General features: G+C 37.9%; 12 protein-coding genes, 1 long non-coding RNA gene, 1 other non-coding gene and 1 pseudogene across 18 annotated transcripts; 6 read left to right on the top strand and 9 right to left on the bottom strand.

Annotated features, from left to right (window-relative positions):
• Positions 1–12,109: 12,109 nt before the first annotated feature.
• On the bottom strand, positions 12,110–14,045 carry LOC103701744 (ethylene-responsive transcription factor RAP2-4-like). Its single transcript, XM_008783905.4, has one exon. The coding sequence runs from the start codon at positions 13,433–13,435 to the stop codon at positions 12,458–12,460; it is 978 nt and encodes a 325-aa protein (XP_008782127.1). The 5' UTR covers positions 13,436–14,045; the 3' UTR covers positions 12,110–12,457.
• Positions 14,046–23,342: 9,297 nt separating this feature from the next.
• Positions 23,343–28,280, top strand: LOC103701743 (lipoyl synthase, mitochondrial). Its single transcript, XM_008783903.4, has 4 exons — positions 23,343–23,890; positions 26,357–26,568; positions 27,167–27,546; positions 27,902–28,280. The coding sequence occupies exons 1-4, from the start codon at positions 23,439–23,441 to the stop codon at positions 28,025–28,027; spliced, it is 1,170 nt and encodes a 389-aa protein (XP_008782125.2). The 5' UTR covers positions 23,343–23,438; the 3' UTR covers positions 28,028–28,280.
• Positions 28,281–30,843: 2,563 nt separating this feature from the next.
• LOC103701742 (pentatricopeptide repeat-containing protein At1g62260, mitochondrial) lies at positions 30,844–34,906 on the top strand. The gene is made up of 2 exons (XM_026802544.2): positions 30,844–31,326; positions 31,932–34,906. Exon 2 carries the CDS (start codon positions 32,188–32,190, stop codon positions 34,237–34,239), a length of 2,052 nt encoding a protein of 683 aa, XP_026658345.2. The 5' UTR covers positions 30,844–31,326; positions 31,932–32,187; the 3' UTR covers positions 34,240–34,906.
• On the top strand, positions 34,618–43,119 carry LOC103699463 (annotated as a pseudogene).
• Positions 43,120–44,081: 962 nt separating this feature from the next.
• On the bottom strand, positions 44,082–49,010 carry LOC113462377. The gene is made up of 2 exons (XR_003384635.2): positions 46,573–49,010; positions 44,082–44,432 (listed from the first exon to the last, which is right to left on the bottom strand). It is a non-coding gene; the product is annotated as an uncharacterized LOC113462377 (long non-coding RNA).
• Positions 49,011–50,055: 1,045 nt separating this feature from the next.
• LOC103701883 (pentatricopeptide repeat-containing protein At1g08070, chloroplastic) lies at positions 50,056–51,906 on the bottom strand. Its single transcript, XM_008784101.2, has one exon. The coding sequence runs from the start codon at positions 51,904–51,906 to the stop codon at positions 50,056–50,058; it is 1,851 nt and encodes a 616-aa protein (XP_008782323.2).
• Positions 51,907–53,144: 1,238 nt separating this feature from the next.
• LOC103701741 (pollen-specific protein C13-like) lies at positions 53,145–54,746 on the bottom strand. The gene is made up of 2 exons (XM_008783901.4): positions 54,377–54,746; positions 53,145–53,709 (listed from the first exon to the last, which is right to left on the bottom strand). Exons 1-2 carry the CDS (start codon positions 54,570–54,572, stop codon positions 53,378–53,380), a joined length of 528 nt encoding a protein of 175 aa, XP_008782123.1. The 5' UTR covers positions 54,573–54,746; the 3' UTR covers positions 53,145–53,377.
• Positions 54,747–59,058: 4,312 nt separating this feature from the next.
• On the top strand, positions 59,059–63,859 carry LOC103701739 (FCS-Like Zinc finger 5-like). Its single transcript, XM_008783900.4, has 2 exons — positions 59,059–59,501; positions 63,468–63,859. Exons 1-2 carry the CDS (start codon positions 59,224–59,226, stop codon positions 63,625–63,627), a joined length of 438 nt encoding a protein of 145 aa, XP_008782122.2. The 5' UTR covers positions 59,059–59,223; the 3' UTR covers positions 63,628–63,859.
• Positions 63,860–67,277: 3,418 nt separating this feature from the next.
• On the top strand, positions 67,278–76,065 carry LOC103701738 (probable protein phosphatase 2C 62). 3 transcript variants are annotated; one of them, XM_008783899.3, is made up of 9 exons: positions 67,500–67,817; positions 67,970–68,934; positions 70,117–70,178; positions 70,474–70,543; positions 73,389–73,476; positions 74,851–75,020; positions 75,223–75,366; positions 75,471–75,599; positions 75,670–76,065. In XM_008783899.3, the coding sequence occupies exons 1-9, from the start codon at positions 67,628–67,630 to the stop codon at positions 75,835–75,837; spliced, it is 1,986 nt and encodes a 661-aa protein (XP_008782121.2). In that variant the 5' UTR covers positions 67,500–67,627; the 3' UTR covers positions 75,838–76,065. The 3 variants fall into 3 exon arrangements, with proteins under 3 accessions (XP_038985951.1, XP_038985952.1, XP_008782121.2); XM_039130023.1 differs by having other exon boundaries at positions 67,278–68,934; XM_039130024.1 differs by lacking the exons at positions 75,223–75,366; positions 75,471–75,599; positions 75,670–76,065 and having other exon boundaries at positions 67,278–68,934; positions 73,399–73,476; positions 74,851–75,014.
• Positions 76,066–76,257: 192 nt separating this feature from the next.
• Positions 76,258–78,814, bottom strand: LOC103701737 (non-specific lipid transfer protein GPI-anchored 11-like). Its single transcript, XM_039130025.1, has 3 exons — positions 77,472–78,814; positions 77,299–77,331; positions 76,258–76,586 (listed from the first exon to the last, which is right to left on the bottom strand). The coding sequence occupies exons 1-3, from the start codon at positions 77,815–77,817 to the stop codon at positions 76,432–76,434; spliced, it is 534 nt and encodes a 177-aa protein (XP_038985953.1). The 5' UTR covers positions 77,818–78,814; the 3' UTR covers positions 76,258–76,431.
• Positions 78,815–80,054: 1,240 nt separating this feature from the next.
• On the bottom strand, positions 80,055–85,063 carry LOC103701736 (inositol-3-phosphate synthase). Its single transcript, XM_008783897.4, has 11 exons — positions 84,876–85,063; positions 84,699–84,767; positions 84,478–84,613; positions 83,198–83,445; positions 82,608–82,834; positions 82,405–82,520; positions 81,855–82,031; positions 81,584–81,772; positions 81,439–81,501; positions 80,483–80,621; positions 80,055–80,339 (listed from the first exon to the last, which is right to left on the bottom strand). Exons 1-10 carry the CDS (start codon positions 85,061–85,063, stop codon positions 80,502–80,504), a joined length of 1,533 nt encoding a protein of 510 aa, XP_008782119.1. The 3' UTR covers positions 80,055–80,339; positions 80,483–80,501.
• A 9,551-nt stretch (positions 85,064–94,614) lies between these two features.
• Positions 94,615–94,705, bottom strand: TRNAY-GUA. Its single transcript is given in 2 exon segments — positions 94,615–94,650; positions 94,669–94,705. It is a non-coding gene; the product is annotated as a tRNA-Tyr (tRNA).
• A 575-nt stretch (positions 94,706–95,280) lies between these two features.
• Positions 95,281–102,627, bottom strand: LOC103700803 (sulfate transporter 1.3-like). 3 transcript variants are annotated; one of them, XM_008782666.3, is made up of 14 exons: positions 102,443–102,627; positions 99,801–100,193; positions 99,670–99,718; positions 99,365–99,572; positions 99,077–99,251; positions 98,914–98,979; positions 98,701–98,814; positions 98,452–98,568; positions 98,242–98,368; positions 97,871–98,157; positions 97,605–97,795; positions 96,068–96,153; positions 95,885–95,961; positions 95,281–95,776 (listed from the first exon to the last, which is right to left on the bottom strand). In XM_008782666.3, exons 2-14 carry the CDS (start codon positions 100,134–100,136, stop codon positions 95,633–95,635), a joined length of 1,977 nt encoding a protein of 658 aa, XP_008780888.2. In that variant the 5' UTR covers positions 100,137–100,193; positions 102,443–102,627; the 3' UTR covers positions 95,281–95,632. The 3 variants fall into 3 exon arrangements, with proteins under 3 accessions (XP_008780888.2, XP_026657903.2, XP_017696787.2); XM_026802102.2 differs by lacking the exon at positions 102,443–102,627 and adding an exon at positions 102,260–102,277; XM_017841298.3 differs by lacking the exon at positions 102,443–102,627 and adding an exon at positions 101,868–102,058.
• Positions 102,628–116,564: 13,937 nt separating this feature from the next.
• Positions 116,565–121,685, top strand: LOC103700801 (low affinity sulfate transporter 3-like). The gene is made up of 12 exons (XM_008782663.4): positions 116,565–117,126; positions 117,216–117,264; positions 117,525–117,732; positions 117,828–118,002; positions 118,613–118,678; positions 118,755–118,985; positions 119,083–119,209; positions 119,861–120,147; positions 120,541–120,734; positions 120,893–120,975; positions 121,059–121,135; positions 121,327–121,685. Exons 1-12 carry the CDS (start codon positions 116,833–116,835, stop codon positions 121,477–121,479), a joined length of 1,944 nt encoding a protein of 647 aa, XP_008780885.1. The 5' UTR covers positions 116,565–116,832; the 3' UTR covers positions 121,480–121,685.
• A 583-nt stretch (positions 121,686–122,268) lies between these two features.
• LOC103700800 (26S proteasome regulatory subunit 7A) lies at positions 122,269–131,737 on the bottom strand. Its single transcript, XM_008782662.4, has 10 exons — positions 131,511–131,737; positions 130,610–130,691; positions 127,672–127,763; positions 127,446–127,523; positions 127,283–127,344; positions 124,622–124,766; positions 124,215–124,433; positions 123,916–124,097; positions 122,893–123,068; positions 122,269–122,698 (listed from the first exon to the last, which is right to left on the bottom strand). Exons 1-10 carry the CDS (start codon positions 131,592–131,594, stop codon positions 122,541–122,543), a joined length of 1,278 nt encoding a protein of 425 aa, XP_008780884.1. The 5' UTR covers positions 131,595–131,737; the 3' UTR covers positions 122,269–122,540.
• Positions 131,738–142,350: the final 10,613 nt, after the last annotated feature.

Genomic DNA, 142,350 nt, shown 5'->3' with positions numbered 1-142,350 from the left:
GTATCACCAACACCATAAAGTTTCATTGATTCATGATGGAGAGAATCTTAAATAAGACATGGGTTAATGAATAAATCACAAAATATAACAGTTCCAATTACTAATTATTAATATCTAGAAAAGTCATTGACCGATGATCAATAATTTGGAAATGTCGCTGAAGTAGTAGGTTGAAGAAAATCAGACAAGCACGCGTTTAAGATTCAAAGTCAACAGACCTTGAACATAAAGCGGCGGTGAAAGCAAAGGGGCTGGTGAGCCTAAACTTTCCTTTTAAATTAATAATTTTTTACAGATTAGTCCCTAGCATGAATTATATTTACATATAACTAATCTGCTGTTTTTGAATATTATAACAACCATTGCATAATATTTTTGCCAACATTACTACATATTCGATGCAATTTACTTTCAAGAACAATATTTTTAATGCAAAAAATATGAAAAAGATATTATCTAGCTGTAATCTCGGTAGTGATAAATTGGAGACTGAACTAATTTTTGTTTTTTTTTCTTTTTTATATAAAGTGGGTGCTCCAAGATGAACCACACCATTGTGCTTTTCAGTCCAAGCCTTTGCCTATAAGCAAAAAGAATATATTTCATGGTCACACGGTCATATTTGCTATGATTGTTGACATACATGCCCAAACTTATTTTTGTAAGCAGTTACGCATGGCATGACATCAAAGCAATTAACTTTGGCTGCCATTCAATTCTAGTAAGAGTATATTCTGCATCCACATTTTCCCCTGTACTATTCTCTCTAGAAGGCAGTCATATGAACAAATTGTTTAACTTAGTCTCTCTAAGGCAGTATAAATTGACTGTTCAAGCGGAAGTAACTTACCACCACCTATCTTAAAAAAAAATATAGGCCCTACTTTACCTTTGAATTTCATTAAAACAAGTCCAAGGTTCTCCATAATGGAATACGTATTCCAATTCATTTTTAGCTACATTTCCCAAATATTTTTCAATATGCATTTGAGTAATATATGTTAAGGCTCCCCAAAATATCACCTAAATTAATCAATGGTAAGATTATGAGAGCATCGGCATAAGCATTCTTCGCCCCTTATTTCAGTATCTCCTAGGTCCAAGAACTGACAAAGCAACGGCCTAGAAAGAGTCATTGGTTCCTTAAGAAAGTGCATTCACATTCCACTCCAACCTTGGCTCATGGAGGATCCTCCACCTCACAACCTTCCTACTTTTGTTTGACAGCATTAATGGAATCACGCAACTAGTGCGAAGTTAGGTTCCCCCAAAAAAAATTTTTCCAACCTTGAATTCAAACGCCACAGGCCACATAAATGCAAGTTCCTCGTTGCCATACTTTGGAAGTCTATTCAAACATCAAATCTGGTTCTATTTCTTTATGCTCTTTGCTTCCTCTACCCTTCTTTTTTATTTGCATCTAAGTTAGGCTCCAGCTGATGATTTGAACACCAAGAACTAACATGGAATCACACGAGGTTTGGCCGTACTTTATTCCTATTCCAAGTTCGAAAGAGAAGCCATCTTTGACGATGGGAAATATCTTTGTGGCGTATGGAACTTAATTTTGAGTTGGAAAAAATATATAAGGTTCGTTTCATATCAAGAACAGCTAAGACATGGAAAGGTTTGAAGGGAGATCCTTGGCATGTGTACCTCGTGTCACAACTAAATTTTGATGTCATGGCACATTGACTTGCAGGGAGATTGGAAAAGGAGGCTAGCCTTTCGGCTGCTTGGTGCTTAAGTTTAGAATCTAGCATGGTGTCCACTGTCGCCGAGCAACTTCCCTAAAAAGTAGGTGTTGTGGTAGCTTGACATCTAGAAAAACTTATATTGACCATTGACTTCCTCTAGGCTTACATCCAGAAAAACTTATATTGACTTCCTCTAGGCTTACTATAGAAAAACTTATATTGACTCTTTAACCGCCTACATTTCAGCCGAGACGTGTGCATGTAACAACCCAGAACCTCACCCAAAATAGCTTGCCGGAAGTTATTATTTGGGTTCCTTGATCCTATATAAGTACCCAAGATCTACCCAGCGAATAACCGATGTGGGACTAAACACACGCCTGCACGGATCCTCACATACTTCCCCCGTTCAAGCCCTGACGTTCTCGTCCGGCTAAGGATTCAAATATAATCATAAACACCACGATTGGCCCGTGGTCAGCCCCAATGGATCCATGTTGCAGTGTTCTCTAGTCCATATAGGTTATGGGCCGAATCCGCTCTGATATCATTAGTAACAACCCAGGACCTCACCCAAAATGACTAGCCGGAAGTTATTGTTTGGGTTCCTTGATCATGTATAAGTACCCAAAATCTACCCAGCGAATAACCGATGTGGGACTAAACACACGCCTGCACGGTTCTCACATGCTCCTCCGGTTCAAGCCCTGACGTCCTCGTCAGGCTAAGGGTTCAAATCCATTCAAATCTAATCACAAGCACCACGATCGGTCCATGGTCAATCCTAGTCCGCATAAGTTATGGGCCAGGTCCGCTCTGATACCATTTGTAACAACCCAGGACCTCACCCAAAATGGCTAGCCAGAAGGTATTATTTGGGTTCTTTGATCCTATATAAGTACCCAAGATCTACCCAGCGAATAACCAATGTGGAACTAAACACACGTCCACACGAGTCCTCACAGTGCATGCATGGAGAATTTATACCCTATACTGTATGCATTATGTGGCCGTGCATGCCACCAATCACAACTACTAGTTTCTGTAATGGTGCACTGTGCTTGATGAATGAGGCTTGGTGGTATGCATGGTCATGTGATGCATGTAGTAAAAGATATAATTTATCTAGCCTAGATTGAATTCCATACTCTTCATTTTGTTTACTTTCTTTTGATATGTCGGACTATATTCATGTTAGAAGTATATGAAATGAAATATCGTTATGATAAAATATATATATATATATAAAATTTATCACATGGGCCACCGCCTTTGCGTCTCCAAAAGTGGTACTTTTCGCATGCCTTAGTGAAGGGCTGCAAAGAGGCAAGTTTGGGCCACCAGTTAAAAACTTAGACCTCCGGGTTGCTCTTCCCGTCTCTCGAAAAGAAATTGAAACCCTTAGGCCTACAGCTGTTTTAATTTTGGACCCAACCACAAAAATTTGAAGTGACAGCACTTGGGCCACGCTTGTTTGGAAAAATACGAGTCATTTCATTTATAGATTGGTCAATATATAAGACTATTCCAAATTTTTAGAATGAACCAAAACTAATACCATATGGTTTTCCTGACCTAGTTCATATTTTTGAAAATTATTGTGATCATGTTTGCTCAGGCAACTATTTATTTGCATTATTAATTGTGACGATACATATGGATCTTAATTTATCTTATGCGGGATGTGTTCTTGATGAAGCCGATGTATTACTAAAATCGTTGCATTTTTTGTATAACATATTGTTGGTACACCTTCCTTATGGTCTATTTCTGCTTTAGTGGCGGCTCCAAAAGCCCAATATAAATATGGAACAGTAGATGGCTTGAGTGGAAGACCAGATGATTGGGTATCAAACAATTCAAATATGGATCGAGCTTGATTGTGCCAGAATTTTTAAATGCAGCCCATCTATAGTCGTCTAGATTTGGTCCAGATCCAAAGAACTTGAGAAACACCTGCCATTAGAGATACGAAAAGGGGCAGACCGAAAGTGATGTCGCTCAAAATGTCGTGCAGGACTGCCCCAATTCCCAAGTACCAAAGTTTTCACTTGGAAGCTCCTCGAGGAGGGAGGTGACCTAGTCTGGCACCTAGCTCACCTTCGCGCATTTGGTTAGCAACTAGAATCGGAATTAGAATAAAAATTGAAATTGTCGTATCCTTTGATATGTTTGGTTCGTGCTCGGAATCGAAAAAAAAAAAAATGAATACTAAGAAAGACTAGAGATTGAGTTTTAGGAGATTGGAGCATTCCTATTCTTCTCTGAAATTAAAATGAAAATGAAACTCCTCCTAACCAAATAGTTAGAATATGAGTTCTCTGTTCTATTGTCCAAGTCCTTTCAACCAAATGTGCCTTGAGATTAGATAGCTTAAAGAGGCTTAAGAGTAGGAGGGATCTCATGTTGCCATCATAATTAGCCCAAACTTTGTTGTCCAAACTCAAACAACAGGGATGTTTCCGCTGCAATTTATAAATGAAGTATTGCTCTCATCAGTTTGGTAGCACTAAAATCAAGTGTTCCACGGAGGACGCAAAAATAGCCCTTGTATCTTTCCATTTTGTTCTTGTCTGAGATCCTCACACAGGCCTTCTATTGACTCTTCTTGATGAAGTGGGTGGAATCAGACACCATTCTTCTCTTGAAAAGAAATAAGTAAAAGATAGGTTAATTTCTTTCCCCTTTTCCTTATACTTACATGTTATTGCAGTAGCCATGGCTGTGTCGAATTGAAATCACCACCTGATGTTGCATGCAGAGCAAGCAATGGAGCCGATAATTTCAAATAAACTCATTTTTAAAACTGCGACCCAACTTAAAAATCAATAATTTCAAATAAACGAGAGACCATGCAAATTGTAAATCCATATCATTAAATATGATTTACACACTATAAAATTGCCTACAAATCATAATTTATCACCTATTTTGGTCGTCCCTAATATATATATATATATCAAGTTGGTACAAAAAAAAAAGAAGATGATATCAATTACACTAGTACAATAAAATATATAATGGAGTATATACATTAAAAATGTATTTTATAAATCTTGATCTACATAACATTTAAATTTACTAGTTTTGATTATTAATTCATATCAAAATATCATTTATGTCACTAAAACTATCTATTTGGACATCTACTCGATAATTAGGTTAGAAATTATTAAAACATATAAATTTTGGTTGGCAACTATTTTTTTATTGTGTATCATATATTCAATGGTTTAGATTTTGAATTTGGATAACTTATTATTGACTTGGATTGTTAAAAAGGACTTAATATAAAATATGTAGTCCGATTCATATCTATAATTTGTATTTTAAAATTTAGAAATTATAATAGATCTTCAATATAAGTGAAGCTTTAAAAGTCGGAAAAAGTCCATAACCTGATAATAATAAAATCAATTAAAGTTTTAGCAAAATCGCCAAATTTGAGAGTTAGGAACGACCGCGGATAAAGGAAATCGAACCTGAGGAACATCGAGGAAGACAAGGAGGAAGGAGGGCGAAGGCCGCCAAGGATCATTCAGACACCATAAACGCAAAGCTCTGATCTGTTCTTCTATCAGCGATCCAATATTATCCCCATATGTCCTCTACCTCTCTCCTCCTCCTCTTTCCTTCTGAAGAAAAACGAGGATTTCTTCGTCCAGATGCTATCTTGACCGCTACATTACCAGCTTTTCCTCCATCGTAGCGTCCTTTCCCTTCATCTCTGAACCCAGCAAGTCACGCTTCATCCCCTTGCATGGTTTCCTCCATATATATGTATCTTGGAGTCTTCATTTTGCTTTTGTTCTTTTGATTGTTTCAGTGTGTGCTTCACAGTTGACAACGTATTCTTCCTGGCAATGACTGAATAAAAAATGAGAGTTGGAGGAGAAGGAATCCTGGCCTACTTTGTTTTAATCAAATCAGCACGCTGATTAAATAATCACACGGATTTCTGGCATGCAAAGGATACTCATGCTTTGTAGGCAAAATAAACACAATGGATATTAGGTATCATGATTTCACCTGGATGGCCAGAGTTTGCTCTCGACGTAGTTATTGTCATTCGATCGAGTTGGCTTCCATTACATTGATAGAACTACTGGTTTCTGCGCAAATGCCCCCCAGTTCTGTGACACATATATGGTGGTCAGTGAACCAAGGCTTTGCATCTGTAGTTGAATGTTAGTTGACGAGGATCAAAGATTCATCCATCTTGCCCTGTTCTTGCCAATGGCAGCTTTAGTACTTACATTATAATGTCTCATGTGGACGCTTGGTGGGGTTAACATTAGAAGAACACTGCAATACCCCGGCGAAAGTGATTTCTTAGCATCCGGACTACTATGATTGGATTATTGTTTTGTCATATAGAAGCTATAAATTCTCGAATAGGAACTTTAGTCTCATCGTCTATGTAGGATTTTTAAGTCAAAAGCGGAAAAAAAAAAATGCCGTCGCATGCTGTTTCGAAAAAAATATAATCAACAAAATGACACAAAATTAGCATCAGCAGACCCTGAGTACACATCCAGAAACAATATAGATTCCTTTGCATTGTTAGTTCATAGAAGGCTCTCATATTTAAAAGTTTTTTGGAACACTGAAGGCATGTGCACAGGATGATATTGATTCGAGCACATTAATTTTTCTGTTGTTAAAATATTTACAGAAGAAGAAAAAAACAAGAGAAAAAGAGAAAGAGAAAAGTGATTTTATCTTTTATTTCATCACATTCAGTACATCTCATGGTTTATATATATATTCATATACACTCCATACAAGAAAAATAATATAGGCCAATATAGGATCATACTAATAAAGAAAAATATTATTCGTTGATATAAGTTATGCGATTTCTAAAATCATCCTAACAAGATAATGCTAACAAAAAAAATAATATTGATCGATACAGAATCACGCTAACAAAAAAAATATTATGGACTGATACAATTTGTTATATGATCTCTAAAATTGTGCTAACACTGCAAATCTATATTTGTATTGCTTCAAGAAATGTGGTGATGGGTGAAAACTTTTAAAAGTTCTCTAGCTGAATTCTTTGGCAGAGAGTCAAAGAGAAATTGGATATCTGGTAATTCTTTTTGATGGAAAGGCTTACACTAATCAATTCATTCGAGGAGGAATTGGAGAATGCATTATCGGAAGCTGAAGAACTGCATCTAGTACATTCAGCGATGAATGACTAATACAGGGAATTTGGATTTCTGATATTAAGGGCAGTCTACAATTTAATGGTAATATGTACCATGCGAAGAGAATTGGTGCATTCCTGTAATTGATTGCTACATGTTAAAAGAAATAGGAAAAAATAAAGAGAGTTCTGATTGAAGTGTAAGATGCAGGACATTTATTAAATGAAAAAAAACATTAAGAGTTCAGGCATACTTCATCGGACTGGAAAGGGAATAAAAAAAGAGACATTTCTTGGGCATAAACTCTTTATCATGTAACAAGAATCTTTGCTGATTCCAAGAGGTTAAGCTTATCAACCGGCTAACTGCTTTGGAAATATACTAACTGGAGTTCATGAGAAAGACCACTAATAACTATGCATAGATCAATGGAAGTCCTGTCAACAGTTTGAGATTATCCTTTCTACGTATTGACTGCTGTAAACTTCAATATATTCAGCATGTCATAACTAAACTTGATCAAGACCTTTGACAACACATCAAGAAGTCTGTAGTGCCGCAGTATTGATGTGGTCGAGGATAGATGGTTGGCCGGATTATCGCTATCCAGATGGCCCACTATGTTCGATCCGGGAGCTATAGCCGGGAGCAGAGTGAGCGATCTTCTAGTGTCCGGGGAGCCCAAATGGGATGTTGATCGGATCCATCTCCTCTTCGGAGACGACCTAGTCGAGAGGGTACTGGCCACACCTATACCCCTTGAGGGGATGACAGATAGGAGGGTATGGAGCTCGACTGGGAGGGCGAGAGCTACAGTTAGTGATCTCCAGGCGACAGTGGACATAGGTTCTGTACGCCGGCTGGAGGGTCGCTGGATTTGGCGATTACGTGTGCACCCACGGGTTGCCCTATTTCTGTGGAGGGTGGCATGGGGCATTCTACCTACCCGAGGGACCTTGGCGGGGAGGGGGGTGCCGATACCAGCTGATTGTGAGGGATGCCCGGGGAAGGAGGAGACCATCGGTCATGTTCTGTTTACATGCCCGCAGGCGCGTCAGGTGTGGGGCCTCGTAGCGACTCGTCGCCAGTCCTTCATCTCTACTGAGGCCTTTTTGAGTCAGGTGAGGGACTCAGCTCGGAGAGTCGGCATGGCAGACAGGGGAGTAGTATGGGCTCATGTGGCATATCACATCTGGCTGGATAGGAATGCGAGGATATTTGAGGGTAGAGGTTTCTATCCGCGATCGGTGGTTACTAGAGCTTTCGCACATGCAGCTGAGTTGGTGAGCGCTGCAGCTGACTCTTCATCTGGAGAGGATAGGGATACCTGGGGCGCCTTTTCTTCCCCGCATAGATATGCGATGATACCACTGGTATCCTGGGCGCCCCCACCCCCTGGTTCTCTCAAGGTAAATTTCGATGGCAGCGTAGCGGAGGGCGGGAGCAGATGTGGAGTGGGCTTTGTTATCAGAGACCATGACTCCAGACTGATTGTGGCCGGAGGCCGGCGCACTTTTGAGGGATCCGTCCATGTGACGGAGTTGCACGCGGCATGGGAGGGTCTTGTATATGCTAGAGTACACCTGGGTGCCCGACGGATTCTTCTAGAGGGTGACTCGACCACAGTAGTGGACTGGATTCGCTGCCGACATGCCAGGTCCGACTTGCACCCATTACTCCGGGACATCCGGAGCATGGGGGAGGAGCTAGACTTACTCCGGATTTCACATGTGTTTTGGAAGGCGAACAGGGCTGCGGACTGGGTCGCCTCCTATGCAGCCCACCATTCTGGTTTGTTTTTTGGGGTTCCTCCGACCATGTGCCGCAGGCATTTGATCGTGTTTTGCTTTGTGACAGTTCTGGGCTCTCTCATCGTCGTATGTAGTGAAAAGCCGGTTTACCAAAAAAAAAAACTTCTCCTATGCATTTAACTAAGCATTCTCAAGTCTAAAATTGCTTATTTACTTGGACAAAATTTATTTCGTAATTCTTGTTATTTTACTGGTCACTAACAATCCAGAAGTAAATCTAAATTCTACACTAATGAAAGGGGAAGGAATGACCCAACTAAGGTTGCAAACATCAATGACAAGACAAAGCGTCCCAAGATTTACCCCAGAAGCAACTGTATTCCAAATCAGAAAGCATACATAGCCTTCAAAATAACCTACTCCTTATGCTGACCTTTAATTCCACAAAAGCTCCTCCCTGCCGCATCAGAGTTCATTTCTGATTCTTCCTTTCCTCCAGATACACGCACATATTATACATACATATGCATGCACGTAATAGCAAAATAGCAAGATAATCATACTTCCAGGATTCATTGTTGATAGGAACATAACGAGCAAGGATAGCATTTATGTTTTAGTAACCGTATGTAGAGGCATCCTCTTTTAGTTACTTTACGATTCCAAATTAGCGATCAAGGGCTAATTTTGGCTCATCAAATTTCTGATGCATGTCCTACACATGCATATTATGCATATATACATACATATATTTTGTATGTCCTACTTCTATGACTTTATTGTTGATCGGAGCTAGGGGTGGCAATTTATGATCCATCCGCCAACTTGACTCAAAGCTGACCCTGTTTAAGTGGGTTTGGGTTTGCTATAAATGGGCTTGGGCCGTATATAGGTTGACTTGAACTAACCTATTTATTGAAATGGTAGAGTCCAGGTTTAGAATCCTTACCTATTTAACCTATTTTAACCTATTTAATAGTTAGGTTGATTCATGACAGAACCCATTTAAGACCTTTTTAACTCATTTATGGCACATTTAAAACCTATTTAACATGTTTAACTTGATTCAACCTATTAATGAATAGGTTATAAAATAGGTTGGGTTACCTGTTCATAAAAAAGCCAAGTTTGGATTGGAATTTTTGAGTGCTTTAATAGATAAATTAGGTTCGCGTTGATAGACATTTGACCCAATCTTTGTCTGGCCTGACCCAACCCGATTGACATCCCCAGTTGGAACATAACTAGCAAAGATAATATCTATGTTCTAGTATCCACCTCTATTAGTTAATCTGTCTATAATGATCTCTTTGTGCCTTTGACTCTTTCTTTCTCACTGCCAATGAATTTACTTCCTATGGTTCTCTACAGTATTTTCTTTAAGTCGATAACAAGTGTGTGAAGATATTTTTATTTCCCACATTCTTTTCATTAGCTGCCAAGTCAAAAAAACAGCCTCTATGATTGGTGCTCCAAAAAAGAAACAATTTATCCATGTATATTCAAAGGACTATATAAGCCACAAATTAGGTGATGCAAATTTTTCTAAAGTTGACTTGTTCTTGTAAATCATTATCAGAGTGCTCCTCCAATCAATTGGCCTCTCATATTTTACATTGTATTGGCCTCCTTTCACTTGCACATACTTGGCATTGTTAGTCTCTGTGCCCTAAATAATAATTTTGCAATCTTAATGCTCTTTCTTATCCAAGCACTATCATTTAAGCAGAAAGTCAACCCTTATCGAAGATTAGATTATGACTATTTTCCAGGCACTATCATCTAAACAGAAGGTCAACCCTTATCGTAGATTAGATTATGTCTGCTTTAACATATATCCATGTGGCACCATAATGGGCATCCTGTGCATTGCATTCAAGGGCCCTTGCACTGAGTTTGACTTGGCAGAGTATTGGCTAATAGGCCTTAATTTAGAGGAGTCCCTTGCCCTGTGTGCATGCACTGAGTCTCATGAAAGGTCAGGTCATTCAAAGCCCACTTCATGTAAGAAATGAATATATTCTGCTGACTTATTTTCCCACCATTTACCTTTGAGCTTGTCAAGGAAGCATACCACTAATTTCCTATGGGATTATGATTGGATGATTTCAGAAAACACTGGTGATGAGATTTTTTTTTATCCCCTTCTTGTAATTCCTCATGGCCCAGGCAACTCATTAAGCAATAAGGATTCTAAAGAAGTTTTTGAGGAAGACTAAGAACAAAGAGATGGAATGGGGTTGGCTGGTTGGTAGTTTTGGATTGGGCTCCAAACCATAGTTCCCTAAGCTTTGGTGACTGGAATAAAAATAAAACCACTGCAAAGTGGGATAACATGAGGTCCAGCTTGTTCCACATGACAATGAGATCCTTTTCCTGGCATAAGAAAAGAGGGATCCAGATGCTTGCTTCCCTCAGTATCAAAAGTATATGCCGAATGTAGCATTGACGTATAGTGTTGAAGAGTACCACATAAAGCTCATACTCCACCTCGCCATTTCGGTACTGGATCCCATCCCAGTACCACGCTAGCACAGTATTGGTATGGTACGGTATGGATTTTCTCTGGCATACTGAGTGTCGGTATGCCTTCATACTGGATACTGATACCAAACTAATACGGTATGGTATATTTTATATCGTCCGATTCGAACTAGTACAGTATCCTATGCCACCTATGGTTATTATAGATTACCTCCACTGGTTGGTCAGCTTCTGCCCACCAACAAACACAGCCATCAGATACTGATAAGTTTACCCTGACAGACTTGAGAAGTCTGTTCAAAGTACTTTGTTTCAGGTAGGCATCGCATGGAGGTTTTGAGACCTTGCTAATGTTCGCTGGCGACCTACATGGAGATCAAGACAGCAAGAGAGAGACCTAGAGGAGAACTGTTTCATACTTCTCCTTTCTGATTCTTTCTCTGCCATTTACCTAAGCCTCCCCCTCTTAACATTAGCAGCCAAGGCATGCAGTTTTTCTACTCTCTTCATATAAATATAGGTTTTGACACCTTTGAAGTTCGTTTATCTGAAAGAGAACATTGTGAACCCATGTCAAATTACTTCTCATACATGCAACTCTAAATAGCACGATTAATGCTATACCTACAGGCCATGTGATGGACTATGATACTATTTTGGAAGCAAGAGATGATTTTGTTATTGCGATAAGTTTAAATTTCTGTTTAGGCTTCTCTAACAGAAGTTATGTAACTCAAAATTTTTTGAGGAACCATGAAACTTTAGCTTAATCCCCGCTATATTGCTAATCCTTGTTTTCACATATTAGACCTCGGAATCCTTATGGCTATGATTTAAGATGAGTTCAGATGATGACCAGAATAATATGCGCATGCCCCCCAAGGATCTTAATGGCTACGATTTTCCATCATAATTTGTCACAAGATACTGATTTGATAGTTTCTCCCATCGAGATAAATCATTAGATCACACACCAAAAAAATGAAAAAAAAGGATAAATCATTAGAACTACTGAAGCTTTTCAGAAATTCTTGACCTTGATAATTCATCACCACATCTGAAAATGTACACCAAAATACCAAGATATATTAATAATTACAAAGCTAACAAAACATTCAGAAGTAGATTCACAACATCAACATCGTCCCTGCCTCCCTGGTAATGGCTAGAAGAAAAAAAAACCCAGCAAACCAGGAATACTGGACCAAGCAAATACACATCCACTGACTTCCCTACCAACCAACCCAATAATAATCCCCAACCAAAAAACCAGAAGCCTCAACAGGAGAAGTGCAAATGTCTAAAATCTCACTTGCGACAGCCCCTGGAGCCACCAATCACCAAACCAGAAACTAAGGATTACAGACTATTGACCCGAGGAGAGAATCGAGTCCCAATCGATCTCCCAAGAAGGATACTTGCGCAGCATAAAGCTCTCCGATTCATCCCATGGCGCCTCCGTGAAGTCCAAGGACTGCATCTCGGAGACCGCCGACGAGGATTCGTCCCCTTCCACAGATGAAGAGCTCTCCGACTTGTTGTCCTCCGAGCCTGAGCAACCCAATTCACCCTTTGTGCCAGCCCCCTCCGGGATCACCGAATCGGGTGAGTCACTCCCCTGTCTCTTTGAAGTGACCAAGCTCGGGCTGATGGCTTGGAGCTTGGCATCAATGGAGGAGTCGAGGGAAAGACTCGAATGAGCCCCGCTGTGCCGGAGTTGAGGGAAATTGAGCTTGGCTGCATCGCCCCGGAGCTTGTAGGCGGCGCGGTCGTAGGCCAGCGCGGCCTCCTCCGCGGTGTCGAAGGTCCCAAGCCAGAGGCGGCTCCGGTTCCTGGGTAGCCGGATCTCGGCGACCCACTTCCCCCAGTGGCGCTGCCGAACCCCGCGGTAGAGCTTGCTGGGCTTCGGCGGAGGGCGCGGCGAGCCGCTGCGCTTCATCAGCTGGGGCCTCATGCCAAGGAGGCTGCTTTGCTGCTGCGTCGACGCTGCCGTGGCCTGCTGCTGCTGCTGCTGGAGCAGCAGTTTGGCTTGGATCTGCTGGATTTGGGCAGGGCTGAGGTGGCTCAGCCGGATGAAGTTCTGGGAATAGCCTTGGGGGATCATGTCGGAGCTCAATGTCGAGGTCCAAGAAGAGGATGAGAACAGGGGCGAGTAGGACCAAGGCAAAGGAGGAGGGGAAGGGAAAGAAGAGGGCGAAAGGGGCTCCGGGGTGGTGGTATTTGAGGAGGCAATATAAGAAGAGAAGGGAACGGAAGCACCTCTAATAAAAGGCTCAAGTGCCTGCAAGAGCTCCTCCCTTAGAGGGTCCGATGAACTATTAAATATATCTATAGCTGTAGCCATGCCTTGCCTTCGAAGCAAAACCAGAGCTTTAACTAAAGTAGAACAAGGAGAGGAGGGGAAAACCCTTCTGGTTCTCCAACAAAACCAAAGAACAGGCAAGAGGGTCTTCAGAGAAGGACCTAAAGAAGGAGCTTGTGCTGAAAAGATGGCCTCTTTGAATCAAACATACTGAGATCAAAAAGAAAAAGAAAAAGAGAACAGAAAACCAATCTGAGGGTATAGAAAAACAAACCCTCCTGGTCTAGGCAAATCTAAGAAGAGAAAAGCCAAAGAATTAAAAAAAAAAATGAGATCATAAGCCCAGGCGTAAAAGAGGGGGTCTGGATCTCTGTTCTGAAACCTCTGCTTCTCTAGACAAAAAGCAGAACACCTTTTCTGGGCCTCAGAAATCAAAGAAAAGGCTCAAAAAGCAGTCTTTTTTCTGTTTTTTTTTCCTTCCAAAGAAGGCAGAAGATCACAGAAAGGGATCCTGAGAAAGATTTTACAAAGAAGAAGAAAAGGAAGAAAAAGAAACTGGATCAAAATTCTCTCCTTTTAAGCCCTGAAGGGGGTCTCTCGGCCTCACCAAAAGGGTGGGTTTTTGCTTCAACGTGGAGGTAAGAAGCTTTTCTATCCAACAAGAAAGAATGGGGAGGGATTATATAAGCCCGAACCCATCCCAAGTCCATCAATTGCGGCCTGCCACGTACCCTGCCTGCCCGCGGCCACCTGTCCAGATCATTACCGGCGGGTGTCGGTTAGGACACGTGTCCCGTGCTGGTTGGTTCTTTGTTCTTTTGGGAATTACTGCCTTGGATTTCAACGAGCTTTTCGCTGCTTCGGCTCCGGAACCAGGAGTCGTGCGGCTCTCTCTCTCTCTCTCTCTCTCTGAGCACCGGACAAGCTAAGAAGGTGAAGCTACGTGGCAGGTTTTGGTTGGAAGTCACATTTAATGAGTTTTTTTTTTTTTTGGGTTTTGGGGAGGAGGATTCTCGTGCCATGGCTAATAGATTGGGATGATGGGATAGTGATGTGCGTGGATGGTCGATATTAGGTATGCAAAGGTCATGGATATAGCTCTAGAAACTTGGATGACGGAGAAAACTAGATTAATAAGCAGAAAACAAGAATGGAAGAACCAAACATTATCTCCTCCTTGGCCTGTTTTGAATGGTGCGTTGCAGCCACCTAAGAACAAAAGGATGTATATGAGTGAATGTGGTCACATTGTATTATGAATTAGATTGATAAAGGAGGAGAGATTAAGACTAAGAAGGGCTCCATGCGGTAATATGATGTACAATTTCATTGTTTGATTTACACTTCACCACTTTTGAAGCGATATCTTCTTTTTATCCACAACCTCTAACTCTTTAGACTGCAATCACTTTTTCGAAAACAAGTTGCTTGTAATTAAATCCAGTCATTATCCATTTCTTCAAACTCTCTTTGACTCTTTACCATTGAAATCATAAAACTCATGTTTAACAAGTCTTTTTTTCTTTTTAAATTTAATACTGGATACTATGTTTCAAAAAATAATAATTCACACTTTGCTGAGAAAGTCACCCATTCTGTACTCCATCCACTAATTACATAGGAAATGGTAGGTCAAAAAAACAGGATACAAACTAAATTAAGGTATCTTTATCCTAAAATAAACTTTTTATTAATATGTAACTACTAATCTCACATGCCAGCATGCTATTATGAGACTGTTTCTAATATTTTTAAAAAATATTGAATTTTTTAAATACATATGAGATATTGAGATAAACATCCAAATTGCAACAGTGTAAGGTACAGGCGTTCGAACAAAGGATATTTATTGAATTTATAGAATCACTTTGTGGTGTTTTCATTTTTTGTGGTAATTATGTTGTGTAGCGTTTTAATCTCGCAAATCAGTTCTCTTCTTTTATGCTCAGAGCTTAAGTATGTCCTGTAGAAACCAATACGATACAGAGACTTGCATGTTAAAATTTTGTACACCAGTACATAGCAACAATTTTTTTTAAGCTATTATTTTCAGTATGTGCTATTAGTATTGTATTGTTGCAATAGAAAAATGTTACGTAATTCAATAATAGTATTTAAATCTTGATAAAATCTAACCTTGATTTACCTAATTAACCGTTACATTTGTATAGAACATAATGTGACTTGATTAATAGTTATATAAGGAATGAATTGTATCAAATGAGTGGTGGAGAATGAAATGATATGAATGATACAGCTAGTCTATTTTTCAACATCTACTTAGTCTGGTTAGATTTTGATCATTCTGCTTTAATATTAAAGAGGCTAAGATTGTTCGAAACAATTATGACAATTAATCTAAATAATTTTAGTACGTGCGCTCCAAAAGAGACACCTAAGCAATACGAATTTGGCAACCTAGCAAAACCACGAAAGTAATTATACTTTACATTTCATTTGTTTGAGTTGAAAAATTCTTAAATTGAGGGAGTATAAGCGAATTACTCTTCTATTATTTAAAAAGAAAGGAAGAAAGAAACAGGAGCATAAGTAACGATGAGGTCCACTTTCTGGGGCACGGCTCGTCACAAGTTGGTGCTTGAAGCAACTCTTAGATTTCTTTTTAGCCACCAAAACAGAAAAGCAAACAGTGCAGCAGACTGAGTTGCTTGCTATGCGGCTCACCATTCTGAAGGATTTATATGGATGACTCGTGACATGATGCCGACTTTGTTATCTGGTATTTTATTTTCTGATTTTATTAGCTGCATCTCCACGCGTAGATTGTGAGCCACCGTTGTATCAAAAAAAAAAATGTTTTGTTTTTCTGAGTCCTATCATATGGATAACCCTGCACGTGCCTGATATGTTGAAACTTGCACTTAAATTTAGCAAGCCAAGAAGACAGGGCTCAAGCTAGCAGCTAGCTGCATGGTAAATGATAACACTAAACCACTATTCTAAAGATCACTTCTCTTCAATTATAATATTGTGTCGCAAATAATGTATGTATATTATAAAAAAATCTTGATACAAACATAATATTCTATCTTATAAACACCAAAAAGATTAAATAGTTCCTGCTGATTTTGCTACAGAATAATGATTGATGAATAATTATTATATAAATATTTTTCTAGATACATTAGCAAGCAAACAATTTTTGTATTGCCGAATCTGAGATTTCGATCATTTGGGCGATGGTCCATGGTGGAATGCCCTTGTAGGTAAAGCATTTATATAGAAAGGCCAATAGGATAGCGAATTGGGTGGTCTCATATGTAGCCAACCACTTCGGAGATACTTTTTAGATGGAGAAGAGAGAGCTATCTGGTGCACTTTGGAACTTGTTATCTTTTGACCTATAATGTATGATATATCTATTTAGCAAAAAAAAAATTCTGATATTTTGATGTAGGAAGTCTCCCGCGAGAAATCTAAATTTTGAAATTAAAAAAGAACTTATTTCCTAGTTGGCTCGTCCCATCAAGCTAAAAATATTTATCAAGATTCTTTTGCATGTGTTATTGCCGTTGTTTTAGTTCTTCTAACCAGAGTTTAATTAACTTAACCATCGATGATGGTTTTGATTTGGTCAAGCGAGGTCACGGGCGAGGGCAAAACTCTCGTACATCCACTGCGGTCCGAGGAAGCTTCCGACGTGACGAAACCTTTCTGAACTTCAACTTTCCTGTGGATGTGACAACATTCTTTCTCCTCTCCGTCTCTCTCTCTCTTTTTATTTTTACGTGTTTTCTTTGATCATCACCCATCAGCATTATGGCAACGGCTCTTTAAATTACAACGGCTAAAACGCTCAGGTCAGTGAAGCCTACGTTTACAATGCCATAAGATTTTAGAATGCTAGAGCCACCGAGTCTCAGGTTGGATGACAACCATGTAACCTCTCGCAAAACCATGGCCTTTGCCTCATGACCAGGCTAGCCTGCATCACTGTAAAATTACCCCCATTATGCGCCTTAGGTGATTAGCATCCTCCTGTAATCTTTGTTGCTCCTTTCTTTTTTGTTTCCATTTTTTTTCTAACTAGAATCGTTCGTCAATTTAGGATGCAAGTGGATTTGGATGGATATGGATAATTTATATTGAACATTCAAAAATATAGATATGGGATGGATCCTAAAGTTAGGTCACTCCATAACGAACTAGTATCATGACATGTTAAAACTTTTCATGACTTGCATGAACTGTCGTTGTAGAGCTAAGAAAATGAGTGTGTAGAGTACCAACCAATTTAGCTGGTAAAGTTGTTGGCCTATAGTATTCAATGATCTGGATTCGAGCTCCATCTACATCAAGGTGGCTAACTGGAGGACAACACTCCCTTTTCTCAAAAAAAAAAAAGAAGAAGAAGAAGAGAAGCGGTGAGTAGTGTACAAATGGAGGCTAGTGAGAGAAAGAGACATTATCATAAAAAAGTCCGTCCAATTGCCAACTATATACCATGTTTGCAATAAGATGGGTCTAAATTGTTTTCATTTATTGAATTCAAGTGCAACTCAAAATCGTACCTTTGATCAAATTTAGGTTATAGGAGAATCGGAGATCTAAGTCTAGCTAGACTAGACTTGATCCCAAATCAAATACTTTTATATAGTACTGAAAATAGCATGAACATAAATCAGATATTAATACATCCACATTTTATATTTGATTTATTTGATAAATTTAGATATAGATTCTAATTTTACTAGGATGCCCTAATGTCAATCTTTTTTTTCAAAATGAATCCAGATATTAATTGTATATGAGTAATATAATTCCACCTCATATTTTTTAAGTCAGAAAAAAAAACCCTAAGCTCTCGAAATTTCTTCGATTTATCTAACAAATAAATAATTATAAAAAATAGCAAAAATACAATCACACCCGCAATCATTTTAGTAGAACAGGATAGATATTCTAAGATACAAATTGTTGGTTTTAAAACTTATAAATAAAATCTATTAAATTCGAGATGTCACTTCCTGAAGGGCAAATAATGGAAGATATTTTGGCACTAGTCATTAAACAAATCCCACAGCATGACCGAAAGTAAATTAAAATACAAAGCAAATATTTGTACTTCGAGTATTACAGAGCCAGATGCTACGTTTGTATTTGTTTGGACATGAGTGGCGTTTAATCAAATCAGAGAGAAAAAGAGCATACTATCACCACGTTAAATCAAAAGAGGGAGAGCATCGGAAAATGGGAGACGGTAGCCCATGGCTGCCTGCCACGTGGGTGCACTGAATGGGAGCGGGCGAGGAATCTGAGATACGCGCTTTAGAATTGGGACCGAACTCTCGCGAAAAGCACAAAACGCGTGAAGCAAAGAACAGCAGCACGTGCTGCTACATGCTGTCCCCGTCCACTTTAGCCCACAGTTTTCTTTTTTTTTATTTGGGTGAAAGCTTCCCTTCAGGCTCTGAGCTTGTGAGCTTGTGGTTTTCGAGTCCGGTGGAGTTGATACCTAAATTATATTTATTTTTAAATAAATTTTATATTATTATTTTTTAAATTGATATTTTTTTATCTAAATTTGATCTATGATGAGCCCTAGGGCTGAGCTTATTTGCGAGATGATGCCCTGCCCTGTGTAAATTTGATGTAGGGCGACATGGGGCTCATGGTGTTGGCCTTTTGATTTTTTTGGTATTAAATATTTTTATAAGCAAGAAAGTTACTCTTTAGTAATGGTCCAGCATATAGCAGCAATTAGCATGTGAATAGTAAACTGAGCACATTTTGTAAAATTGTTCAATCTCCAATTAATACATAGATTTTCAAAACTTAGTTGAGGATGAAGCACCCCAAGAGAAGAACGGTACCTCATTGGAGGGTGGGATAGAGGTTTTCCCCTATCTTAGAAGAGACCCTATGGCAGCTCCCTCCTATAATTATGATTAATTTCATACTCTTATATTACTTAATTAAGGTACTGGAATAAAAATTATCCATGGTGCATATGAACTGCACTTATTTTATTAGACTAGGGACGAAAATGAGCAGAGCAGCTTACGAGCTATTCGTGTTTGACTTGACTCGACTCAACTATTATCGAACTCGAATAGCTTGAACTCGAGCAGTAAAATATTTGGTTTGAAGGTTTGTGGGCCTAGTTGTATATATATATATATATATAAAAAATAAAATTATATTTTATTAGATATATTTTGTTTCAATTATATTTTTTTAATAATGATCCAGTTCGAATTTGAGCTCGAACTCGAGCTTGAGTATAGCTCGGTTGACATTCGAGTCGAGAAGAGTCAACCTTGATATTGCTTTTTAATTCTGTAATCGAGTCGAGTTTGAGCTTAGGTATTAAGTTTTGATCGATCTCGAATCGAATTTCGAATTCGAGTATTTTTTAATCAAATTGAACTCAAGCATTTAGCTACTTGACTTGGCTCGGCTCAATTGCATCCCGACATTAGCGCCTAATTCAATGGCATCCACACCCACGTCTCATGTTTTTCCCAATGAGGGTGGAACGGGGCACTCACTCCTTTGTTTCTTTATTATACCATATGATGGAAAAAGGATACTTGTTGATAAAGCTTGACATATATGGCTTACTTGCGAAGTAACCATGCATGCTTGAAAATGAAATGAGTGTGGCTGGAAACGGATCCCTTCTTGATGGGCATTGGTAACGCAAACATCGAAGAGTTACAAGGAAAAGTATGCGTTTCTTCACGGTACAAGCCTTTTGAGTCGAAGCTGCCAAAGAAAGGTGACGAAACAGAGAGGAACGTGGTTCCGCTTTCTTGAAAGATTTCTTGGAGTTTTCCTTTCATTTGAGCTAGGCAGAAATTCTTGCCTTCTTTTCACCACTTTGATCTTATTCTTCTACTAATTGCTGCCCGAGCCCTTTTAACAGTGCCTTTCTGACTATCGAAAGAATTTTCTTTTGGAAGCTAGTTTTTCTCAGCATTGCTGATTCTAATTTTTGAGTTTTATTAGAGCTCAAGCAACACCACTGAGTTTCCTTTAGCGTGAAGGGCTTGGAACTTGTGAATACACCCCTATGGACTCCTTTCAATCATCGAAGCACTAATAAAATTTTCTCTTAAGATTCTTCATGAATTTTTAAGCAGTGAGAAGTTGCTTAGGACCATGGTTCGAAGCTATGGTTAGGAAGAAAGCCTTCCTATTAGTGTTAGCTTATATTTAAGCCCTTTGCTGATCAGTTCCCAGGTTTTTGCTTATTTGTTTCTAATTCATGCTTTCTATTGTGTTACTTTGATCTCTTATGGGATAAATAATTCTACAGGGTTCCTTTCATGCAGCATAGTCACCCATAACCTAAATCCATAGCAAATTCAATGTTATAGTATTTGGGTTGAGTTGATCTAGGTTTAATCCAATATAGAAAAAAAAGGATAAATTATTTTTTATACTTCTACAAGAAAATAATAACATAAAAATAGATAAGTTCAGCTCAAGAGGGCCGCTCGTCAAACCTTTGCGAAATAGAGATTATAAGAAAATATAATTGTTGTTGATGATATCATTTTCAAGGATGTGATTGGACTTTTACTAACCTTAATATTCATGTAACAAATACAAGGTGTAAGTTGAATTGGGTTGGTAAGGAATAGATTTGCTTATTAGGCGAGCTAGATTAGGTTCGGACCGTGTTCAGCCCGAGATATAGTGAAAATTAGTCAGACTCACGTCGGCCGGCCAGGCCTTCGGGCCTGACCCAAGCATAAGCTCAATACTTAATCAGGCTTGGGGCTGGTTCTCGTGCTTAAGGGGAGATAGGGGAGGAGGAGGGGGTGGTGGTAACCTAGCATTTGAGCTAGACCAGGCTCAAGGCCAGACTGATTTAAATCCGAGTTCGACCTAGTTATTAGATGGGCTCATTTTTCAGGCGTGGTCTGGCCTGCCAAGCTTAAAATCCAAGCCTATGCTTTGTTGAAAGCCTTTGGGCTTTAGCAGGCTGGGCGGGCTATCAGGCCCATGAACAGGTCCAGTCAGGAAGATATACGACCTAATTTAAACCTAGTCAGCTGACAGGTTTACAGGACATGTTAGATTGAAAAATATAATCTATACTTGACTTGTCTATATTTATTTCCAGACTCAACCAGTAACATGTTTTAAACTCGGCTAGCGTCAGCACAAGATATGTCATCCTTCTTTTCTCGGACAGGCCGTATTTCCAATCCGAATGATTGTATTAAGTCTAAACAATGAATTTAAACCGGGCCTTGTTGTATTGTGATTGGGTTGAACCATACCATGACCTGAGGTCCAAACCATCTGCAACACTACTCGCCTTGCTTCCTTGCTCTCCTCAATCTCTTGCTATCTATGTTGCTCTTTTTACTTTCTCCATTCCCCTCTGTACCTGTGCAACTATTAGCTTAACAATCAAGTGAGATGTGCATGATGATAAGGGATTTCCCGAAGGAATGTAGAAATGTCATGTTAAAAACATTACACAGTGGATGCACAAGTCTTGATTTCTTAGCTAATTCAAGATTGGATGGGTTGATCCTTCAACCATTCATTCATGATTCATGGATGGAAGATCATCGTGAAAAATATATGTACTAGAATTGTATGAATCATCCGTTTTAGAAAAAAGAAGAAGAAGAAGAGTCGATACCCCTCCACATTCCGCCATCCATTCAATGATCCCGTCCAACTCGTCTTTCATAACTGTTGAGAATTTATACAATACGAAAGGAGTGGGTGATCTTAGGTAGGGCCTGAATGCACCATGGTCGTTTTAATACATCACGATGTATACTAAAGTGGATATTTTTTCAATACAAAAACAATTAGTACTCTTTTTTTTTGGTAAAATAAAAATAGTTAGGATTTATGGCTACCAAATGAGCCATTGCGCATTGGACCAAACCCACTCGCAAATTGCAAATTATTGTGTTAGACCTCTTTACCTCAAAGTCCGATCCTACACTCAAAGGAAGCATTTTTATCTTTTTATGTTGTATGGTTTGAGTGCATTGCACAAACTTTACTCTAATCCATTAGTAGATTTTGCATATTTTTAATTATTACTTTTATATGAAAATTAATTTCTATTACAAAATGATGCTGTGAGCGTATGAGATGGGCAGTAATCTAGACAAATATATATCAGTTATTCAAAATATATGCATCTAAAAATCAGTAAGTATGTAATTATATTTAGACCTAGGATAGGAAAATTCTTGAATACATACTGGTAATAAAAAAGAAATCTTACAAAATCAATAACAAAAAAATATTTTATGCAGAATTTATCCAGCGGTATTACTCAACTTGTTGTAAATACTTAGGATTCATTTAGTTTGCTAGAAAAAATTTTCCTCATTGGAATGTGTTTTCTAGTTATATCATACATAAGAAAATAATTTTTGCATATTTAGTTTATCATTGGAAAGTGGCATAAAAAGCACATTTTCCAAATTGACTTATGTTTGGTTGAATATCTATATTTTCAAAAAAATTTGTATAAAATACCTGTTATGCCCCTAAAATTAGATGCGATATTTTCACTTACAATATTTCAAATACCAAAGTCAGCAATGTCAACAGAGCGAGAATATTGAGACATGAATATTTTTACTGGAGCTTCACCTCTCAACCTTGTTTGCAAACTAGAAATGTTTGAATGAGGAGACTGATCACTCTTTTTTTTCTTTTAGTGAGCCTCTTTTTTTTTTTAACAAATGGCTCCTTAATAGCAGTATGTCATGATAATACAAAAATCAATTAGCGAACGTTGGAGTCGTCCATTATTTGCTACCAACTCCGATCATAGTGGTCGCTTCTTAGTATGCTTATGGCTATGCGAAAGCCATCTTATCCTCATTAATTTAGCTGGTTGTGCCCATGCGGAATTAGTGTGAGTAGCTGATGTAAATAATAATAATAATATTTAAAAGAAAAAACAAAGGAGAAAAAAAAAAAAAACAGCCATCCCACCTACACGCGTTGCAACGCAGAGCCTCTCACATCCCAGAACAGAGGGGAAGATAGAGGAAGAGAAGAGGGCGGAAGAGTCGTCGAAGGGGCGGACATGATGCATCGCCCGCGCGTCTTCCTCTCCATCGCGCGATCCCTCCACTGCCGCCGAGCCCTCTTCTCCACTACTTCCATCCTCCAAACCCTAGATCGGGACCCCTCTGCCCAAACCCTAGGCTCCTCCTCTGCCCCTCCGCCGCCGGCCCGGACCCTCTCTGACCTACGGCGGCGCCTCGCCGCGGACTCCCCCTCCCTCTCGGACTTCGTCTACTCGGTGGAGGTCGGGACGAAGAAGCAGCCGCTCCCGAAGCCGAAATGGATGAAGGAGACGATCCCAGGGGGGGCCAAGTACGCGGCCATCAAGGCGAAGCTGAGGGAGCTCAAGCTCCACACCGTGTGCGAGGAGGCCAGGTGCCCCAATCTCGGGGAGTGCTGGTCCGGTGGGGAGACCGGGACGGCCACCGCCACTATCATGATCCTCGGGGACACCTGTACTCGTGGCTGTAGGTGAGATTTTCTGAAATTCTATCCATATCCTCATTTTTTTCCTTGGGTGTGTGTGTGTTTTTTTTTTGGTTGGATTTGGCTGTTTTTTCACATTATACGAGACCGTAAAACGAATATAAGAAACAGTTTGAGATGAAGAAAAGTAAACTTTTTAATTGATTATAATAATTGTTAAAGGTGTTGAAGAAATTGAGTATAAATCATGATAGTTTTTCTGTTGATTTTGGCATGAATCTTCATCTTAATTTAGTGAATGGCTGAACATTACATGTACAAAACTGGGCCTGTCCGAGGATCAGATTGGGTACATGAGAATCAGTGTTCGGTTAACATTTTAAACATGGTAGAGAAGATTGCAAAGGTAGCATGAGGATCATGGGAAATACAAATGGGGCTACAAAAATATACGATGATATATATTTGTACAAATGTGCGCAATTTTTCTTGATTTAAGGATTAAACTGTGTGTAGTTCTGTCAGCTTTTGGAGGGGTGATGGAGCAAGAATAGGATAATGGATAGCAGCATATTGTAATCAATTTGCTTCTATGTTAACCAGGTCAACCAAAGGTCTATTCCTTGGCCTGGCAACTGATGGAAAAAAGAAACAGAATCTGCCTATGATTCTTGTTAACTTGAAGAAAGTGTAATATATTGCTTTGCAAGGTAATATGCGTGGGGCTCTGTGACTTCTGAAGACACATATGGTGAAGGGATGCATATAGGATGTCTTGTAATTGTCACATACTTTTATCACTTGTGTGTTACTTTCATAAAATTGCTATGAGGTTGGCACTATTGCTTGGTTAGAATGTCAGCCAATTTAGAGGGTCCAGGACATAAGTCTGCTATGCAAAAATGATAGTGCCGAGGTGGGCATTTGGCAGATGACACAATGACATGGTTATGATTGAGCAAGGCAAAGGAATTGCAGGACCTACACCGTTTGAGGATCAGTGTTGGTCAGCTATCTTAAATAATACAATCTTGTATAGATGAGATCTAATATGATCTTGCATAGAAGAGATCTAAGATAAGGAAATGTTCTCGGATCAATCTCGAAGGGATTGCAAAAGAAGAGCAGAAAATCTAAGATAGATTGAATGGAAATTGGAAACATCATGATCATGATCCAAGTGTTTTCTCACCAAATATGGGGTCAGCTATAGAGCTCAACTCTTAATTGGATTGCTAAATGGAATGATTGAGTGGTTTTAGTTGCCGGATGTAAGCCTGACATCAACCTTGTAAGGTTCGTGCCCAAATTTGGACAAAAGAGAGACCTGTCATGAAACCCGTATGGTCGGTGGACAGATAGTAGGTTTTAGAAAGTACTACTGCAACATTTGCTATTGCCTGTAAGGTCTCTTGGCTATGCATTAGGATAATCAAGCTGTAGAATTTGCTACTTGCAATAACCTGCTTTTGAAAACTTATATTATCATTTATAAATCAGAACAATGATTTATGTTCATGTGCAGTGCTCTACTTTTATAAATGATTCGAGCAAAACCTTTTCTTTCAACCATCAACCTTTTAATCTCAGTGCAATTGAATGACAAATAGAAAAATTGCTATAATAAAGGCTAACGACTTATTTTGTGGTGCACATTCAATTCTTAAATATAGGAATTCATAATGGATTGCTTGCCTCTCCAAGGCAACAGGGTAACAGAGAATAGAGTCTGTTTTACATTGAGGATGGAAAACCATCAAGAGCACCTCTAGTAACAGGGAAAAAAATTATAATTATTATTATTATATTTTATTAGGATCAGTTCACTTGCTACACAAAGTGGGATTCCATTTATATATGTGGGGATGATAATAACCAAACAAAAAATTTAGTGGCACATGCTTCATGTTATCTTTTGTGCTGAGGGAGAGCCACTCGAGACTAAAAGCGGATTTTTAGGGAACCTTTTTCCAAAACAGCAATTGTATGCTGGAATTTGGTCTTGTATTTGCTCTAAATGGTTCAGAAGTGTATTATCTCAACTTTAGCTTCGCCTTTAAATCATAAAACTTCCTGGAGCACTATTTTCCATATTTGACAATTGAAAAACCCTGCTACAAGTTTCATCACAAGAAGAGGAGAAACTTATGAGAATTTTTTGAAGGCTATGTTAATTTGATAATAAAATTCAGCTACAATTTTGATGTCCAATGGTTTGTGTGAAGTGGGCATGACTATTACTGCTACTAATCAATTAGTTTTTTAATTTCATGATATCGGATGTCAGATATATATGGTAAAAATTGGCTTTTTCTACATTTGGCCTTTCATATTTGCTCATATTAGAGATAGTATTATATTATCTCCAGCTTTAGACATAATGTTATATGAATTCTGTTACTGATCTGGTTTTGCATGTGTTGCTGGCCTGGAGCTGAAAAATCTGATTTTTTTTTTCATTATTTTTCCAGATATTCTAAATCCCAATGTTTTTGTCTTACACATTTTCAGATTTTGTAATGTAAAGACATCACGCACTCCCCCTCCACCAGATCCAAATGAACCCTCTAATGTTGCTGAAGCAATTGCCTCATGGGGTTTGGATTACGTGGTGATCACTAGCGTCGACCGCGATGACTTGCCTGATCAAGGAAGTGGACATTTTGCTGAAACAGTGCAAAAATTAAAGTATCTGAAACCAAAGATGCTAATAGAAGCACTCGGTATGAATCGTTTATGCTTTATGTAATTTAAAGTATGACCGTTTTAAATAAATTTAAATGGATGCCTACCCATTTAGAAGCCACTAATATCACGAGAATGGATATCTAGATACACAACCACCTTGCAGCTTGGGCGTGAATGTATTACATGACCATATCCATTCTCTAATTCTTCTGATAATACTGAGCAGCATTGCTGAGTCCTCTGACCTCCATAGTTTCATGTCCTTGCAATTATTTTGGTCATCATTAATTAGAGAAGAGGAAGAAAAGAGGGTAGCACTAAATTTTTCTTGTGCATAAAAAATTCTTGCTATGCTGCAATGTACTGGAGAAAAATAGCTTTCTGCTGTTTGATTGCCTCATCTTCTAGAAAATAGCTGAGGACATGCTGTTTTTGTGACTTGTGAAAACCTATTGTTCCTTTACGGTCTTCAAATGCTTGGTGTGTTATCTCATGCATAGTCAAATGATTGTTTTCTGCTCAGCTTCTATATGCAACTTGAAAGCTCCATCATGATCTACTTTTGATTTGGGTTTTTAAATCACTCCTTTGGATTTCTGCATCCTTGATTTGTCTGTATTCATGATTATGCAGTTCCTGATTTTCGAGGAGACCCCAGCTGTGTGGGGACAGTTGCAAAATCTGGGTTAGATGTTTTTGCTCACAACATTGAGACAGTTGAAGAGCTGCAGAGCATGGTGCGAGATCATCGTGCTAATTTCAAGCAATCAATCGACGTCCTTAAAATGGCAAAAGAATATGCTCCTCCTGGCACTCTGACAAAGACTTCAATAATGCTAGGTTGTGGGGAAACACCTGATCAAGTGATTAGTACAATGGAGAAAGTGAGGGCAGCTGGAGTCGATGTCATGACCTTTGGTCAGTACATGAGACCATCAAAGCGGCATATGCAGGTCTCTGAATATGTTACCCCAGAAGCATTTGACAAGTACCGTTCTCTTGGCATGGAAATGGTATTTTCTCTTGGACATACAGTTTGCATGCTTATTGATCAGATAATCACTTTGATGTTGAGTCTGAACAAGATGAATAATTACTTAATGTTAGTCCCACTTGTTTGCGACTACACATTTTTATGAAGACTGAATTAGCGAACTTAAAACTAAATAGCAGAAATTTTTCTTTTTTGCCTTCTTTGTAGGAAATCAATGTTTAACAAATTTAACAATACGGACTAATTTAACTACCTGCAAACACATTTCAGGCTTGATTGCATGCATACTTTCGAACACATTATTAGACTTGTCAGGCATAAAATTAAGGTATATATGCATTTGAAATATGACCTATATGATGCTTCTGTTGCAGGGATTCCGATATGTTGCATCTGGTCCTATGGTCCGGTCCTCGTATAAAGCAGGTGAATTTTATATCAAGTCCATGATTGATGCTGATCGAGCAAAGGCTTCTATGGATCCACATCATGGGTCTTAAGCCTAGAAGTTCTCTACAAGCCACTTTCCATAACCATGTTATTTCATTTGCTTTTTTGATCCATATTGTAGTTTGATTCAGGCAATATTATCATCTTTGTCACTGCATACAATCCTTTATGGATGCAGCTCTTGTGTATGCACATTTATATTATGTAACTTCATTCACTACAATATTCACATACACTTCATTCATTAAAGCTGGAATAATACAGCTAATAATTTCCTGTAATAAAACTATCTTTCAACTCCCATCATTTTTCTCTGCATCTTTCTTCCAGACTTACCCAGTCATAGTTCACTTTGAATAAGTATCAGCTCCTATATGATTTCTTGGTATGCCACATTGAGTCGCCTCTATACCTGTCTCGAAGCATGGGTTTGAAGGTGAGTGTAGTGCCATCTATTAGTGTTAATGGCTTGTTTTTGTGGTTATGTATTTGTCTTGTATCCTTAGTATGAGATTGGCCTATGTGCAACTACCATGCTCAATATGATATATACCTGTAAGGAACATCTATCTGCAACTGAGGTTTACAAGTACTTTCTTTTTCAAGTTTGATCTGGTCTCATGGCGTGACGGAGCTGGTGAACAGCAAAATTGCAGGTTAGTATTATTTCACAAAAGCCTCTGATAAGTAATGGTATTGCATTTTAGTACCTAATTTATTTGGTAGGGAGGTGCTCTTCCCACCAATAGAAGGTTTTGCAACTTCTTGTTTGGCACTTCCAGGTGAGGTTTGTTTGGATGGAAGATGACTGCAATAGTGTTATCAACGAATTGAAGGGCGAGGAGACCTAGGGCAGCCTGTATTATAATGATATTCGGGTTTCCTACTCTCTTAGAGAAAGCAACCAAGTTACTGATTGCCTGCCAAACTTAGCTGCTGACCTAAATGGGCCTGTTAAGTGGTTCTCTGGTTTCCCTCCCATGATTACTTTTGTACAATGTATGCTGCTGGTTGTAGTTTCCTGAGATTGTAGAGAGTTTTTCTCCTTTTCTTCTACCCAGAAAACACCCAAATCTTTTCTGGTCTTGACATGTAATTTGCTTGCTATTTTTATTTTAAAGAAGCCCCCGATAAGTAAGTATTTCATCTTAGCATAATGTGTTTGATGGAAAACTTTCCATGCAACTGAAAGCAAATCCTTCTATATTAAATTTGACCAGACTACCTCAAAATTGCTGGTTGGTATTATTTCATAGAAGCCACCAACAAGTAACTGCATTACAATTTTTTTAGCACCGTAACTTTTGTAGGTTGCACATATATACTTTAGTTAACACTTTAACAATGATTTGCTGATTAAGCATTTACCTGATTTAAGATATTTTTTATAGCCACACCCATGTATCATTTTTTTCCTCTTTTCTCAATACTAGATTTGTAGTATTGCTAAATTTCATTAATCCCAACTATATATACTAAAGGGATAAGCAACTAGCCGTAAGGTCAACGTCAACTCTATTATGATTTTCTCCCTCACAATTTTCAAAGTAATGTTTCATTAGTTATATATCATGAATATATTTTTTTAAAAAATATGGCATAAAAATATTATTCTAGTCTCTGTTTTAGTGGTTCTTATATAAGTTAAACATAACCTTTTTTTTTTTTGGTGCTGCTGCTGCTGCTGCTGCTGCTGCTTTACCTGGCTCTTGTCTAATTCAATTTTCTGACATTTGCTACAAATTAAAATGTAGAATATATATTTTTGTGAGAAATATGGCATGAATATATATATATATATATATATATATATATATATATATATATATATATATATATATATAATTTGTAGAGAAATGATATTTGTTCCATTGCCGAACTTAGATTCTTAAAAGTTCATTCATGTGAAGTTTCGAAGTATCCATGCATAAGTCATAACCACCATCCTATAGAGAAAAAGTCTATGTGTTTTCACGATATTCCATTCTATATTTCTACACATTGCATCACATAATGTTCTGGTGGTTGCTCTTCATCTCCTGCCGTTGTTATTGTTTGTCGAGTTAGAAGCGTTCATCATGTATTTGGCTTATAAAACCCCTCTAAACTACTTCTTACATCTTTTTTCTTTTTTAAAAAAAGTCATGATAATTGATTTCTCGACATTGTTATCCCCATCCATGCTTATCTACACATGCATTTGCACTTGCCAAAGTGCTCATAATGGATTGCACAAATCGAATTTTACTGTACGAGTTTTTGATTTTTAGCAAAACGACGGCAAGTGACCACTTATTTCATTGAAAAAAAAGAGATGTGATAGATGGGTATTCTAATCACCCTTATCGGTGGAATATTAGGGTTCTTCTCTATACTCCTTTTAGTCTTTGCGCATCTTGCTGGAAGGCAAGTAATCAGCTAATTGGTCAGCCAATTTTACTATTTTTTTTGAGCGGGCGGGAGCTCTGATTCACTAATTTCCTTTCATTTATGACCCCCACCCTCGGAGAAAAAAAAGGGATGGCCCATCCGCAATTTCTATGGTCCAAGTTTACAGTTAAATATTATCAAACTACTAATTGGGTAATTCATTTGACACTTCGATATTTAGCAGCCAAAATCAATCAAATTAACTTATATGATGTAGGTTTAGAATCATGTTCTATTCGAAAAGGTCTATAACCTCTGTGCGGGGAACCATTTTGATGAAGAAATAATCATCTAAAAATTTTAAATTATTTAATTTTTTAATTTTTTTTGAACTTTAATGCGGTCCAATTAAATTATCAAATTTTTATATTTATTCAATTTTGATTCTGGCTAGAAATTTTATCTGACTATCATAAACTTTTAGGTCATATGATATCATGTGATAATCTTATTGTGGTGGCTGGATGAAATTTATAGTAATAATCTAAATTGAACGGACTTAAAAGTTGACTGATGTGGTTGTACTAAATTAAAATTTAGGATGAAATTGAAAATTTTGAAGTAGTTCAGAAATTTTTCGCGGGATTATTCGGCGCGGGCCTTGGATCCCTCGGCTTACTGTAAGATGCACGCGATTAGATCGACGGACAAAGCTGAGAACGGGCTCGTCGGACCCGATCTTGATATATATTAAAAAAATTAGGCCGGAGGGCAAATTCCGAGCTCCACAGCCTCCGTCCGTCCGTCTCAAACCAGCTCTCTTCCTCCCTCTTCCTCTCAAGGCCTCAAACGCTAACCTCCGACGAGCCCCATCCCGAGCCCGTCCCAAGCCTTCCAGCCGCCACGGCCCTCGTCAGAGCCCTTCGGCTTTTTCGATAGTTCGCTGTCGCCTCCCGCTCCCACGTCCCGACTCCGACCGGTCTCTCTTTTATCTCACTTTTTAAAAAACTCTGTTTCTCGTGGCATTAGGTTTTTTTTTTTTATTATACTGCATTTGGAATTTTTGATGATGTGGTGGTAATTTGTTTGGGTTTAACTGATTAAAACTTAAAGATCAATGGTTTAAGTGTGGTTGAATCCACTTTCTATGAAGTTGGTGTTTGGAAAAAAAATAAGCATGATTGTTTGCATAGTTTGGTAATGGAACTATGGCAACCCTTTTTGGGTCATTTGAATAAAGCTATCTATGATATGCATCATGAAATTTTTTGAGCAGCAATTTTTTAATTAGAGAAATTAAAGCTGCTGCGAATCAATCATTTAATCTTCCCATAAGTTCAGTAGTCCATGCGTAATGAATTCTTGAAACTTTTCTCTCATATTTCTTTCTTCTTATAATGGGATTCAGTAGTTGTGAGGTATCACCTTTGTTGCCTCGAAAAAATGATTTTTTTTGGATAAATAACTTAGTAAAGATTATGTGAATTAACTAGTTTTTATATAATGCCATTTTCCATATATGCATCTTACGTTATATTGCTTCTTGATTCTCATCAGTGTGATTTTGTATCCCTGCATATGCAGGTTTGGCGACAAACTAAGCCTGCATGTCTAATTTTGTAGATGAAGGTATTTGCAAGGAAGAACTTCGGAAATATGGAACCAGAAATTGACGTGGAAGTTATAGATAGAGGTCTTACCTGTATTGGTTATGTGGTTACTCGGTTCATCCAATATCATCCTTTGCACCATTAGCCATCCAATTCTAAATGATGTAAATGCCTTCTCTTTCTTAAACCTTTCCCAAAATCCAAGGAAAAGTGAATAGAAAGAAAAGAGCATGAGGAGGTGGATGCACTTTGCCACCCACCGTGCTATTGCCACTGCTCGCTCCGGCGACAAACCCAACCTCCTTCGTCGGCAGAACCAGGCCCTCTCCAAGCTCATCCAGAGCGGCCGCCTCCATGAGGCGAGGCGGGTCTTCGATGCCCTCCCCCACCGCAATGTCATCACCTGGAACTCCATGCTTACTGGCTATGTCCGCCACTGCGAGCTTGCTCTTGCCCGGAGGCTCTTCAATGAAATGCCGCAGAGAGATGTCGTATCCTATAACTCCATGCTCTCTGGCTATGCCCTCTCCAGGGATGGTGGGGAGCTCAAGGAGGGACGCCACCTGTTTGATCAGATGCCACTAAAGGATACTGTGTCATGGAACACCATGATCAGTGGGTATGCGAGGAATGGGAGGATGGGCGAGGCGATGCACCTCTTTGATACAATGCCAGAGAAGAATGTCATCTCCTGGAACACCATGATCACTGGCTTTCTTGGAGTTGGTGATGTTAGAAGGGCAACTGAGTTGTTTGAGAGTATGCCAGTTCGGGATGCAGCATCCTTGAATGCTCTAGTATCAGGTCTCATTCGGAATGGCAGACTGGAAATGGCTGAAGAAATTCTCATTCAGAGTGGGACAATTAACAAGATCGAAGGGGCTGTTGATGCTTATAACACTATGATTGCAGGCTATGGCCAAAGAGGAAAGGTTGAGGAAGCTCGAAGACTATTCGATTTGATTCCTTACCAACCTTATCAAGAAAGAAAAGGAGGTGAGGAAATAAAGAAAACACGTCACTGCTTCAAATGTTTCGAGAGGAATGCCGTGTCATGGAATTCTATGATCATGTGTTATGTGAAAGCTGGGGATCTTTGCTCGGCAAGAGCTCTCTTTGATGAGATGCCTGAAAGAGACTTGTTCTCATGGAACACAATGATCACAGGGTACGTGCAAGCACAGGAGATGAATGAGGCACAATCACTCTTCCAAGAATTTCCAGATCCAGATGTTAGGTCATGGAACTTGATGATATGTGGGTTTACTCAGAAAGGTGAGGTGGAACAAGCACGAGAATTTTTCGATAGGATGCCTCAAAAGAGCACCGTCTCTTGGAATACAATGATAGCTGGATATGAGCAAAATGGAGACTATGAAGGAGCCATCGAGTTGTTCTCGAAGATGCAAGTGGTTAGAGAGAAACCGGACCGGCATACCTTGTCTTCGGTGCTTAGTGCTTGTGCTGGGCTTGCCATACTGCATTTAGGAACTCAAATCCACCAGCTTGTTACTAAGACAATAGTAGCAGACATTCCAATAAATAATGCGCTCATTACAATGTATGCACGGTGTGGGAACTTGATGGATGCAATGGCTATTTTTGATGGAAGGGATATGCAGCGAGATGTTGTCTCATGGAATGCAATGATTGGAGGCTATGCAAAGCATGGGTTTGCAAGTGAGGCTCTTGAGCTCTTTGAAGATATGAAGAGGAGGAAGATGAGGCCAACCCACATAACATTTACATCTGTGTTGAATGCTTGTGGCCATGCAGGATTAGTGGATGAGGGAAGGAGGGAATTTGATTCCATGGTTCATGAGTTCAATATTGTGCCAAGAGTCGAACATTATGCTTCACTTGTTGACCTCATTGGCCGACATGGGCAGCTTGAAGATGCAATGGAAGTGATCAATAGCATGACTGTCCCACCAGATAAGGCAGTGTGGGGAGCCTTGCTTGGTGCTTGTAGGGTTCACAATAATGTGGAATTGGCTCGGGTAGCTGCAAAGGCCTTGGTGGAGATTGAACCAGAGAGCTCTGCTCCATATGTACTCCTATACAACATGCATGCAGATGAGGGGAGGTGGGATGATGCTATTAAACTAAGGGAAATGATGGATAAACATAGGGTTTTAAAACAGCCTGGTTATAGTTGGATAGAGATGCATGACAGTGTTCACATGTTTATTTCCGGAGATAGGTCTCATCCTCTTTCAAATCAGATATATTCATTATTAGAGAGTAGCAATAGGGTCATCAGAGACTTGCAGCTTGATTGAGTTGCATAGCAATGTGCCAAGATATAATTATAAATGATTGATTGAGTTTGTAAAAGAATTTGTATCCGTATAGTCTAACCATTTTGATGTTCAATGTTGTCATTGCTATAAAAGCATTTGATGCCATGAATATCAAGGAGTTTCCACAGAAATACTACCCGAAAAGGTGGTGTAAGGATGCTAAATCTAGCACAGGAAGATCCGATCAAGGACCAAGTCTAATAGATCCTAAAGTATGTGTAACAAATTCTTGTTCTTCGGCAATTAGCACATAAGTTACATTCTTACAAGGGCTTCACAAAGTAATAAGGGATATGAATATGCCCAAGAATTAGCAGAAGGTCTCACTGGAGAAGGTGGAGGCATCTGTGCAGAAAGGAGTTGAAGAGGGGTCTTCTGCAAATTCCCTCAATTGAAATTAGTGGAAGTGGGAGCTAATGCAATCTCTCTTTCGATGCCTTCTTGGTGAGGCCTTCTTCCATACATCCATTTCTTTCTTTCAGTCATACTGTTGAGATTCCAAATGTTTTCCTTCTTTTTCTTGTTATATTGGATTGGCGATTCCCTATTTTTTCAAAATTTTTGATTAAAACCTTTATATTTTCTAGGAATATGCATGTAACACGAAGGTTATGACTGAATAGTCAAAATTTCCATGTTTTTCTGATATTGTGGTGAATAATATGATTTTTATTTTATAAAATTTTAACAATGAATCCTAGAAATATGAAGTCTAATGGCTTGATGCTTAAATTTGATTCCTATCCAACATCTGAACTGTTTTAGCCTTTGTTTAATTATTTTCGACCTATGGATTATTACCAAAGGAAAAAGAGAACAGATGTTAGATCTTGCACTTTAAAATTTCCAGCTTGCAGTTGTCGGGTGACTTAAAAGTCTCAGGTTCACAAACTAGGTGTTTTTTGTCAAAGAAAGGGGGTTAAAGTTGAAACAGTGGTTCTGTAAATCATCTTGCTCTATTTATGAGTGGTTCTGAAGCTAAGCATCTTTCCCTCCTTCTGGAGCTTTCAGAACTTCTCTTACTAGTAATCTATCAAAATGTTTCTGTGCTCTGTTTTGGTGGAAAAAGAAGCCTTCAGGTCTCTTTGATGGCAATCTATCACTGTTTCATGCACTTTAGTGCGAAATTATATCTTGTTGGCATGGTTTTACTTCTACCCTTTTGATTTCTATATTGGCTCAGCAGGTGGAATGGTTTTTATTCAGCTTCTGTTTATTATGATGTCCAAGTATTGCATCTCTTTTGTTCTCAGATGTGTTGTCTTACTGCCTTTGTTCTTTTCTTTTCAATACTCTCTCTTCTTGTGAATTCCAACTGTAATTGTTTTATTCATTAGTAAAGGTGGTGGTTATGGGGGCTCTCCTCCTTAACCTCCTTTTCATCAAAAAATAAAAAGTTGAAATAGCAGCAAAACGTGCTAGATAAGATAATGCCATGCTGGCATCTCTAGTAAGACATCAACTTGCAAACTATTTTGTCAGAAACTCAAGCATTGTCAAGCATTGGTGTATGACGTATGTTTAAGATACAAATGTCCGAGGTGCTTAATTCCCTGATGTATAATATGATGATGGTACTTCTAGCTTTTAGTTCTAGAGTGATATTTATAATTGCCATACATTGCTATGCTTCCTTCCCACACACCACATTATTGTATAAGGAAAATATTTGTAAATAAGTTTAAAGGGCTAATTATGTAGGTCAGAAATTAATGGAACACATTGTCATCTATGAGAATAATTGTTGTTGTTTTTAGCTCATTAATTACTGGGAACTAAAAGATACTCATCTACACAATTTTCTGTTTTATTTTGAATGATATAGTGTTTGTTTAGCGGCTTAGTATGCTGTCTTTTGATTAGATTATTATTTCATTACCTCATGCTTAATTATTTTTAAGATGGATGACCTTATTGATCGAATTACAGAGGAAGAGGATGATAGTCTTGATGATTTTGAGTCCGGATCTAGTAAACTATTAGGAAAGGGAAATTCTAAATTATTCTGCAGATCAAGAGCCTTTGACAAGAGTCCTAATGTATACAGAAAAGCATCAGCGGGGAGAGTTTCTGTTTTTCTTCAATCGTAACTAAAGGTCATTCATCAAAGTTAAAATTGATGAATTTAACCCTATGATATATTATCGCAAGTGTCCACTTTCTTAAATACAAATGAATGATTTTTGTATCACAAGACATAGTTCATGTTGTATGATCAGATCTATATTAATTTTCAGATCGGAACTATTGCTGGTTATATGCTAAGTCTATAAATTTACTTGCAGAAAAGTTAAAGCATCGATGAGAAATGGGTGGCATGTGGTACTTTTGGAATGAGATTTGGTCTCTTTTGCCCCAAGTCTAAGAGCTAAATTCCTGGTTATTCGAGGTGGGATAGGCCCAGGATATCATTATGTTCGATAATGACAAATCCTGGTATATTCCTTGCAGTTGAAAATCTCTTGAACTTTTTTTTCCTCATAAATATATGAGTATTTTCACAAGTTTATCTAGCTATCTGTTGGCCAGAAATATGTCAACTCTTTGCACCTGTTACTTGTTGAGCTTTTGTTTTAAATATTCTAGTTCATCAAAGAACCCTCTTCCCTTTTTTGTCAATTCTGTCATTGTAAGTTAGATTTCTGTGAAAACCATTTTCACAGAAGCTTCTCTGAAGAATATACCATCATGGTGGATGAGGAACCAGAGCCCCTTATATATGTGCATGAGACAGTTCTAAAGAAAAGAGAGAACGATGAAGAGTGGGCTGAAGGGATAACTGGAAGCACAAAAAAAAAGAAAGACAAGACAAGAAAAGAAAAGAAGCAAAGAAAACTTGAAAGTAGCCATCCAAAGGCCTGAGGAGTTTGCCAAAGAATGCAATGATAAAGTGATTTTCCTGCTTCAGAGCTATATAGAACATCTGGATCTCCCTATTTAATTTGAATTAAGACTTCAATGCTAAACAAAATTATTTATTTAAGACTCAGTTGACCTTTTAAAATATTATGAGAAAAGTTATACTACTTGCCTTTTTTTGTAATAAATGCATTTTGAATGCATGAGACAAGCAAATGATCTCTTTTTCTTTACTGCTTGCAAAATGTTTCTTATTATTCAAAAAATCTTGCCAATATTACAGACGTTTGACTGCTATTCCTAACTTTTCACATTATTTCTTCTGACATCTTCTTTTGCCTCTCATCAGCATTCCTAATTAGCACTCCTGAAATGGATTCACTGCCATTATAGTGTTTTAAGGTTTGACTCGGTCTGAATCTGAACCTCATCTAATCCTGTATAAAACTGGAGTTTGTGATTAGAAGCATTAAATAATTCTTTCCTTCTCTACTGATGTTTCACTCCACAAATATGATTGCTTTCTTGCGTTTTAATAATAAAACTGTTCATACTATTTGTGATTCCTGTGTTCTAATATTGGAATCAGAAAATAAGGACTAGCCACTTTCCGCTGACTTTTTGCAATTAAAAAAACCTATAGGAGTATAGATTAAAAAATAGTTCAATTGCTGTTGAGAAAATAAAAGATAAAGCTGTTTGGATTGTTAGTGTTAACTTAGGTATATTTTGTGGTATGATTATTCCGCCCCACATACATAAATTGGCATTTTCTTTTCATGATAGGTTTCTAAGTTAGCACATGGCATCTGCTGTTTGTAAAAGTAATTGCATTCTTTACTCAATTTCTGGTAGTTGGACAACGTTCAAATGAAGCAGAGGTTAGAGTTATGGAGATTACCCAGTGACAATTGTAAATCCGAACTGCTATTTTCATATTCATGGGTGAGTTAGGAACTTGTAATCCTCCTTTTTATATTGCATTTTCACTTAACATTATATTTGGTGGGCTTTTCTGCTACTTAATGATTTTTCTCCTCTTCTTTTTATTGTCAGCTCAAAGGATATGCATCCTAGCAGCAGAAAAATTTTAAACCTTTGGAGGTTGAGGCATGTGTTAGGTGGTGTATTTGTGAAGGCCAGGGAAGCAATTTTGAGCATGTTAGAATCAGTGTAGAGCCATTCATCATGTATGCATGGGTTCAACCATATGTTTATTAATCCTTTTACCTTATATTAATTATATCACTCATTCATTTTCTTTTTGGCCCCACTTCCTATGACAGTGCGAGAGAGCTAATTTACAAAAAGGTCAGCAGAAATAGAGACAAGCAGGCAGTTCCTCTCAAAGACAACAATGTTGTTGAACAGATACGATCTTCTATATTATATAATATTATAACTGTTCACCATCAAGTCACTCACTTTTTTTTTTGTTTTGCTTTTCTTTTTAATACATAAAGATACATTTATTATAATCAGTCAATGGAAACAATTGAAAACATGCTGTCCTTTCATATTATTTCATGCTAATTTTGAGTTAATACCATTAAAGTGTCAGGTGTAATGACATTTATGTTTGTAGCTTCATCTCCTTCTTTATATTCTTCTAATTTGAAGAGATAAGTTGAAATAAGGGAATTAGGGACAAAACAACATACTGAAATAATCATGCTTCAACCCAAGAGGAAAATACTAAAACATATACTGTAAAATGAGATTCACATTCAAATGCCACTCAGCCTTGTAAATGCTCAATCGAAAGCTTCATGTGTGAAGATTTCCCAAGTTATAATGCATATCAAAATGGCACGTAACCAGTGTTATCCACAACATGGATAGAAACAAGCTTTGTTGTACCTTGGCTCTTTCTCTCCATGCCTAATTAGTATACCTGGATATTTCTTTTCTACCAGATTTAAGACATTAGTGTGGGAGCAAGAACCATCAACCATCTTCACACACATCATATTTACCTACTTGTAGTTGCATGTGACTGGAGTCACTGTAAAGCTTGCTAGACATCCCACGAGAGCTATGAACATCGATCATGTTGATTTCAACCTGCATGTTGATTAGGGAAACTAATTATTTGTTGTATGCGTTTGAATAAACTTTGATATTTTTTTTATTATGAATAGTAAAATATTCTTATTTTTTTGTTTTTGTTGCATAAAAGCATGCATCTGGAAATTCTGTCATCTCTAAATTGCTTACATATAAAAAAAAATCATCCGATTTGTAAATTCTAGTTGATGCATCAAGTAATAAAAAAAATTATTTAAATTATTTATTTTTTGATCACTCGATTTATAGGTTTAGAGTGTCCAAATTATGTAATTTTTTATATATTAGTAGTTTAAAATGGTAGATTATATGCAACAACTGGGATTATCAATGCCAAAGTCCTGTTATTTGGTTGGTACAGATCTAACTTGAAATTCGGTCAAGTGAATTTTGATCTACCTCTTTTTATATAGGAAAAAAGGGTCCATATGTAATAGAATGGGCTGTTGCTCCCTTCCAAATTTTCCTAATTATCCAAATCCTTGGGAAGCTAGATCGTGAACTCACATCTATTGGTATAAATACCATTGATTTTGCTCCCTAGGGTTTCTCACCTCGAACCCCTACTCTTCGAGAGCTCTCGGTCGTGGAGGCGGCAGCCGATCCGATCCCTTCTTCGATCCCCTAATCGGTGAGATCTTTTTCCTAGATCTGTCACCTTTCTTTCGATCAAATCGCTGGATTCTCTAGAATATGTGCTATTTTTTTCCTGTTAGAGTGCTGTTTAAGTTCCTCCCCTTTTTTTAAGATCCTTTTTCTTTGTTGGTAGAGAGTGTTGTGGTTTGGATCCCAACCCGAGGAATCTGCATGGATCTTTAAGAGTCTAAACGTGCAGACGAATCGTCGCAGATTTGTGAATGTATGGTGGATGTTAAGGTTTTTATTTTGCTAGGTTTGTGAGGGCAGAGATTGCATCTAATATTGATGAATTAATTGTGAAGGAAACAAGGGTACACCCGCTTTGATCTATCTTTTCAAAATCTCCTCTTTTATTTTCTGGTAGCTGTTGTTTTTGGTGGTAAAGAGCGGTTTGTTTTGTTGCTGTCAGCTTCGTTAAGCCTAGAATCCGCATGGGACTAAACCAGTCTCAAGATTGTTGTTTTCTATTCTCTGTGTTTTGTATATTTGTAATAGGCCTGAGCGATCTGGGATCTTATTGTCTAATTTGTCACGCATGTTAGAATATGATATATGAAGTCTTCTTCCTGTCGCTAATTTGTCTTATTAATCGAAATCGCAGGAAAAGAGAAATAACAATATTAATATTTATTCTTATATAAATTCTTTTTCTAGTTGTAACTTACAGTGTTTAAATCCAGTATGCTTCTTATACGTGTGATAAACCCATATCTTGGCCTTTCGTTTCTTTCTTGCTGTTTTTTTGGTGAATAGCAACAAAAAATATTATTCGAAGAAATTTTCAAACAAGGACCAATATGGTCTTTTGCTTATATATTTGATAAACTAATCGAATCTGCTTAAAAACTGTAGATATATTTAACACTTATATTTTTTATTGTTTGATGCATCATGCTCTGTCGTATCCAATGCATGATTCCTTCTTCCAGGTTTCAAATTATTTGTTTGAATACATGGGGATGAATATCTAGGCCTGCTTTATCAAAATTTTGTTACTATAAAAACTTATGTTGGATCTGAAGCTTCTGATGCATCAATTTTTGCTTTGTTCAGTTTGAGATAATCTATTACATTTGTGGAATCTTGATAAAAATTTCATTAGAGAATTAATAAGATTACCACATAAGTGACTAATTGCTGACCTTCATACTTGAATATGTAAAATTTAATTCTTAAAGTCATATTGAGTGTTTCCCGTCCATCATCAAGTTTAATCTCAGATAGTCTGACTTACTTCCATGATCATGCATCTGCCGCTTTGATTTCAACTTGATACTGTGTCACTTGCACCCTTCCTAGTAGGAATAATTGTTTTTTAGTTTTTCCATTTTCTGACCTTTTAATATACATTTGGTTCATTATTTTTCCCCCTGTTAAGTCAAACGGTTGCAATTTTTTCTTAATTTATCTGTTAACCTTGTATTTGACACAATTCAATCCTTTTATGGACTTCACAACCATGTGACATTTTATTGGCATCATACATATAGTTTAGTAATTAGGACCTAATCATTTTGCAGATTGTAGTTCTGGGCGAACTTAACGAAACTTAACGATGGGTAAGGAGAAGGTTCACATTAACATTGTGGTCATTGGCCATGTTGATTCCGGGAAATCCACAACCACCGGACATCTCATCTACAATCTTGGCAGCATTGACAAGCGTGTGATTGAGAGGTTTGAGAAAGAAGCTGCTGAGATGAACAAGAGGTCATTTAAATATGCTTGGGTGCTTGACAAGCTTAAGGCTGAACGCGAGCGTGGTATCACCATTGACATTGCGCTGTGGAAGTTCGAGACCACCAAATACTACTATACGGTTGTTGATGCTCCTGGAGATCGTGACTTCATCAAGAATATGATTACAGGAACCTCTCAGGTTGACTGTGCCGTCCTCATTATTGACTCCACTACTGGTGGTTTTGAAGCTGGAATTTCCAAGGATGGTCAGACTTGTGAGCATGCCCTCTTGCTTTCACCCTTGGAGTTAAACAGATGATCTGTTGCTGCAACAAGGTAAGGATGCGTGTTTAATATTTCTCAAAAGAAGTTTTTACTTCATTTAATGTATTGATAATGAAGTTTATACATCTGTTGACAGATGGATGCAACCACACCGAAATATTCCAAGGCAAGGTATGATGAAATTGTGAAGGTCTCTTCGTACCTCAAGAAAGTTGGGTACAACCCTGAAAAGATCCCCTTTGTCCCATTTTCTGGTTTCAAAGGTGATAATATGATTGAGAGATCCACCAACCTTGACTGGTACAAGGGCCCAACCCTACTTGAGGCACTTGACATGATTCAAGAACCCAAGCGTCCATCAGACAAGCCCCTCCGCCTTCCCCTTTAGGATGTCTACAAAATTGGAGGCATCGGAACTGTTCCTGTGGGGCGTGTTAAGACTGGAATTCTGAAACCTGGAATGGTTGTCACTTTTGGCCCCTCTGGTCTCACAACTGAAGTCAAGTCTGTGGAGATGCACCATGAGGCTCTCCAGGAGGCCCTTCCTGGAGACAATGTTGGCTTTAATGTCAAGAATGTTGCCGTCAAGGATCTGAAGCGAGGGTATGTGGCCTCCAACTCAAAGGACGACCCAGCCAAAGAGGCAGCTAGCTTCACCTCGCAGGTTATTATAATGAACCATCCAGGGCAGATTGGGAATGGTTATGCCCAGTCCTTGACTGCCACACCTCCCACGTCGCCGTCAAGTTCTCTGAGATATTGACCAAAATTGACAGGCAGTCTGGTAAGGAGCTGGAGAAGGAACCAAAGTTCCTGAAAAATGGTGATGCTGGGTTTGTGAAAATGATTCCCACCAAGCCCATGGTTGTGGAGACTTTCTCTGCGTATCTTCTTTTAGGGAGGTTCGCTGTCCGGGACATGAGGCAGACAGTTGCAGTGGGCGTCATCGAGAGCGTGGAGAAGAAGGATCCAACGGGAGCCAAAGTCACCAAATCGGCAGTAAAGAAGAAGTGAACCGAGAAGAGCTCAGCATTGGTGGGGCATGGGGTCGCTAGTAGTCTTAGTGTCATCAGTTATCGTCGTCTTCGTGGATGTGAGTCCAATTCTGTGTCTGGGGTCTGGATGCAAAATTGGGTGCTTGATCGATGGTGGCGTAGGTTGGGGCTTCTCTTTTATTATTACATGATGGTTGCATCGGATAAAACAATTATATGCTTTTCGGTATCTTGCAGTTTTTTTTGTCCTAGGTCATTTTGAGATACATACTACTGATCTTCTTATGAATGGACTTGGAGTATTATCACATGAGAGAGCTTTGGTTTTGATGAATTAAGTGATTCTAATATTATCTTTTACGACATTCTGTTTAGAGTACTCCCAAGTTTTTCTTGGGAGCAATTGATGCGGTTTCTATCCTGTTCTAATAATTTTGTTGTTCGATGCTGTTATGATGATGGCAGCAAGTATCATGCGATGATTGTATGTTGGCATTGTTATGGTGGCTTCTTGTTGCTCGCTGATATCATCGGTTGTGACCAAACAGGCTGTCGTAAGATACCAGTGCTGCTTTTGGTTGTGCTCATATCTCAGATTTGGTTGGAAGTTGGACGAGTCTGCATTTCAGGTTTCACTGGAACTGGTCCGAGGTGAGTTTGATCTTAACCAGAAGTTGGAGTGGGTAGATGATCTAATGTCTTCATAGCATAGAATGGAAAAAAGTTTCAGCCAGAAAAGTTTCAAAGCTGACATGTAATTTTCCAGTTTGCTGAGGTTAACCTACAGCTTGCCTGTGACGCAAGGTGAATGATGCGAATCAGCTACTGGTCTGCATTAGTTGTAACAATTAAAAGGTAGCGCTTGAGATATGCAAGTTGTGTGTGGGGCATGCATTTATGCTAGCACAGAGTGCGCCATCAAATGGCTAACCTTGATCGTTGTCCATATATTTCAAAGATGGATGCATATATACTGTCTCATATGGAAAGCTATATCTTTTGATTGCTTGATTCAGCTGAAAACAATTTTCCAACCATCGATTTAGCATTTATGCATGTACCCTATCTCATTTTGAGTTGTTCTAGTCCTACTAAATTTTCTTCCCTATATCCAGTTGAGCTAATAATACTGGAAGAGAACGAGAGATAGATATTTGGATAATTGATCCTTGTTTGAAATCTGAAAAACCAAACTAATGCTCTGTTTGCAACAAAATATTTGAGTGCACCAACTGGGAATAGTTTTGCATTTTCTTGTGATTAATTCATATTGATTGTTTACGATATCTGTGAAGGTTTTGTTCAGCAACGTAATTCTTTTGCATTTTTTTTTGGCCAGCAATGGTCCTAATTAATCTTAATGAAAAAGAATGTACTCATGTAGGATTACGAGGGTTCTCTGTTATACTGACAATAAGGCTAATTTGTTTTTATGCACTCATGCATTGACAGAACTCATTGCATCCTGACACAAGAGAATGCCTTAAGTGATGGTCCTTCATAGCAGGAATCCTCTATCTCAAGCATTGCACTCCCTTCAGAATCTTCGCAGGCTTTGAACCTGCACCTGCTTTCTAACCACATCCGTACTTCCAGTGTTTTTTTTTTCAAATATCCGCTTCCCGCACTCACACCTGCTCCCCATTCCTGCAACCAAGTGATGGTCTAATGTAAGAAACGAGCCAATCATATGACATCTTGTGGTAAATAATTTTTTATTGCAGCATAACTACAGAGATTTATATCAATCCCTTTCTTTTCTGGTTTCTGCTTGTTGTTAGGGCCCCATTTCCATTCATTGATATATGATCTAATATGCTGATCTAATATGATCTAGTACGCTGAGTCAACCCTTTAGACCACCATCTCATGGCACAGGTTGCTTCTTACTCAAACCTTCCTCCTGCTTCACAATTAAGTATTTCATGTAGATTCAAGGCCTTTCAAATTGAGCCTGCCAATGCTGTAATCTAAAACATATACTTAAATATGCTGAGAGCTTGTAATTATTGATCCTGTAACTGGAGCTCTATTTCGACTTTAACAGCTTAGCAAAAGAAGGAACCTGTTACCTTATACAAGGAGCGAACGGTCAACTCATTTTCTAGGAATGCTTTGTGTGTCTTTAAAACTGTTTTGAGTGCCGAAGATTCCAGAGGAGCCTATGTTGCTCCTCTTCTAACCTCTTCTTCTTTATGATCTTCTTTTCTTTCTCCCTCCCTCTATTTTCTCTCTGATATCTTTCTGTAATAAATGGAGGGAATATCTATACTTCATCTTTCTGCTGCAATTAACTTTTTCTACTGCTCTTTGTTGTGTTTTAGACCAATTTCAGGTCAAAATTTGATCTGAACTAGTTTTATTGGCCTAACATCACAAGTATACATTACCTTATCTGTCGGGATCTTGCATCAAGATACAACCAGATATAAACAATCACCAACTTCTTTCACAGGACTTACAACTACATGTGGCAGGAACATTTGGGCATAGACCTATTTCAATTCATCCAATAAACACATCCCCCATTAAAAGAAGGAAAATGTATTTGCATTTAGGTGACTTTTTTTTTATTGTGCTGGGGGTTGGGGTTGTCCTAAGTTTGCTCTCTAGTGTTTGTAGTTGATAAATCCTATATATTTAGAGATTGGCAGCTAGGCAACCCCAGAATGAGAATACTCTGGGAAGATAAACCATTTGGCAGACTTAAATATTAAGCCTTCCTTCAAAAGCATTTACACGAAAGGATTTAATTGTAAAACAGATTATGTTCCATCTATAATGTCTGTCAAATTGAACTTAGAATCACTGATCAGAAATTTACTATCCTTCAGAATTCATGCATGCAGACAAAACTCAGGTTTGGGTGCCCCATAAAAAGATTCTGTGTTGGCATCGGATCTTCTGTTTATCTTGTCTGTGAAGGAAATTTCTATCTGCCTGTGTATTTCGTCATGTTTCTTCTCACAAATAAAGGTGAATGTTGCATCATGAATAAGCAAACATGATGGTTTCCATGATTGGGTGTTTGCATGAGAATTTCTATCCTAGCCCAAGCTAAGCAATCTAAGTACTACTACTTGCATCTTCATCTCCTTCTATGGCTACTTAACTTGCCCTAGTTCCTTATCCTTCCAAGAACTGAAGGGCTTTGAAAAATCCCTAGATATTAGAGGAAGATTGCCTTGTTTCTAATGGAATTTTATTTTTGTGGTGGTCAATTTTTTGTTAATGTTATCACTATTTGTGGACAATAGCGAGAATACCAAGATATTACAGAAAATAGAGAATTAATTGATTCTTAAATATGTAATATCCATTTTAAAGAATGCAGCAAATAGTTACAAGACTGGATGCTTATAGACACGTGGTATGTAAAAAAAAAGAAGAAAAGAAAAGAGAAGTAATTTAAAGAAAATCCACTTGCTGTACAAATAGCATCTTCTGTAAAGAAAACCTGACTCTGGAAAAAAGGATTTTTTTTTTTTTCAGTTCACTTGCCACTCAGGCTTGGGCTTGAGGCAGAAGATATTCATAATAATTAAGTTGTGCAGGCTGCAGAGACTCTGAATAATTGGCTTTGTTGAAAGTCAAATTTGGGTTCATCAATTAAACCATACAATAATTTGCAGTTTTCTGTGTATCGTGACATTAAGGTATTTTTATGCATATATATAGCATTCCATTTGCTTCATATATTATGACAAGAAGACAACAAATATCTCAACAAAAAAAAAAAATGGGCAGCACAAATTGTTGATAAGTTGCATTCTATCACTCCACTCACCTCAAGAACCTCAATAACGAGCATTATCAAAGACCCAAGGTTGGTCGAGGAAAAGCTCTGCCATTCATCTGCACCATTCCTGCAGCTATATCTTCTGGACGTTTTTGAGCTGCTTCAGCTTTTCTTGCTGATGTTTCAGCATCCTGCATGTTAAGGAACAGCAAGATCTGCTTGAACTACTACAGATAAATATCAACCTACTGATGACTGCAGGGAGAAAGAACATAGTTAAAAGCAGCAGCTATATCATTTGACGCATGTAGATCGCACTGTAGATTACTTGGCAGCCCTTCTAAAATCAAGGAGTAAAGCATTTTTCCCCTCCTAAGTGGTAATCTTATTAGGCTAGAGGAAAGAAAGACAGCATAGGAAGCCCACGTCATTCACCCTCACAGGCCAAATAGATATCATAGTAAATCTAGAGTCCAAAGACATGGACCAATGGTTTCTTTGGCAGGGATTGAAATTCCAAGATAGCTTTAAACATCTGTATGCATAAGAAACCAACTTGCCAAATCCTCAAAGAAGAGAAAGTATAAAGGAAAAGAGTTTTATGCTCATATTTATCCAAAACAATGTCAATAATAAAAAAAAGTACCCAGTCAAATCTATCAATGGAACTGCACTCAAATAGAAATCAAAATGGACCAGGCAAGGGACCACATTTCAGGATGGAGAATTGCAAGGCAAGATCAGCAGTTACAGAAATGATTTACACATTGGTACACTTGTCTTAATCCAAACAGCAGCATCCAAACTCATGCCTGAAGTGAAATTTGCATGCTCAAATGCCACTCAATCTACCCTGCAAATTTATCCCACCAAGTAGCCATAGCTAAACATAATTCGAATCATTGACTTGGCTTGGAATATGTAAATTGATCACTTAATTTCAATGTATTGGAAGAATTAAGTTTAGATACAAATGATGTGCCGTAAGGCTAAAGGATATGGTCAGAGCTGAACTTTTTCCAATGAATAAAAAAATATTGCCCAATATTATAAGATCTGAGTCCTAATGATCTAACTTTTCCATTCTTCAAATAGTTTTGCCTACACTGAAGAACAACCATGTGCACAATTTTTAAGGAATTACATAACAAAGATGGGTGAAAATACAGTTGGTACCACCTTTTTTCTACCATTACAAGGCACACAGGAGACTGACAAGCAATTAGTTTCCAATCTAGTATTCAAAGAGATTTCAAGATGAGTTACCTAGATACTAATGTCCCAGCTCCTAGAATCCTAGTCAATATGTAGCCAAATCAGTTAAAGAGTTAGGCACTTGGATACTTATCTATTTTTTTATAACTGAAGCTTTTAAGAATTGGTATGGACTTGGACTCCAATGAGTTCAACTCACTACAAAAAATCTACAAGCTAGCTTTTGTTCTTTTTAGAGATTCATCAGCAAGATAGGTATTAAAATAACTTCATAGAATGCCACTTCTCTAAAATCTTTCAGCTAAGTAGAAAGTTTGGATGAAAAACATGCACATTGAAAGACCTTTACAAATAGTACCTTTTATTTTTTTCTCATATTGGTATTTCAGCTAATTAGAATAATTTTATATTTAAATATATATTAGTTAAAATTATTCTTTCTTGTCTATACCCGTGTCTCCTTTTCTTCCTTTTGCCAAATCATGCACTTGGACATGTTTCCACGTCCATGCAACACAGCTTTCAAGACAAGTATCCAGTCTTTAATAGGTGGAACCTTTTTACAAGCAGGTGAGGAAGTATTCATATGGCTTATTTTAAAATCTACCTTTTTTAGTTCGTTGAATTGATATATACTCCATGAAATGATATCTGAATTTTGTTTTCCGCAGATCTTACTTAGATACTACAACTAAAAATTTGATGACAATTTCCCATTTTCCATAAACTTTGTTTTCTGAATTTTATTCTTTTAATTTTCTCAAGTGCTCCTCTACAATATAAAGTTATCAACCAACCTTGAGGGTGAACGAAAAATATCATTCCATATTACACTTTATTTTGTTCATAAAGTTTAGCACCATAACAATGCCTCCGCACTGCTAAATGACCACAATGGGATATAAAGAATCAGGAACTACTACTACTACTAAACAAGTATTACCACGAGTCTTGTATATTTAATGCATGAAAACAATTAATTATCATAAGCTACCATCCAGCACAAGCATCACAAAACATCAAAGATCCACCAATTTAAAAATAAAAAAAACTCAGGTCATAAATCATAGGCTTCTCCCAACAAAGAAGAGAAATGACATATCACAAGGCTTCTTTCTCCTAAATTATAACAGAAAACATTACTGAAACCCTAAAAGTCCAAGCTTTCTTCCTGTAGAACTCAAATTAGTCCATACATGAGTTGAATTTTTGCAAAGTTAGAAAGAAATAAAGGAATTCAACAACTGAAACCCTAGAATTGATGATAAGGGTCGGACCTTTTGGCATTTCCATGAGAGACTGAGCTTCAGAGATCGGTTTGGGCCTCTGACCAACCCTGATCTCACCATTCTCTCTCTGCTTCTCCTCTTCCACCCCCATTGTAAATAACAGTACAACTTTGGCTGAAGGCCTCGGAGGAATTCACGCCCTTATCTATATATAGTTCCTATCCTGAGTTCGTAAAACTCAACAGCTTGCATTGACCTTCTCTAAGGTTCACACTTTACAGTTTGGGTTCCGCAGATGAACCCATAGCGTTCACCCATCATCAGCTTTACTTGCAAACAGACATCCTACTGAAAAAACATCATCATGATTAAAACTATACTTTCCAATAAGACTAAATTCTCTTATAATATCTCACACAACAAAAATTTTCTGAACATTCTACTAACCTTTTGCAGCATAGCCAGTCTAAACACTTCCTACAAAGCCTATGGCCATTATTTCCTTGTTAACATCAAACTGGTATCTTTTTACAAAGGATTGTTGAAAAGTGACAGCATCCTGAATTATACCGCGGAAGGTAGATAGATGGAAGTCAAATACAGTAAAAAAATTCACAACGACACATATATGAGACTAATCATTGTAGAGTGCCAAAGATATGGTCTGATGAGCCTATATGTTTAGCTGAACCTATGATTCAGGTCTTCCACTCCCACTTCCAATATGTGTATGTCAGCGAGTAGATAAATATGCTGACAACTAATGCAGACAATTCAGATCATGAATTAGACATATATCTAAGAGTTGCAAGGATGTTTGAGCCTTTTGAGGTATGGAGGCAGCTATAATCAGTTAATCACCGAGCAGCTGACTAACTGCTCCCTTACCAAATAAATATTCTAGAAAGTGCAGGTTTTTCATCAATCCTCAAGTTCTTTGAACTCCTGAGCATGGTAATACAGTTCGTAAGTAGATGTTTTAAGACTGTTGATATTGGTAGCTGAAACCCCATTTCTAGTCCATGACTTCACCTGACCCGCTGAAAATTGAGCTGTTCATTGTTCTAATGGGTATAATCTGTCAAATTTACACTGAATCAAAGCAATAGTGATCAGCTTTGGAAAACAAAGGGCCTCCCTTTGCCAATTGCTCAGTTGATTCAATCAAGCTAAAAGCAGGCTTCTTCTTTATCTGCCCATTCTTCATCTGCTCCCTTACTCTCCTTGCGTCATCCCACCTCCCCTTTGCCGCATATATGTTAGAAAGGAGCACGTAATCCCCACAATGGTCCGATCTTAGCTTCATCAAATTCTTAACTGCAATCTCACCCAATTCAACATCCAATTTCATCCTGCAAGCACTGAGAAGGCTCCTCCAAATGATGGCATTCACATGTATTTCCATTGAGTCTACCAGCTCAAAAGCTTCCCGTAGCCGGCCAGCCCTACCAAAAAGATCAATCATGCATCCGTAGTGCTCAACTCTTGGAGCAATGCCATAGTCTTTCTTCATGGACCTGAAGTAGTGCGAGCCTTCCTCAACCAAACCAGCATGGCTACAAGCACATAGGACGCCCACAAAGGTGACACCATCTGGCTTTAGGCCCGTCCTCAGCATCAACGAAAACAGCTCGAGTGCATCCTCGGCATACCCGTGAACTGCAAGCCCTCTGATCATTGACGTCCATGCCATGGCATCTTTCTTCTCCATCTTACTGAACACTTCTCGCGATCCCTCAATCCACCCACATTTTGAATACATTTCGATCAGAGCTGTTCCTAGTATAGGATCAAAGTGGGGAAATCTTTCTTCCACATATGAATGGATGTTCTTTCCAACATCAAGCGCTCCCAGATGTCCACAAGCACACAATGCACTAACCAACGTCAGCTCATCTGGTCTAAGCCCTGATGCCTGCAGTTCCTCAAAAAATCGCAAAGCTTCAGCAAACCAACCATTGTACACGTAGCCTCCTAAAAGAGCATTCCAAACACCAATATCCCTTCTCTTCATCTCATCAAACACTTGTCCAGCCAACTCCGAACGCCCACTTTTCGCATACATGTCTATAAGAGCAGTGCCCACAATGATCTCCCTTTCAAATTGCATGGTCCTTTTGCCAACATGCCCATGAATCTGCCCCCCCAAACAAAGATCTGTCGTTCGAGCACATGCCGTAAGGGCAGTGATGACAGTCACATCGGTCAGCTCAACTCCCTCAGACCGCATCTGACGCAACAGCTTCAAAGCTTCATCCGGAAGACCATTTTGGACGTAACCTGCAAGCATTGCGTTCCAACCAACGACATCCCAAGAGGGAACCACGTCGAACAATATTCTTGCAGAAGCAACATCGCCGCATGAGGCATAGGCATGCAACGCAGTGTTGGCAACGTAGTTGTTCGATTGGTTTCCGTTCACCACTACGAGGCCATGGATTACTTTGGTTAACCTGCAAGCAAGAGAGCGGGCGCAAGCCTTGAGTGCAGAGGCATAACTAAAGGCGTCGGGCATCACGGAAGGTGACTGGAGCATTAACGCGAATAGGAGGAGGGCATTATGAGGGGCGCGACCGAGTGAGAGGCCTCTGATGAGGGTATTCCAGGTGAAGAGGTTGGGAGGATGGGGGCAGTGGAAGAAGAGGAGCATGGCATGGGGGAGGGCCTCCGAGTGGTGGCGGAGTCGGAGCGCAAGGGTCTCTACTAGCTTGCCGGTGAGGAAAGGGCCGGTGTGGAAGCCTGAAGTGGTGATGGAGGCTTGGATTTGTTTGAGCTGGTGGAAGGCGCTGCATTGGTCGAGGAGAGCAACGAATTGGTTGTGGGATCTGGGGGGTTGTTGGCCCTGGGAATGATGGGATTTTGTGGTGGTGTAAGAGAAGGCCCTGCGTGGTGATTTCCTTAGCCTGGGTAGGATGGTCTTAGTGGGTGCAACGGTCATCACAGCAATGTCTTATTTTTTCGGTTGGTCGATTGCTAGGGTTCTTTGTAGAGCTTTCATTTTATTGGACAGCCTTTCAATTTTGGTGATATTAGTGGAAGCGTGGATGAAGTGATTGTGGAAATGCTTCTCAGGGCCGAGCCTATTGCAGAAGATGGTTTAATGGTTATCCAATCCATCATTAACCAAGATTTTAAGGAACCTTGCCCTTGTTTTTGTCAGTAAGTTTGGTGACCGTTACCTAGATGAATCCTATTTTTCATATCTCCATTGGTAGTCAAAAGTTATGCATGAACATATTCAACCAACAGGATTGATAGCAAGAAAATAATATAAAATATAAAGTATTTTGGATAGAGGTAAAAATGAATAGGATAATAGAGATCAATTTTCATATCTAGATTAATTTTCATATCCAAATATATGTACATATAGATAGAAAGTATTTATTAAAAAAAATAGATATATAGTTCGATTCATATCTCAATATCCGTTTTTATTTACAACTCTATTTAATTTTATATGGTATTCATTAACTTTTGAAGAAAATAAATGAACGCATTAATATCTAATTATTACCTTGATTTAATTATCCACCTTATATTTATATTTATATCCATATTTATAATATCCTATGTGTATCCATATATATTTATAATAATTATGAATACTGAATAAAACTAGAATATTTCCACCGAGGAAAAAATAAATTGCTAATAATGTCTTTTGCTTGGACTAAGAATGATGGGAAAAGCAGACTAAACGATGTGAATGAGCTTGCACTAATCTCTTTTTTCATGTTATTCTACTAGCACCATTATCAGGAACAGAAGAAAATTTTAACATACATTATGAAATGATTTTTATTAGATTTTTGTCCTTATTTTCCTTCATTTATCTCTTTTATCTTTCATAGCCGAACAAAATAAACGAAGCCAAGATGTCCAACAAAAATTGGATTTCATGAAGATGCCAATCCAGGGCTGCTAAACCTACATGCGGACGCAGAAAATATTCACGCACACGTTTTTTTTTTTTTTTAAAAAAAAACACTCAATTAATGCGTCAGATATAACCTTCCCTCCCACAACCACAAAGAGTCGAGTCGGATCCAATCTCAAGCTGCAACATAAAGCAATGTCACAGATCTTGCATTAAGATGAAACCTTTCCCTCCCACAAACCAAAAGGAACAGCTTGGATCCAATCTAAAGCTGAAATTTAAACACCCTCTTCTCCTAAAACATAAAAGAATAGAACCCACAATTGCACTTGGAATGCCATAACCTTTCAAGCAACCATTGACAAATGCCATAACTAATATTACGCATCAAGGCCGGGCGAGATAGATTTACCAATTGTCAAATAAAAGAACCAAATAAGGTGGCAGAGCAATCACAACAGCAAAGAAAGGAACCTTGGGCTATTAGGCTACATATAACGGGAGCAGAGTCTTGATATTCTTTTGAGCCTCAGACTTCATTTTCATATTGGTGGTACATCTCGAGCAGCTGAGCACAGCCGGCCAAGGGGATGTCCTTTTGGAAGCCCAGGGAGTTGGCGAACCTCTTGGATGATGCAATGCCATTGTTGTGGGTGAGGAACACACGAGCCCTCTCCCGGCCCTCCAGCATCTTATCGCAGCCCTTCACCGGGCTACTGACGAGCATAGCCTCGCATGTCTCGTGTTCGTGCTCATCTGCAACCAGGATGTTGTAGGCGCCGCTGCCGTCGGTTGTGCCGTCGAAGCTGCATGTCTTTGCACCGGTGGTTCTCGATCGGCATTCTACTCTCACCTTTGCACCTGCAACGCACCCCCACCCCCCCCCAATTTTTTTTTTTTAAATATGAACATAGAAACAAGCCAAGACGAATGCAGCTTCTTTTACATCAAAGAAATTACTGTGTTTTGTTCTAAGACGAAACTCGCCATTCACACAAGGTGGGATTTTGTCCTACAACTTAGAGAGCCGACTGGCATTCGTGACACACAGGAGAGAGATCTAATTCTGAAATAAACCTAAATCCCTGCGGACACCACAGAAGACAATTTCCAGGTTATTATTGCGCTTTATTTTGAAAAACACCAGAACCTTAGCCCTGAAGGGAGGACGATGATGAAGCACGTATTCCATCAAATCTGGATAAAGTTATTCCAGCAAAATGCTAGAATATAGTTATGCCTCCATTTTCTTCACTCCTTTATTCTAGATATTTTAAAAAAACGGCGAACCAGGTGCGGAAACTCGTGGGAAACGACATTTACGGAAAGAAAAGATTCAACTCTGCGAGGATCCGGGGCCGCTTCGGGCCCCCACACGTTTCCCACCTATTTCCTAGTAAAACACTTCCCACCCTACGATTGGGACGCGTTTCTCATCGGATCCGGCCGGAAGACCGCCGCGATCCGACGGCCGGAGTCCAAAACCAAGACAAAGCAGTAGCGAGATGGTGTGGCGGGGCGAGCTTACCGGCGATGTAGGTGGTCTTGGGTGTCTCGAAGCCAGCGCGGCAGGTGTCGCAGAAGACCCGGCCCTGGACGACGAACCGCTGGTTGGCCGCCGCCTTCACGTCGCGCGCCCCACTCACCGCCGCCGGGAGGAAGAACGCCACTGCCACCGCCGCGACAGCCCACGCCGCAAATGTCGGGATCTGGTTTTTCGCCATCGCCGGCAATCTAAACAGGGATAGCTAACTGAGACGCGGTGAAGAAACTCAAAATAGGGTAACGAGTGATGCGAGCGCTAAACAAGCCCAGGGTGGTGCCTACTTATGAAGATGCTGCGGTTCCAGTCACCGTGAGTGAGATTAATCATAAACACTAAAGAAGGTCATCCGGTCCTCGAAATCGAATTGGGGTGGTAAGCTACGGGTGGGTGGTGAGGGGACCAGGACGGGGGATGTGATGATAGCTGGCGTCGGTGGGGATTCACGCGGCGGGAGGTGAGGGACAGAGAGGGAAGGTATGATTACCGCCCCACGCGGCTTTCAGTAAAACTTTTACGGGCGGCGAGCGCGGAGCGGGCGAGATTGGCTGTGGGGATAGGATGGCATCATGTGTTCCAGAAACGAGTTGAACCGGAAAGAGAATCGGGCGAGTTGAACCGGGTCTAGTGTGAACCGTTTGTTTGAACTCGGTGAGCTGCATGTTACCATGTAATGCAAGCTCGACGTAGCCATTTTTTACCACGACCTCTTGCAAGAGTTTGTTGTGTATCAGGCTTCCTTTGGATTTGCACATAGAATTATAGATTCGATGATATCATGTTCTCATATAATGCCTTGCCTTGTAGCCATTTTTTCAACTAGTATAAAGGATGATTGTGTTGATCTTTTTTAAAATAAACCACCCAATATGGTAGAAGTCAAACCAATAGAACACAATATGACATCTAAAGAAAGCTTATCCAGGATGAATGCTCTTATTAGTTTAAATAATGTCTAGGTTAAAAATGTTGACATAAATAACTCATGGCATTTGCTTCCTAATATTTAAATCTATTATATATACTAAAATAGAGACTCCTCTTGTATTGAGCTCTTTATTGACCATATGGATGTCGTATTAATAATATTATTAATAGGTTCTTTATTCTGGACAGTATTAATATTGCCATTAATATGATTCTTTATTTTGGATAAGAAGGAGGGCATGTATAATTAATACAAAATGAAAAGAGATTTTAATGAACACTATGAACAAATATGTGTTATGAATATTATACTATTTGTCCATTTCATGAAAAGTTAGATTATGGAGCATCTTACTATTTTTATTACTGTTCATCAATGATAATTTTAGAATTGATATAATTTATACTTGAGAATATTATCTAGCTAAAATATATAAGTGTTATACTATGTAAATTGATATTACTATAATAGTTTAAATATTTGATATGAGTTTTTGCTTGGCTATCATTAAAGTTTATCACTTAATGTACAACAAAAATTTAGTTATTGCAGCCATGTATTATAATTTTTTGTACCATTATATACAATTTCAAAAATAGTTAAAAAAAAAAATTGTACCTTGTGCATCGCAAACAGCTAGTATTGGTGATGCTGAAATTAATGACGAGCATTTCTATGAAAGCTTAGCTCATGCGGAGCTCCCTATTTGCTGTATAGATACCGGTACATCAATATTAATGACAAAAGTTTATACTCATCTGTTTAATACGCAACAAAAATTTAGTTATTAATTTTTTTTTGTTTAATATATTTTTATTATATTTCTATATTATATTTAGAGAGAAAGAAAGAAAAATGCATTCCACCCACTGCACAAGCTATACACTAGTCTAAATAACTCAAATGGTGATAGAAAAGGAATAGGTTTCATGGCTCAACTATGAGATGGACTGGTTTTCAAGAGGTCATTTAGAGCAAAATGGAAAGAAAATACACAAATACAATTGTATAATTAACTATAGTAAGGAAATCAATGAAAGCAAAACATGTTGCAATCGTTGGTGCTAGGTCCAACTCTTTTTCTTAAAAAAAATCCTCCATCATTACACACCCCATGGCAGGTTGGTGCTTTAGATCATGACTCCTTGTACAAATCTTTCACTCATGGCAAGCCTCTAGTGCCAACATCATGGTCCTAGAAAATCTATTAACATTTCAATTCAAGGGAAATCTATTGAAGCTCATTTAGTATTGTTCTTGATTTTTTTTTCTTTCCAAAAATTCAAGAAATCTGACCCAACAACATGTACGTTGAAACTTTTTTTATTTTCATAAAATGCTTATAAAAATTTTAAAGCTTTTGGCAGCAAAGATTTATTATTTTTAGAAAAAGCAGAAGAAGTTTTATTCAAATGCAATCTTCAACATCTGCATACATATGATATTTCACTATTTAGAAATGAAACAAAAAAAATACAAAATCAACAACTATACCAAAAAGATCCCTAACATTTCTATTTATTGCTTTGCTCAATGTGGTTTCCCTTGATCAATTTTCACTATCTCATCTTCTATATCCTGTTATCATCTAATTTGACAAGTGCTTCCGACCTCAAATAATGCATATTGCAATCTCTAATTTGCTTTCAATATGCATGTCACAGTTGACATCTATGTTGCTTTTAAGAAATATCCTTAAAAAAGAAAAAATAAATTAAAAAGGTGGTAAATTTTGGAGATTTAGGTAAATACTTCCCCAAGAAAGGATCTCCTTATTGGAACTACAATAATTTAATGTTACAAATTTATTAAAATGTTTCAAGGTTTGGGAAATGGACCTTTGTCTTCCATGGTCTGCAATCTATGTATGCATGGACTTAGCGACTAACCCTTCTCTTATTAATTAACAGCTATCACATAATCAAGCTTAAAAAAAATATGTAGATTGACTTCCAACTGCATAAATTTTTAACGATATCTAGCACGTAATAACTTCTTCCCAGATAAGGGGAGAGATGACTACTTTGAAAGCTGAAACTTTTCTTTATATATATATATATATATATATCAAAAGGGTAAATGACCCAGTCAGTCAAGTGTTGCGAATGATGGACCTTGGTCGCTAGATCTCATCAGTCCTCTTCCTTTGGCTCTGCCTGATTAACAAGCTCAATATAAGAGATAATCATTAGGAATTAAAATAGTGGATCATATCTTTGTCAAATGTATTTTTACCTTGAATATTTGGACTACCATTTGTCAATGATTAGAAGTGTCTCAACCTCCTGATTCATTCACAAATATTTGGCTTAATTGGTGAACAAGATCCGTTGCAATACGCGATCAACCATCTTCATGCTTACTACCGTTGTTTCGCAGGTTTGTTGGAAAAAGTTGAATTCTGAAGTTTTGATTAACAAAGCCTCATCTATTGCATCTGTTGTATTGAAAGGCATTAATTTCTTAAATGACTGGCTATTGCTCTATTATCACTGATATCTGCTAGGCTTCGCGAAAGTGTGAGTGAAGATTAAAAATCTCCTATGTGCATTATCTAGCAAGTGTAGCTGTAGATGAAGGTTGAACATATCAAAGAGGGATTGAGGTTGTATCTTTTTGTGTAAAAGAAAGATTCACCTTCCTTTGTATAAAACCATAATTGGTTCACCCACCACACATATCTCAAAGCAATCTAAACTCCATCATTAATTCACCTAAGCGATCAATTGCTGTGTGCTTCTTTACTCATTAGAATCTAAGTTGTTTCGTTACTCATGTGCTTGTAGTTACAACTTCTTTAATCATCCATATGTGTAATTTCTTCCACCATGAAAGAGGTTGATTAGAGACATAATCAGGTTAAAATTATGGACCCAGGCTCATTAGATTCTATTTAATTGACTATGTCTTGGCCATCAATTACCATGTGCCCATATCATTAAAAATGCCCAAATGTAATAGTTTCAGATATCTCATATTATGTTATGAAGATAAATAATAAAATCTAATAAACTAAAAGAACTAAATTTTAAATAACAACTATTACTTAACACTTTTGTCCTTTTTTAAAAATAAAATAGTACTTTAAAATTTTAATGACTAGATGAATTAAAATACTTTGATAGATAATTATTATTTTTATTATAGCAACTTGGATGATCGTTATAACGCCCATGCAGTGAAGGCTGATCTTGGCAAATACTGTCCCTTACCATGGGTTCTGGTTAGCCCTATTCACTTGGACCAAAAAACAATAAAACAAAAGTAATCAAATTACCTTCAAGAATAAAAATTAAAACTCTAAATAAATAATATTTTCTAAAAGATGACGGGAATGCATGGATGGTGGAATCCAAATGAGATTTTTTTTTTAATCTCCCCAAGTCTTTTTTGCCCATAAGTAAAAGGCTCATTTAGTTCGCAAATTATTTTTTCTCACTAAAATATTTTTTTTAGTAAAATAATTTCTAAGAATAAGCTATCTAAAAAAATAGTTTTAATATATCTGGTTGATAATTAAAAAAGTAATACATTACAAAGTGATTTATATTTGGTTGAGTATTTTTTTTAAAAAAATATATAATATATCTATTATACTCTCAATAAATTTATTTTTTAAAAAATCTTAAATTATAATTAATAAAAAATATTTTTTATGTTCTTGATAATTTTTTTACAAATTAAAAAAAATTATTTTTATAAAAATAATTCTCCCTCCTCTCTCCTCTTCGAACTCTCCATATCTTTTTATTTTTCCGCAAACCAAACGTGTCTTAAATCCCCGCCCTCCTCGCGCCATTCCCTCCCGCGTCCCATCCCCGCTTTCTTCGTTCTCCCTTCGTCTCTCCGCGCTCTCCGAATCCAGCGAGAGGAGGGGAGGGAGAGAGGGCGGCGCTGGTAGAAGATGATCCTGGGGAAGCGGCCGCGGCCGCGGCCGCGGCCGCCGATGCGTCGGACGACGAGTGTGATGGAGTTCTCGGCGGCGGACCTCGCGGCCGCGGCGGAGGCGTCGGACGACGAGGGGGCGCACCGCAGCCACGAGCGCCGGAGGGAGGCGGAACCAAGGACCGTCCAGCGGCGGAGCTTCAGCGACTTCGAGTTGGCCGGGACGGCCCAGTTCCTCAGGGTCTGTGACCTCTGCAAGCGCCGCGTCGGCCCTGGCCTCGATACCTTCATCTATAGGTATAAAATCGATCCCAGATGGACAAAAAAGAGGGGAAAAAACGTTTTTTACCCTTAATTTGATGTCTTCTTGTGAATTTTGTGTATTTGTGGAGGATATCCAAATACTAATGAAAAAATGGGAATTTTATTGCTTTCCGTGGATTGTAGGCAATTTTATTTTCTTTGGAACGTCCAATTTACTCGGTCAAAACATGTTCTTTTTGGGATATTTCGTTTGTATGTACTAGCACTCATATGGATCTTCTTGCTTTTTGATTTAATTTACTAGAATTCATTTGTTTTTTAAGATATTGAAATAACTATCTGGTTGTTGGGTGTTAAGCTTATAGGATTATTATCATTTTATTTTTATTTTTTAAATTTTGTTTTCAAAAAAGTTGATGCATTGTTTTAAGCAAATTCAAATAAAATTAGAGGTTTTCCCTTCGATGTAGTCTTTTGGGTCTGGCTATAATACATATGAACAATCATGTGGTTTAATTGCTTGTTCTTTTATGCGTTCTTACTAGAGATATGATTGTTTTCTGGTTTTTATTGGGTTTTTTTTCAGAAAGTTAAATTAAAATAGTTCTAGCATTTTCTTGTTTTTTTCTTCCTTTTACATTCTTAATTTATTGACTAGCAATTGTGTCATAAGTCCATATATTTGATGTACAAATTTTCTTTAGATCACTTAAATTCATGCGTGTGGTTTAAGTCCTTTCTTTCTTTTCAAGTGCCATAGTGTAACGTAGGATGGTCTTTCTAGGTGCATGCCTCCTATATAAGAATTCCATGTCTTCTCTGCATATACACATATGGACACACCTAACAAATAGTGTGGTTTGACTTCCAAACCCTAAAGGAATGTTGTGGTTGGCCCACCATAAGTCTAAATTTATGCTTCTCTCTAGATTAACTTGTTCAACAAAATTGTGTTGAAGGGTAGTGGAAGGGAAGAATCTAAAGCTACTTTGTTGAAATTGTCTAAAGAATTTGGAGAGGCTTCTGGTGATCTATATGGTGTCAAATATAGATTTTGATGGGATTCAAACTAATTATTATTAGATACTCATAACAACGATACAGGAGGTCTATGGTTTAAGGGTCATGAAAGATGTCAGGACTCTTAAAGATATCTGACTGAAGTTATGAACAAGGATTTGAAGAAGTTTACAGTGACAGCTGATGCAACCTTGATAAGAAAGAGGAGATCTCAACTCTTTTTCCATCAGAAAGAAATTGTTGGGCAAAATGGAAATCAGATCTTCTCCAAATTTATAGAGATGAGGAGATCTACCGAAAGCAAAGGGCCAAAACAAAATGGTTGAACGCGGGTGACAATAACACCCAATACTTCCATAAAATAGCTAACTTGCATAAAAAGTGCAATTGGATCCCTCATCTCACTTGGAATGGTCAGCTTCTTCTCGATCAAAATCAAATTTTGGATGCTGTCACCGATTTCTTCAAAGATCTTTTTTCTAAACCAGAGGATTCAGTGGTCAATCTTCTTTGGGATCAACTGTACTCTCCTCACTTTTGGTATCTTACTTCACTGGACCTCCCCTTCTCTCTTGAGGAAATTAAAGGAGCTGTTTTCAGCTTCAAGGGAGACAGAAGTCTGGGCCCTGATGGATTTTCGATGATTTTCTTTCAGCATTTTTGGGATATTTTAAGATTTGATCTTCTGGCCTTATGTCAGCAATTGTATGAATCTAATTTGGACATCTCCTGGATCAACTATGCTTTTCATGCCTTAATTCCAAAGATTGAAGCAGCATCCCATCCTACTGATTTTCAGCCTATAAGTCTCATTCATTCTTGCATTAAGATTATCTCAAAAGCGTTAACCAGCTGTCTTCAACCTTTGTTAAATTCTTTAATTGATCCTGCACAAACTGCATACATCAAAGGGAGATCTATTCTTGACAACATCCTTTGTGCTCATGAAGTAATCCATCTTGCCAAAAAAGACTCCTGTACTGGTCTGGTATGCAAGCTGGACTTCTCAAAAGCTTTTGATAAGATGAATGTGAATTTTTTGTTGAAACTTCTAAAAACCAGAGGTTTTCCTGTTAAACGGTGTGGATGGATTAAAAATCAACTGCTTTCCTCTGAGGCAGCTGCTTTGATTAATGGGGACAAGGCACTTGGATTTCTTGTAAAAGAGGGGTTTGGCAGGGTGACCCGCTGTCCCCGTATCTTTCATTTTGGCTGTAAAATGCTGAATAAAGCTGCTGCAGCAAATTTACTTGAAGGACTCCAAAATCAGCATTTTTTGTGAGGGATGATTATTCTGCAAGATGCAGATGATTAAGGCTAAAATTTCTTTTATCTCTGTTCGCAAATTGATTCTTTACTCCTTTGAACTAGCTTCTGGCCTTGCCATCAACTTTCAAAAAATTTCTGTTGCTATCATTGGTCCTCACTGTACCTTTGCAGAGGATTATGCCTCTTGGTTGAGCTGCAAGATCTCCTCTCTTCCCTTCAAATACTTAGGGCTCCCTCTCAGAGGTAGTAAATTGCTGAAATCTGATTGGATGCCAGTGATTCAAAAGTTTGAAGCCAAGCTTGCATCTTGGAAAAGTAAATTTCTGTCATTTGGTGGCAGATTAACTTTGATTAATGCTGTCCTCTCCTTGTTGCTGGTTTACTTTTTGCCCCTTTTCAAGTTGCCTTCCTGGGTTATCAAGAAACTTGATAAGATTAGGAGGGCCATCCTTTGGAAGGGAGCAAAATCAGTAAATGGGCTTTCCAGCAAATTAAATTGGAGTGAGGTTTGCCTATCTAAGGAGGAAGGTGGCTAGGAGTGAAAGATCTTCAAACCTTTAACTCCCGCCTGCTTGCTAAGTGGGGGTGGAGAATGGTGAATGCTGATTCAGGTACATGGAGGAGATTGATCTCGGGGGCCTACGTTAGGAAAGTTATCACCTTGTTGGAAACCTCAACGGTTCTGTTCAAGGCTGTGGAAATATGTTTTTGCCTCTTTGCCGCCGGTTTGGAACAATTGTAGAATTGAAACTGCGAGACCGAGCTTTATTCCTCTTGGGTGAAGAATGTTTTTTCCTCTATGATGCAACCTGTGACTCAAATGTTTATTGCAGCAATTTGCTGGTTCTCCTGGGCTGAGAGGAATTCGTGTATCTTTCTCAACAAACATTCTTTGGCTGAAGGGGTAGCTGGAAAAGCTGTTCAACTCCTTTCAGATTGGTCCATTCTTTGCAAGGAGAAAGAGACTTGGGTTTGACTGAAGTGAGAGGTAAATTGAGAAGATTATATCCCATCTCTGGGTCTTAGATGATTCCCCAACCATTCCGCAATCATTGAACCTGGTTGGTAATCCTCTGAATTGTCCAAACTCCCTTTTCTTTCTCCATTGATGTTCAGAAGTTCCAATCCTTTTGCCTTAGCTGTATGGTTTCTGCACTTCTATTGACTCAAGTGCTGTAATTTCAAGTTGAGGTGCAGCAGAGGAGTTCTTGCTGTATTAGAATTCTGTCCCTCTCCTTGTAAATATTTCAAACTCCTTGTACATGGCTCTTTCGGTTTTTTAATAAATTTCGGGTGATCTTTGATCCCCCTTTCATCAAAAAAAAAAAAAAAAGTTTGAAAAGCCAATCTGAGTGGTTGGAACAAGGTTGTTAGTTATTGTCTTGACCCTTGGTAATATGCAGTGGTAGAGTATAACTAGAGATCTAAGACTGTATCATAGCTTGACAATTTTTTTTGAATTATCATTTCATTATTGATTGGAACTTTGAAGATTCGTTGATAGATTATTACGGGAATAGTTTTCTTTGCATGCATGCTTACATCTACATATACTTGTTCTAGATCATCAAAATATTTCGCTCTATGAAATCCCAGGATTAGTGGAGAATGACCTTGCAATCTTTGAGGTCCACTTGAGATGCCTAGTCTTTGTTCTTGTAAGGTAGGTTGGACTTACTTGTATTCACCTACTTCTCCTTGCGTCCTCAGGGGTGAAATTGCATTCTGCAGCCTGGAGCGCAGGCAGCACCAAATGAACCTAGATGATCAGAAAGAGAAGTGCTCGGTGACATCTCTGAAGACTGATGCTTCTCCAGCAACTGCAGGATCTGAAGCATCCAGCCATGGTGGAACAGTTGCCGCTGCTTAAAACCAGTGCCATTCCACTATAGAATCTTTGCACTGTAGTTTATTTTGCCTATACCATAAGCAAAAAACTTTTTTTTTTTTATCTTTTTCTGTTGGGGGGCAGAAACATATGCACAGACTGATACCTCTGCTTCCCCACGCAATATATGAAGTAGATGGAAGATCTTTAAACCAGCCTGCTTTTTTTGTGTCTCATTGTTGATAATGATAAATAGAAGTGGTCTTCTGACGAATCTGAAAGCAGTGGATTTTTTCAATTTTATCGGACGTCGAATAGCGCTGCAGACTAGATTACTTTTTTCGTAGCCGATTACTCTGGTGAGATGCTATGGATAGTCGGCATGGTTTTACCACTCATCGGATATTTTGTTTGCTGATTTTTTTTGGATGTACTCATGCTAGTTGCATGTCATTCATCTGTCTCAGCAAAAGAAAAGGAAAAAAACAAAAGCAGTGGATCGGGTTGCGGTCCACTGGAGCATCTCAAGATGGACATGGCCCATTTGATAGCTGATTTATCTTGTATCAAACTGGCTCTGTTGCTTCATTGGTGGCATCCAGGTAAAGCATCTACATAATAAACTATGAATCTATTATTTAAATGGCTTGTAATCTAGAACATTAATTGATGTAGACATGAGCAAGGCATATCATAATGGTAGAGATGTGATTCCAATGTTCTTTTTGGGCTACTGATCGGCCCACATATATACACAGATGCCTTGTCTTGAAAGAGAGTGGCAGTAACCTTACGCTAAAGGCATTGCTAGGGACCATAATATAAGATTTGGAGGAATGAGATGCATGTGAGGGAGATTGGAGATTTTGTTTTTTTTTTTTTTTTTTTTTTTTTTTTTTTTTTTTTGGTATTTAATCGCTTATAGGGACCCAAAAAAAGCATCATAGTCTGCAGTAGATCAGGAAACCAGGCCATTGGTTAATTAATTTTTGGCTGCTACTTGCCTAATACCAACAATACTTGGAGTTTGCTTAGGGTTCAGGGTTTGGACAACGCTCTTCCTCTTCTTTTCTAATTAATTCTTTACCAGTTTCACCACCCGGGAAAAGAGGTATATCTTTTGTGACTTGGTAATTCAACTCTTGGATGGTACATTGTTTAATTTATGTTAGAAAATTTTATTGTAGTCTAGATCAGATCATGTTAGATGCCCCAGCTTGAAGTTTTTTGTTGACGAACATAATCGAATTTACTATGGCAGAATTAATCTAAAAGTATTTAAATCTATCTCTCTCTATCTGTTTCAACATTAAGATAGGTATTTATTTATATTGATTGGAAATTGACCATCCTACTCCATGAAAATAATAGTATGGTTCCCATAAAATGAACATTTTTAGATAGGAATGACCTTAAAATTTTTGATTAATTACTACCTCTACTCCTTATGTTGAGTTTCAAAATGCGTGTTTTTTAAGTAATACCTAGGTTTGAATGCGAGATCTCCTCCCTCAACAAGCTAAGAAGAGGTGTCAATCAAATTAACTAATAGCCATTGGCAAATATATTCATTTTGTATCAGCTCAATTTCTAGCCTATCTTGATCAATATTCCAAAGTGAGAGCGAGAAACGGTTATATATATGCCGATAACCATCTATTTGAATGTAGAAAAGTCCACATGCCATTCGCCACCAGCACCTGCTGCATTTCTAATGCCTAGATAGATCAACAAACATGATCTTTTATTTTCTAATTATCTATGTATATTTTTTTTAATCAGGATCGAGATTAGACACATGCAAATCTTTTTTTTTTTCTTTCTACTCTTATCTTGATCTCACAAAATAATAAAAAGTATAAGAAGATAATGTCGTGGTCCCCTAGCGGTGACGGTCGTATCAAACCTCACAGTTTACCACCAAGGTGGTAGTCTGGTGGTAAGGGGGTTTGGACTCCATCCGAGTTGTCCGGATTCGAAACGTGCAGGCATCGATAAAATCAGAGGACCGCATGCTCCACGTCCAGATGGCTATGTATGGATATGCTTTCCTTCCATCAGTAATGAGGTGGCGCTGGAGTGACAAACTCACACATGGATGACTCAGTGGGGTTTTCCACGGGTTGAAGAGGGCATGTGGAAACTTGCGATCTGCATCGAATATTTTTTGATGGAAGGAGGGTCCAGTCGGGACTGCTATGCGGGTGAGGTTCTACCTCTCCTCCTCCCATCCTATTTTTTTACCAAAAAAAAAAAACAATCACAATTTCCATATGGGCCCCACGACTGCTTTTAATAACACCTTGCCTAAGAAACACGCCATATTGACTTCCAATACATTATAAACACCGTAGATAAACCGTCCATGTCGCGTCATGATCCATAAATAAATTCAGGCCATCTTCATCCATTGAAAAAAAAAAAGAGTTAGTAGATCCACCCTGCACCTATCGGTCTTTGTATTTATTAACTCTTGTGATGCCATGCATTTAATACGTGGATTCTTCTTGTGACTCTGTCGTCCTCACCAGCAAGTTGCAACCAAAGGAAAATTATTACTTCTGCACCAGGAAAAGAAAAAGGGAAACTATTACCTGGATTTCTGAATGCCACCCACCATTTGCCTCTTATCTTTATCACTGGTCCATGGCATGTATCATTTACCTCTTACCATCATTACTAGAATATAATGCGATTTATTTGCTCATCCAATTCACTCCATGCGCCCTGCATTAGCACAAGCCTTTGCTATTATTTCCTGGATATAATTCCTCTCCTAGACTTACGCATTGCTTTATAAACAAACACTAAGATTTCAACAAATGATAGCCCTCCTTAAATGCAGTTATTTTTTTCCTTATAATAAAAAAAGTTTTTTTTTTTTGACATGAATATCCTTCTAAATATCGAATTTTGCATTAATACTATTCCAAAATTAATATTTACATATATATCCTCGTAAAACTCTATTATTGTACAAATACCTATAATATAGCGGTTGCTCTAAAGATGTTAAGAAAATCATATTTATATTAATTAAAAATAAAATAAAAATTTAAAATTATGCTATTGTCCTTGTGTTCTTCTTCTGCTATCGGAATCGCGATCTATTTGCTTGTCTACCCATTAAGGATATTTTAGTCATTTTAATTTGAAACCATTAATTTTTTAATGTCGTTAGATAGTATGGGTAGATATGCAAAAACAAAAAAAAAAAAAAAGTAGAATGACAAAACAAGTGTTTGACGAGGGTATACATGCAAATATTAATTTTGGAAGGATATTCATGCAAAATTCGATATTTAGAAAGGTATTCATATAAAAAAAATCCCAATAAAAATATTACCTACTTTGGCATTAGTGGTTGAGCCGGTCTAATCTTTTCAGCATCATCTTTTGTATTGAGAGATAATAATCTAACATCGAATAGGTTAAGAAAATCACGCAATAGAACATGTTATCCCATGTACCTCATTGGATCCACTTAATCATACCTCTGGAGGTCGATTCAACTTGAACTCAAGAGACTTTGTACTTATCAATTTGTTAAAAACTAAAATATAGAATATTATACTACTAATAATAATAAACTATTAAAAGTTAAATGGATAATATCTTTGTTTTCTTCTTAAGCCTAAACCTTAACGTTTAAATTAGAATACTTAGGGGTAAACAGGTGATGTAAAATAACAATTATTAAACCTAGGGGAGGACATGGCGGACAAAGTCTTGCCCGACAAAAAATGTTACATGGATGTAGATCTTGGAGGACCCCGCAAGAGATCTCGGATGCACCCGCCGAGAAGCTCCTCGACTACGGACTCCGGTCTCCAGCTGTGCAGGACTCGCACGTGTCAACTTTCACCGTCTTCGGCGTTGCGAGGAACGGCGTTTCCCTGGCACGTGTCCTACGCTTCTCCCTCATCGTTATCCTCTCCCTTTCCTCCTCCTGCCTCCGATACCGAACATACCGAACATCGGCCATCCTCGCTCTCTGATGTGAGCCCTAGCTCGCCGTCCGCCGACGCAGCCGCCGTCGTTAATGGCAGAGATCCCCTTCGCCGGCATCCTCGACCTCCGTCTCTCACCCGTCTCCTACAAGACCGCCTCGCCGGGTCTCCTCCCCCTCCGCCGCTCCCTCTCCGGATCGCCGCCGGCGAGGCCGAGACCAGCGTCCCACACGTTCGCGAGGCCTTCCACCCCGCCCTCCCTCGAGATCTGCTCTACCACCGGTACTCCAGATCCTCACCCCCTTCTTCCTGCTTCGATTTCTCTGCCATGAATCGGATCTTTGCGTCGAGATCGACGTGCTTTATTGCCTTCGTCTGGTTCTTCTTCTTGTTGTTGTTGTTGTTGTTTACTGGGAGTTTGGTGGTTTGGGCAGAGTGCTCGGACGGGAGCATCATCTTTCGATTCGGTGATGCTGCTGAATTGAAGCAGGACGGGGTTGCGATCGAGGCTGATAGCTCGGGTTCAGAGGAGACGGAGGTGAGAGGCTCTTCGATGGGAGAATTTGGTGAAATCGATCAGGAAACGGTGAAAAGATCCGATCTTGAGCTGGAAGGATCGGTATCTCTGGAGAGTGGCGACGGAGAAGGTACTCAGACTGTAGAAAAAGCTCCAAAAATCGAGTCTTGCGAAGGCAGAGAGGATAGTGGGATACAGAAAGAAGAGAAAGTTGCTGTTTTAGCGATGGAGAAACTGAGAGAGATAGATGTTTCCCATGGTGATGGTAAATTGAGGACGATGGCTACAGAAGTAAGTGAACAATGCTCTACCTCAGGGATCATCGATTTGGATGGTTCCTTGAAGGCGGAGAAGAAATTGGAAGGAATGGAGGTTTTGGATGGTGATCAGACAGTGCAAACTATGGATTTGGAAGTTAAAGAAGTTCCACAAGAGAAGGAGAAGGGGAGTTCAAAGCCTAATATTGCAGTGCTGGAATCAATGGAGCCTCTGGGTAGTCATCAGGAAAAGAGTGCTTTCGCTGTAGAGAACAGTGACATTCCAGAAATTGTGAAAAATTCTGAACTGGGTGCAAGAGCATTGGAAACATCAGAAATTCCCATTAATGTCGAGGATATAAAAGTCAACTCTGTGGGTGAAACTTTACAAGAACCAAGGAGTTCTGATACGGATAATCAGAGATGTGACTCCAGTGATGAAATCCGCCTTGCCGCAGAAGTTCCAGCACCCAGTGAAGTTGATAGCATGGAAAGTATTTTGGAAGATACTGAGGCTTCAGAGGTTTCTAATGCAATGGATGCCGACCTTGATGTGGATGTTGAATCAAATTCCTCTTCTATAGAAGATCAAGCAAAGAAGAATACGGTTGAAAGATCAATGGTGGTAAGCTTCCGGCTTTCTGTCTGCTATATTTATGTATCTTTTATGCTTTTGCTCTCTTCTCAATGATTTCAATAATGTTTCCAAAGTTTTTTTTTTGGGTTCAAAGTCATATATTAATTTTTATATTATTCCTACTGCTAGTCTTTGAAGGTAACTGCCCAAATAATAAATAAAAAAGCATGTTTGATTGGAATCAGAAATGCATATTATGATGTATAATAAATAATTGAGCACCACTTAGCTGGCGAGCTGCAGGATAACATACTTATTCCGATGGCACATGAAGCGTAATCATAATTTATGGAGAGTAAATTGCAATGAATGCATAAATGCCCAGAGATATGATATCTTTCTGAAGAGGAAGAATCCATTGATAAGATGGTCCGCTGTTCTTAATTCAAGTGTGCGTTGCTACATCCATTCTTTAATCTGCAGTCATGAGATAATGTATGTCTGGGTTAATCTAGGATATTATTGATTTTGGGTGTAGATCAAACTCATGCCTTGCAATACTAGGAAAGCTTTTTGCCATCATTTATTCTATGTCTGGTATAGTAAATTCAATTTTCAAATATATGTTATTGAAGTTGGTATCAGATTACCATCATTAAAGTTATCAAAGAAGGCCTTTTACCAGTTGATGAGAAAGAAATGCATTCATACTTAGATATTGTATTGTTGATATTGACTTTCTAAACTTAATGCCATATCCCTTACCTTCTCCTAATCTGGTATTTATCTGTTACTCCATTACTATTAATGGCAAGAAGTTTTGTTCTATGATCACTAGTCTCTATCAGCCTATAACCCTCATATGGATTTAGGATTTTAATCAATTTTCTCCTGAAAAATGTAAGCTTAACCATTCAGCTTAAGAATCACTAGAAGTTTATACCTGGTAGCGAGATTATATCCAAATATAAATCTTTGTGAGACTTTCTCTTACGATGTTTCTTCTTAGTATGATGAATGGTTTATGTGAGAGCTCATGTTTTGCATTGTGTAACTCCCAATGTTTATCATGCATATAGTGCATTGTGAGCAATATCCCAAAGGATGATGAGTTGCATTTCCAATTCAAGATCTAAACTTTGAATTCCTGTTTCTTTGGTTGTATTGGAATTGGTAATTCTACATCTGTCATTTAAACCTGATATTAGTTCACTTTTGGTACATATATAGGGCCAAATTATGGAAATGACTGAACAGAATAATGGGAGTGCTGAAGTGGCTGGTCCTAACAGGTATGCTTATTCTCTTATTAAACTTGAAGTTATCTAAAATGATGAGGTTGCGTGTGGCATATTGCTATGATAACCCATAGGTGGGGTTGCACATATTCCTGGCTAGATGTCTCTAGGATTCTTGATCAGACTCCAACTTGTATCATAATTATACGAATCGTTTGTTGTCTAAACATTGTCTATTTATAGTTTGATGCATGGATTTTTATTTTTATGTCTGTCTTGGCATATTGCTTATAGTAATTATAAAGTCAGAAGAAATTTCATTCTCTTGACTAATTCATTTACAATCCAGTGTGACTCCTATATCAGCACCATCACTTTCCCTGTCTTCAGGAGCTGCCATCTTACCACATCCTTCAAAGGTAAGCCCTTTTTGTTGTGCAGCCTTGTTTATGCGATTAGTTCTGTCATGCCTGCAGTAGTGTTAAAAAAAGTCGATATCTTTTCTCCATCAGCATGTACAATGATTATAGGGAGACAGAAGTAGGTGGACGTATCGAACCGAAATAAGATCTAAGATTGACATCTTGATACAACTCAAAATTTTGTCCAATTTTCATCGATCTCAATTGATCCCTCGTTACTGCCCATAGGATAAGTAATGGGGCTCATGTCTACAAGTGCATGTTCTCATTTGTGACTCAGAGATGTGATGTATGTTATATGGAGGTTCCGCCTGACTTTGAATTATTGTTTGAGTACTTTGCACTAATTAATTTCTGGGGATTATCAAATTTGAACCTCTGTCTTAGTGAAGCTTATTTCCATCTTAATGGATCACATGACTGCTAATCATCAATGTGTTAGTGGAGCACCTCGAAGACTCATAAAAGCTTGCATAGAGCTGAAATCGATCACATACGATGCAATTCTATCCAGCTCATGTCTCAAATTGGATGAGGATATTTATATGCTTATCTATCTAGATAGGGGTATGGGTATGGATTCTGAAATTTTTTTCCAAGTTCAGATATCGATATGGACATTGATGTATTGTCTGGATATTCATATTGATTTAAGCATAATATGTAGATTTTTTTTAATTTTAATGTCAAGTTTAGGTTTAGTTATGATTGTATAGAGTATGGCACAAGTGACACACCTATCTGTGGAAACATGGAAATAGGAGCTTCATAATGCTTCACTTTAGAGCAAGATTTTAAATACCATGGGACAGGGCTGTCCCTTTTTTTTGGGGAATGGCATGCCCCATGTATCAACACTTGGGATGATTAATGTCTCATCCCATCCCGGTCTATTTCTTGACCCATCTTGTCCTAACATGCACCATCCCAATACTCAGGATGGTGGGATGCCTTGTCGACCCGCCAATATTTAAAACCTAGCTTCACAGTTTGAAATGTACAGTAAAATAGATAATTATATTTATATGTTTAATTTAGACTATCCAGATTTTCATGATCTATTCCATCGTATATGTTATATATGACTACTATATATACTTTTTCAACTATCAAAATTCGATTACGTCCATACTCAAAATAAACATGGATATTGAAAATATGCAGTTCATATCAGCAAGTGAATTTGCTTTCCATGTCCATTAATTGGGTTCCTGTATTGTTATTGTCATGAGCAGGGCAACTCAGTTATAAATTTTAACCTTAGCCAAGAAGCCTTGCCTCAGTTATATACAGTTAAAGATATTATCAGGCTATAAACAATCACAGGATATCCTGAGACTGGCTCCTGGTCAAACTTAAACCCTACACAATGAATTGCTGACTAGTTCCTAATCAAAGTGATCTTGGGTTTTAGGAGGAGCCTAGACTAAATCCGGAAGGCCAACCGGCGGTAGCGATTGTTGCTATTTAATTAACCTTATGCTGCAGAGGAGAAACCTTTCAAGGTTTTTGTACGACATGGAATGGGTATAAAAAAGATAGAAGACAGCTGAGGAGGAAACCTCTCTTTTCCCCTTGCAGTCCCATTCTTCACTTCTTTTTCCTTTTTAGCCATGGGTTCATGTCTTTGATTTGACTAAATTGTGTAAGTATCTCATCATCCCTTTTTTTCATTTTAATATTTAGATTAATCAATTAACTTGATATGTACTGTCTAAAACTTATTCATACAGATGTACGTTGTCCTTTCAAGGTGATTTGCACAATTGTAACTTTTCTAGGATCTCTACCATGCATGATCTCTCCATTTCTCCCACCATGCCTCTCCTGAACTGAACCATCTTAACCCTTTTCAGCAAGAAACTGATAGGTCAACATTCCTGTTTTTGTCTGACATACTGTCCATCTGAATACCTCCTTGGTTCCTTTGACTTGTTGAAATAATGATCCATAATTCAATCTTTGATTGCTTTCAGTAGCATGATACCGTAGGCTTCCTTGATGTTGCAAGTGCCTATATTCTTGGTCAATGGAGCAAATGGTGAAAAAAATGCGCAAAGTGGGGCTTCTATATGGCCTTTTCCTAATCACTAGAGGAATTTGGAATTTGAGGGATTGCATTATTGATACTAAAAGAAAATTCCATACAGTGTTTTCAGCATTTAGACTTGTAGGCAAAAGCAATATTTATGAAGCAAAAGGATAGTTAAGCCGCTTTAAAAGTGGACGATTAGTAAAATAAAAATTTAAACATACTATGGCATCAATGTCCAAGACCATCCAAGAGGTGCATGCTTGATATTCCTTTGGACGCATGCAAGCAAGCAAGCAAGCAACCATGCTCTAGGTTGGTGTTGGACGTTTTATACTGCCTGCTACTTTCTCCTAATGTACATCAGTTTTAAGAAGAAAATAACCAACGAAACAGAATGGTTAATCCAATATTTGGAGGACATAAATTATGTGTTCTGTCAAATTATACCTAATGTGCCTGAAGTGTATATGAGCATAAATGATATCGTTACAAGAGGCTCTCCGTACTAGGGGAGTGGAAATGCATGTTGTAGTACAAAAAAAAGGTTCTTCTATCTCATCTTTAGATAAATGGCATACAACTTCAACGTGTCTTGTACAAAATTCTTTTTTCTTTAAACACTACAATCAGATATATTACAATTCGTCATTCTTTATAAAATAATTTTTATATATTTTATATATTTCACCATTTGAAATGTTCGTTTTAGAAGTGGAACATGTTGGACAATTTAATTACTTTTTTCCCTTTTTGGTTTGGGCTATTAGAAAACATCCACGCTCAGTAATATTAGAATAATAATGCCAGGCGTTGACAGGTGGGGAAGATGCATACTTTGTGGCATGCAAAAACTGGTTCGGCGTAGCTGATGGAGTAGGTCAGTGGTCACTAGAAGGTATTTCTCTTTCTAAAAGCTTAAGTTTATGTTCTGTTTTCTTTTAGCTAGTAGTTATGTACTTCATCTTTCTGGCACAACAATGTTTCTAACATATTTCATCATCATGAATACGGTTAAAGTTTGGATTCTGCATTGTGATTTGATAAACATACCTCAATCTAAGTAGCAATCTTTTGGAGCAGCAAAGATAATTTCTTTAAAGAAATGAGATAAATTAATCAAATGTAGGAAAATGCTTTCTTCATTAGACCGAGCAAGGAAAATAATTCTCTCTCTCTCTCTCTCTCTCTCTAAAATAGATGTTCTCAAACTCTCATCCCTCCCCATCTACCCTTCCCATGAGGTCCAATGCTACAAACTGGCTTTTTTCATCAAAGATCAGATGACTTAGTGAAGTAGCCAATATTTACATCATTCTTCAAGACATAGTAAATTTCAAAATTTATAGAGGATATGACCTCTCAAGCTCGAGGGAAACCAATGAAGCAAAGATGCCATTTTTCTTCAAAGAGGAAAAGTATTCTTTGGTATCCTCACACATCTTGATGATTATGAGTTAATCCAAAATGCTGGTCCAAAGAAAAGCTTGGACATTAAAAGCAGTTATTGTGATTCGAAGTCACCTTATCTGGTGATAATCAGTCTTCTATCATTTAGAAAATTGCAACATGATTTGATAGCGGAAATCTCATAACAATCCCATTGCACACATTTGCATGCACGCAAACAACTGGGTCACACGCAACCCCACTCCCCCATTCTCATGTATCCATATTCATGCACACACACGACTGCCACACATGGAGGTATATGCATGTGCATGCGCATGTGCACATGCTTGCACTTACACATGCATGGTCATGCTCACATGCATGTGCATGTTTGCTTACATGCCCATGCACATGTGCACATGTGCAAACTTAGACACACTTGTGCAGTCAGACATGCAGTCATCCATGATTGAACCCTGTGCCCATGCTTGTGCATAAGGAACCATAACGGAGTTTCTGGGAAGGATTTGAAATTCCTTGCGATGAAACATGTAATCCTAGATAGGAATTAATAAGGAAAAGATGGCACTGACCATGGATGGTTGGGGAAATTCCTGTTGGTTCAAAACAACACAGACGGTGTTGGCTTTGTGGTAGGCAAGACAACCATGTCCTCCAACATTCTTATGCTCATGGCACACATGCTAGCATTTGCAAGTCATGAAAAAGTTGAGGAATTAGGAGAAACGGCAAAATCTCATTTTTAACAAACTTATTTTTGGTTTAGTGGCTATTTGGGATCTTTCCCAAAAAAGAATCCTTATACTGTTTTTTTTATATATATTTTTAATCTGATCTAATTTTTCTGTTACTCTTTTAGGAATCAATGCAGGATTATATGCTCGAGAACTGATGCAGAACTGTGAGAAATTAGTTTCAGAATGTCAAGGTGTCCCAGGAACTAAACCTGACCAAATTCTAATTCAGAGTGCCGCTGAAGCTCGTTCTCCTGGTTCATCTACTGTTCTGGTTGCTTATTTTGATGGACAGGTGTGTTCTTGAGAAGATAAATAGTGATATTAACTCGTGATGTTAACAATCTAACTGGGAATTTGTGATTAATGCAGTCCTCTTTTCTATTATAGCATCCGAAATCATTTGTTTTCATTATGGCATCTGAAGTCAAGTTACTTTGGTTTTTCTTTTGAACTTTGGAGAGTCCTTGACACTTATAATTATCAATTTAATACAGGTTCTTCATGTGGTCAATATTGGAGACTCAGGATTTATTGTGATAAGGAATGGCACAATTTTGAAGAAGTCCACCCCGATGGTTTATGGATTCAATTTCCCCCTGCAGATTGAAAGAGGAGAGGATCCTTCAAAGTATATAGAGGTACAGTAATTCCCATTGCAGCAGTTCTAGTAGGTGTTACCAGGAAACTTGGTGTCAGGGTCTCAAAAGAACATTACAATCAATTTAAATGTATTCAATCTCAGGTCTATGCAATTGATTTAGATGAAGGGGATGTAATCGTGACCGCAACGGATGGCCTGTTCGACAATCTATACGAACAGGAAGTAGCAGCAATGGTATCCAAGTCCCTTGGGGCCAGCCTCAAGCCTACGGTGTGAATCCAACCATACCATCAGTTATTTCAATCTAAGCATTATTTTCTCATACAATTTAGTTTTTCAGGAAATCGCCGAGTTCCTGGCACTGAGGGCTCAGGAGGTCGGAAGATCGCCATCGGCGAGAAGTCCATTTGCTGATGCAGCCCTTGCAGCTGGATACCTTGGTTTTACCGGTGGCAAACTCGACGATGTGACCGTCATTGTTTCCATCGTCCAGCGATCGGACTTATGACTTCATCTTCCATGAATCTGTAGTTATTTAAATCCTTATTTGCACTATGGTTTTGGTGGTGCGGGCAGTCTACTTGTGCAAATAGAAGGGAGGGTACAAAAGGTGTAATCTGGTTAATTTCTACTCTGAGCTGCTGGACTTTGTGTTCGGCTCAAGTTTTGGGCTGTGTAATAAATTCCCAGTGTTTGGTCAATGCATTAGCTGTTCTGCTTTCAAATCTAACATAAACTAGTTATCATCTCGTCTCTGTCAATATTTTTTTTTCTTATTCCGAGTTTCAATCACAGCCATATAAATATGGGAAGGTGGTCGACATGAACTTTTTCACCATTTGTTTTTCATAAGTTCACTTGTCTGGCTACGTGGGTTCAGAAATATCTCAGCCACAGACCGACAGTCCGAACGATAACTCTTCTGGCATTAAAACAATCTAAAAATAAACGATAGTTGATTGATATGTATGTAAAGAAACTATCAAACTGGGGGCTCGATATAACGAGGAGGAACCCTCCGAGATACAACTCTAAACACCAACAGCAAATAGACCCGTTTCAAATGGATTACAAAAGAGATCCATGGATGCAAGAGATGGAGTTAAATGTAGTAAAACAAGGGAGCAACCGCTGCTGCAGCAACAAGAATGAACGATGGAACCGGCAACGCTCGGGCACCTGACAGCGCTGGTGATGGAGCTGGGACTGTTGAAACACTTCCGGACACTGAAAGTCCTCCGGGGGTTGGAGATGGGGCTGCAAGATTACAAGACTGGCATCAGGACTGCACTTCTGGCTGAAACTTGCGTTCTAAATATGAAATATATCGACAAATATTTTCAACTCAATAGAAATAAATGACCGTCATCAATGTTCAAGCAGCAGTCATACCCGTTATAGCCAGTTGAAATAGCAGCCATCGTATTATGACGATCATAGTTCGAAATAACTATAGAAAATAATGTACGATATTGTTTTTATAATGTTCAAAGACATAATATTATTGAAGAGAGATTACCCATAGTTTTCGTTTATGTAAGGGTTAGTAATTAGTGTAAGTCTATAACATATATCTTCCACTATTTCATTCTAAAATTTAGAAGAAAAAGCTAGTCAAACAAGAAAGAATTACTAGCAGTCGGATGAGCATTATAAAAGCATGCACCATGATTTTTCTGAGACAGAGAGGACTTCATTTTGTTAATTTCTAATATACGGACCTCCCAAATATAGCTTAGAAAATATAACGACGGTATGTCCGACGGAAATTTATTGCCGGATGGCGGTCTCCTTTATATAAAAAGAAGAAGAAAAACGAAGAAGAGGAAGAATAATTTATTAATAAGATTAAGTCGACATTTTAAATTATAATGAGATGAAATTATATTTTGGAAAAGCAGAATAGAAGACAAAAAAAAAAAACAATGATGTAATTATGACATGATTTATCCCAGGGGAAGAAACATACCAGGGGCTGCACCAGGCACACCAGCAACTGCAACTGCAACAGAAAAAAAAGCAACCAGTTTTAGCTTCTTCAACCTCGTTTATCAAAACCCAAAAGCCAAAAGAAAAATAGCTTAAAAGCAGTGCTGCTGATATGGACCAAGCAATGGGAGGAAGGAGAGGAAGAGGACCCACTCTTGCACTTGCTGAATGGAGGGGTGGAGACCCCACAGGCAGAGGGGAGGGTCAGGGCCTTGGTCATGTTGAGGCTGACCCCAAAGTCTGAACTCCCCTTGAAGGCCTCACAGAGGCAGGCCGCATCCTCCTTGACCACCTTCTTGAGGCCAGAGCAGCACTGCCCCTGGGGCTTGGTCACCTTGCTCCCTTCCTCCACAAAGGACAGGCAGTCAGCCAGGTTGAGAAGGGCAGAGGTGCAGTCCATGGAGGGTGAGGGTGCACCCACCTGAGCCCCATCCCCATGCACCATGGCCAGGCTGAGCCAAACGGCAAGGACCCATGCACGCTTGCCAGCCCAAACCATTGTTGTTAACAAGAAAGAACTAGTGGAATGCAAGAGAGACTCAAGGCAATGGCTAGTGCTAAGAGAATGGCTTTGAAGCAGGGGAGTGGAAGGGGAAGGGTGGGGTTTTAGAAGAGGAAAAGAGTGGGGTAGGTAAGATAAACAAATGGCACGCTTGTAGCTGGGTGGAATGATGGGTGGAGGTGGGTGTAGGCACTAGCTTTGGAGCCCAGCCTTTCAAAAAGGGTTATTATTATTTTTTCAAAGACAGAAAAACTTACAGAGATAAAATATAGAGAAATTTGGCACAAGATGGGTCTTTAGCATGGGGCATGTGGTTGGAGCTCTGGATGCATTGATGGTCCTTGCATGGGGATGATGAGAACTTCTGGAGCCTGGACTTTACCTGGGACCAGGCTCACGAGAGAGAATGCACCTCAAAATTCGGGAAACCGTAAGTTTGACTCATATTGTAACTGCACCAGGTCTTTGGAACTCATTTATGCCCTCATAACCTCCATTGAAGTGATGACATTGGAGAAAGGTGACGACTTACTTATACGACACCATCAACTCTTCCGTCACATGGATGGTTTCGCAAAGGAAATGTAATAGAAGATAATTGTTTATTTTTGCTTAAACGCAAAAGAAATTAAGGGAAGTATGCAATACTCTTTTATCTCAAATAGTATGGAAGGAAACTATACACCAAAAATGCCAATTTGCTATCTCCTTCTTATTCCTCTCTCCTATATCCTTTGCTACCATAGTAAAATTGCATTCAGGATCCCTTTTAATTCTTCCTCTCTCTCTCTCCTCCTTAAAAAGAAAGATTTCATGTGAAAATTTTAAATATTCTCATAATTTCCTAAAAATAGATTTGGTTAGTTTGGTTGCTGGGGCTAATACAATGTTGGCTTTGGTCTAACTAGCGCCAAAATGTTGGTGAACCAGATTATTTTTCTTGAGAAATTCTCTTTAGATGTACGTTGATACATGACATTTACTTGGCATGAGTTTTATCAAAAATTACATCCTACATCATGTACACCATATAGTCGTGCATGCTGTTAATCACAGCCGCTCGTTTTTATAACCCCATCCATCATGTGCTTATTTTGATGCATTGCTGTAGATATGAGCGGTTATAATTACCTAAGAATTAGGCTCAATTTTCAATTTTTGATCTCTCTAATAAATATGTCAGATCCAAGTTGATAAATATTTGCCCCGATCCTTATCTAACCCAACTCAAACAATTTGCCACCTCTAAATTCAGTAGTCTCAGAAATAAACTATAAAATAAAAAATGCAAAGAAATAAAATATAAAAATGATCGAATACTTAAAGCCAAAACAACTATTAGTAATATTGGACGTCACCTATAAATAAAAGATGAAATGAATGAAACGAAATATGAAAAATGATCGAATAATTAAAATCAAATTATCCTTTCTTCCACATCCCAAAAATAGGATGTGAAACTGGCATCAGATCCTAAACTTTAGGATGGGAGATGCCCCCAGCCTCTTTCGGATTTCAATGTGACTCATGATTCAAGGATCTTCCATCGCTTCAACTCCAACTGTGCCCTTTGGTGCTCGCGTCCATTGAATAAGATCAGCTTTATAGGCCTCCCAAAAGCACACCTTTGGCTATAAAATTAGGCTCCAGATGTTTTTCCATTCATGCATTGAATCCATACCACAGAATAGGTAGAGTAGCAAGGGGAGTCGTCACCAATGTAAACCATGAATACTGGATATTACTCCAATACACTTTCATTCACTACCAAGGTGCTTGGTACCTAGAAATGCAGCATTTACAAGGTTTAATGCATTTAAGATTCATCTACTCATGTAACATTGGAGCACATCTTGTAAACCACCAAGAAGATGAAGAGGTGCTCTAAAATGGTTTACTTAAGGGTTTAATAATTCATCTAATTAACCAATATTTGAGGGTTTCATTTCGAGGTTTGCAGTCACCATCCCAACGTAAGTTAATAACGGTTGTTGTTTCCAAATCCAGATCATGAAAATTTGAACACTGTTCATATAACATTTATAAGCTTCCTGTTCTCTAGAGCGGCCTCTCGGTCTTGAGAATTAGATGATTCATGGCATGCATACATCCATTAGTTTTGTCTATCAGCAAAATCAAAAAGTTTCATCAGCTTTCACCAACACAAAACCCACCAAGATCTCAAAATCCACATGATTTTATATTCCAAGGCCTCCTGCATCAAGCTGCCATCATTTTGTTGCTGTACTAGTAAAAGTGGACTATATGTATCTGGATTTCTTCATGGTAAGATCCTAGAGACTGATGCAAGAATAAAATGCTCTCTAATTTTACCCATCCTTCAAAACAAGCCATAAGAACTAATGATTGCACCTAGGCCAAGCTAACACTTCCTGACGAAAGCCATGAAAATAATGACAATGGATGCGTGAAACCATGAGAGCAATCACAGATCACAAAGAATAAGTTTCCCCTCAAAATAAGTCCATTTATAATAAGGGCTCCCACTAGATTTGAAGCTGCAAAATACATGGGATTTTAATTAGGGCTTTCAGCAGCTAAAGCAAAGCCAATATCCATACACAAGTCAAGAAGAAAAGAGACCCAGTTTAAATACAGCAAGCCATACAACAGACACCTTCTTCTCCATCCCATTACCCACCTTTCCATCTCTGGTGGGTTCACTTGCACTCTAGGAGCATGTTGTTCTCAGGGGCCAGGCCAATGCAAGCCCTCAGGATGTTCTCGAGCATGGCTCTCTGCTTTGCGAGGGCGTTCACCACAGGGGTATCTGGAGGGACCTGTTTGCACCATCAAATAAATTCAAGTTACGCACTATATGGCATGTGTTTAGAGTCTTCATCCAAAGCTGGCATGATGTCAAATAACATGGTATGCTACCCTTGGTCTTGGATAACTTTGGACTTCATCTAAAATGCCCATCGCATGTTGCGGCATACTATTGCATTACACAATGTCTTAACTGAATAGGTTCACTCAAAAAAAAAAAAATCCAAGATGACTTAGGACCAGTCACTCAAATGCTGTGGTCTCATCTTACAATGTAAACAACATATGCCAAGGGTTTAGTCCACAGATAATTAGAAGAACTAACAATTTGAAACTAAAAGAGTAAAAATTTGATTATAGATTTACTCTAACAACATGACATCTATATGTTTCACCATATGCAAGTCAAATATCATACAACAAGAGTTATTCTTGAAGCGATGATGTGTTAAAAATACCCTTGAGATATATCGAAATTAATACTTAAATAAATCTGCTTTATTACATTTCATATGGACTCAAAGCAGGTACAGCAATTTTCAGCTAAAATATTATAATGGATTAAAATACTATTTCTTGCTGAATGCAGCACTATGTTAAAATAATTTTATGCTAATATAAGTTTATCGGCGTGCTTCTTAATATGTTCTAACAGGATCGCAACGTAACATATGAAGTTGATCGCAGCATAACACCATTCATTAACCACCTTCAAAGTTAAAACAGATTAACAACTAGAAAAATAAAAATGAAATCCCTTTCTAATGGCAATTACCAATATGAAGCCAAACCCAATAAAGGAATAAAAAATTAAATATTTTCACTTACAAGGGGAGCTTTGGTGAGATAACTCAAGATACTGGCCACTGGATGGAAGGAGCTGAACTTTTCCTATGGAACCAAACCAACAAGATTACTAAGTCAGCCCAACCCAACTGACAAGTAATTTTCCTAGTGAGTCATTCATACACACCTCTCCCTCAGATTTGAGCTGAATCCTAGTACTGAGCTCAGCCAGCAAAACCAAATCCAGGATGATGGGCGCCGCCAACAGCGAGTCCTCGCATGTGTTGTGAAGAACGATTGTGCTCCTCCCACCCATGAATATCTCTGATGTGTATTCATCCATAGCCCTCTTGCTGTCCCCAACATAGGGCACATACTATAACAACACAAGCAAATAATTTGTTACTGTACGAAAACAAGCAGCCACAGCATCAGCATAACATTGGTTGGGTGCTTACCTTGATGACAATAACATGGTCTGGATGCTCCCCAGGCTCATACAGTATGCCATTGCTAGAGACCATGTCATCAACAACATTGCTCTTCGAAATCTCCTTCGACCGGAAAGTTTGTGGGGCAGAGAGATTCATGCCATCATTGTTTCCCAGATGGTTGTAGCTAACTATAGAGGTTGGCTAGAAAAAAGGAATAAAAGATTTTGTAAATTTATCTCATTTCATGCTCATGTTTCATCATGCAAGGCAAGCTACTAGTCCAGAAAGATTATAAGTAATTATACAAATTAATAAAAGAATCAGACAGTCTATCATATTGCATTTTGTACATGTATTATTAAAATCCATACTTCTACTAATATCCATGCCCACTTCAAGAAGAAAACTAAAGCACCTATTTTATATTTGAATTCTGACAGAGATGAATACTAGAGAGTTTTCAACGTTATTTCAACTTGATGGGAGTATTATGTATTGTAATTAACTTTTAGGTATGAAAACTCAATAATCTGAGTGCGGCAAAGATTAAAAATCTCTGTAAAAAATTAGATACCTTGATTCCAGCTCCCACAAGAAAATCCACCAAGACAGACTTCATCTTTGTCTGCCCACTCTTGAAGTCATCTCCACCAATAAGACTGTTCCTCTTAATAGCCAGATCAATGAGTCCTGCACGTTAGAACTCCCAAATATTAACATCTAATAACTTCCCTCCTGCGTCCAAAACTACCGACAACTCGAGCACAAGAATGATACCCGGCACAAAGGTGTTCTGAGGGCTTCCATTGATGAATGGGACATTCTCTAGGACACAAGCTAGAGCATACAAGGTTGATGGAGATATCTCAGCCTCGTTCCTGTCCAACGAAGCCAAGAGGTTCTCGATAGTGTCATTGAGCCCCACAATCACATTGCTGTACCTTTCAGTATTTGCTGTCCATAGCACCACCACCTTATCCACCTTGTTCTTCTCCTTAAAATCCCTACTCACATTCCAATTCAGAGATCACTCTTGAGAGAAACAACAAATACATTCATTTGATTCTCAAAACGTTAAATAATTGTATTTTTTTCACTATTTTGATGCCAGAGAATCCAAAAAAAAAAGCCTCTTCTAATCATCATAATCCAAGCCTTACCTTTTTTTTCTTTTTTCTAGTTAAAATAAAGTTTGTTATGGAGTGCAAGTAAGTTGAGAAGCTCCATAGAAGTATTAAACAGAGTTCACAACCAGCTCTCATGCTAGCATCAACTATAAAGTCCAGAAGGCTAATAGCTGATAGCTGATGGTTGATTGATACAAATTGTGAATTTATATTGGAGAGAAGTTCATAGTTGATTGATACCTTATGTCCTTGATGATTTGTTGAACCTGCTCCTTCTTGGTCCCCTTGATCACGTTATTAGCTCGTGACCCCTGGTTTGCAGCAATGAAATCGGCGTCGTAGATCCCGGGGAGTGGGACCATGGACTCCATGTAGGGCCTGAGCTGCTTCTGGAGGTCTATGTCCAAAACCTTGGCCCTGGCCATGGCATCAGCCAGGTTCATGTTATTTATGTCCCACCCTCCAAAGATGAGGTCGTCTGGGTTAACCTGCAGGAGGGAGATAAAAGAAACACACACACATAATTAACTTAAATACTTCCACAATCTTAACCATAAACAACAGTAATTTTTCCAGCTACACCATGTCATTAAGTCCTTTACATTAAGTCTTTCAACATTTATTGAAGATAATATGAGTTCAACAAACCTCTCTCATAGCTTCCATCTATACCACCTCCATCCTCCCTTCTTCCACTTCCTATTTATTTTCAAACAGAGGACAAGATGGCATGGTCTGGGCCATGCTTAGCCGTGAGGGTGGCCCCAATGTTCCCTCCCTCCCACACAACACCAATCTCGTCGATGTGGCCTTTCGGGCCAAGCAAGTCTACATTAGAACCCAACAGGGCTGCGGACTAGGTAGCCCCGTACAGGCCAACTACTTTTTCTGAAGATGCTCTGCGGGTCGAAGAAAGAAAGCTATCTAGAGATTTGTTGTTTTTAACTAAAATTATATGAATACATTTGCTTCTATAAAACCATATGTTAGCATGTCATCATTATCATCAAAATGAGCATCATCATCATCTTAGCCATCCTACTTTTCCCATCAGATATGGGCTGGATTACAAAAGGGAACTCAAAGTTGAAGAAACTTAACAAGTTGAACAGAGTTTAGAATGGAATGTTAACTCTCTGGAAACTGATGCCAGATTTTTAATCAATGTAAATTAAACAAGAGATTTTTTCCTTTTTTTTTTGCATAAAAGCAGATCGACGAGTTGATGGACGTTACTTGCCATAGTTTAAGCCCACATAATCAAGGAACAATCCTCGAAAAAATATTTTAAACTTAAAAAAAGTGTTCTTGAAGGAGAAAGCTCGATAACTGCTGACACAGGATACTGTATTTATATCAGAGGCTAAAATAAAAGCAGCTCCAATAATTAATCATTTTTTCCTGTGCATTCCTTTATAATCCAGTGACTCCTGTCCTTCCCATCAAAGTACGAAAATTTGATCTTTTCCTCGTCCATTTTACTCTTTAAAATCATAAAAAATCATAAGAAAAAAAATTACCATGGGAAGCAAGCTCTTGAAAGGAGCATAGATCTCCTCCCCATTGAAAGATCCAACCCTGATGGTGGAAGCCTGGGTCAGCGACCCATAATAGTTAGCCTGCTGCACTTTATCCTTGGTCGCCCATGAGATCCCCCTAATCACCATCATTAGATCATAACACCAGTCATTAAGAAACATTAACCACATCTTAATATGCATTAAAAAAATTATAAACTCACTCTCTGTTTGCAATGACTCCAGCCGTGAGGGTGGCCCCATTGTTCCCTCCCCACCCCACAAGCATCACCCTACGAAAAAAAATAAAATAAAAAATAAAAACAACGACCACATAAAATCGTTAAAAAAATGACGACAATACTTCAAAAAGAAATCTATGATAAGATTGCGAGATTTACCCGAGCTTGGGGACGTGGGTGTCGGTCTTGAAATCGTATCGGACGGTTTTGGGCCTGACGATCCATTGGTAGGACCCATCACGGTTCTCATGGACGAGCTCGGTGGTCTCGTAGTGATACACCGACTCGATCTCGTGCTCCCCATACTTCACGTTGGGGCTCTCCACCTTAAACTTCTCTATGAACATCTTCTCTCTTCACCAGAGATTAGAGAGAGCGAGGAAGGACGAAAAAATATATAACCGTTGCTTCCGATCTATGAGCTCCGTGCTCCGCCTGCGGTTACGAGCCCCAAGCCCTAATTTATACCCAGATGGATAGACACGCGTCAAGTTTCCACTGGCCTGGTTTCTCAGGGAGTGGAACGCGTGCGTGATCTTCGCACGGTGGACCGAAGTGCAAATAGCCGCATACGAAATCCTATGCCACCGTCCCCGATGCTCTCTCTCTCTCTCCCCTCCCGGAGACGTGGGATAAGTCTAGCTGTGGATTCGAGAGGTCGCATGGAAATGTATATGCGGAAAAGGTCCCAGTTTTCTTCGTACTGACTAGGGTGGGACCCGCGAGTTTTTTTTTTTTAGTGAAGCGTGGTTGGCAGAGAGAAATCCACGTGGATGAGGACCACGAACATGGGGTCCGTTTTGGAAGGTGCTCGAAGGTGGTGACGGCGTTGGCGGGAGCCGTTAGCAGTTCCCCTCCCCTGGCCGCGGACCCGCTCGGCCACCTGCTGGTAGACGGTTTTCAAGCAACGGCGGGCGTCGGTGAGAGGGAGGGGGGGTATTTTCACCCGGTGGTGAAGTCACGTGGCAGCTTCTAGTGGTTACTGAATGAACTCCCACTAGTGAGTCGTGACACGCGAGTCATGCTCCATGGTCCCTACACCTGCGCCTCCCACGTGCTAAGACTCAAAGAGGGAGGATGGGTTTAGTCTTAGTATAAATCGAAATTCCTAATAAGAAGACCAGTACAATAACGTCTATCTTTTGTTATTGATTTCTTTACATCAACTGCATCAGTTGGAGATGCCAGGTAAATGGCTTTGCGATTATTAATGGTTAATGTCAAATTGCATGGATTCATGGAATCTAGAGTTATGCTTAGGCTGAGTGTGCATGGGCTAATTTCTCTCTCTCTCTCTCTCATAGGATTTGACGTCTATTTAACACGTAATCTACATACCATGGGGAAGTTTGGTGATGTTAGTCTGCCGGAATACAGTGGCTTGAAAGGGATACTTCCATATACTGACTTAGAGCAAGCAGTCCGTCTGCTGTTTAGAATGAGAAAGAAAAAGAGAAGGACGGCATTTGCAGACCAATAGTGGATGATAATGCTATATAAGTAAGTGGATTCCCACACGACAGGTCCTCTTGATGTAGTTTTTTTTTCCAACGCGACAATATTGCCTATTTTGACTCTGTGGCTTGATGCATCAAGAAAACAAGGAGCGAAAGAAGAAAGAAAATTTACACATGCTCCTTAGCCTTTCTTCCTAACCAAAGATTTCGCTTTTGTCCCAACAATTTGTAGAGCTTGTGCATCCAAACCGGATCCACCAAGCCAAATCCATTTGTGACCTCTTGCTAGTAACTCACCAAGATCTATTCAGTAACATTCTCGTTTGAAATCTAATCATAAACACCACGATCGGCTCGTAGTCAGCCCCAATAAATATGTGCTGCAATGTTTCCTAGTCCACATACGTTATGGGCTGGGTTCGCTCTAATACTATTTGTAACAATTCAAGACCTTCCCTAAAATAGCTAGTCGGGAGGTATTATTTGAATTTCTTGATTCTCTATAAGTACTTAAGGCTTATCCAGCGAATAACCAATGAGAAATTAAATAAACATCTATATGGGTCCCTTTTTTTTCAATTTAAAAATATTGGCTTAAAATTTCAAAACCATGAACGTCCTCACCGGTTTTCGCGAGGCCCACTCCACCCTGGTACACCCCTGTCGAGAGTTCCATGTGACGGCGAGCTTTTGAGGGTGTCCCCATCGGCACTTAAAAAAGAGGAGACGGCGAAACATACCTCCTTAAATAGCCCCGCCTCCTCGGCCACACATACTGTCTGCGGCCCGGTTCAATTGCAGGAAGGGTGTGGCCATGGTGCGCCCGGGGGTGCATGCCGTGGTCCCAGAACGAAGGGCACCAACCATCGTTTCTGAGGTGGCAATAAAGCCACCGCGCTCTGGCCATCGATGGAATCGGGTTAAGGAGAAGCGTGGAAGGATTGGAGTCACCTTTTTGTTTTGTGTTCGCCTTTTTCGCACACTTTTCCTTCCCTTGGTCGCTCGTGGCAGCCTTTCTGGTGGGCGTGTCCGGCGAAGTGATGGAGGGGGCATGAAGGACAATAATTGAGCTGAAATTGAATTCACCACCATGTGCGGTTATGCGCTCAAGTGGAGCCCAAGACTTGATCTTGGATTCCCTCATTGGTCTGGTTTCCTTTTCACAGGACACTAGATTTGTTTTGGTGGAAGCTGGTCCACGTACAAAGATCATTCATGTTTTACTTGAAGTAAATACATGGCTCATATGATATCTTAAGCTTGTGATCAAACAAGACTAATATGGATGCGTCAAGTAATCAAAGATTTCCATAAGGAGGCTCATTATGGTAGATCTTGGGCGTTTTTTCTTTTTTTCTTATTTTTTTTCTTTTTTTTATAACAATGACAGCTTACACACGACAGATGTGAATATAACCAACAAAATCAGAAAACAAAATACTACGTAAAGGCAGTGGCACAACCATATGGTCTGTCCAGATGAAGCTTCCAGAGTGATGAGCCGCATAGGACGCAATCTAGTCTGCAGCGTCATTCGCCTTTCGATAAGCGTACGTGACCTGATAAGAGCCACACTCCTCTAGTACTCTGTAAATATCGTGGAGCAGCGGTTGGGACTCGACTGAGCACCCTCGGCCCCGTATCTACTCAATCATCATAGGTCGAGTCTCTCTTGAGAAGAAGGCAGTCTATACCCAGTATCTACCTCGCATATGAGACACTCTTCTAGACGGTTCGAAGCTCAGCGCATACTACTGACGAGTCGAAAATCTGTCGCTCTCCAGCCACCACCAGTCTGACATTATGGTCCCTGATAGCGAATCCCATGCCTCCGCGGCTCTCATCCTCAGCCATGCTGCCGTCGAAGTTTACTTTTAGAAAATCAAGAAGTAGGGGTACCCATGAGACTAATACAGTTATGGACGCTGCAGGAGCAGAATTGGCTCGGTCCTATGCCTCCAAGTAGCATTATTTTCCTCATTGCGCATGAAAATAATCAGACAAGTGCAGCACTGGCTGCATGTCAACATCTTTGTCATCTTAATCAATGAGATCGCTCTTAGTGTCGCACAGCTACAGAGATGATCCATCATTTTTCTTAATATATTAGGCGTTGTCCTCTAAATGTAATTCGTTACTAGTTCAGTGTGGTTATTTCCTTCGATGTTCCTATGTACTATGAGGTATGGCAAATGCTAGATTCTTCTATATATCTGATCTTTAAGTATATGTCGCTAAATGAAGGGAACATTGATTGTAATTTATTAAATTGCTTTTAGGAGAAAGAGTTAGGAGCTGAAACTGCTATCATCAAGAGAAAAGAAAATCACCAAAAAGCCTCAAGGAAACTCGGAAAGAAATGAAGTATAAGGCCATATATATATCCCACCTCTAGCTCACCTCACCTCCTGAACCAGATAAATCTCATGTAGAATGGCTGAAAGTTGGATGAATTCTTCTCAAACTTCCTTAATGATTAACATGGATAATTTAAGGGGAAAAAGAGAGATATAACCAAAGGCAAATTATCTTAGTTGTCTCCTAAGTGAACCCCTCATTGTAAGTTCATAATCATCAGTAATAATGTAGAAAAACCAAGCGAACATGATTATTGGCAAGGCTTTCTTAATTATTTTTGATGCTCTCTCTGCTTGATTTCCTTTCATGGTCAACCAATCAGTTTGTTTGCCAAGCGAATAAAATTGCATTCTTTCGTATTATTGATGGACATCTAAGGGTGACCTTTCATCCGTAAAGCGTGATTTTTGTAGCCTCGAGTTCAAATCCTTAAGTTGTTCGGAATTTAGGCTTTTGCCTTCGTGAACTTAATCTGACCTCAATAAAATGACCATATTCATGCAATGCCTTCTCAAAATCTAATCGTATCCAACCTTGAGCATTCCCATTCTAATGTCAATAAGTAGTTACTTCTTTGAGACATATTTTCTTTTTTGTTATTGTTGTTGCCATACTAACCACGACTAGGCATGCTCAATTCCATGGACAGGTTTTGTTGCTGGAAATTGGACCCGAGGGTGGCCGTCGGCTGAGGAGGAGGAGCTCCGGTACTGGAATGGCAGAAGGCGGTCCGTCGGCGAGCGGCGTCCTCCGAGAGACCTGCAACAAGCCGGTGGCCGGGGTTTCCGGCACCGGCCTTCCGATGCTTAAGTCAGAGGGGGGGCTTAATTTTGGAGAAGGAGATGGACTGTAAGTAAAAGTCCGAAGCCCTCTCTTGGGAGGAAGAAGCCCCTTTTTAGAGAGAGAAGCTTCCATTTTATAGGGGGAATGCCAGGGTTACCTGTGATGTGACTGGGCGAATTAATGGATTACCGTCACGATTCGACGTAGGCGTGGAAGTAATGAGTTGCCGTGGGTGGCCCGTTCCCATCATGGGAGGAGATGGCGTGCAGCCAGAACTTGCTTGTGGTGCGCAGTGCAGTCCATTCTTGGGAATGGTGAGACGTTGACAGTCATAGCAGGGTATGGTCCCTGGTTGATATGTCGTGGCATGGCCGGCAAGTAAAGCATGGTGCGATGAGGCTGCTGCAGGGTATGGCCGCAGCATGTGGACGACGAGGTCGGCCTTCTGAGGTCAGCTCGGCCTTCTGTGCTCGGTCTTCTGAGCTCGGCAGCCTGCATGAGCTCGGCCTGAATGAGATTGCTGCAGGTCATGGCTGCAGCATGTGGATGACGAGCTCGGCCTTCAGAGCTCGGCTCGGCCTGCATGAGCTCGGCCTAGATAAGACTGCTGCAGGTCGTGGCCGGCTGCAGCATGTGGATGACGAGCTCGGCTCGGCCTGCATGAGCTCGGCCTTCTAAGCTCGGCTCGGCCTTTTAAGCTCGGCTCGGCCTTCAGAGCTCGGCTTTCTGTGCTCAGCCTTCTGGTCTCGGCAGCCTTTTGAGCTCGGCGGCCTGCATGAGCTCGGCCTGCATGAGCTCGACCTTGCTGTCGGATTTAGGTGCTTTAATTGTATTTATGGGGCGGTCCATTTTTCCCCCCCAACAGGTCTAATTTGGTAAGGAATGATCAATACTAGATATGCCTATACTGTGAGTGTTTTTCTTTCTGATAGTTACATACTTAATAGATATAATACAATATAATATTTTCTTAAAAAAAGTATAAATTAAGTAGTGAACAGAGTTTCAACTCATGTTTTCTTCACAATGATTAAAAGAAAGATAAAAAGCAGAAAGTTCCTTGCAAACGGGGGTGCATTCGTTAATTTCTGTCGGCATTCGGAAACGAGGGAATGAAAATGCAATGCTTTATTGAGTGCTCTAAAAATAATTAGGGTATTGCACATACGATACATGCAATCATGATACGCTACGAGGAATAGGAAATTGGAGTACCTCACAAATATACTAGCTGTTTAATGGAAAAATACATGCAGGTTACCATGATGGATTAGGATCCCAGCTCTTGGCAAAACTCACTCTTAGGGCAAAATCTTCTTTTTTTTTGGTATATTGGCTGCTCACACTACTCTGACGTATACGTAGCCAATAGAATCAAAAAAGAGAAAATGACAAAACAATGGAGAGGCGACCTCCTGGTGTGGTCAGAGAACCTCTTTAGAGTACCAGACAGCATAGATGGCAATTTAGTCAGCAGTCGTGTTCACTTTCCGGTGTACATGCACAATTTGAAAGATGCTACAGTTCTCCACCTTCCATCGAATATCTCAAGGTAGGAGTTTTCCATCCCTCTCCGCCCCTCACCTTGGAGGAAGACGCAGACAACGCTTTCGCAACACTTGACAGCAGAAAAAATAAACTATGAGTCAAAAAGTCACCATTCCATGGCTTGAAATCTTGTGCAGTCCTTGCTATTTTCTTTCCAAAGAAAATATTCATGCGGCAAATTCATCCATCAAGTCTTTCAGTATCTTTTGGCTTGGATCCAAGCTAGGATTCTGTGTAGATACTTTTGCTTACTAATGTCACATTAGAGGAATAGCGAAAATAACCTCAGCTTTGCTGAGCTAGACGCAGAAAGCTACCTGCCAACTCCCCATTACTCGATGCCGACGACGAATGCACCATTTTAAACGTGAGAGTTGATCTGCTATGACGATCAAACCAGCAAAACACCATAGCCTTCTCGTATTGGGGCTGCATGCATGAAATCCTCGTCCACGTAAAATTGTACTACTGGGTCCGGTTGCCCAATTTTTGTGTTCGCTCGTTTGTGCCCGCTGCCGGATTCATTTGGACCCGGTGAGATTAGCCGGGGAGGCCTTTGCGACCAAACGAGAGCCGTGTCCCAGTAGCTCCCGCAGCCTCAAGCGACGCTCGAGGGGTCTGAAGGGCAAACTTCACTTCTGAGGGGGCAAACACAAGGAATCTTCATCATGATTCATGAGAACTTATAATTCCATACTCTGACATAAAGATTTCAAAATTGGGTGAAAATTTTTTAGTAATAAATTTATATTCAAAATCATCCAATTCGAAATTTTTTTGCTCTATCAAAGCGTCGGACTTCTAAATTTTCGTGGAGATCTCCAAAAATTTCTTCTAGAGCTTGTTGAATAATATTGGATGGTGGATACGGTATATGTGCAATGATCACATTGGTTTTGTAGCAAAGTAACTTTTTTTCCCCTCTTGTTGCTCAAAGAAACCAAGAGCACAGTTAGCTCAAGATTGAAATCAAAATCGGAATAGATTGGAATATGAATCGAAATCGCTATATCCTCCAACATATTTGATTCGTGACCGAAATTGGAATTAAAATAGGATCTGAATATTAGAAAAGAGTAATAATCGGATTTTGAAGGATTGGAATATTTGTATTTCTTTCTAAAATTGGAATAATAGCCAAACAGTTGGAATGTGACTGGCTTATTTTTATTCCTATTTTAGAGTCCAACTTCTCTTACCAAAACATGTCCTAACATTTTTTTTTTCTTGCAACTCTTGGCACAAGTGACAATTTTTCTAGTTTAGGAGCTCATAGCTAACGTGAAAAAGTTGGACTCATCTAAAAGGATGGGCGCAATGATATTCCTGGTCTGTTTGACCAATGTATTTTAAATGTCATGTTTCTCCTGGATAGCTCACCACCTCTCAAAATAAATAGATAAATAAATAAATAAATAAATTATGTGAAGGTGAGCATATGATAGGGCCAATGAAATGAAATCACTGTTTTATAACCCGGAGATCCAATTTATGAAGCGTTTGGGTTGGAACTGATAGTATTTTTGGTTTTATGGACTACGGATCACTTGATCTAAAATTCCACGACCAACTCAACAATTAGAGTTGGAACTACAATTCAACTTAATTCAATTTCAAATATCACACTTGTAAGAGTAGTTTACATGTATACATACCGTTTATGCCTAAGTTACAATTCCCACAATCCCTCTCTTTTGGATATATTTAATTTTGACAGAACTATTTTCTGGACCTCCGCCCTTTTTAGCTCGAAGATTTATGCATGATTCTCATGGTGCACAACAACTAATCATGGCTGTGTCACTTGTGGTGCAAATTTTCTATACTTCTCCACCTCCTTCAGGCTAGCTAACAAGGTATCACTTACGGAGGAGTTCGTCCTTTGCTCCACAATATTTAGATGATGGTAAGTGAGGAGTTGCATTTCAGGCTATGCATATATATCACGAAGCTAACGAGATGGCCGACTGGGTGGCGGAATATGTAGCGAGCCACTTAAAAGACACTCTATAGACTGAGGAGGGAGAGATGCCTGGAGCACTTCGAAACCTTTTTATTTTTTGATTCTATTGGGTGTATTCGTATCCGTGATGTATGAAATGCCCGTTTTACCAAAAAAAAAAACAAGGTGTTTTTTTCGTAGCAAACAGACACGCACACAAAAGAAAAAAAAACTCGGCCCTGAATCTAGAGGTATGACCCTAATCGTTTGGCATTTGGTCAGGACCAATTAGATCCAACTCAGTGGAACCAATTAGATCCAACCAATTAGCTCCGTTGACGGATTTTATATGGGCCTGAAAATGGTAGGCCCAATGAACACAGCATTGAAGAAAATCTGTCAAGAAATGTTTAGACTGGGCAAATACTACCGAATCCTGAGAAAAAATTGTTATCATAAATATACGCATCATTCTAAGCAAACAATATTGGCAAGTTTGTTGTATGCTGGGTGTTCTAAAGTAGGTGATAAAGAGAAGGTAGAAGAGGTAGAAGCAGAGGAAGAGGTGCTGTTTTGGAGGCCCAACAAGAGATGGTGATCAATTGCGTGCCAGAAAATAAAGCCTTTAGAAGAGTATTGGAACCCGGAACGTCTGGAAACTCTGCATGTCGTTTCTTAACTGTATTAAGCTATAAAACTAGCCTTCAATTTCTATAGCCGTAAAGTAGGAGGCATTCATATTTGAAGAGGGCATGTTATTACCTGCTATTCTCTCTCTCTCTCACTCTCTCTCTCTATTGGTGGAGAAAGACAAAATTTTCAAAATATGGGCTTCCATTGATTGCATATTTTTGTTTTATAAAATGGATTAGATGTATGGCTCATAATAATACTATGGTTAAGCCCAATATGATGTGTGATTATTTTATTTTATGGGCTTTAGTGCACCTTGGATGTATAGAATTGAGTCCTATTTATGGTGATAATTTTGGTATGTAGGCTAAAAAACCCAATTAGGATTTGGAGCCTTTAATGGGAAGGCTCCCTTATGATTCCTATATAAAGGCTAGATCCCTCTCTCTATCTTTTGTGAGGAGCAAGGAAGGGAAAGATCCAGCCGCTATTGTTCCAGGTGATTGAAGAACGTATTCAATATGTCTTCCGCAGATATATCTCTCAAACTTGAATACACTATTGTTGTGATTCTAAATCTTAGCATGTTATTATTTATGATTAACAGTTATTACCTGCTATTCTCTCTCTCTCTACTAGTGGGGAAAGACAATTACCTACCCATCAGTTTCTCTTCCTTGTGCACTCCATCTTGGCAAACACGGCAAGCTGATGGTAACGAAGTATCATCAAGGTGTTTCATGATTGCTGTCATGGCTTATTGGTGTTTGGAATATGGTAACTGAAAAGAACAAGTGTGTATAGGATTTTTCCGTCACCATGAAATATTGCTAGAATCAGAGAATGCTGTTTATTAAGTTTCTTTGCAGGGTAAACTAGACTGCTTACATTACTCTAGTTAATGAAGCACCCAAACAGAACAATCCATTAGTTTTTTTTTTCTTTTTTTTTTTGTAAACCAATCCATCAGTTGCTTACATTAGTTGTGAACCAGAAGTTTTTTTTTTTTTCATTACAATGAACATTAATAGCTGCTAACATGGCATATAGTGACTTTAGAAAGTAATGAAATCATAAAAATTTTAGTTGGGGAAACTGGATGATATTTAAAATTACTTAGAAATTATTCTAGCACTGAGGTCAACTGCAAAAAATATATTTAAAAAAATAAAGAAAATCCGACCTGCCGGATTCGAACCAGCGACCTAAGGATTTCTGTTATCTTAACCAACTACAGTCCTCCGCTCTGCCAACTGAGCTAAGGTCGGATCGTGAGAGGATGGTAACAGATTCATTTAGTATTGGCGATGTAACCTTTAAATATGTTCATCAGCATTACTCCAACCTTTACTTTTTATAGTTATAATTTTGTGAGAGAGAAGGGGCATGACTAGTTCAGGGTTTAGCTTAGAATTTGAGAATGAGATAACCAATTAAAGGAGACCAGAAAAAGAGATGGAAAAGGGTTTTCATGGCACAAGGATTTACCTTAAGAAAAATGATAGGTTCTAATATTTATAAAAGCCCGCAAAGATGGTGATCTAGTTAGAGTGAAGAAGCTCGGAATTATTGGGTGATGGGCCGACTTGACTCTGCATACATAATGAGTAATTACGGATTGTTGATCTTGATATTTTACATGCATCATTCCTGTAAATCTAAAGAAGAAAACTATGAGATGGAGAAGTAGTCCTTTCTTAAGTAATTTTTTTTTTTTTTAGAAAAAAAACTGGGGTGAGAGAAAGCATGACAGAAATGGAGACGAGGGTAAGTATCTAACAATTTTTGCCTTGTCAGAAACCCTCGCTTCTTAGATTTGAAGATCTCTTAATTCACATAAAGATACTAAAATCACGTGCATCTAATCAGAGAGACAGAGAGGATAAGGGTCATATTTGGATTTTCATCTTCAATCTTATCCACAATGGCCATAATCCAAACCAGCTGATAGCTTTAGTGGGTGCGCGATCCACAAAGGTTTTCTTTTCTACCCCACTCAATAATTTGAAATGCTCACAGTGACATCAACCGCCTTTATTTCTCCCTCTGCTTTCCCCACCATCCCCTGTTTATAGAGCTTATCACACTCAACCATTCCATGGGAGCTATTTCATTCTTCTCATTACAAGTGAGCTGCTCCTTCACTTACGTAGCCTAGTAGTTTGATCGAAAATCTAACTAGGTTTTTCTTCCCCTCATGCATCTTCCCTTGCCATTTGAGCACAAGTCATCACAGCCTCTCCAACTGTCAAGAAAATCTTGTCATGGCCTATGAGCTCTGTGAACTCGGCCAAGCGGAGCTTGTCGATCACCACAGGCCCAGGATTGGCAAGAACAAGCTGAAGGAAAACATACCGACTTGTAAGCCATGCTTCCAATCTTATCCCTTTACTACTGTCTGCCATTATTTGAGATACAGTAGTATGGTATGAGAGTTTTGTTCTAACCTGAATGCTGCGCTTTTGAAGACTCTTGTGCAACTCTTCGAAGGCATGGATGCCGCTGGTGTCGATGTCAGTCACCGCTGCAGAGAGGATCGGATCGAGTAGTGAATGACTCGCATGCATGAGGTCTGGATCAATTTAGAAGACCGGTATAGGAGAACATGGAAACAAGGTGAGATCTCTTACGTGACATTTCAACAATCAAGAATTCGATCCTCGGTAGTTGTTTTGCTTTAAGTTGCTCTTCTTCGTCTCCCAGCCATCTTAGGATCCTGAAATAGAACATGGACTTGTTATAAGTTTTCTGCAGTTCTGTGATAGCAGATACTTCTAGTTCATTAGTGGATTAATGCAGTCTAGTTGAAATTTTTGAAAATAACCCTAGGTTTTTGTGGGAGAGGGAAGGAGGGTAAAATTAAAATATAACTGAAGGTAGTTTACAAGAGATGAGAAAAAGCTGATTTTGATTACTATAGAAATTTTTAAGAAAGCGAGAGTATCCAAGGATATGGTCACTGTTAAAGTTCAAGGGAACAGAAGAAATACTAACAGTGACTTTTCACAAAGATGCAGCTGTAGAGTATGACTTGGACAGCCTGAACACTGTTGTTCATTTGTTCATAAATGGCCATTAGCTACCACATCATATAATCTAATCATTAGGAATGAGTAGGTTTGAGGTTCTATGCACCTCCAAGCACAATCTGAAAGAAGGGTAGGAAAAAGAGGTGAAGCACTTAAAGTCACTTAAAACTTTCAAAATCCTTGGTGAGTTCACTAGAATCAGTAGATTAGATCAATTTATGTTTTTCTACTTATTTTTTGCAGAATTAGCTTGTGCATGCTTCTGCAAGTTTTGATTTTCCGAACCAAAAATTCAAGCTATACCCATAAAATGGTGAATCTGTGGAAATATTAAGGCCAAGTATAAGAGAACAATGATGAATAGATAAAGATGAATATGGCATGATCCATGGAATTGTGTAAAGGATAGCTTCAGAGCCAGTGAACCCAGTATGGATGAAATGAACCATTGGTAGCATTTTCAATCCAGATACTAGCACTATCTTGGAAGAACATAACTGAAACATCAGGTGGAAGTAGCAGCAGAAAGTCGCAATTTTTCTTAGCTGCCTTCCTAAACTTCTCCACAAAGCCAAATGTAGATATTAAGTTATTTTAGAGCTTGCTTTCATCATCAAAGTTTTAGAATAAAGAATTGGATGATATGGCTTGGTTGCAGCATTCTTAATAATATAACTGGCGATGATCTATAGCCCTGTTTAAGTATGCACAAGCATAATAACACAGAAATGAATCTACAATATACAACTATCTCTGAGTTTCTACATGTATAATGATGTATAAACCAATCTACAGAATACAGCTATCTATGAAGCAGAGCTACTGGGTTTTGGGCCTCAGTCCTGTGGCTCGACCTGCAGCTTTCAGTCGAGCTGCGGGCCTTCCCTGCTACTCAAACTGCAAGGTGGGAGGGGTTCGGGTTGTTGAGCTGCAAGGATCGAACTAACCGCTAGGACTTGTTAACCTTTGGGCATGTTCTTAAAGCCCAACTAAAGTCTAGACAACTGCATATTAACCTCATTTTTAATACGGATATATGCTCCATAGAGATAAAATGAGTAAATATTAGTCTGAATTTAAAAAAAAAAAAAAGAATCAAAAGGATCGAATTCATCGAGAGGGTACGGCGAGTCATTACCTCTCTTTGACATAGTTGGAGTTGGTGAAGTAGATGGCAGAATCAACTCTCACAATCAATACTCCTGGAACTTTGGTAGCCTCAGGGTATTGTTCGATGTTCCTGTATATCATAGTGCTCGGAAGATTACCAAGTAAAGCTGTCCTTGGCCTTGTTACTTGCAGAAGGATCTTAGCAAGCGATATCGAGACCTATTTAGGTGGTGGAAATCAGTTCCAATAGGAAAGCCATCCAGTGAATATTTAAAAGGGTAGCCAGATTCTTACAGCAACTAGAAGGCCAATCTCAACTGATACAAAGACTACACCAAAGAAAGCTCCCATGCAGGCAACAAAGTCTAATTTATCAACCTTCCAAATAAGATATGCAGCTTCATAGTCAATTAGGCCAATCACAGCTGATATGATGATAGATGCGAGGATGGCATTTGGGGTGTATTTGAAGAGAGGTGTGATTAGTTCCAGGGTTAGAAGTACTACTGCTGACATAATCATATTGGAGACTGCTGTTTGGCAGCCAGCCATGTAATTGACTGCTGATCGTGAAAAGGAACCTGCATATAAAACGATAGATTTTTTTTTTTAAGCGCTACTTTTAACAATTCACTTTCATGTTTGCCAACTCAGTGTATGTTTACCTGTTGCTACATAGCAAGAAGTCATTGAACCGATGACATTCATGGTTCCTAGTGCTACCATTTCTTTGTTTCCATCCAATTGGTATTCTTTCATGGCAGCAAATGTTCTGCCGATTGCTACAGCTTCCTGATAAGGCCACAGCATTTTAGTTGAGGCAAGACAAACATATTTCTCTCACAGCTGGCGATCGAGGTTTATGATGGGCATACCGTCAAAGCTACCATTGCAGCTACCAGTCCAATTCTGAAACCTTTCGCAGCATATGAACCGGTAAAATGAATTTTATTAACTGACGATGGGTTGATGCCTTTGTCTATGTGTCTCACCTTTCATGCATTAGTACTTCAGTTAGTTTCAGCCATAGAATCCATTGAAAGATTAAAAGAAAAGAAAAGAAAGAAAAAAAAAAAAAACTACTCTGCTTCACTTGAATGGATATCATTGAGGCAAGAACTTACAATCTGAACACCGTGGTTTTCAGCATGGGTTATGTCCACAAACAAGGTGGATAGAATGACAGAGATCAATGGGGCAATTGCAGGAACCCAGAAAAGGCTCTTCTTCTTCTTTCCCTGTTGATCTTAAACAACATGAGTCCTAGAAGAACTAACATTACAAAGTAATCTAATTATCTTTCAAGATATTCATATGAAACGAAAATAGATTCTTACAATGTATTTCGCAAATAGGAGGAATGCCAGGAAGGTCGAACCTATCAGTATCGTCTGCCAGTTCCACTGCAAAAGGGTAAATTTCATCAAGAACTATCCGTACCACCATACAACGATGACTAAATCTTTAGCTGAGGAAAAAGGAGACCAACAGATTTTTTACCCCATGGTGAGCAGAGCTCCGCACAGACTTCATCACAGAAATTATGTCAGAATTCTTGGTAAAGTTTCTTATACCAAGAAATCCTTTTAGCTGTTGAAGCGCAATTGTGATGGCTGCTCCACCCATGAATCCAACAATGGCAGCATGAGACAGGAATTCAATGAGGAAGCCTAATCTGAAAAATGTTGTCTTGTGAGATGAGTTGGATTTGCAAATATAAAGATTTGCAATGAAATGAAAGGAAGACATAGTAGGCACTAAAATAAGATTGTTAATGTTGAGACTCACCTCAGGAATCCCAGTGCTGCTTGAGTGATGCCAGCAAAAAAGGTTGCTGTGAATGCAAGCCGAATGTATTCTGCCTTTTCTGTCACAGGATCAACTTCATTCTGAATAAGAGTTCCAAGCAAGAGGGATACAACTGCCACTGGTCCGATAGCAATATCCCTTGAACTGCCCATTACTGCATAAATTAGTGGCGGAACAAAACTGCAGTCTGCAACAATCAGAAAGAAGGAAACCCATCACAAAAGATATTGCATAACAAACTAGAAGTTTATCATTTGGAGAAGTAGCAGTATTATGATACTTACAGAGCCCATATTGTGGGTCCATGTTTGCAAGTTTTGCATATGCAATGTCCTAGTTAGAAGACCAATCTCATGTTAAATTATATACCAAACTTGCTCATAAAAATCAAATTATTATGTGTGAAAATGGTTACTTGAGGGATGCAGAGACTTGCAATCGTCAGTCCAGCAATAAGATCTCCTTTGAGCTTACTAAAGTTGTAGTCTCTTCCCCACTCAAGGATTGGAAAAAGGAATTGCAGGCCTAGTATGAGCTTCCTTGATCTGGGTTGATCTTTGTAACGGCGTAAAGGGTCATCCGCAAACAATGTTTCCTTCAAGGTATCCTTGAACTCTCTAAAGAAATTCCTCTGAGGGGGGAATCCAACCTTGTGGACAGATTGTAGGTTCTCCATCTGTCCGTGTGAGGAACGAAGGCTGGGCACATCCAATTCCTCATTTTCAACTCGGTCAGGAACAGAGTGACCCATCGCCAACTTGTTTGTCGAGGGACACAAGAATGCTGAACAAGGGTGTCAAGTTTTCATCTGCCAAACAAAAGAGTGGTAAGATTATAATGAAGTGGTTTCATACAAACAAATACTACTATTCAAAGCATGTCATAATCCGGTCTATTTATATATTTATTGCTATTCCACTAAGTACATACTATGGAGTGAAACCAGCAAAAACAAACAATCAGTCGTATTCTGCAATGCAAAATGCCATTCAGACACCATATTCCAATCAAACAGAACAACCAACTTGATAAATTTTTGTGTTTGAGAAGTAAGAAAAGTCAAATAACAAACAATCAGCCATATTCTGCAGTGCAAAATGCCATTCAGACACGATATTCCAATAAAACAGAACTGTCAACTTGATAAATTTTTGTGTTTGAGAAGTAAGAAAGGTCAAATAACAATAGCAAAACATATGTCAATCATGCCAAGTACCAGAGACAAAAAAAATTTTGTGTTATTGAAAAGATTAAATTTTGAGCCTTTTTTTGAGAAGATCAAATTTTTAGGTTAGCTTTCAGCTTCTCTAAGATAGATAGTTGTGTAGATGGAAACGTACAAACAAGCAAATTGGAGCTAGGGTGAAAGGAAGCCTACACAATTTACCCTCCACACCAGAGCCTCCTTTGTCGATGGTAAGAACTAGTAGATGTTCTTTATATAGGATTTAATTTGATATCCCTGGCAAACTTTTCAACCAACTGAAACCACAATGGCAATTGCGAACCTAGCTCATAAGGAAACCACATTCAAAGATAATTAACCATTTAAAAGCTACGTTTTAATCAAAACAAGAAGATTCCTTGCCATGTTAATACAGAAAACTATTGAAGTTCCAGGTCAGACTTCCAAGCCAAGTGAGATACGGCTAGCATTGATGAACCTAGATTGCATATGTGCCACATTCAATATACAGAAAGCAATAGAAGAAATAATCAAACATTAGACTTTGGCACAACCATGACACTTTTTCATACTTCGAAACCAACCATATCTCTGGGGCAGTGGGGCTGGTAATGAAATAGACAACCATTTTCCTCAGAAGGGAAAAAAAAAATGTCACAAGTAACAGTTCAAGTAGGATGTTGGCTGGGATTTGGTATAGAATTTGCAAACTCAACACTCGTTTTTCCTTTTTTTTTATTCGAAGCATGCGATTTCCACTGACATAAGTAGGCAGGGTAATCAGAAGTGTGCAGGGAATCCTGAGAGTAGACTTCTCTGGTTGTGATGTGTTCACAAAGTGCGAGGGCATATATCTTTCCATTCACCGCATAATGCCATCATGAAAGACACCATTCGTGGTTCTTATAATTTGCTCTTCGTCGAATTGCAAAACAGTTGATAATACTACAAAATAAAACTTATGAATACCTGTTCCTCCCAATCTATCCATTATACACTTACTATCACTATTTGAATAGTCCTGCTTGCATAATCCAAGCACATATAATGTTTTCAGTGATCAAAGACAACTATTTTTTTTTATGGAAAGGAGACTAAGGAGTTATCCCTTAGTCACCTTAATCAAAACAACTATGCACACATAAAGATTGTCCTACAGATGCACACATAGAGATTATAAAAGAAAAATATGCTTGCTCCCATAATATCAAAGAAGAAGATGTGCCAAAGAGCTTCAATGACAGATCAATGAACACTCCACAAGAGGGAAAAGGCATACTTGAAAAATTAAATGACCTATTTTATACCCCAGTTAGCCTTGGCTAACTGTTGTTGCACTTCTCAGCTTGTTTGATAAATTTAAATGAGGCCTTTGCCCAATTCTTTCACACAAAAAAGGAAAACCTAAAATCAGCACACGCATCACAGAAACAAAGATCAATTCTCTCTCTCTTTTTTACTTTGAGAGAGGAAACAAAGATCAATTCTCTCTCTCTCTCTCTCTCTCTCTCTCTCTCTCTCTCTCTCTCTCTTACTTTGAGAAAGGAAACAAAGATCAATTCGCATAAAAGGAAAAAAAATGGGTTTCTTTATTAATTTTAATGAAAAACCCAAATTCAAATAAGATGAAACATGGGGATTAAAAAAAATAAAAATTTTAATTTGAAAAAGAAAAATCAGACGTGCACCAATTATCATCCCCCTTTTCCGAACGGATGGAAGGGATCGCATCATTGCAATATCCAAATAATCCGTCCAAAAACCAAACCTTTTCATCCTCTTTCAGTGCCTTCTTAAAATAACAAATATAGGGAATCATAAAAGAGAAACAGAGGAAGAATCTAAAAAGAGATTTAAGGGAAAAAGCACACCATTCGTAAAAGCCAAGCAAAAGCACCACATAGGAAGCTTCGACCATGGCCTGACAAACAACTTGGCTGCCTCCCACCACCAAGTCTTTTCCAAGTCCTTTTTAACCATCCAACTCTTCGTTTCTCCCTCAGATTTCCCTCTGGAGCGAGGAAACGACTTAAGAAAACCCACTTAGTATTATTATTATTATTATTTTGAGAATACCCGTTTAAAAAACTTTTAAAAAAGATCACGATGGAAGGAAGAGTCATATGTTTAGGTCAAGAGGATAGGATTTTCTTTCTTTGTGTCTCCCGGGCCCATGAAGGCACACTCAATGGCCATGAACGATTTGGAATATATGCGTAAAGCTGGGAAGGAGAAAAGTCAAAACATGTCCAGATTCAATGAATCTGGTGGACCGTCAGAAATCTGCCGTTGGGTGTTCCAACCAAGATCTTTCGAGTTACTTTTGGCCGCGCTATGGTCGTTTTGTGCCGAAGGATGAGGTTCCATCCAATTGTCGGGGTTCATGGTTTGTGACCGCGGAAAAATCTCGTGTGGACTTGGTGCGGCGTATCTTGCCATGATGACATACAAGGGTCTTAGGCGACCTTTGGTCATCTTTATTATTATGAGATAGTTTTGTCTCCCATGATCCAAAATCATCATGTTTAATATATTACATTTTGGTGATGAAAGATTTATAGAAACCTATAACTAATTTATTTGGTGTTTTATGAAAATTGAAGATCATTGACCATATAACACTAAATTCATCTCTGATATACTCCATAAAATATATTTATTAATCATATAAATATATTATAATAAAATATTAATATATTTATTAATATATCAATTGTTAATATATTTTATAAAAATATATTTATTAGTTCTATAAATTTTTTTTTAGAATTAATATTTTTATTTATTCTTATAATATATTACTTTTTAATACTAATATTTATTTTGATTAGAGGCAAATAGAATTCATATATTTCTACTATAATTTAAAATTATCATTAAATAATAATATGCTTAATAATATAATATAATATAACATATATCATAAATATAATAAATATAATATCAATATAATATAATAATATATTAACGGTATATTGATATACTAATTTTTTTGCTAGACTAAAAGGTATTTTTGTCTTCAAAATTTCAGCCTAAGATCATTGCCTTGTGGCGATCTTGGATTCCTACAAGAACAGGTATCTCATTACTAGGTTGAATGATAATTTGAGGAGTGGGAGTGATTTAGGATTAGTGTCATATAACATCATAGTAGTGCAACCAAATATGTTGATTTCATTATCTCCATCTGCATCACCTTTGATCTTGAAATGTTCATCCCATACCGAATGCCCTTTATGATATATCGGATATCTCCATATGTTCCAATATTTATAAAAGATTAAAAACGCCAACCGTCGACGAGGGCTTTAAAGTTGCACTATGCACTATATTTAAAGATTTGCTTGAGATGATATGTCTCTTGAAGATGCTTTTCTTAAATTTTCTTTACTTTTATGAGGACAAGTAAATATGTTCAAATCCCGGATATTGCTAAAAAATGCTCGGAAATCTTAACCATATTATTTTGTATCTAAATAGTACTTATAAGAGTTTACTATACTAATATTGCCAAAGAGTTGGCATTGAAAAACATGTCATGCAATATTGCTACCAGATATTTATTAATATTTCATATGCTTGTAGTAATGTAACAAAGATGCCTTGATAAAATTAAAGTATACATAATGACAAAATATTGATTGCATTTCCGGCCTTTTGTTGTAACTGCATAAACCTGAAAAGCATGCCTCTAAGGTTAACATTATGGTACTCAATAATTCACGATAATATTCTTAATATTTCATTTTCTTTTGGAAGAACACTCCACAGTCTAGACAGCAATTTTAAAGTTACTATTTTAAATAATTTAAGAAGTAATGAAAAATACAAATAGAAATTGTTATAACCATTATAATATAGTTTTATGATACTTGTAGCTATACATAATGATGGTATCTACTTGCAATGGTATATATTAATGGTATAATAGAGGTGGACTGCCATTCTCATACTTAGAAACCATATCAACCAATAACCTAGCTCAGAAGAATGCATGAATTCAAATATATTTAAAGACTTAGGACGTCCAACTCTAGACTCGGTAAAAAGTGGACTTGTTGGTTCGTGGGAAGGAAAATATATTTGGGATTGGCCATATTTGTTTAAATTTAGAATAATATATACCACCTATGTCTTAAAGGAGCAATCTAAATATATCCTTCAATTTGACCATTTTTGAGAAAAGGTCACTAAGTTTTAACATGTCATCAGGATATTATATTGAGGAACATCATTCTCTCACTCGACTCATCAACTCTGCAACTCTGCTTCACTCCCTGTGTTCTGGATATATTTTACTTCATGAAGAACTTCAAGAACTGGGACTAACTACTTTAACTTCTCTACCAGTTTTTAGTTAATTTGTTATCATGTTAGTTAGTCAGTTACTCTGTCAATATAATGTTATAAATAGGACGTATCATGTACAGAAAGTTTTAATGGAAAAGAACTGGAGTTCTTCATTCAAGCTTCCCCTGTTTTCAACAGCCTTCCGCTTGCTTTCTTGACATGGTATCAGAGCCATAGAGATCATTCCTCCATGGCTGCTTCTACTCGCAGTGATGCTGGTTCAACTCCTTCGCCAGCCTTGAGCGTGATCGAGGATCCGGCAAGCCCGTACTATTTGCATTACAGTGACAATACAGGTTTGCAACTCATATCCTTGATCTTAAATGAGGAGAATTATTCAACTTGGAGTAGGTCCATGATCATGGCTTTAAGTGTGAAGAACAAAGAAGGATTCGTCGATGGAAGCATCTCTCAACCTCCACAAAATCACCCACATCATGCGGCTTGGAGGAGGTGTAATATAGTGGTTTCTGCATGGATTTTAAATTCAATCCCAAAGGAGATGAGCATCAGCGTAATCTATATGGAGACAGCCAGGGAAATATGGCTAGACTTGAAAGAAAGGTTTAATCAAAGTAATGGACCAAGAATTTATCAGTTGCAGAAGACAATCTCCTCTCTTTCACAGAACCATGGAAGTGTGATCTCCTACTTCACCCGCTTAAAGGGTCTTTGGGAAGAATTGGCAAATTATAGACCTAGACAGCAAAATGAATATCAATCCGAAGAGCAAGTTATCCAGTTCTTGATGGGATTGGATGAATCTTACTCAAATGTTCGTGGACAAATTCTCTTAATGGATCCTCTGCCACCAGTTAACAGGGTATTTGCTCTTGTACTCCAAGAAGAAAGACAACGTGAGGCTGCCATGATTCAAAATTCTGAAGCTGTTGCATTTGTTAGCCACTCAAGTGACAGGTCGGCCAACTCTTCTTTCAATCAAAAGGATCCTCAAAAACAAAACACTGTGGGTCAACTTCGTAGGAAGGATAGACCTATCTGCAGTCATTGTGGAAAGCTTGGTCATATAAAGGATAAATGCTACAAACTTCATGGATTTCCACCTGGTTTTAATTTCACAAAAGGCAAAATCTCTGCAGCAAATCAAGCTTCTGTAACTCCAGAAATCCCATGCGATTACTCTAAACTAACCATTACTCCGGATCAGTGCCAGAAGATTCTTTCGATTTTACAGCCTCAAATACAGCCTCATGGGATGATTTCTGTCATAAAGGAAATGCCAGAGCCTTCGGTGAATCAGGTTGGACATCTGCAACCGGCAACTAGTATGACCCAAACACCATCCATTCCAAGTTTTTCAGGTAATACTATTTGCCCAGTGACTGCTATTGCTCAAAATCAATTCCATGTTCCTTGGATTATAGACACCGGAGCCACAGATCATATGGTGTGTTCCGTTTCTTACCTATCAACAATTACGGGAAAAATAAATGCCACTGTCAGACTTCCTACTGGTGAACGAACAGCTGCAACACATGTGGGAACAGTAGAGATATCAGAGATGCTCACCTTAAGAAATGTTCTCTGTGTTCCAAATTTTTCCTTCAACCTTATTTCTGCCAGCAAGCTCATAAACTCCTATAATTGCTGCTTGATATTTCTGCCAAAATATTGTGTCATACAGGACCTGTTGAACTGGAGGACGATTGGAATGGGGAGACTTGAAGATGGTTTATATCATCTTCAAGTAAACAACACACAGGCTGCAGCCGGTATTATAAATCCTCCATTGTCTTCTTCACTGTGTTCCTCTGCAAAATCAGCTGATAATGCTCATGAGTTTGATCTTTGGCATCGTAGACTAGGCCATTTGTCTTTCCCTCGTCTTTGTTTGTTAAACAAATCTGTATCTGAAATGGATATTAGTTTGAATAATCATTGTGAAGTTTGTCCGATTGCCAAACAAAGAAGGTTGAGTTTTCCTCACAGTACTCATGTCTCAAGTTCAGCTTTTGAGTTAGTTCACTGTGATATATGGGGTCCATTCTCCACAGCTTCATTAGATGGTTCAAGATATTTTCTCACAATTGTTGATGACTATAGCAGAAGCACTTGGGTTTATCTCATGCAATTCAAGTCCCAAACTAAGGACATTATTCAGTCCTTTTACACATTAATTGAGACTCAATTTTCAGCTAAGATAAAGGTACTTAGATCAGACAATGGTGGGGAATTCAATATGAAAGATTTTTATGATTCAAAGGGAATTATTCATCAACTCAGCTGTGTAGAAACCCCCCAACAGAATGGTGTAGTAGAGAGAAAACACCAACATATTCTCAATGTAGCAAGGGCATTAAGGTTTCAAGCAAACCTGCCTTTGAATTTCTGGGGAGAATGCATCCTAACAGCAGTGTATCTCATCAATAGGTTGCCGACCCCAAAACTCTCTGGTCGATCACCCTATGAAGTCTTATTTGGTTCAAAGCCCTCTTATGATCACTTAAGAGTGTTTGGATGTTTATGTTATGCCTCAACCATAAAAAGATTTAGGTCTAAGTTTGATCCAAGGGCCACACAATGTGTCTTCATTGGTTATCCTCATGGTATAAAAGGTTACAAACTTTATGATACTCAAACCAAAAAGGTTTTCGTTTCAAGGGATGTTGTATTTCATGAATTTACATTTCCTTTCCAACATAATGCTTCTGATCACATTACTCCTGCCTTAGATTCTGCCTCTGAGTCTTGTGATTTAATATTTTCCCCATCTATCATCACCTATGATCAGTTACATCGAACTAAGCCACAAAATACTTTTTCTGCACCCAATGCTGAACTCATTACTTCAACCGGCACGACCCATGGCACGCCCACTGGCACGCTAGACAATCAAGTCCATTTGACTTCTCCTTCTTCACCTCCCTTCACATCAAAGCTGCCAATTGATTCTTCTCAAAATCATCATCTTAGGAGGTCTTTTAGGCTCAATCCCGGCCTCATTTCAGAAACAGCACCTCTTCCTTCATCTGCCCAACAACTTAGACGATCTCTTAGAGTCAAGCAATCTCCTTTATATTTGAAAGATTATCATTGTGCTTTGGCATCTGCAAACCACAGTAAACAAGACTCCCATGCACTGTCAGGACAGCCATATGACATTTCAGCCTTTCTGGATTACAAAAGACTTTCTTCATCACATCGAGCCTTCAGCCTGTCCATTTCTTCTGCAACTGATCCGACAAACCATAATGAAGCTTTTAAATCCCCTGCATGGTGTGATGCGATGGAAGCTGAGCTACAAGCACTTCATGACAATCACACTTGGACCATAACTCCATTGGCTGAAGGGAAGAAAGCAGTGGATTGCAAATGGGTCTACAAAACAAAGTTTAAGGCAGATGGAACTGAAGAAAGGAAGAAAGCAAGACTAGTTGCAAAGGGTTACACTCAACAAGCCGGTCTAGATTATCATGACACATTTTCCCCAGTTGCTAAAATGGTCACGGTCAAAACATTATTAGCAATTGCTGCAATTAGAAATTGGGATTTATCTCAACTTGATGTAAATAATGCATTCTTGCATGGAGACTTGACCGAAGAGGTATACATGAATTTGCCTCCAGGATATGAACTTCAAGGGGAGGAAGGGAAGAAGATGGTATGTCATCTACACAAATCTCTGTATGGACTGAAACAAGCTTCAAGACAGTGGTTCGCCAAGCTATCTTCTTTCATTATTTCCCAAGGCTTCGTTCAGTCAAAAGCAGATTATTCTCTATTCACACGAAAGGATGAAAGTTCTTACACTGCAATTCTTGTATATGTTGATGATATAATCATTGCAGGGAATGACACTCTATATATAGATACTCTCAAGAAAAATCTTGATGCACAATTTAAACTCAAGGATCTAGGAACCTTGAAGTTCTTTCTTGGCCTTGAGATAGCAAGAAGCTCTAAAGGAATCTCAGTGTGTCAACGAAAGTATGCCTTGGAAATTCTACAGGATGTTGGTTATCTTGGTTCTAAACCAGTGAAAAGTCCTATGATCCAAAATTTAAAACTCAGCAATCTTGAAGGAACTTTGCTTGAAGATCCCACAGTCTATAGGCGATTAGTAGGAAGACTGTTATATCTCACTATAACAAGGCCCGATTTGAGCTTTTCTGTGCAGGTTTTGAGTCAGTTCCTTGGAACACCACGACAACCGCACTTGGATGCTGCATATCGAGTCTTGAGATATTTGAAGGCTACACCAGGGCAAGGTTTATTCTTTCCATCAGCCTCTGAGCTTCATTTAAAGGCCTTTTGCGACGCAGATTGGGCATCTTGCTTAGATACGCGTCGATCAGTCACCGGTTTCTGTATATTTCTTGGGCAGTCTCTCATTTCGTGGAAATCAAAGAAGCAACAAACCATTTCCCGATCCTCTGCAGAAGCAGAATACCGTTCCATGGCCTCCACATGCTGTGAATTACAATGGTTAATCAATCTCCTCAAGGATTTTGATGTACAACATACCAAACCGGCATTAGTATTCTGTGATAATCAGGCAGCGTTGCATATTGCTGCCAATCCAGTGTTCCATGAGAGAACAAAACATATCGAGATTGATTGCCATATTGTGAGAGAAAAGCTTCAACTAGGCATCATTCGAACCCTTCATATATCCGGAAACTTACAGCTTGCTGATTTATTGACCAAAGCACTCGGAACAAACCGTTTTCATACTCTCATATGCAAGATGGGTATACACAATTTATACACTCCATCTTGAGGGGGACTATTGAGGAACATCATTCTCTCACTCGACTCATCAACTCTGCAACTCTGCTTCACTCCCTGTGTTCTGGATATATTTTACTTCATGAAGAACTTCAAGAACTGGGACTAACTACTTTAACTTCTCTACCAGTTTTTAGTTAATTTGTTATCATGTTAGTTAGTCAGTTACTCTGTCAATATAATGTTATAAATAGGACGTATCATGTACAGAAAGTTTTAATGGAAAAGAACTGGAGTTCTTCATTCAAGCTTCCCCTGTTTTCAACAGCCTTCCGCTTGCTTTCTTGACATATTAAGCATTTTAGATTTTGAGCATCGCATGCACGATTCTTTGCACAGGCTATTGATCACGTTGTCGCTCGTTTCTTCTTCATGACTATTTCAAATTTAATTTTTATGCTCCATAGACAGATTCTCGACCACTTCTATCATGTTAAAAGCAAAATGAAAGTTCTATAAATTAAAAAAAAAAGGGGTGAACAAAGGTCGACGCTTGGACCAGTGACTGAGATGAGATGATTTGAAAGATGGCGCGAAGAAATTATTGTTAATATTAAATAATAAGCTAAAAGAATAAAAAAATCCCAGTTGTTGCTAATGAGAAGACCTCTCAACCAAGAGTGGAGGAAAATAAAACATAGAAAGGGACAGCAATTTGCCTTACTTTGTTTTCTTCTTGTTGTTCCTCTCGTCTGAAGAAATTGTTCCAAACTAAAAGTCTGTTTGACTATTTCTATAGAAGTGGCCTGAAAATTTTTTATTTATGAATGTCCGGAAGAATTTAGAAATTTTCTCAATGTTTTATTTATGAATTAAAAAAAAAAAAAGGAGAAAAGGGATGAGAAGGGGAGAGAGCCTCTTCACTGATTTATTATTTTGTGTTATTTAATTAATGCATTGAATGAGTTCCAACCAGGGTTTTATCATTTTATGCACCATCCATGGGAGGCAGGTAGTTTATACTTAGATTCACCTAAAAAATCACAGCATTTTGAGCCAAAGCATACTAATTAAATATCCTCCAGCTTTCCAGCATCTCTAAACCCTAGCTGACACCAATAAACCATGCATCTATCGTGATACCATTTTTTCTTTTTCCTTTATTTTTTGACATATTGGACGAGCATACATACTTTAGTAGTAAAGCTGATCATAGGCCGGGCTTAGGCACAGAAATATCAAACAATAAATAAGCCCGACACTTAATCCGATTAAAAATAAATATAATTTAGACCCAACCCATGGTCAGATTTATTTAGCAGCTAGCAACCTATCTTTGACTTTGCGACCTATACACATCATTGCCCCTAGTAACTTTACTGCTTTTTTTCTTCCCAGTTATCATCCAGTTTGCTACTTCAATTGAAAAGAAACAAGAAAACGCAGCATTTTGAGACAGCACATCAATTGCCCCGAGTATATTCTAAATCACGTTATAAGCTTCATATTTTTTCTGCTCAAGTACTCCCGACTCAATACCACCTTTCATCAAGAAACACGACCCCCATTTTAAATTTTGGTGGACCGTTGCCCCCATTATGAAACCCTGTTGATCTCAATTGTCTCAAGCTTCGGTTGCATACATGATTTAAAGCATAGTGTTGCACAGCAACCAGACTGACAAGCACTCAAAACTTTTGGTGGGCTACTGAATTAGACAAAACCCCATGATGCTAATTACCTAAGAGAAAATCAATGTTTCAATGAGCTTGAAGAGAGTTATGTAGTCCAACTTGATAGCCCAATTGGCCGTTTCTTTTTTCTTTTTTTTTTTTGGAGAAAAAACACTTTCATGTCAAATCTGCCGCCAAAGTGATAGCAGCCAAGAAAATGAGCTATGTTTGTACCATTGGTTCCTCAGTGAACCACCCATGCAAGAGTCTCTTTCCAATTTGGATTCATCATTCAATCATTGCCAACCAAGCGTTCCCTCGTTTCCATCCACATATATATATATATATATATATATATATATATATATATATATATATATATATATATATATATATATATATATATATATATATATATATATATATATATATATTATATATATATATATATATATATATATATTATATATATATATATATATATATATATTATATATATATATATATATATATATATATATATATGGATGGATGGATAGAAATCACTAACTAGCTGATTCCAATCTTAAATGCTTAGACAAGAAAATGAGCTCAATTGTGTCTTTATAACGTAGGGACCAGTGCATGGAAATAATTGGACAAAGAAGTGGTTCCACAAACTTGAGGGTGGAGGAGCATTATAAGGACGTCGTGGCATAGCGGAGGAAAGTTGCAAGGGAACCGTCCCACTTGCTCGACAGAAACAGTAGTGATTCCCCCCTGATCGTTGCCCTTCACAAGAAGTTGGAATGGACCACCACTATACATGGTTGGTGCGTTGGAGGTGCACCATGCACGCGGTGCAGAACAAGGAACAAGCCATGGTTTGGTCCATAACCACCATACATTATATGGATGTTGATATGTCCCGATGCCAACTGACAGTGTGGTCGAATTCAGAATAGTTCAGTTCTAATGCATTTTATTCTCGTCCAAGAGGGAGGTTTTTCCTTTTCTTCTTTTTGTTTTTTTTTTTTAAGTTTTCAGAGGCTGGATGAGTAGAAAGGAGTCTGCAGCTAGCCATGCTGCGTTCTATGTTGGGATTGTTTGCTTTCCATTCATTCCAAATGGCAGAGATGTTGTTTGAAAGTTTGTGAGAGATTATGGTACTGGGAGAGGAATAAGGCTCATACAGTGTTTGATAAGAGATGATCAACAGTGTCTTCACAGCTAAAGCGCAATTGGCATGACGAGTTTATTTGAACTTTTTTCTTTTTGCCAGGTTATCAGCCGTTAGTTTCTTCTTGTTGTAGCTGAGCCATCCAAAGAGTTTCATTTTTTCCGGAATTTCTAGAGGGACTTTCCTCTATGAAGAAGGAAGTGATGACAACTTTTTACTGTAAACATGCATGGAAGTTGCACTCCATTTTACAATATCTATTGTCCTCTCTGCATGATATACGACAGTTGCGAAGCAAGGAGGCACTAATTAATGCTTATTGGAATACTGAAGTTTGACAATCAGTTAGATCAGTTGAGGAATTTGGCAATGCTGATTGAGTGTTTAGTTGAGAAGGTGAATAGGTCGGGGAAGCTGAGACATAATGGTTTACCGTTGAGCAATTTTTGGGAAAGTGAACTGCTGAAAGGTCTGGGCAAACCTAATTATTCCTTTTCCAGAAGGATGAGGCTGATTGCACCGTTGACAGGGATGGAGGGAGTGTAAGGTGTCTGTGGTTATTTTGAATCAGCTTCCGCCATGGTATTACTTGTTGTGCAAAGAAGCTCTACCACTACTTTAGGATAAGGACATGGTTCAAGATGGCAAGGTCAATGATTCTTAAGTTAGCACGTCTCCTAATTTTAGGAGACTGATGTGGCCCACTTGATAAGTTTATCCTACATCAAGATAAACCTCGTTTGACTGGTGATTTAAAATCCAATTAAATTAAGAGGTTATTAAAAGTTTATCTTATCTGGTAGTTTCTGTAATGGATGGAAACAATTAGAGATAAACCTTATGGATAACGATACGGGTCTCTAACCTAGCGCCTGTGGATCCATCACCTAAGGCACTCAAGTCAAGATCTGGATCTCTTCTCTCTCGTGAGGTCTCCTCTCTTTTTCTGGTGCGACAACTACGTGCTTGAACAACATGGGCGGAGGACAGTAAAAATATTTTATTTATTTGTTATTCCGCTGCGCATACTCTACCCAACATCTTAAACTTCCAAGATTCTTAGGTCGCCAAACAAGAGACTAATTTGAGAGGTATTCCACTTTGCTGCATTGTTCACAATCCCCACAAAGGAACTTCCGGCAAATGCTGGTGATTTTGTGGATGACCAAGGCCGGAAGAGGGAATATTGATATCCAGTATACCAGAATAGCGTTTAAAAGAGAGATAACAAGGATGAGTCGCCCAGCTAAGGAAAGAACTCTTGGCTTCCATCCTGCGAGTTATTTCTTAATTTCTTCTAAAAAAAGTTCCAACTAGACACGTTCAAGGGTGTATGCTATGGTCGAATACCTAAGTAGTTAATAGGCAGTTGGGCCACTGGGCACCCTTGCATCTTTGTACATCCTTCAGCCTCTTCTAGGGCCATCCCAATATCGATCAAGTGGGATATGTGAAACTTAATTTTGAGACCCGAGAGGAGTTCAAACGAGCATAAGATGAATTTTAGCACATTGATTTGGTCCTTTGAGGCATCGCAAAAGATAAAGAGCGTCGTCTGCACATTGGAAACATTGGACTTGCCTGATGATATCTAGTGGCTCGATGCCTGAGACGATATTTTTCGTTGAAGCTTTGTTGAGAATTCTACCGAGCATGTCGGCTACCAGGTCGAACAATTACGGGTTAAAGGGTTAGAGGGTTAGAGCCATCTACCTGGCTCTCGATTAATGATGAGCCAAGAGCTGGCTAACTACAGTAATGATGAGCCAACATTTCCATTTAGGACCTAAGCCTTTTTTTGTCTAATAGTTTTGTAAGGAAGTTTCAGGGTAGATCAATCTTGCACAAGATCCCTTTGGACTTCATTTTCTTACAGTATGGGATGGCTTCTGTTGTAGTAATCTTGCCAAAAGCTAGTAATATGTCCCTTCATACCGACATGAGCTACAATAATTGGTTATCTAAAAGTCCAGAAAATATTAAAATATTTGCAAACGTGCCAGCATGGTCAACATATAAACCCAAATCTTTGCCTAACTAAATTAGAAATATAACACTTGATGTGGCATCGATTTGTTGGCTTATGATTGCTGCCAACCTAAACAGTTAACTGAGCTATCAACCTGAACAGTCGATCGAGTTGCCAACCTAAGCTGCCGACTGAAATGTTGAACTAGACAGATGACCATAGCAGCCAATTAGAGCATCTGGCCAGACTGACTGGCCAGGCCGACCAACCAGCAATAATGAGCTATGTGTCTCTGATACAATATAATCATCCAGCATCCTAATACACATCTCTAAATAAATTGATACATGGTTTCCAGAATATGATGTTCATTAGTATACAATACATTGCCAGGTGATATATATTCGTCGGTTTTCTGATACATGTTCTAAGTTTTTTTATCTTAGAAAAAAAGAGATTTGGAGGATGAGAAAAGAATTTGATGAAGAGAATAAAAGCCTCGTGGAGGAGAAAGACGGTTTGATGAGGGAAAGGATGGATTAGAGAGGCTCGGCGAGAAAGAGAATAGAGTATATAGGCGAATGGTCAGTCTTCCTACGAAAGCATCTCACGTGATACTCTCTCAGACATGCACCATAGAATTTTTTGTTCCATGCAAACTGTCAATTTGATGTTCTCACTAGCTCCAACGTGGTGGTGGCAGGGAAATCCAAGGAAAAGCCACCAACCCGTGAACGCCACTGATCCCCTCGCGCTCGCCAGCCTGGTTACAAAGCTTGGAGCCGTGTAAAGATACACTTCTCATCGAAGTACTTGATGAACCAATACATAATTAATTTGTCCTTGGTGTGTGTGACCTCCATGGGCCTGGTGACAAAGGAAACATCAGGCTCGGACAGCCATGCCCGGGCAGCTGAAAACGGCCGTGAGAGCTGGCGTGCAGTATTGTTTTTGTTTCTCTCAACCATGCAAAGAATCCGTATTTTTTTATGCCTTGGTGTCTGGATCATTGGATTGTGTTTTGTTTGTTTCTTGGACAAAATTTGATACGAAAGCTTTCTTTATATTAATTAAAGAGTTTTTCTAGATCATAAAAGCACAGACGCAAGATTCCATGATTGCTTAGATTTTCTTCAATTTGAATGCATGGTTTATAATTAATTAATTATGACGGTTTTAGATGGAGTTAGTTATTCTATATATATTAGTGATAGGAATTTAAATCATGGCCATTTCCCAGCAATTCTGCAATGGGACTAGCAAACTGTTCATCAAAATAAAATATTTTTTAATTCAAATCTTTGTACCAGCTATATGAATTTTTTTTTTATTCAATTAACAGGATGCCAGGGCATTATCATTCTATTGTTAAATATTATTTTATCATGATGGCAAATAATATTTATTATGATAATTATTATTTCATTTCAAATAATACTCATGAACTACAGATTTTTGTGGAACAAATGCGTCCTTGCGGACTAAAGGAGAATTACTAACATTTATTAATAGTTTGTCCTGCTAAAATAACTTAAGACCTGTCAACTTATAGCACCGAAAGGAAGGGAGATGGCACTAGAGTATGGACACCCAAGTAAAGATCCACACAAAGACCCAATTGAACCAATTGATTCATTCACCTTATATTTTCGATGCCCTTCTGTGTATAAGAGAACTTGGTCACTTCTTACCATGTCACCTTTGATGATATGCTTTCAATGGCATGCTGTACCTTAGTCAGCTGCTCGTCATCTCAACATGCATCCCTCAAAAGGGTCATGATAGAAGTTGCTCCATTACTGGAAGACTATTGCTTCTACTGATTCCCACTAGAAGCATCCTTGATAGTGGAAGCAAATAGCAGTCATTATTGTCCTAGAATCTCTTTGGAACTTTGCAAGTTTTATCAGCACATACTGAGAATTGTTTATTTGTGAGATCAAAGTGTCTTTTTAAGAATATCAGAGAAGAAAATGATGGAAAGTAGTAGGTCCAGAAAGCGAAAAAAAAAGAGTTAAATTATTGTCATGGAAGAGATAATGCTCCAATATATATATATGCTATACATAGCCAGCATTTCAAACAGTTTGTCGACAGCTCAATCATCTAATCAACTACTTATCCCTATATAAATAAAAGAGAATCATTGAGATCACACAAATTTTCAGGAACCCCCAAGTAGAAAGCACCTTTTGCATCCAATCTGTGTCATTCCTTTGAACAACGTGCTTGAGGTCCACGCGACTTTGGCTTCCTCACCTCTCCTATCTCCTTCGTTAGTCAGCTTCAGGCCGCAGTCTAATAACAGGTGGGCATTCTCTGTGATGGTCCTTCCACTTGTAAGAATCTTCTTCCAAAACTACAGGTACTCCTAGAGATAGAACTGTAAGAGTTCTCCCAAAGACTTCAAGAAGACAAGACATGGGATCCTTAGCGAGCGAGCCTGCCTCTGTGACAAAGCATGGTGTTGAAGAGCCAACTGAATCGTGGGTGCTCAACACTCCAGAGCCCCCTTCTCTTTGGGATGAGCTCACCAGTGTGGTAAGGAAAACAATTGTTCCTCGGCAAAAGAAGTCCTCCTCACTGCTTAAATGCAGCATTTCAGCCCTCTATGGCCTATTTCCGATCCTTCGTTGGGGAAGGAACTATGATTTCAAGTCATTTAAGAGCGACTTGATGGCTGGTTTAACTCTTGCAAGCCTCGGCATTCCGCAGGTTAAAACATGAGCTACATTAATCATCTAGCTGTCCATTTTTAGATATGATGGCATGCTCGCTCCTAAAGCTGTCTCATTGTTTTGCAGAGCATTGGATATGCTAATCTAGCAAAGCTGAGCCCGCAGTATGGCCTCTGTAAGTTGGTTAATATTCTTTTCATGGAGGCTATTTGTATAATTCAGATCTATGCCTGTTCTGTTTCTCATGGAATTCACATTATATCACCATCCACTTTTCAAGTTTTGTTTGCTCAATGCACAATACTATATATCTGAGATGTTCGAGCAAATCAAAGCAACATATAAGTGATTTTCTTTTCTTTGTTCATTAGCATGCTTATAATTATGGTATGTTGCTTGGTGCTAACTACATCAAGTCTCAATGTTTCCGACTAGATACAAGTGTTGTACCACCTCTGATCTATGCTGTAATGGGTTCTTCGAGAGATATAGCGATCGGTCCTGTTGCTGTTGTTTCTCTTCTTCTATCCTCCATGATTCAGAAGGTGGTGGACCCATCGGTCGATCCAAATGCATACAGGAAGCTGGTTTTCACTGCAACTTTTTTTGCTGGCATCTTTCAAGCTTCCTTTGGACTTTTCAGGTGGATATCCTATCTTTGTTAATTATCTTTTGGCGGTCGTGCTAATCCATGCGTGCTACGAATGATAACCCGTTGTGTTATTTGCTCATTCTCAGACTGGGTTTTCTAGTGGACTTTCTTTCACATGCTGCCATTGTTGGCTTCATGGGTGGGGCAGCAATCGTAATAGGATTTCAGCAACTGAAAGGCCTACTTGGGATTAGTCACTTCACAAACAAGACTGATGTGGTCTCAGTCATAAAGGCTGTTTTGGTTGCAGTTAATCAGCCTGTAAGTGATCATGTGCAACCCAAAGTTACTTTCCTTTTCCCCTCTCTTTTGGACAAATATAAAATGGGGAACCCAAAACTCTAACAGGATTTTCTATGTCCAAAACGATGCCATCATGATTACTTTTCATTGTTCTAATTTTTTTGGTAAGGCATGTGGTGTCATAAGGTGATGGTGAAAATAAGTGCATGGTGGAGGAAGCTCGCACTTTTCTGGCCAATAAGAACATATAGTTCTCATCAGTGTGTTCCAGTTAAATTGATGACTATGAAATCATTGCACTTGCCTCAGCAAGTAGGCACCTAGTTCTCTCCTCCATGGGGAGTTCGAATTTGACTCAGAATGGTGGTACTCCTGCCATATTTCTCTTGAGCAAAAAATAATAAAAAGAGCATTGCGCTTGCAAAGTAGATGCATATTTTTGTGCTTTTACTCCTCAAATGATGAAAGTTGATGGGCTTTGCTCGCATTAGAGTTGACAACCATAAACTATGAATTGTCATCTTCCTCATGGTTGATTGATGGAATCAGGTTTTGTGTGTGTGTGTGTGTTTTAATTATTTTCATCTGACAGTGTTTAACTTCAATTCTCTTTGGCTTTTGTTAACAGTGGCACCCAGACAATTTCCTTCTCGGTTGTTCATTCCTTATTTTCATCCTAATCACCAGATTTATAGTAAGTAATGTAGAATTCTCTGTGCCATATGGATTTATCAAATTCAGCTAATAACATCATAATATCCTGTTCTCAGTCGAGGAGGAATAAGAAGCTCTTCTGGCTGGCTGCTGTTGCCCCTCTACTGTCTGTCATTCTGTCAACTCTTATGGTCTTCGTGACAAGAGCAGATAAGCATGGTGTTAAAATTATACAACATGTTGATGGTGGCCTGAATCCAAGCTCAGCTAAACAAATACAGTTCACTGGACCGTATGTTGGGAAGTGCGCGAAGATCGGTCTCATCTGTGCAGTCATTGCTCTCACGGTTTGTTTTCATGAAAATCTGGCAATGATCATCATCTATATTTGCATGCTACGATATCATTAGCAAGACCTGACTGCCATATGCCATATAATTTCAGGAGGCTATCGCTGTTGGACGATCCTTCGCCTCCATGAAGGGCTACCAGCTAGATGGTAACAAGGAAATGCTGGCTATGGGCTTCACGAACGTTGCAGGATCCTTAACCTCCTGCTACGTTGCAACAGGTGAATAGAACATTCAGAGAATTAGTAGTTAAGATCTTTCAGGAAAAACAAGTAGTGAGAGAAACTGCAAGAGAATTTACTCAAATTGCAAGAGGAAATCATAATCTTGAAAATTATTCTGATGTCCTAGAATTTAAAATTAATGAAAAACAGACAGATAAATATGCCAATCTTTTGCATTACATTCATTCCAATCTGTTGAGATCGCCAAAGAGGTCCTGGGTCCTCTAGTTGGCACCCCTGCTCTAGAAGGTGGCATTCCCTCTGTATTTCTTGGAAAACAAAGGTTAAACTTGCATCATCTTCCTTCAACCATTAAGGAAAAAGATGGCAAAGTAAGATTTAAAAAGCCTACCCAAGTTGGTGGCAAAAGACTTCTTGGCTGACTGTACCATTGTATAAATGCAATCTAGAGGTATTACTGAAATTAAAATTGTTGTCTTCAGCTGTTAATAGATGAACTCTATAATAATTTCTGTCAGATCAGATATGAGCATCCTGTAAGAATGAAGTCAGCCGAACAAAATCTGGCTCTTGACATATCTTGAAATTGATGAAACAAGAATAACCTTCTTTTAGCATCTGAAAGTTTTTTTCTCAGTTTTAGATGACTGACTGAGCTGATTCAACTGATTTGTTGAAAATTCACAGGTTCTTTCTCTCGAACAGCTGTAAATGTCAGCGCTGGTTGCAAAACAACAATCTCCAACATTGTCATGGCCATCACAGTTTTTATAGCCTTAGAATTGCTAACAAGGCTGTTGTACTATACCCCCGTTGCGATACTTGCATCAATTATCCTTTCTGCCCTCCCTGGACTTATTGATATAAAGGAAGCATGCAGCATATGGGAAGTTGACAAGATGGACTTCCTTGCTTGCCTCGGAGCATTCCTTGGTGTCTTATTTGGATCGGTGGAGATCGGTCTTTTAATCGCGGTGAGATCATTGGACCTAGACACCCAGTTTAATCCCATGTATCATTTATCCGGTACCTTTACTCAAAGCATCATTAAATATTTCCATGAAGTTGCACAAGTATAAGATCGACATAGGCATCGTCCTAATCTAAATTCTTAGATAGCCCAATTTCTTCTTCTCGTTGGTGGGCTTCTAGCACCATTTTCCTGCTGTGATCCAAAGAACAAAAAAAGTCATCATCGAGGAATCTGTAGCTTTTGAGTTCATTAATTGCTCGACAAGTGTAAACAGAATTTAACTCCATGTCCTATTCAATCATGTAGATTTCCCTGGACAATGAAGACACTGAACCATAGATTGCTCTGATCATGAATTCAGTTTGTGTTGCTTACAAGGCTATAAATTTTGCAGGTGGCTATCTCCTTCTTTAGGATCATTATAAGTTCGATTCGACCTCGTATCGAAATGCTTGGAAGAATTCAAGGGACGGACATCTTCTGCAGTATGAGACAGTATCCAAAAACCACTGAAACACCAGGCATACTGATAATTCACATCGAATCATCCTTCCTTTGTTTCATGAATGCCAATTTCATAAGAGAAAGGTAAGGCAATGTACTGAAAGCAAGATCGAAAATATGATTCATGGGAAGACTATTGCTGGAATTGAGAAAAATAGTCCTTAGAAACAACCTTCAAGGATACTAAATAAAATGGTCAATCTGTTATTACATAATTTTTCAAGCAAATCCTTTCGTTACAGGGTTATGCGGTGGATATTAGACGAACGAGATGATACCGAGAAAGCTGGAAAGAGTCTCCAATCAGCAGTCATCGACATGTCAAGTAAATTCATTAGCTCAAAAACATGACACCCATATGTACATCCTCTCCAAATATAATCACCTACATGATGTATTCCATTGCAGATGTGATGAATATTGACACTTCAGGAATCACAGTGCTTGAAGAAATACACAAGAAGCTAACTTCTGTCAACATACAGGTGAACTACATAATCAACTAAATGATGCATTCGATTGCAGATGTGATGAATATCGACACTGCAGGAATCTTAGCACTTGAAATACACAAGAAGATAACCTCTCTTAATATAGAGGAAAGAAGAAACATGTCCATTTATATCCTATCTGGGAATGCTATAGAACTTTTATTCTGAAATCTGTTTGGTTGCAGCTAGCTATAGCCAATCCTGCTTGGCAAGTAATTCACAAGATGAAGTTGGCCAGGCTTGTGGATAAGATTGGAGGAACATGGATCTTCCTAACTGTAGGTGAAGCTGTGGAAGCATGTTCTGGTGCCAAGAAGGATGACGGCTGTGGCTGTTGATGTTATCTCCTGTCCTGGAACTGATGGGTATGCTACAATAAAGGAAGAGTCGCAATGCCTCAGAGAGGCAGTTCGTATTTATATGAGTTCACTAAAAGAATGTAAAATTTAATATGGAATGAACTGCCTCTGTTATTGGAACAAAAGCAATCACGATCATAATCATAATATTGCGACTACTCTACATATGACTACATTCACTCTTACTGAATCCATATTCTAAAAATCCTTGCACTTTATTCTGAGGCGTCTGATGGATCAATATTTGTTCCTAGGAGATGAATGTGGTTCCTTAGATCTTCCTCTTCGAACCCTGTCCAAAGAGCAGAGGGTTGATCCCTAAATGCTTTAGGCCATTTGGGCACATTTTCTAAATCTGCCAAAAAAAGCCAGCCTCCTTGGTTGCCGGGGCAACAAAAGTGAAAAAACAGAGACGACAAAATATAACATGTTTAAGTGTGACAATGTTGACATATTGGAGTAAACCATAAGCTTCAAGTTTAATTATCAAGGATTACAAATCTTATAATCTTGACAAGTCGTGCGGACATTCAAGGTGATAAAATATCATCAAAAGTCTGACCTTTTTCAATGGAAGATTGATTATAACCTCACTTCATTCACAACAGGGTAGCCTGAGGCAATCTCAACTCCGAAAGAATTATTCCTGTAAGCTTAAACCTCTGGAGAGTGCTGCTACCCTTGATTTTGTCCACTTCGACATTATGCAGGTAAAAGAAAACGGGTGCAGTCTGGATCGCATTGTCAAGTAAATGTACTCAACTATCATAAAGAACTGAGAATAATAGTGCTTGCAAACATGGCATTGCAAAGGTGGTGACTTCTGTCTTGGAAATTATCACACTAATATCCAGTCCTCAGAAATACATTCAACATCCCGATGCTAGCTGATTGTTTCTTCTCCCAAAACAAACAAATCAATAGATTCAAATTACCACATTTCACATCCATGGTGAACAATTCGAGTAATGCATCCGTTATGTGAAACACATCAACACAAACAATTCCTCCTTCCTTCCAGGTGCAATGCAAGACACTTGTTAGTTGTAGACCATATACTTGGGTGTTGCACTGAACTTCTGATAGCCTTTAATGACTTTGTTCACTGCATCAAGAAAGTCTTTCTCTGTAACTGTCTTCCTTCGTGCCCGGATTGCATACATCCCAGCTTCAGTGCACACACTCCTTATGTCCGCACCTAAATGATCAACCATAAAAGTAAATTAGAAGTATAAATAGTATAAAAGATTTGGATGTTTACTATATAGAATAAATACAACAAATCATCTCTATTAAGAAATGAATTAAGCATAAGGCAAACATTTCTTTGTATCAAAAAGTTATAAGGTACCAGAAAAAATAGAAAGAAACAACTCACTGAAAATAATTTACCTGTGGAGTTTGGACAAAGACGAGCAAGGAGCTCAAATCGAATGTCCCTCTCGCAATTCATTGTTCTAGTGTGGATCTTGAATATTTGAGCCCGGCTCTCCAAATCAGGCAGACCAAACTCAACTTTCCGGTCCAATCTTCCAGGACGCAATAGTGCCGGGTCTAAAGTGTCAGGTCTGAAAAATTTTTAGCAAAGCAAGAGATACAATGGTTAGATTTTGCATCAGCTTGCAGTTAAGCTAGAAACTAGAAAGCAGGTCAACATGTAATGAAAGTGCATGCTGTTGTCAAAACAGCTAAAGCAGCAGCTAGAAGACACAGAATAGCACAGTTTGACTCCATGATGCCGCAACTTGAATACATTGTTTTTACAATTTCTTTTTTTTAAAAAAAATCTAACATTCTCTAGGGAATGAACGCAATTAAACCTGAGGTGAATTTTGCTTTTGATATCAAGGACCACCCAGATAATTCCAAAAGTAGAAAACCTGCTATCTAGGTTAAGCAACATTACTCATACCTCAAATTCAATTAATTGTGAATAGTTGATGATGGCTTAATGCAAATATATTTGGTTCAGACACTTGAATAATCAATCTCTGAATGCTCGAAAATTTGACAAAGTATATCAAATCTGTTAGAGAGAATGATTATAACACAACACGGGTCTAAACAAACTCTAGAAAAAAGGAAAAAAGATCTTCATATAGATGATTTGAGAATGTCAGATTATGGAAATAAGCAAAAAGCCAGTTGAGAGTCATGTCTTCTTCAAGCTTAAATCAGATTCTTTAGTGTGATGGTAATCCCCAAGAAAAAATAACAAGTAAAAAAGGAAGTACCCTATCAAAAAGAGATAAATGGAAGCCCATGCTAAAAGGTGATACAAATATTCCCACGGTACTCATTGCCAGATACAGTTGGATACAGGGGAAGTCTTCAGAAAGAAACAGAGATCCTGAGTATAATGCTAATCTTGGATGACAAACAAAAGCAACTGACACGCAGAATGAGATGACATACCTATTGGTTGCCATTAGCACTTTGATATTTCCTCGAGCATCAAATCCATCAAGCTGATTGACAATTTCAAGCATAGTTCGCTGAACTTCATTGTCACCCCCAACACCATCATCAAAACGAGCGCCACCAATAGCATCAACTTCATCAAAAAAGACAATGCATGCCTTTTTTGAGCGGGCCATCTACAAGTACACGGTTTTAGACATTTATCAGAAAAATGTTAGAAGATTGAAAGGCATATCTCAAGACCATTTTCCCATTGAGAAAACTTGCTATTGCATTTCTGGAAGTTCAACAACCTGAAAAAGTTCACGGACCATCCGAGCCCCTTCTCCAACATATTTTTGAACAAGCTCACTTCCAATGACACGAATAAAGCAGGCATCAGTTCTGTTGGCAACAGCTCTAGCTAGGAGTGTTTTACCAGTACCGGGGGGACCATAACAAAGGACCCCTTTAGGAGGATCAATACCAAGTTTAACAAATTTCTCTGGATGAAGCATAGGAAGTTCCACAACCTAAAGAAGTATCAAACACACACGCAAAAAAAATAAGCATCTTGGAGTCAGTAAACACAGAATAGACATGAGAAACTTGCACAGACATTTCACATCTAGGCAAGTTTTACCGAGGATCAATTCATATTCTAAGGAATACCAAAACCATGGGTGTTAATGAATTCAACATAAGGGAAAAAATATAGTACCTCTCTCATCTTTTCGATCTGCTCCTTACAACCGCCAACATCATTATACGTGACATCAGGTTTCTCTTCTACCGTCATCATGGTAACGCTTGGATCAATTTTCGGGGGCAAAGGAATCTGAATTTGGTACTTATTTCTATCAACTCTGAAGAAAAAGAAATTTTAGCAAAACAGGATAATTTTAGATCAAGAAGAGAGGAATCATAAACCTAGTAATTGCACATGTATGAATAGTATAATAATTTAGAGCACAAGAAACTTCTTTGAATATTATCTACCTATGACTCGTCAAAGTCACAAACGATAAATACATATAATACAATTAAAAACAAATGTCTATGATGGTCCATGTTGTGTTCTGATCTTATTTTTGTTGTCCGAGTCCAAAAGAAGAAGAAGACGAAGAAGAAGATTATGACAAAGAAGATAGAAGAAGAAGAGGATGTGCTCTAAAACGGGATGATAGTACAATTGGACTCTATGGCGAGAGCAAACAAGCAAATCTGTGCTCAAAATACTTATACTGCAGGGTACAGCTACTATCATTTTTGCTATAAATAGTACAATTATATAGTTGTGTTAGATATCTAAATCGAAGATCAGAGGAAACATAAAACTAGGTCTTTAGTTGATCAGACGTACTTTATACAGTAAATACATTTTAGGGTACTGAAAGATCAGATTAGAAGCTGCTGGGAATTCAATCCTAAGATAAGAGATTGTGAAAGGCTTACTCTTTTAAAAATCCATATCAAAACCCAAGTGTTGATTCTGAAAAAAAACAAAATCTTGTCCCTGAACAAAAAACTTCCAGCCCTATCATCTTCTTATGTCTTTAAAGATCATACTTGAATGTCTTTATAGCACTGGAGGAGCTTGCCAGAGGTAACTTATTGCATCTATAATAGATGGGAACTGTACTGGTCATTATTTCATCAAACATGAAGCAGCACAAGCTCTTTGGATCACTTTCTGCATTTCTTCTAAATGTTTAAGTCTGAATATGTCCCAAGCATCCAGAGTAATTGGTCCCAGCACATAACAAAGAATCCAATGACCACAACATCCAAATGATCAACTTCATTCTAAGTTATTCGTGCATCATATCTCAACCTTCTTAACCTTATTACAATCCCAAGTGGTCCATAGAGTTCCAAGTGCTATTTGGCCCAAAATATCGAAAGATTTGTTCTATTATCCAAAAAATATCTCAATGGTGTTAAATCCAAGCCTTCAACTTTAAAAGAATCCAACCCAACTTTTTATCATGATAATATATCAAACTTCCCTTAGAATAGACATCCCCACCATTTATCTTATTATATTAAAAAAAAAATTGAAAATCTGCATGAATGATCAACCATCACACATAAGAAAAAAAAAAGCAAATGATTAAACTAGTTAGACGGTAATAACCTGTGAAATGTTTTGGCTTCTTTTCTATTATCCATTATGCATGATTTGCTGAAATATTTAATTTTGCTTTTAGTTACTTGATATTAGTACCTTATGTATAATCTTCGGATTTCTTCTAAATAGCATGTTCTATTATTACTTCGTTCCTTTTCTTTCTTTTAATATGATTTACCTTGCCCTGTCACAATAACAGGTCTCCAGATCTACATAATCGACTTCATGCAATCACCTCTTCCTATCTATTACCTAATCCTTCAAATGAGAATTCCATTGAGCAAATGGCTGCTACAAATTTTTCTTTTTCTTAATTTATTAATAGCTTTCCTTTTAGGAGCAAAATCCCTATATGCAGCTCCCACTAGTTCCATTCCAAGGGATCAAGACTCAGCATCTAGAACTAGAGAATTGATAGTGACCTTTATTTTCTAATTCACTATGACATGTGAACCTACATCCCATCACAGCATGTTGAACCAGCTTGAGGCTTGCATGCCCGTGAAAGAGTGAGGTTAAGTATTTTCTACCGAATTATAAAACTAAAAAAAGTCAAACAGTAAACTTTATTTACAGATAAACTACTAAGATGAATATTCCAAACTGAATGTTGTGTCCATATTGGATATGTATCAGATATCGATACTTGTTGGATGCTTCCAGGACACATATTGGTGCTTATTTAATTATTTTTATTTTTAAACTTAGAAAAAAAATGCTTTAGATACTTCTTGGATACATCTGAGATACTTCCCAGTTCCTCCAGGGATGATAGGAACGCCTTTTATTTTCTGCTTTCCTTTCTTAGAATGTTGACCTTTAATGACGAATGGCTAGTTTTGGAATTTGTGATGCTAACATTATTATAGAGTATGAATCGTGATCTATGAATTTGAATAATGGCTAGCTCGAGTTTGTAAATTTTGATGCTATCATACAGAGTGTGTAATATGTTATTTTGATAATCCATATGCTTTCTAGATGCCTTTTTTCACATTGTAAAGGATATATTTATTCATTGTTCTATCCTAAGCCTATAGTATTCTAATTTTTCAAGACTTGATCTACTAGTTTTCTGTACTATGTTGTATTTATATCCAATATCCTTATCAATGTCTCATAGCATATAAATAAAATGATAGGCAATGTTACTCTGTAACTCAATTAAAACAAGCAAGAAATAGATTCAGTACACAGCTTTCAGTCAAACATTAAAAAGTTCACTTGGGCGGGGAGGAACCCTAGCCTCACCCCACACGCATGCCTTCTTCAATATCAGTTGGTGAGACTTTATCACCCAAGCCAACCACAAACTGCACGTGGCAAAATAAAAAAATAAATCAGTCTACCAAACTGTGGTTCTTTAAAATAAACCAGTCCAATAAAACATTACATTTATAATCGGAGAATATACCTTGGCTATTTGCTTTACATTTATCACATATTTAGCATCTTCAGTGTTCGGATTAATAATCTTTGTACACCTTGCAACCTTACAGAGAAAAAAAAATATGCCTAAGATTTTGCAAATACACAAACATCAATCTACAAATTATTCTTTCACATCAATATACATAACATACACATGCAAAAAATATGTCTTCAATGGTATATAAAAATAAAAAATAGAGTAAATGTACCTGAAGAGGTTGCTCTTCTTGCATCATTTGCTTGTCAGAAACTAAATCCCATTGGCTGGGTGCAGCTAAACCAGTGTCAGACTCTTTGATTCCTGTTTTTGATTGGACAAAATGAGTCTTACAGTTAGAGGCTCAACAACAAGTCCTACCGCAAACAACAATAAAAACCACATTCCAGTTATACTCCCACAATCCATTCACCTTGCACCAAGTCTGTTACAGGTATCTTCATATAACACTCCATTTTTTTCAACAATAATTAATCTAAATAATGGAAACATCACTCCATGAGTCATGGCCCTTAATCCTGACATAGGCCACACTTACCTTTGCAGTCATGAACAATCATTGTGCATTGTCCATATCAAATGTTAAAGATAAAAGTAGTTCTCCAAAATTTGACCTGATGTTTGATCGAAATACTAGAACCAAATGCAAAATTTGATGTCAGGTAGGCTGAGACTGCTGGGCTATCTACCTCTATTACCACCCTTAAGTCAATAGCATCGACAAGGCATTTTCAAGAAAAATGAAGCACTTTATTATTTCATTATTTAAATGTTGCATTGGGTTGTTTTCTCAATTCCTCTCATAGTTTTAAATTGAATCTTTTTTTATTTATTAGGTTCTATGCTTAAATAGTTGCATTTCATGTACTCCAGATTTTCTAAATATGTTCAAGTTATTCTAAATTTTACCCTAAATTTACATTCCATAACAGGTACTCAGATTCTGTCCAGCTAATTTTATATTTCTTCTAGGGCTTTTACATAGTTCTCCTTCTAGGCTCAACTTAATATTGTAGTTTATGTTTATTATATATTTCAAAATCTTTGTTTGAGTATTACTTCAAGCTTTCTACTATACAAATTTTTAGGGCATTTTCAAAATATCATCAACTTTAACTAAGAAAAGATTTATATTTTCATGGTTAATGGTAAGATATTTGAAGGTCAAAGTGGTGTAATTTATGTTCCACAATATAGATACGGAAAATGATCTGATGACATGTACTTCACAAATCATGTTATCCGTATCGTAAATTGAAATAAGCACCATTAGCACTCCACTAGGGGTGAAGAGCCATATGCTTACAGGACCCTCAGTAGTTAGAGTTTCCAATTATTGAGGCAGGCGATTCCTAAAGTATTTACAAAATAATGTGTGGTTGAAACATCCGTCTGTTGAATGTGAATAATAATTTGATCTTTATATTTTATAAAACCTACATGCTATAAAAGTTAAGAAATATATTTTCTGTAAATTGCATCATATTTGATGTTATCTTTAAATATATTAAACTTTTCTTCATTTGATAGTTATGAATTTTTATTCATCACATACTTCTCAGTTTCCATTTAACTTGTTCTATTTTTTTGGATTTTAAGCATTTATAAGATTATATTAGTATTCTTATTTACCTATTATATTGCCTTCAATTTTTTATCATAAATATAGTACATTTAACCCAAAAAGGAGATATTTATGTATTTATTTTGATCAAAGGGCTAGAAAATATTCAGAGGGATCAGATAGAAACCAAACCAGTTGAGGTTGAGGTGCCAAATAGGATCGTGTGTTTAGATCTAAGTGAGGTGACCAATTACAAAGGTGGGTAGAACTGATTAGGCATATCGCTTAAGCAGCAGATCTAGTATTTTCCTAGTTTTTCTCATGTTATGAATAACAAAATAGCAAAATTTTAATATCAAATTATTCAAAATTCCACTGAGGGTAAGAAATGGCTCGGAAGTTCCAACTCATGCTTTCTAGATAGTACTGATATAGAATTTTCAATGGGTTATTTTTCATCTTTTCTTATTTTACTTTAAATTTTGAGTGAGGTCTTTCACTTGTTTTAATTGTTTGCTTGAATTAGATTTCCCTAGTCCTGAAAAGTTTACAAAGCTTTAAGCGACGTCATCAAAGAAACCATCTTGAGACCAAATATTTATCATGTACATCTTAAACACATAAGATCATGTGTTTAATAGTGTTTGCGAGCTTTTATGTAAAAGAAGAGGAGGATGCCTTTATCGAAAGCTTCCGTCATACATCTTATTGTTCTACTACCTCTCCTTACTATCATTATCCTTTTGACCTTCCCTTGCTTTTATTTGTTCCCCTTCATGTTTCATGGGGATCAACTGAGATAAAGACCTCTATAAATGTTCACTTGCTGCAGAGGAAGGAAAAGGAGAAGGGCTGCAGAAGAAAATTTGCAATCAAAATTGCCTGTCAGCGGTCAATTGAAAGCTGATTGGCCAAAAATAAGACCTCATCAAAGGGGAGAAGCTCTGGAACCTTTTCCTTCAGGAATATCTCAAATCTAGTCATCTATTGGGACCAAGAAGAGACCAGAGCGACCTTTCACAAGCCCTATGTCCTGCTTTCATATTTTGTATGAAATTATGCGATAAGAATCACACTGCCTAGTGCTCCCAGCTATATGATATCAGTCTTACAAATAAAGACAATTAGACAAATAATCAGACTGGTAGCAACTACGCAAGATTGCTAGGGAGATTTATACCCTGATGTAATAAGACAATTAGCACCTTGAGAACATAGCTTCGGACATAATAGGGTTTCTCATGTCTTCTTCTACCAAAAGGAATCGTCACATTCTTGGAAAATGAGGAGCGACCATACAGTTTTTAACAAATATTACAATTCAGCAACACTATACCAGTCTTACAAATAAAGCATCCAATCTAGAGCACCTACATTCTATTGAAGTAACATAGATAGTTTTGACTATTGAAAAGGTTAGTTCAATATGTAATTTCCTATTATTACCAATGAAAGAGCATTGATCATTTTCTGTTAAAAATTTCCTCCAGTATGCTACGAAGCTTATGATCTCATAAATACACAAAAAAAATCTATAAGAGAAGAAACAAAAGCATGCTATGAAATAAATATAACCAACACCTACCACATAGATCATTGACCTTCTTGGCCATCTCCTTAATTTCCTTCTCTACTTTCTTAATGCTCGCGGAGTAAGGCCCCAGACCCTGTCATCAAGTAATTTCAAGATTACTGTGTTTTTAAATGGGATTAAAAATTAATGTAACGACAACTCAAATGATGATAACCTATTAACAACAAGCAGATATACATAAACAGGAATAACCTATTATGCACACAAAAAAAAGGAAGAAAAAAAAAAGATTATAAAAACACATGATGGAATGAAATCCTCAACTACAAGATCAAACTGAGGAAGAACTCTATCCAGTTTAAACTTCGAGAAAGAAGATGAACTCATTAGGCCATGGAAGGACAGCATTGGAAGCCTACAAATTTGAGCCGCACTAACCTAGAGAAGTGAAGAATTCAGTAGAAAAAGGCAGTATAACCAAAAACTGAGAAAAAGATAACAGAAAACTATACATAACGAACACATTTTTGAACCTTTTTATAGAAAATCCAACAAAATATTAGATTTTTAACTCGCAGAGCAAAAATCAGATAATCACCGCTGAACACCTACAAATTGAACCGAAACAAACCCTAGAACAATGAAGATTTCAGAAGCAAAAGGCAGTGTAACCGAGAAATAGCAGAAAATTATACCTAACAAACAAACATTCAATCTTTTTGCATAAAAATAATCAAATCAGTCGATTTCTAACTCAGGGCGGAAGAAAATCGGAGAAACAACACCAGTAGTAGAAACATCCGACACAAATCAATAGAGCAACATAAATATAGGGTTCAAAACAGAGAACCAGCAAGTGCTAGAAGATGAAATGCACCGAATGAAAAAGGAAATCCTGGATCGAAGCGGATCCAAAAACGATGGTTAGAGAGAAAGAGAGATAGGGGCTTACATAGGTCTTGAGGAGGGCGATATCGTCCTCATCGAGGGGGCGAGGGTTCTTCTCGTTCGCATCCTCTTCGGGCTCTGGAGCCATGGCGGGCGCGGGCGGCGGCAGCGGCGATGGCGAGTCCTCTCGCGCTCGGTGAAACTCCTTTTGTAGGTCTCTCCTCCACTGCTCCTCCCCTTTCTTTCCTACCCCACGCCTTAAAGCTCATCGGCTGAGAATTTAGGGTTCGGCTTTTGAGTTCGCATTCAACATGACTATAATTAATTTATGGTTTTTTTAATAAATATCTTTCTTAAAATTTAAATTTATATAAATATTTTTTTAAAATTTATATTTATCCCTATACTCTCATAAAATACTATTTTTATATGTCCATAATATAACAATTTTTCTAATATTATTAATAAAAATCATATTTATTTTAATTCAAAATAAATATAAAAGTTTAAATTTATTTTTTTATCCTCCATCGCGATCGCATTATAAATGTTTTTTTTTTGCATATTTACCCATTAAAGATATTTTAGTCATTTTAATTTGAAACCGTACGTTAGACGGCATGGATATATATACAAAAATAAAAAATAAAAAAAAAGCAAAATAAGTATTTCATGAGGGTATATATGTAAATATTAATTTTGAAAGAATATTTATGTAAAATTCGATATTTAGAATGGTATTTATGTAAAAAAAATTCTATTTTTTTTTTGTTACTAACATATTTTAAATATTTCTGTTTCACCATGAGATAACTTTATTTTGATAAAGCATGTTTTTTTTTTATAACCAACATTTCTGATTGGGATATTATTTGCTTTTTCATTTTTTTCCAACCACCTTTGTAGAATTCGGTGCATAATAGGTATATATTATAATTATTAGGGCTGAAAAACAGATATAAAATATTAATATATATCCATATCTTTTAATGGACGGTTACAAATATAGATATTAAATAGATTATGAAAATTAGCATGTTCATATTTGTTTCAAATGGTACAAATAAGAATCAAATATTAACCATACCTATAATATATTTCTCTAGAATTAGTCTCGGTTTCTAAACTCTGGATTATCTCTTATCTCATATTAAAACAAAAAATCTACATCTAATATTTGTTCTATATCGTTACGAACATAAATCAGATGTTAGTTATATTATTATTTTTTATTAAAATATGAATATAAAGTGGATATTATTTAAGTAGATTTCATTAATAAAAATTAACATATATGATAGGGTTAAAGGATGGATATGGAATACAATATCAAGATCGCATATGATGCATAGCTAAGTAGGTAAAGTTCTATATTTATAGTTATTAAATTCGCATGAAGAGCAGCCTAGCCAAGGATCTGAATTATTGGTCTAGTTCAATTTATATTAAAAATTATTTTTAAAATACAAATAAAAATATACAAGAATTGTCTATTTTATCGAGAATTTTTCAAAAAATTATGTAAAGGTATAAGAACATGTTACATGTATTGATTTTTTTAGATATTTTAAACAACAGAGTTTTGAAATAAAGAAAATTTTGAAATATTTCTTTTTTATCATAGTGTAAAATGATAGATTTTTCATAAAAGAATTATTAAATGACACAAAAAAAATCTAGTTTTATGATTAAACAAATTTTGAAGAAGTCTAATAAACTATCAACATAGAGTAGAATTAGTTCCTAACTAATTGGAAGGACATAAGTTCCTTTGTTGGTAATTCAAATAATTTCCCAACAGATATGTGAATCCGAAAAATCTTCAAAATATGACTCTATATCTGGATTGATGAATGAGTATCTAGATTTGGATCTAATCAGATTCCAATATTTTTTATCTAAATTTGATCCAAAATAGATTAGTCGAATAATATCCGATCTATTTTCATCTCTAGTATATACATAAATTACCATTGAATTATTTGCCAAGTTATCAACCCAAAATTATTTAGTTTTTAGAATTGAGACTCAAACTTGATTATTTTATATTTGTCATTCCTTCGGATATAAAAGATCTCTAAATCTTGTGCTCCAGACTCCAGAGCTAGAGGATGGAGGAGATTGCCTTCTTGCAAATATCACAACTATCCAAATCATGGTTAAACGTAATATTTGAATTTAGGTCTTTGATGCAATCGCTTAAAAACTTAAATTAGCAGCTTCTTTTATATTATCAAGTATTATTTGAAATGTGGTGTAGGTGCCTAAAATTGCCCAGTTCTTGACAAATACAATATTATTTTTCAATACCACTTCCTTCCGGCAACTCGACACCACCGCCGTCCTGGGACAAAGACTCGGAGTACCAGAAACTTCCACCAATTTTAGTACTGAGCATTTATGTTGATGGCTGATGTAGAAAACTAGAGCAATCATAGAGAAGGGTGAAGATAAGCAAGAGCTGTGCAATGGCAGGAAGGAGATTATTTTTTAAAAATTTATATTTATTCCTGTACCTCATAAGGAGATTGGACAAATGCTCTTAATATAACGGTTCTTCTAACACCGCTAATAAAAATCATATTTATTTTAATTAAAAATAAAATAAAATTTTGAAATTACTTTTTTGTCCGTGATCGTCTTTTTTTTTTTACGCATCTACCCATTAAGAATATTTTAGTCATTTTAATTTGAGATCGTTAGCTTTTTAATGATGTTAGACGGCATGGATACATATGCAAAAATAAGAATAAAAAAAGAATAGAATAGTAAAATAAGTGTTTTACAAGGGTATACATCCAAATTTCAATTTTGAGAGGGTATTCATATAAAATTTGATATTTAGAAGGGTATTAATGTAAAAAATCCCAAAGAGAAAATAGTGAGACGGAAAGATGGTGAGATAGAAGTGGGTTGTAATTGGATCAAATACGAATAGGATATTATTATATCCATATCCATATTTGCTTCTCCTTGATGAATATTGATAAAGATATAGATACAATTAAATGCTAAAATTAATATCTATATTTATATTAAGTAAATGTGGATACAAATTTGAAATTGATCAGATAAATATGGATTGCTATCTTATGATATATGTAAACATGTCTAACAAAAGCTGGGGTAGCCCCTTTAATTTATTTTTCAAAAAAAAAATGGTATGGTTATCAGATACTTAAAATTTATACTGTCACATCAAAGATATAAATATAAAGAAGGTCAATTAGGTTAATGATATTTTAATATTAACACTTAATTTTTTTAAGTTCAAAAAAGCTATACTTTTTTTTTCTAAGTTCAGAGGAGCTATATAACCCTAAATAGGGTTACAAAGAGAACTAAATATTCACATATTGATCAAATTGTTGCTTTAATGGATATGGATATTGATGGGGGACAAAATAGATCGTCCAGCCCACAACTAAAAGGCCGCCCAATTTCAGCCCAGTAACATCAACGCCAATCGGCTAAATCTTCATTTGGGCCCAGAATCAATTCGACTTCGGAACTCTGCCAAAAGCTCCACCAACTCCAGTATTTGTCGACTCTCCCGACCAAGTTCGGGGTGCCTCCAGTATTCGCCGACCCGCCCCGACCAAACTCGGGGCCCCTACCTCAGTAGTACACCCCGACCCTCGAGCTTGGGACACTCCACTGAGCACACCTCGAACCTGGAAAGCCGAGCTACTTTCAGCACCCGTCAAGCCGATCTCGCCAAACGCATGATGCGACCTTTTAACGAGCTCGACTTCGCCAACGACTGCACCCATGTGCGCGCCTACGCCCACCTACGTGGCCGTAATTACAACACTACCGTATCACATCTTCATATCTAGCTTTCAACAGTCCGACGACATCTTGACTACTTCAGCCATACCCTATTGTGGCTGTCAACACTCTACCGTTCTCAAGAACGAGCAGTACTACATGCTACCAGCCAGCCTAAGCTGCACGCCATCCGGCTCAGAGCCACGCTCCCTCATGATGAGAGCTGACTGTGCTTCTGCCATCTGGGTCTTTCCACCGGGACTATAAATAACTCGGTCAGGTAACTTCTAAAAGATTTTTGGTTGGACCAAATTTACCCCACTCTAACTTGATCGTCGGAGGACCCTCACCAGAAACACCTGTGATGTTTTGTGCAGGTCCACGGCCATTGCATAGGAGGTGGCTCCCGTCTTTTCCTTCCAACCACCAGTGACTCCCTCGACTCTCCCGGCGTGGTCACCCTCGGGCCAAATTTGAACCACAACAGATATAATTATGAAAATTAATTAGATGCTGAAATTTATATCCAGTTTTGGATAAATTTAGATACCAAAATTGATATGGATCAATATTATCTAGTTTATTTTCACCCATAGATAAAAGGGAGCATATTTTTTATTAGATGAAAATTGGAGCTTGTTCTTGTTGCCTAATGGACGGGTTTGTGGTTAGAGTGCCATACTAGTATGTACCTTTATAATTTTCTCTTGTACATGGGGATATGACAATGTGAGATGGGATCCTCTATAGTAGGGGTGTAACCGAGCCTAGTTTAATCAAGTATTAATGTAATCAAACTTGATTTGCAACTAATTACGGGTTTGAATTTCCAAACCAAACTTTATTTGTTAGTTAGTTGGTTGAGCATAGCTCAAGCCTAATTCCTGAATTAATTCCATTAAGAGTCCAATTGATCAGCTTGTTAATCAAGTTGAAATTTATTTGGGATTGCGTCAAACTCAAACCGAGCTTAGTTAAAGTTGAATTAAAGCTTTAGTCATTCTTGAATTGATATTTAACTAATTCATGATCTCAAGTTTCTCCTGTCAATTGACAGCCTTATTTTTTGGGCCACCAAATATTATTTGTCTGCATTTGTCCTTCTTATGTCTCTTCTTATCGTCGCATGGGATAATTGTTGTTTCATTGAATTTGCTTCGTTAATAGCCACCGCCCTGCATGCGTCCCACAACCTACATATAATGCCCCCAATTAATTTCCTCGTGCCATCCCTCGGATCTAATTTTGGCGAGTATTGCACCGATTCCTTCGTGCCACGCGCCAGGGTCCAATTCTAGAAAGCACAATTGCAATGGATTCGTGGAAGGAATGTCAGGGCGAATGTCTACAAGGAAAGTCAGACGAGAACTTTGTGCACCCACTTTTTCCACACTCACGCACGCACCGTCCATTAACATGTGGGGACCATGACAAATGACAGGCGGGGCCCGTATTTCATGGAACGGGTGGAATTCTGGGTGCTTCCTATGCCCGGCATGCCTCAATCGTCTTGAAAATTAATGCAGGTTGTTACTAATGACCGGCAGTTTTGTCTTTCTAGTAATGGAATGAGACAAGGAAGGGGATTTTTGTAATTGACCGGTATTAGGAGAACTTAAGAGAAAATTTTATTAGCTGCATTTGGTTTTCCCTTTGTTCTAGCCTACGTATTGATTAGTCATTTGTTCTCACTTATGATTTAGTTAATCAGATTACTTGAGTTTCCAATGGCTAAATGGATGCTCCAAAATGCCATAGCACGATGGTTAATGCTTAGGTTTTTGGGACAGGACGTATGCATTGTCTAGACTAGCAATCATATTTTCTTCGTTTTTAGTTTAGTGGGAGGTTAAAGAGCTTGGAAAAAAAAAAACATTCAATCTTCTCTAATCGCCAAGCAAAACTTCCCATTTCCACATGCAACAGGTACCGATTAGAAGAGATGATCAATATGCAAATCCGGGCACTTAGAACCGAAATCGCGCTTGTTTGTAGCTTACTAAATTGATGGCCTAATGCCTAGCAAAAATAAAAAGTGTCAAGTAATTTTGTTGATGGAAGCAAACAAAATCGCCGTGTAATCAAAAGCTAAAAAATATAATATATTAGCATTTTAAAGGATTTACATGGCAGGAACTATGATGGCATCTATATTTCAGCTTTCTTAGCAACCAAATGATTCTTTGACATAACAAGTAGTTATAGATTTGAACTAGCACCATAAGGGTTAAAAAAAAAGTACTTATAGATTTGATACCTTAAAGCAAGCGGCTTATATTTGCTACCTTTTCAAACTTTTAAGATTCATGATCATCATCATTACATGTTAAGTTATGCATTGAAAACTTGTCACCGTGTGGAAACTAAATTTCCACTTCGTTGTAAGCCAAAACTGCACTCTACCTTAAATTGTTATCCTCGCACAAGCACACAAGAGAAAGACAGGATTTAGGTCACTAGTAGTAGCTATTACAGCCTAAATACTTATGAAGATGATGAGGGATGCATAAGACCCGATGCCCCCATATATCACACTTGTTCCCCAACTTTTTTTAAGAAGAATAATATACATGATACTGGGTCGTAACTTCCACTCTCTATTGATCTCCGATTGCCATTACCACCTAACCTAAACTACTTCTATTGAAAAATCCAATACCTTCTATGATCAAAGAAGAAAAGGATATTTAATATAATTTAACTTTTATAGTGTTATCTAAGGCAAGCACATGTTAAATAATGAAAAGATATAATGCATGCGACAATTTAAACTAAAGAAATTCTATCAAAAATTTATCACAAAATCAAGTGGTACATGAACATGAAATCAAATCTCGACAAAGAATTTTATCGTATTTCTAATACTTGATTCTGTGAAATCAACTTTTCATTATTCTATATATATGTGTGTTCGTAGATATTTTTCTTTCAGGTGGGAAGAGGATTTTGATAAATGTAGATGGATGGATGGATAGGTAGATAGATAGATAGGAATAAACTTGGCATAGTAGGATGAGTTCATCTTTTGTTGGATCTAAGAATGTCTCTGTTTCAGAGCTCTTATTAATTATTATTAGTTATTTCTTTAGACCACAACAAGTTTGGCAAAATAGAAGATGATGAAGGTCGCAACACACAAGAGAGAGAGAGGGGGGGGTGAGGGAGGATTAGTAAATTCTAAATCAACAAAAAATAAAACCAAGCCAAAAATAGTGATAAAATACTTTGCTTCTAAACTTTGAGAATAGAGTGTTGAATTTGCATATTTCGCAAGCATTTTGGGCACTACAATTCTAGTGAATATTTAATTTGATTATGAAAATTTCATGCTGCATGATATATACACATGGGTGCATTTAAAGTTTCCCGAATAGCAGATATCGAACGCAATTAAAAATTTTGCCTACGTGATTTCATACTTTAATATATACTTTTTTGTGAAGACCCATGTGGGCATATTTTTCATACTATATTTATTGTACGTTGGGTAGATCTTGGCTACTTATATAGAACCAAGGAACCCAAGTTAGATGAGGTCATAGATCGTTGTAAATCAAAACATAACCAACCTGTCTATAGCCCTTGCATAATTAGGGACATTACAACATGGGTCTTTTGGGGCTAGTATAGATTGATCATAATGTTTGTGATTGCATTTGACTAGAATTAGACCCTGCCTCCCAAGGAAGCCAATGCTTAAACAGAAAAGTATGCGGAAACCTATGCAAACATATGTTTAGTCTAATAATTGTTATACATTTGGTAGATCTTGGATATTTATACAAGATCAAAGAATCCAAATAATACCTGTATGCTAGCCTTTTTGTGTAAGATTTAAGGTTGTTATAAACAATCACTTTAGTTGTTTCATTCTATAAAAAGCATATGATTGTCTCCTCTACAACTTGGACTATTTTATTTGCTCTCTCAATACATAAATAGCAACATTACTCTTTATAGTGATAATTTTGTTGTCAAGAATTCTATTAAAAATTGAAATTTTAAGTTAACTTGAACATACCACCTTAAGTTGAGAAGTTATATATTTATAATTAGGAAAGATTTTTTATTTTTCAAACAATCTTACCAAGAAAGATATATCATTGAAGTCATCTTTTATAACCATATTACATCGCCTAAGACATGAACATAAATAAAATCTCAAAAAACTGCATACAAACTAGAACAATATTTTCATCCTCTTTGATAGCGACATAACATAGCAAATGCATATCAACTAAGAAATGCATTCTTTTGCATCAAAACAAAAATTAAATATTGCATTCCAAAATATTCTTCTAGTTGGATATAAATTTTAAAAAAGATGATTTTATATGTATGTGCAAACGATAAAAGAGTTATAGTCTCAGTTATTATTCTACAATCGCTGATCAAATGTTGCCCTTAAAACTTTGGCTATAAATAGTTTAGTGACCAGTAAGAAGACATCATGGTATCCACCCTACAATTACTTATGTTCTAGTGAGTGACCAAAACGATTAGAGCTCCAAATTGCTTGTTCAATTAAACATATGTGATCCATTCTTCTTATTATTAACCAGACACACCATTTGAAAATAGCAAATAAACAAGTCTATCATAAGTCGATAGCTTTTATTTTCTAAAGTCTAAGTCATCTTTAATTTAAAATACTAAGCCATTTTGGAAAAGTTTGCAAACTTCTCCTCACTTGACGCAGTTGCTGATGCCATGCTTGTTCCCTATCATGAAAAATCTCAAATCAATAGTCATAAACCACAATCAAAAATATCAACTAGCAATGCATCTATCATACTTCACAAGAGAAAAAAAGTGTTGTAAAGAACAATCAATGGCCTATCTATTCTTAGCTTGCTTGTTTAATGGTTCAATCAATCATTTCTAATTCTAGAAAAGTGTTGAGAGAAAGAATGTAAGTATGATATTTGGTACATTAAACTTAAGAAGAGGACATCCAATTATCTCTTATCTTGAATTGATGGTGTAGAGAAGGCATGGAAGGTTCAGTTTTGTATGTAGAGGAGAAAGAGATCCAATGTATGAGAATGCAGTCGCATTGATATGATTTAGACTATATCCAAGGAGAGTTTTAAGGGCTAAGTAGGTTACCAGAGGGGTGTGAGGTCCAAATATAGAACATCGACATCAAGCTAATGGGTATCATGGATTTGCATCAAAGGAGGGAAGAGTTTGTCATAGTTACAGAGAAATTCTAATTTGTCCTAATTTGAGGTTAGGATTTGGTCCAAGGATAGTTATATGGGAGAGTGATGCCTAGGGGACAAATTATTCATGGAGAGATTAGAGATTTAGTTAGTCATGGAGAATAATGAGGTTGAGGGAGGTCAAGGTGCCACTTATGACACCTAAAAGGAAGTAGTCCTAAGGGAGGAGAGGATGAAGATATAAAAAGGGTGATTTTGGCAAGGTATACACAGTAATGGAATAATTTTTTCATTGGCGTGCATCTACACAAAAGAATTGAAGGTTAAAGGTATCAAGAGCTCTAATAGTGCGGATATAAAAAAAGGCTTAACATAAGCCTATAATGGGTTGGTGTTGGATCCAGTTTTGATGCAAGTATAGATTTTTAGATCTTTTATGTGTATATATTATATTTAGCCACATGATTGGATCCATTGGTCTTGGGTTGCACTAGAATGTGCAAGATTAGGTTGGATTGGGTTGAATTGTGTAAGATTGGGTTAGATTAGGTAAGATCGGATAGGATTAAAAGGAATAGGATAGAATCAGGTAAGATCAAATTGGTTTGGTTGGGCCAAATTGGGTTGGATCAAATAGGATCGATTGAACTAGGTAAGATTGGATAGGATCAAGCTGAATTAAGTTGGTTGGTGCAAATGGTAGAGTTGTGTTAGATGCAACTAAGCATGAAAATTATCCGTCTGCTAAAATTGGAGGTGTCTAGAAGTAGTTTTAAAAGAAAATAAGTATGAAATCTATCAAATTTCATATGAGAAAACTATATATATCATACATAGTGACTTTTGTCTAGTTAATATTTCTTTAAATAAATCTATTTTGGTTCATGAGGCTTGAAAAGGAATTAAAATGGAATGGAAATAGAAAATAAGGCATTAAAAACGCCATCTATATTCCATATAGGCATGAAATAAATAAATAAACTAAAAATAATTGAAATCCCATTCCAATATTTAATTAATCTAGTTTTATTTGCAAGTGAATCAAGCTTATGTTGAGTTTCAAAATATGCTCTTGAAAAATGAATAATGTCTATTATAATTATTTTGAAGGTCTACTTTAATTTTACATAAGTAGAATAATGACTTTTAAATAAGAGCATCATAATGTTTTAATGGTTGTTACTTCACATTTTAACTAGTTCATGAAAATAAAATAATATTTTCAAATTCCAATATTAATTAAATTATTATTTTCATTTTATGCCATAAATAATCCTAATCAATTCATACCAATATATCATTCATTTTCATGTTATGCCACAAATGCTATTATTAGTTCATGAGTGAAATTTAGATTTATTGTGAAGTAAAAAATAAGTTTTCATTTCTGACCTACCTGCCATACATAGCAAACTTTTGTATTTCAAAGCGGACTTTGCCATAATATTGCTTCCGAATCTCAAAGCTACCATATATGGTAGGCAAGGTCTGACTAAGTTTCTATGTAAATTGCATCCACTAATTTACGTCAAAGTACTATCTAAAGTTATACCTACGGAAATGACTTTTTCTCACGCATGAGAAGAATTAGAACTATTATATAAAAAACTCATTAAAATTTATTTGAAATAATCCTTAATGAATAAAACTGTTTGTCATATTTTTATCTTGTGCATTTTGGTTTTTTTCTTGTATCACTACTTGATGACCTAACTAAGTAATTTTGAGCTTTAGTTTACACAAATGAATTTGAAAAGATATAAAGTCATAAACTAGGCATAATATAAGCTTTCTTGTTTTGCCACAAAAAAAAAAACTAGATAGAAAATATAAGCTATAAAAAATGTGCATGAGTTTTGTGTTTACATAAAAGTGTGTGAGTTAAAACCTCACCTTTTCATGAGAAATATGTTGCATCTCATTAGATGAAATAAATAAGTTAACATCAGCATCAGACAACCTGCAGGT

This window comes from Phoenix dactylifera, chromosome 9, assembly GCF_009389715.1.
Source record: "Phoenix dactylifera cultivar Barhee BC4 chromosome 9, palm_55x_up_171113_PBpolish2nd_filt_p, whole genome shotgun sequence".
Taxonomy (NCBI): Eukaryota; Viridiplantae; Streptophyta; class Magnoliopsida; order Arecales; family Arecaceae; genus Phoenix; species Phoenix dactylifera.
This window is presented reverse-complemented; position numbering and strand designations above follow the sequence as displayed.

Bases quoted from the DNA above. Each gene is read 5' to 3' on its own strand.
- LOC103701744 (XM_008783905.4), bottom strand. From the start codon at position 13,435: ATGGCTACAGCTATAGATATATTTAATAGTTCATCGGACCCTCTAAGG.
- LOC103701743 (XM_008783903.4), top strand. From the start codon at position 23,439: ATGATGCATCGCCCGCGCGTCTTCCTCTCCATCGCGCGATCCCTCCAC. The intron at 23,891-26,356 runs GTGAGATTTTCT...ACACATTTTCAG, and splicing joins ACCTGTACTCGTGGCTGTAG to ATTTTGTAATGTAAAGACAT. The intron at 26,569-27,166 runs GTATGAATCGTT...ATGATTATGCAG, and splicing joins GATGCTAATAGAAGCACTCG to TTCCTGATTTTCGAGGAGAC.
- LOC103701742 (XM_026802544.2), top strand. From the start codon at position 32,188: ATGAGGAGGTGGATGCACTTTGCCACCCACCGTGCTATTGCCACTGCT.
- LOC103701883 (XM_008784101.2), bottom strand. From the start codon at position 51,906: ATGACCGTTGCACCCACTAAGACCATCCTACCCAGGCTAAGGAAATCA.
- LOC103701741 (XM_008783901.4), bottom strand. From the start codon at position 54,572: ATGGCGAAAAACCAGATCCCGACATTTGCGGCGTGGGCTGTCGCGGCG. The intron at 53,710-54,376 runs GTAAGCTCGCCC...GGTGCGTTGCAG, and splicing joins CAAGACCACCTACATCGCCG to GTGCAAAGGTGAGAGTAGAA.
- LOC103701739 (XM_008783900.4), top strand. From the start codon at position 59,224: ATGATCCTGGGGAAGCGGCCGCGGCCGCGGCCGCGGCCGCCGATGCGT. The intron at 59,502-63,467 runs GTATAAAATCGA...TTGCGTCCTCAG, and splicing joins CTCGATACCTTCATCTATAG to GGGTGAAATTGCATTCTGCA.
- LOC103701738 (XM_039130023.1), top strand. From the start codon at position 67,300: ATGGCGGACAAAGTCTTGCCCGACAAAAAATGTTACATGGATGTAGAT. The intron at 75,367-75,470 runs GTACAGTAATTC...ATTCAATCTCAG, and splicing joins ATCCTTCAAAGTATATAGAG to GTCTATGCAATTGATTTAGA. The intron at 75,600-75,669 runs GTGTGAATCCAA...TTAGTTTTTCAG, and splicing joins GGGCCAGCCTCAAGCCTACG to GAAATCGCCGAGTTCCTGGC.
- LOC103701737 (XM_039130025.1), bottom strand. From the start codon at position 77,817: ATGGTTTGGGCTGGCAAGCGTGCATGGGTCCTTGCCGTTTGGCTCAGC. The intron at 77,332-77,471 runs GTGGGTCCTCTT...TTTCTGTTGCAG, and splicing joins TCCATTCAGCAAGTGCAAGA to TTGCAGTTGCTGGTGTGCCT. The intron at 76,587-77,298 runs GTATGTTTCTTC...GTAATCTTGCAG, and splicing joins TGTGCCTGGTGCAGCCCCTG to CCCCATCTCCAACCCCCGGA.
- LOC103701736 (XM_008783897.4), bottom strand. From the start codon at position 85,063: ATGTTCATAGAGAAGTTTAAGGTGGAGAGCCCCAACGTGAAGTATGGG. The intron at 83,446-84,477 runs GTAATTTTTTTT...TCCCTCCTGCAG, and splicing joins TCAAGAGCTTGCTTCCCATG to GTTAACCCAGACGACCTCAT. The intron at 82,835-83,197 runs GTATCAATCAAC...GAATGTGAGTAG, and splicing joins CAAATCATCAAGGACATAAG to GGATTTTAAGGAGAAGAACA.
- LOC103700803 (XM_008782666.3), bottom strand. From the start codon at position 100,136: ATGGGTCACTCTGTTCCTGACCGAGTTGAAAATGAGGAATTGGATGTG. The intron at 98,569-98,700 runs GTAAGTTCTTGC...AATGCATGAAAG, and splicing joins AAAACCACGGTGTTCAGATT to GTGAGACACATAGACAAAGG. The intron at 95,962-96,067 runs GTAAGAGATCTC...TCCTCTCTGCAG, and splicing joins CTTGATTGTTGAAATGTCAC to CGGTGACTGACATCGACACC.
- LOC103700801 (XM_008782663.4), top strand. From the start codon at position 116,833: ATGGGATCCTTAGCGAGCGAGCCTGCCTCTGTGACAAAGCATGGTGTT. The intron at 118,986-119,082 runs GTTTGTTTTCAT...ATATAATTTCAG, and splicing joins GTGCAGTCATTGCTCTCACG to GAGGCTATCGCTGTTGGACG. The intron at 120,148-120,540 runs GTGAGATCATTG...TAAATTTTGCAG, and splicing joins AGATCGGTCTTTTAATCGCG to GTGGCTATCTCCTTCTTTAG.
- LOC103700800 (XM_008782662.4), bottom strand. From the start codon at position 131,594: ATGGCTCCAGAGCCCGAAGAGGATGCGAACGAGAAGAACCCTCGCCCC. The intron at 127,345-127,445 runs GTATATTCTCCG...TGCCACGTGCAG, and splicing joins ATGTAAAGCAAATAGCCAAG to TTTGTGGTTGGCTTGGGTGA. The intron at 124,434-124,621 runs GTACTATATTTT...ATACTTCTTTAG, and splicing joins AGATCGAAAAGATGAGAGAG to GTTGTGGAACTTCCTATGCT.